We start from the raw sequence: 144,179 nt of genomic DNA on the forward strand, positions 1-144,179 counted from the left end.
GAGACGGGACAATAAAACGTGTGGTACTATTCGCCGGTCCACTATAGAACCGGGAGAGAGACCGGGAATTTACGATAGGAGTGATAAATAGATATATCTATAAATAGATTTTCGGAATATTTAGGTCATCATCAACTGATGCATTCTAGGATACATGTACAACAACAAAACATACCCTGATAACCCACTGTGTACTACAAAATGATAAATAAAAAACCGAAGAGCGCGATTTATTGACGAAAAGGTTATTTCATTTGGAATGTTGCATTGCAGAAATTCTCCATTCCGCTATTCATTGCAACATATCGCGACATTTAATTCTTAATTAATAATCAAGCACCCTCATACCGATCGGAATTATCGGCTTTTATTATGACCGACTAAAAGGCTCGAGAAGTTGCTGTCGCCCTTTCACAAAATCTGATTTCATTCCATAAGAGCGCCGCGCTTCGGCGCGGACGCCAATCAGCACTCTTGGACTTTTACACTACATTATAAAAGTAAACATGACTTTATGCCTAGTAAAATAAGACCTAATGGAACTTTTAGGCATATGCTGACACCCATGATCTTGGGTTTCCAGCAGGTTGCCACAGTAGAATGCTACATGATTTGGAAAAATATGGTGTAAGATTGATGGTTTAGCATAAAATACAATATAAACTAGAAATGTGTCATCATGCCACGGATCCCCCGCATGCAGCCAAAATTTCAAATGTTATAATATTTAGTTCCAAATTTGTTTGCACAAACTATTTTTTTATATTCTATGTTCAAAGCCCTTAAAACTTTTCAATGTTAACACACAATGTAAAGCACTGAAATTATTCAGTCTTAACCTTTTGAAAATAGCATATTGCATATTTGTAGCCAAAATAATGGCTTTATACATTTCCACAAAAGTATGAGTGCTGAAACTGAAAGTTCAAAATTTTTCCAACATTCAGGAAAGATAAGTTTATCCAAAATCATTGAACAACGACCAAATTCCAACTTAAACTGCTTATTCCTAAGATGTATCTATATTATTTTCAAAGTGAAAGGGACTTAACTCTGCCAAAAAATCATCGTACCATGACCAAATTCCAACTTGACCTGCACATTCCTTTGACATATCCATATGTCAATTTTGAGTTGAATATGTAACACTGTTGGTTTGATAATGAACAGAAAACTGTAAATTTCATATCATTTTTCAAAGTTGAAAGGGCATTACTCTGCCAAAAATCATTGAACCATGATCAAATTCGAACTTGGCCTGCGCATTTCCAAAAAATATATTCATATGTCAAATTTGAGTTGAATGTGTAATACTGTTGAGCAGATAATAAACGGAAACTGAAAATTTCATATTATTTTCAAAGTGAAAGGGGCATAACTCAGCCAAAAATCATCGAACCATGACCAAATTTGAACTTGACCTGTGTATTCCTTTGACATATCCATATGTCAAATTTGAGTTGAATGTGTAATACTGTTGGGGAGATAATAAACGGAAACTGAAAATTTCATATTATTTTCAAAGTAAAAGGGGCATAACTCTGCCAAAAATCATCGAACCATGACCAAATTTGAACTTGACCTGTATTTTCTCATGACATATCCATATGTCAAGTTTGAGTCGAATGTGTTGCACCATTGGGGAGATAATGAACGGAAACTGAAAATTTCATATTATTTTCAAAGTGAAAGGGGCATAACTCTGCCAAAAATCATCAAACCATGACCAAATTTGAACTTGACCTGCGCATTTCTTTGACGTATCCATATGTCAAGTTTGAGTTGAATGTGTTGAACCATTGGGGAGTAAATGAACGGAAACTGAAATTTTCATATATTTTTTTTAAAGTAAAAGGGGCATAACTCTGCCAAAAATCATCGAACCATGACCAAATTTGAACTTGACCTGTATTTTCTCATGACATATCCATATGTCAAGTTTGAGTTGAATGTGTTGTACCGTTGGGGAGATAATGAACGGAAACTGAAAATTTCATATTATTTTCAAAGTAAAAGGGGCATAACTCTGCCAAAAATCATCGAACCATGACCAATTTCGAACTTGACCTGTATTTTCTCATGACATATCTATATGTCAAATTTGAGTTCAATATGTGCAACGGTTATAAAGATAATGAACGGAAACTGATGATGACGGAAGGACGGAATGACAGAATGACGAAATGACGGAACAGGGTAACACTATATGCCCTTGCCATTATATGGCGGGGGCATAAAAATGCTGCTATATACACATTTTGCTGTTGGACCTTTTAAAACATATTTGCAAGTACTCATAAACAAAATGAGACTGGCTACATTATGAATATAATGTGTAAAAGAACATACGTCTTTAGTCATGCCTCATCCTTATTTTAAAAGCTTTTATTCATAAATTGATATTGTAGACTGTGTCCCAAAGACATGTCTAGGTTATTATATCATATGCAATGACATCTGCAAAGTTCCAGTCTGTCAGTTAATTCAATAACCAGTCTACAAAATGATTCTTACAAATTTTCCAATAGTGACCCAGTCTGATGATCTTTTGTATAAAGTGTGTGATTGACAGCTTCTCTTTGTTTCCATTCTTTACTTTTGTCTGTGTCTCCCAACCTAGAAATTTACTGGCCCTAGTCTTGCTGAATTTATGTAAATAAAGGTAGCTATTGTAAGTCCTAAGTTTCTAAGTGAAGGCCCTGAGAGTATACAATTATTTCATCAGGTTTTGCCAGTTCAAGTCATACCAATTGTCATCATGTAGGTTTATATACAGTTTAAAATGACTTTCGTTTAAGCAATTAACAGAGTAATTTAATCACAAGAACCTTTCCATGGTTTCAACTCTAATAAAGTATAGAGATGTTTCAGGTACTTGTACATCTAAAGGCATAGATCATCTCTATGCTGTAAAATATATGACATTAGAAACACATTATTACTTGTCTGATTGATATGTCACTGATGTTTGTTGTAACAGTAATTGCAGTAGAAATTTAATCAGACTTGTACACTTCTGATTCTGACAAAAATGAGAATCTGTAGTGCTTGCTTAATTAAGCAACAATGTTGATATTAGTTTTAATGTCTGATGAACACAAAATATTCAAGAGTAAAGTGGAAAATAATCACATATGTGATAATCTGTTCATGCAAAACTTGTTTAATACACAAACTCTGTTTAATTTATAAATTTGTTTTGTCCCCTGTAGACCTAAAATGATGATGATAGAGCAGTCTAGAGACAATCTATTGCTGAGAGATAAAGGTGCATCATTAAACAAGATAACAGATTATGTTTGATCTTTATACCCCTATATTTGTGAAATTGACTTGACAAACTTTAGATTTTAACAAGAGCCACATTTGACTATTTCTCATAACTGTCTTACTTGTCGGATACAAGCTTAAAGCTTATGTTTTGTACTGTTAACAACAACCAACTATAAATAAAGTTGGTCTTACTGTCTTTCTAAAGGCAAAAATAACAGAGAAAGAACATCCTAGTGAAAAACTTTGTTAGAAATATCTTTTTTTTGTACAGAATCAAAATCTGACACTGAGAGTCAAGAGACGTCATGTGCAGAGGTTTAACATTTCAGTGTTGTAATTTGTGTTGTTTGGTTAAAGTATGAATCATATCTGTAAATTAATAACAAAGTTATGTCAATCTAAGCAAAGTAAAACAAACATGACCATGATGGCAAAGGTAGTTTTTAGGTCAAGGTCAATTTTGAATAATTCAATGTTGGTTGTGTTGTAATAACTGTTGTTTTGTCTTGGTATGAATCTAATTTGTAAATGGATAACAAGTTATAACAATTTAAATAAAATTCAATAGCTTAATTATTTATATGTCAAGGTCATTTAGAGGGAAAGATTATTCAATGCATCGGATTTTGTCATAAGCGTTGCTTTGTAGGCTATAGCAAAAATCAAGCAAATGCTAATTTTTTGACCTTACAGATCCAGGTATTTTATAAGTAAATGTCAAGATCAATCTAGTCTACCTGAAGGTCTTGCCAAAGGGTTGTTGTAACCAAGTACAATCCATCTAGAAACATTAAATTATGATCAATGTTAAAGTCTTGGAATCTGGCAATGGCAACAACACCATTGTACTAGTATAAGCTCAACAAATTTTACTAAAGATAATCAGATAATAATATGTTTTACTAGCAGGAAATAAATACAACAAAAACATGCTATCTTTACTAGAACTTGATTTATTTATGTTCACATATATACAAGGATAATTAATTCAATAATCTATGTATACAGTCATGTAGTTTAGTTTTTTAGTCCCTTATTTTCAATGAGAAGGTGAGAGGAAATGGGTGAAGGGAAACAAATAATATTTAAAATAATTGAAATTCATTAAAAATTCAACATTAACAAAACAACTTGTGTCATTATAAACAGTATAACTATGATGTATTCCCTTGTGGAGATTATGATGATATATCTTTATTAGGATGAAATGTTTGATCACAATGCTGCAGGGATGTTATTTCACCAATCCCCTTGTTTAATAACCTATCCCCTTACATTATATCATTACATGCTAATCAATAAAACGTAAGATTAATTTCAATGATAACATTATTAATTAATTGTTACAGCTAAAATGACAAAGCTGTACTTGAAATGGTTATAATATTAAGCATATTATATAATATTTCTATACTGGTTTTTATAATATCAAAATTTCAGTATGTTAAGATAAAGGGCTTGTCTGCTGGTAGGTATTGTGTCAATTAAAGTAGCAAGGTAATAAGCAAATAGAATAAATGTGGTAAATTGGCCAGAAAAAAAAATTGCCCTGTACCATTCTACTGGTAACTGTCCAAGATAGGGGCATAAAAACGGAACACATTGAAAAGGCAACATTGAGAATTACCACTGTCCCATTACAACCCCTTCACTCTGCTATCATTATAGAAAACTGTGGATAAAAAAGTGAATGTTTCTTTGTTTGTTTCATTTTACGCCTTTTCCCAACAGTATTTAAGTCATTTAGGCAGGTTACGAGTTTCCTAACCATCGTTCCTGGAGAGTTACACCAGTACTAGACTACCTTCCTGCGTGCTAAACTACCAAAGCATCTCCCGGGGATCGAACCCACGCCAGAGAGGTAACTGGATTAGAAGTCATCGACGCTAACCCCTCGGTTAAAAAAGAAAGTGTATGTACAATATACAATGTACGAATATAAATAATCTATCTATCAGTTTCTGTTTCACATTATTTTTGATTAATTAAATGTCGCAGCCATCTTTGAGTCTGACACATGGGATTTAACACGTTTTCTGATTGGATGAGCGGATTCAATTTTTGGTGCCTGGCGTTTATCGTCCAATCTGATCACATGTTACAACGCATGTGTCACACTCCAAAATGGCTGCGACAAATCAAAAATACCGTGAAACAGAAACTAATCAATATATATTATTAATATTAGTTGGACTTGAATTCGATAACTGGGGAATACTTAAGTTCCTTTTTATTGATGCTAAGGAATGATGCAGCGATATGCCGCCTCAATGCGCCTAAGTCGCCAAAACGACGATATCCCCTGTTCCACAATAGAAAGTACACACCAAACATTTCATATAGCTAACATCTTACTAATCTTACAAATTTAACACACAAACCCTCAGAGAAAATATTTTTAAATTTGATTATAAAATAAGCTATAACAATAACCTGTCAGGAACCTTGATATGTCTTATATATGCTGTATAAAGCTTTGAAATTTTTAAACAGTATCAAATGTACTAAGGTTAACAAAAATTTTGTATAGGGCAAACAGTAGTGCATATATTGAGAGCATATCAACATCTAAAATAAATAATTGTACCGTCTTGTAGCAATGTACACACAATGTGTAAGATCTAATGCTGCTTTATTTAAATATGAAACATTTATAATAGACAGATTAAAATCATACCCTACCTACTCATATTATAATGACACTTATGAAAATGTGAGAAATCTACTTAAATAATCACGATTTTTATTATGACATTTGAGATATACCTGAGGACAATTACTTTAGATGTTTAAGAAAAAATATTTTCTGGATGATATTAAAAAACATGACAATATGACCTTGTGTGTAAAAACCTCACACTGTTATAATATAATGTTCATCACGTTCTCATAGATAAAATGATTTTAATATTTCTATAACAACTGTGACAAATTGTTGTGAGGCTTTTAGTTCTTACAGTCATCAATATAATTATAATGGTTTTAAAATCTAGAACTAATTGTAATGAAATTCAAGGTCAAGGTCAGTTAAAGGCTTTGAATGAAAGACCCCTGTACATTGAAATAGATGCAAAACAAACATATAACTTACACAAGCAACCATTTTTAGGTATATTGTAACTCTCTCATAATTGATAAAAATTCATGAAAAGGTTGTCTTATTGAATTTAACAAACTAATAAATCAAATCAATCTACCATTTCAATAATAAGTTGTGACTTTAAATCAAAGCAATACAGAATACAGATTCTTAAATCAGAAGAATAAATTATTGCCTTGTCTTGAACTTCAGGCAAATAAGAGTCAAAGATCTATTATTTTAGTCAATGTAAAGCTGCAACAGTACTGTAAATGTCTTCTTAAATACCATTACCATAACCATCCACCCGCATCAGTTCTTGCCAATCATATATTTGAATAAAACTAATTTAACTGACCAATCAGAACAATCAACATAGATTATTAAATATGGTAACTTCTCTTAAAGGTTTAAAATTACTTCGAACAATAAATTGTTCAATAAATTCTGGAGCAGTTAAGAGCAGGTAAAATTCACAAAAGGTCAAAAAGATTTAGGTTTAAAAAAGCAATAAAAAATCTATAAAAGGTCATCATAGTAGAAGACAGTGACATTTAGAAGAAGACAGTGACATTTTGTAAGAAATTCATCATTTCTATATTCCTGGCTATAAGGACAGAAATGAGGAGACATTATATATGACAATATATCTAGAGGGAGTTTATGCCCTTCTTGACAGCAAAATAATAGCAGTAACTTACATCCAAGAACTTCTAAATGAAAAAGACTTGCAGTAATAGATGCTAGACATGCTATTCACAGATTTTTTCTCTTGATTTATGGAAAGCTGTTGCATATTTTAAGACAAAATATCAGAATACGATCCTTCCTTCAATTTCAGAATGCCAATACAAATTTAAGGACATATTCAGATAGAAGTTCAAAAACACAATAAATTCTGATGCAACCTAAATGTATTATGAAAAAATATTCAAATACATGTAAACTGTATTTTGAGGCATCAAAATTCCCTAATTTATTCTCCCTACAGTAGACTACCATGTGTAGGATAAGGATTTATACAGACAAGTATTTCTTTTTTCTGCTTTTGGTGAGTTATTATATTTTACTAATTTATTATAGAAAACCACCCTAAATTAAAAGTACACCTTTAAATTTTCAAACATGACTGAGGTTGAACTATATAATATATTCCAAATAAAGAAAATATCATTACCTGCAAAACTTTAACAATCTTCTCAATACAATAATTGACAATTTGTTAGGAAAACATGATCTCTCTAACAGCATTTTATCTTTCATTACTAATCCAAATGATTTATGTAGAAGTAACTTAACGTGACATTATGCTCATATTTTTATAGTCAAGTTGAGCTGAACTGACTATTTCAAAATATTGACTGTTAGAATGGTTTTTGACCAACAGTTCGTATTGGAAAATCTTAAAGAAAAAATTAAAATCTGCCTAAAACATAAAAAGACTGCCCCACTCTTTTTAGGAACTGAATTCTAATGGATATTTTCAAAAAAATCATTTGGATCCATGCGTTTTTTATTGTTAATGTGAAATATTTTTTTATATTAAAAATGAAAACTTATTTTGACTTTCACTTGTTTACTCATTTATACCCTTGGATGGGCATAATGTCACTTTAACGGGAAAGGGCACCAGTGTTAGATAACTGTCTATATGTGATTTTCAGCACATATTGCTTTTTCTTTCATTCACAAACATGGTAATAAAGATCTCCTTTTACATTCTGGAACTTATTTCATTTCAAATTTGCACATATTATCTATAAAGCTATTAATATCTGACTTGCAGACAGACAAAAAAAGAGGAAAGAAGCCAAAATAGATGTAAGAACTAATGACTGAGATAACAAAGTGGTGAAAACACAGACGACTTTCTGATTGCAGACATAAACTTGCTTACACTGCAATTGCCATCTTAAATTGGTATAACACATCAAAGGTGTGTTTCTGATCAAACTGCTTACATTGCATTTGTCATACTAAATTGGTAAACCATCAAAGGTGTGTTTCTGATAAAACTGCTTACATTGCATTTGTCATGCTAAATTGGTAAACCATCAAAGGTGTGTTTCTTCATTGCATTAGTCATCCTAAATTGGTAAAAACATCAAAGCTGTGTCTCTCAAAACTTCTTACACTGTATTTGTCATATTAAATTGGTAAAGAAACCATCAAAAGTGTATTGCAGATATAAAATATGCATGCATACATTGCATTGGTCGTCCGTCTGGTCAAACATTATAGCAAGATGCATTGCTGACATTAAAATTTAATGTCACTTAAAAGAAATCCTGAAAACTATCCAGCTAAAAAGAAGAAGCTTAGTAACAAACTGACCCTGTGACCTAATTAGGGGACAGGTGACAGGGGCCCAATGGTAAAAGGATTTCAGGTGGATTTGAAGATGAAGATTTTTGTCTGCCAACAAAAATACTGACATAATTAAATGTTAAGTATCACATCTTTCATTGTATGAAAAAGCAAATTTTAATATTGTTAAAGGTCTCCTGTTACAGGCAAGTCTTTTTTTAGTGAAAAATTCATACTCATTGGGGAGGGGCTGAAAGTGCTGATCTTCTTCCATGAAGGCCATGCTGGCAGCTTATATAAACAAAGCATTTGTTATTACAAAGTCATGTATATCATCAATAACAAGCTTCTGTTATATAAGAATGTCTAATGAGAAATTAATAAGTTGGCAGAGAATCATTAAAATAACTATGAAACCAATGTCTACTACCTATAGTTATGTCTATTTATGTCTATTCCTCGTAACAATTTTAAAGTGATTAGTAATAAGAGCAGAAAACCTTTAAACAATAAAATATCAATGAAAATTTCAATTATTATGTTTGTTTCTCTGTGGTGTATTGTATTACAAATTGATCATAGCAATGATAGCATAGTTTGCTCACAGGAAAACTGCTGTTTGCTGGCTTTACATTAGATAATGGGTTTTATGCTTAAATAATGAGCTTTAGATAACAGTCAAATAAAATTGGTTCAGAAGACAATTAGACATAAATAAAACAAAGCCTCTATGGCAGTTATTGTTTAAATTACGTTTTTGTTGTTTTGTTTTTTCTTAAATACTTTCCAGAAGGAATATATATTCTGTAATATTGTTCTCATTCTATTATACTTTGTATTATGCAGTGGTCACAACCTAGATTCATCATATTGCATTAGCACTGGTTCAGTTCCAAGAAGCCAAATAAAGTAAAGTTAAACTGTCTTATTGACCGTACAGTCTGAGTAAGCCAAAGGCCAGCATAGCTGATGTGTAGAATCCAGGAACATGTGTTAGTTAATTTAAAACTAGTATAATGAACACTGTAAAATTGCCAAACTAGCAATAAAACTTGGCCAACTCTTTATAAAACTGTAATAAAACTTGTTTATAAGACTGTAAAAACCTAATACACATATTTAAAGTGTTGGCTGTAAAACTGGTGATAAAAACTGGCACACACATTAACAGTGTTGGCTGTAAAACTGGTGATAAAAAATGGCACACACATTAACAGTGTTGGCTGTAAAACTGGTGATAAAAACTGGCACACACATTAACAGTGTTGGCTGTAAAACTGGTGATAAAACCTGGCACACAAATTAACAGTGTTGGCTGTAAAACTGGTGATAAAAACTGGCACACAAATTAACAGTGTTGGCTGTAAAACTGGTGATAAAAACTGGCACACACATTAACAGTGTTGGCTGTAAAACTGGTGATAAAAACTGGCACACATATTAACAGTGTTGGCTGTAAAACTGGTGATGAAAAACTGGCACATGCATTAACAGTGTTGGCTGTAAAACTGGTGATAAAAACTGGCACATGCATTAACAGTGTTGGCTGTAAAACTGGTGATAAAAACTGGCACATGCATTAACAGTGTTGGCTGTAAAACTGGTGATAAACCTGGTACACACATAAACAGTGTTGGCTGTAAAACTGGTGATAAAACCTAATACACATATTAACAGTGTTGGCTGTAAAACTGGTGATAAACCTAACACACATATTTAAAGTGTTGGCTGTAAAACTGGTGATAAAACCTGGTACACACATTAACAGTGTTGGCTGTAAAACTGGTGATAAACCTAATACACACATTAACAGTGTTGGCTGTAAAACTGGTGATAAACCTGACAAATTGTGTTGCACTGATATCAAACTAAGGCTATCAAATCAAGACAGAATATTGCATGCAACAGCCAGAAGTTCAGAAATGTTAATTAGTTATTGCAAATGAAAGCAAAAATAATTCTGGTAACTTACTTTTGCTTTAACCTTTCCATTAAGCAGAAGTCTACAGTAAATGTCTCAGAAAACTTGAAAGTTATTTTCATAGAACTTCTCTCTAATATAGTCCAAAATAAATATTCAAACTAAGAAAATTTGAATATGATCAAAGAGTCGATAATGATGAATCACGATTTCATTTCCTTCGAGATTAATGGTTTTCTGATTATTTTAATTTAATGAGAAGGCTGTATGCTTGATGTTCACATACTGTAAACATTTTTTTTTCTGGTTTATAACTTTATTCTAATTTTTTAATTTGATCTTAAGATCCTAAACTTGGTATTATAAGTTGGGCTAAAAATGCATGAAGGAATGCCAGAAGTTCTAACCATGGTTTCAGAAGATGGTGTTATAGTGATAACGGCTAGAAGAGGACACTGAAGGCTGAGTGAAAAAAAAGTGAGTCAACATTTATCATGAACTTTATATCAAATTTGCAATGCTAATTAAAACTTAATTTGAAAGATCCAACAGAATTTGAGATTATATCAAATGATAATTCTAATTATATGAGAGATTATCAAAGAGTTCTTCTCCACATTGATGATAAGTCAAGTTTAAATGTGTATGAGCCTACCAGTGTGTGTGTGTGGGGGGGGGGGGGGGGGGGGAGTGCATTATTACTCCCAGGCATATTACAGTTGGCACCTTATGTAAATAAGGTTTAATAGCTGAACCATTATAAATGTTTACTTACATAATGCAGAAATTATGGAATAGAATAATGTAAGAATGGCAAGAACATGATATTCTGAATAATCCCTATATTGTGCTTTTATCTTAAGAGAAGATTATAATTAAGTAACTTCATGTATTTAATCTTCTTTCTTTCCTTTTTTCTTTCTTTTTTTCTTCTTTTGTTGTAATTGATGTGTGTTTTTAATCACACCAGGATTGTTATGTTAAGCCCCAATCACATTAGAGCTTACGACCAGTGAAGACCAGTTCATGATCACCAGTGACCTCTGGTCGCTGACAATCTTTAAAACGTCTTATGAACGGTCATCGGTGATCTTCACAGTCGAGGTTATCTATTTAGATCCCACGACATTTCAGTCGTAGAGAGGTTTTTGAGCTTGCACAACAAACCTCCTGCGATCAAACAGGTCGGCTAGAAGATCTTATAAGTCTTTGGCTGTCGCACGATTGTCGTTCGGAAGTGCGACAATTTGCAACAGTCTTTACAAATTGCCACTAGTCACTGATAATCTTGAGTTATCGTGCGATGGTCGTAGGACCAGTTGTAGGTGATCGCATGACAGGTCACGGGTAGTCGTAAGCAATCCACACACAATCTTGAGACATTGTATCGTTTGCTTATTGACCTGTCGTGCGATTGTCAATGATGACTGGTCTTACGATAAGTCGCAGAAGTAAATTTTATCTGTGCAAGAAAATGGGTTTTGGTGACACATCGCGTTGATTGACGTCAGTTTTAAAGTCGCACCGGTAGGTGTCGCAAGTATCGTAAGCTTAGTGTGACTGGGGTTTTAAGGTCATATAGTGACTTTCCATCTTCCTAAGTTAGAGAAGACCTCGGGTACCCACCTTGCATTATTTCAAGCATCTATGAGAACCAGTGAAGAGCCTACAACCTTCTGTACACTAGCTAAACAGCTTTCTCACATGAGAGTAATTTAATGTCTCTGTCCAAAGATTGGAATTTTAAATAAATATCAGAGACAAAATTAAATATAAAGCTCAAGAGACTACAAAATAGGCCTGAAGGCTGACAGTATCTGAACACAACATTCATAATGTAACATTGTCTGTGATACCAAAGTGTTAGAAAGAAAATTGGAAAAAAAAATATCTTATTTGAAAATTTCTTATACAACTTAACATTTTTATAGTTTGAAAGAAATCATAAACAAGAGGCCATGATGGCCCTGAGGTCGCTCACCTGTATATAGGCCCCCGGAGCGAGGCCAGTTTAAATCCAAGGGCTTTTATTTGAACATACTTGGAAGACACCCATTAGAAGATGTTTCATGATGTTAAGTTTTTACTATACATATATAATGAAAAGCAATGACCTCCCCCCCCCCCCACCTGGTAGGGCTAATTTTAACCCAAGGGCTTTTATTTGAACAAACTTGGTAGACACCTTATAAGAAGATGTTTCATGCTTAACATCTAAGCTCTAGCTCATTGGGTTTTTTTAAAAGAAGATTTTTTAAGTTTTTACTATACACATATAGTTAAAAACAATGACACAATGGCCAGTTTTGACCCCAGGGCTTTTATTTGAACAACCTTTGTAGACACTTAGTAGAAGATGTTTCATGCTTAATATCTCAACAGTAGCTATTTGGGTTTTTTCAAAGAAGTTTTTTAAGTTTTTGCTATACACATATAAGGAAAATCAATGACCCCCGGGGCGGGGCCAATTTTGACCCTAGGGCTTTTATTTGAACAAACTTTGTAGACACTCACTAGAAGATGTTTCATGCTTAATATCTAAACTCTAGCTATTTTGGTTTTTTCAAAGAAGATTTTTTAAAGTTTTAACTATATCATATAAGGAAAATCAATGACCCCCTGGGGCGGGGCCAATTTTGACCCCAGGGCTTTTATTTGAACAAAGTTGGTAGACACTCATGAGAAGATGTTTCATGCTAAATATCTTAGCTCTAGCTCTTTTGGTTCTTTAAAAGAAGATTTTTTAAGTTTTTACTATATGCATATAGGGAAAATCAATGACCCCTGGGGCGGGGCCAATTTTGACCCCAGGGCTTTTATTTGAACAAACTTGGTAGACACTCATGAGAAGATGTTTCATGCTAAATATCTTAGCTCTAGCTCTTTGGGTTCTTTAAAAGAAGATTTTTTAAGTTTTTACTATATGCATATAGGGAAAATCAATGACCCCCTGGGGCGGGGCCAATTTTGACCCCAGGGCATTTATTTGAACAAACTTGGTAGACACTCACTAGAAGATGTTTCATGCCAAATATCTAAGCTCTAGCTCTTTGGGTTTTTTAAAAGAAGATATTTAAAGTTTTTTCTTTCGGTTGCCATGGCAACCAGAGTTCTGCATGGAATTAAATTCTTTGAACAATTTTTAAAGGTGACCACCAAAGGAACATTCCTGTGAAGTTTGGATGAAATAAAAGTAAAGTAAAAGTTTACGGACGGACGGACGGACAACAGCCGGACGCCGGACGAAAAGCGATCACAAAAGCCCACCCTGTCCCCTGTCACTTTGTGACAGCTAGGTGAGCTAAAAATGTTCCAACATTCTTTACATAATTAAATCTAACCTTTCTTGCCTTGAATTTGAACTGTTCATTTTTATATTGAAATCAGGATTTCTATATGATAATCAAAATGCTAATGCAAGGTCAATGGTTCTTAGGTTCCTGTTATACCTAAAATAATGAACAGAAGGGCATTAAGTTCCTAATTTCTCCACCAATAAACCTGTTGAGATGCCACATGACCTTCAAAGTGTCATTGGGACTTAAAAACCGAGTAAAATAGAAGAAAATTTCACATCAGCAATAATTACAGACTTCACTTCTTCATTTTATCTTCATTTCTTAATTTGAAACTTTTTCATCATGCAAGTGCCATAATGAAAATCCTCTCGGCAGTATATTGTAAAACTTCATATATTTGTAGACATAATAAACCTTGATGAAGACAAGTTTCCCCCAGTCAAGCTGATATGACATTAAATCAGAACCAACCCTGTGGCACACATAAAAACTAACATCCAATCAGACAATCCCGTCAAATTGCTGCACTCAATTGTAACGCATTATAGCTCCATATGGAGAAATCATATAAAATTATTCTTGGTACTAAAATGGGAATAGAAAACAATAGGTTAAGATGAAAGTTCATCCATTGCTAGATAATATTCCTCATATTTACAATTATTATGGTAGACTTTCTTTTTTTATTTCCTGTAAATTTTACAAAATGTAGCTTAAGTCAGTTTCTTTTTTCATAATTTTTCCATACATTTTTTTTTACAATTTTCCATACCAAGTTTTTATAACTTAATGTTGCAAACTCAACAACATTCTGAAAACTCACTAGAATGCTTCTGGAATCTGGCAATTGCAGATTTTTTTTTTTTTTTTTTTAATTTTCACTTTAATATTTTTGTTTCTTAATAAAGTCACAGCATGCCAGCTTTTAAATGATTAAGAATTAAACAAATAAAAATCTCCCACTGGAATGCATTACAACTTTGATTATTTTGTTGTTGTCATTAAAATCTTTAAAAACAGACACAGTCTGCCTTGTGTTGACATACGTAAAGAATATTGTAAAAGCTCAAAGCAAGTAAAAAAAGAAATTTTATATTGAAAACAAAGAAATAAAAACATTTTAAAACGAAGACAATTATTTATAAATTAGAAACTCTGTGATTTATAAATATATCATGTAACTCACTGCCAACTATTCACATGGATGAATGTATCATACTAATTAAAGTCACCATGGAGATTATTCTGGATTACAAGGATATCCATGGAAACTCCACAAAGTCTAACATAGCTGGCAGATGATACTCCCTCATGTCCATTTAACAATGCTTAAAACATTTAAACATGGTCTTATTATGAGATCAAGCCATGTTGTTCTGACAGGACATAAGTTGTCCCCCACCCCGCCATACTTTAACCAACTGGCAATGCAGTATAGGTAGTGTGAAAGAAGAAATGTGGAAGAACAAAAAAGAAATATCAACAAACACATGTCAGTAGGTTGGTGAAATCATTACCAATTAAAGGAAATAATAAAAGCAGTGAAAATACAATATTTTCCCCTTCAAGGTCACGTCAACGTCAAATATTCAGTTTGGTCTTCTTGGGGATATTGTTCTTATGGTTGTTAGAGTCAAAGTATGAAGACCATCCATAGCATTTAATAGCAAAGATATAGCCAGTTACAGCAAAAATCAAGCGAAATTCAATAATTTGACCAAGGTCAAGTTCATTTATAAGTCAAGGTCAAGTTCAGTAAAATAATGTAGAAAACTCATTAATAAATAACAACGTGAAAGGGAGACACAGGCAAAATTTTCATTTCTTAGTTTTGAATTTTTCATTCATTATTCTGTAAATGTCCTCAAAATGAATACACTAAACAGTCAAAGGAACAAAACTTTTCTCCATATAAAGAATAAAATGGTGTTTTCCTAACTTGACCCGCGTGGGTCAGGTTAGAGCGCTAAGATTTCACAATAGTTGTCACTGTGTACTCTTGAAACGTTAAAGAACATGTCAAATCAGTTACTTAAACTTGTTTCAATCAAACAATATCCACAATACCTGTTATGGTAAGTTCCAGGGTTTGTTCAAATCACATGACTTGTTTTTAAACTATTTGGTGATTCTGTTGGTGTCTAAATTTCGTTCAACATATATAGATATATTTAAGCTTTAAACCCAAAATATATATAATTTACACAGAAATTCATGCTGGGACTTTAAGAAATGTCATTTTAGTGTGATTTCAGTGCACAAGATCATTTTTATATTTTTGTCATTATTTTGCCTGAGTATCCCTTTAAAGCTGTTGTAGCAAAAAATAAAGGCAAAGTGCAAAAATTTGCCTTCCAAGCTAAGGTCATTTATGAGTCAATGTCAAGGTCTACTTGAAGATCTTACTCATGCACTGTAATATCAATCCATTATGAATTCAAAATTACAACTAAAAAACAACAACATGTTTTCAGACTGCAAAGGCAACATCAAGGACACCATGACTGTAGCAATATGTGAAATTTTTTCCTCAAAAAATTCTAGAATATGACATAAAAACCATGGTCCAAATAATTAACCTTGGCATTACTGAGCAAATCTGGTGCTGAAACACATGATTTTATTATTGTAACATAAAATGACAAAGCAATAAACCAGCATGACTTTTATGAGTGGGCATAATGATAAATCTAATTATAGTCAATAACGAAATAAACATGGGTTAAAGTAGACAATATCCATTAACAAGTATATTCATTATTATCATGCAGTACTAATGATGTCAAACTTGATGGCAATTACTATAACTGAGTAGCAAATAATGAATTATGAACGATTATATGTAAATTAACAAAACATTAAATTTGTTGCCACTATAAACTATATAAGAACAAAGGAAACTTGCTATTTTTAAGGGTGGGAGAGTGTTTTGAGACTCGAAGGAATTTGGAATAAGCGCATAATGTAGAAAGTCACATAGAAACAAAGTAATTGTGCATAATTGGTTCTTTTGAGTGAAAAATGCTATTATCAGTGACATGTGGATTGATTCTCACTTTTACGATACATATTTAGCATTTTTAACCAAAAAACAAACAAAATTTATTTTCATTTTATGCCTTTTTTTCCCTTAGTAAAAATTCTATGATTTTCTTTGGCTGTTTTCATTGAAGAGCAACAGAAGCACAAGAATATGAAGTTAGGCCTTAAATAGTTACACAAACACTAAACAAACAAGTGTAATCCTTGTGTTTTAACTTTTAACTTTTTAAGGCTGTTATGATAATTATATGAATCAAGAAATATGCCATAATGAACAAAACTGAAGAATCAATTTATAGGAATCATACAAATTAGTAAGCACACCAACATAAAGTTCTGCAAAGCTGTATATTACTCATATTGTGAACAATATACTGTGATTGATCATGGATTTTATTTTACCTATAAAATTCATTGTATCACTATTTAGTATAAAATAGTATCCAATAAATTAATCATTAATAAAAACCCTTAATACACTAATACATTTCTTTTCTAACTAAATTTCAAATATTCCCATTGTTGCAACTTTGTGTCTCGATCAGTCATTATTTATGAAACCAGCTAAAAGGTTCTGAATCACATAAAAACGATACTATTGAAAATTGATGCATGAAAATATATCTTTTCTGTGTTAAATATTTAAATGCTAAATTATTCTACTTGTTATCTGTCAGACTGAACTCCCACTTTACAACATTTTGTGTATTTTAAGTTGATGTTAATCTTGTACCAGTAATGGTGAAATATTGTTTCACATAACGCCATCATTTGTTTTCATCTTGATTGATTATGCAAAAAAAATTGCAGATATTCTTTGTGCAGTACTTAAGTAAACATGAAGCAAACCTATCAGAGTTAAATAATGTTACATGTCAAAGAATTTTCTCCTTCAAGTGCTAACTGCACCTTAAAAGGACAAACAGCCACTTATAAGGACACTAGACAAAAGGCAATACAAGATTGTTGGTTACCAAATTTGGTGACATCATCTATCCATTTGTAAATGATAACAAATTAAGCAGATCAACAATTTTCTTTAAGACAAGTTTATTCAAGGATAATACAATATGGCAACAAGTATTTGTTCACAAGATGTTGAAATAGTTGTGACCAAAATTCATTTGAGCTTATTGACAATTCATTAAAAAGATTTACTTTCAATATGTCAGAAAACCTGATATCAATCAATCCAGTATTGATACCATTCAATCTGGTGCATTGTGGGAAGTGAAGCACTGTTGACAACACACATTGAAAGCTTGAGCCTTGCATCAATACAAAAATATCACACTAAATGCTCTGATCCAGTCAGCTGAAAATAAAAACTAGACTGTCATAGACTAGAGACTTACCTGAACAGAAGAAATCCTAGTGAGGTCACTGCTACTCTTCTTACATCATCATTGACATCACTAACCTGAAAATATAGGTCAAGGTCATTCATTATACACAAACAATAGGTAAAATGAAAATATAGGTCAAAGTCATTCAATATACACAAACAATAGGTAAAGTGAAAATATAGGCCAAGTTCATTCAATATACACAAACAATAGGTAAAGTGAAAATATAGGCCAAGTTCATTCAATATACACAAACAATAGGTAAAGTGAAAATATAGGTCAAGGTCATTCAATATACACAAACAATAGGTAAAGTGAAAATATAGGTCAAGGTCATTCAATATACACAAACAATAGGTAAAGTGAAAATATAGGTCAAGGTCATTCAATATACACAAACAATAGGTAAAGTGAAAATATAGGTCAAGGTCATTCAATATACACAAACAATAGGTAAAGTGAAAATATAGGTCAAGGTCATTCAATATACACAAACAATAGGTAAAGTGAAAATATAGGTCAAGGTCATTCATTATGCACAAACAATATATAAAGTGAAAATATAGGCCAAGGTCATTCAATATACACAAACAATAGGTAGACATGATTCCCAACAAAATATAGTTTAATAGGGTCATTGATCTGAAATAATGAGGGTCATTGATCTGAGACCATTTTAAACAAAGTAAAGGTCAAGGTAAATTGGCATTTTATAATGAGCCAAGTTTATTTCATACAAAATAAAGGTCACAGTCATTTATGATAAAATATACTTTATGGTTATTATACAGAAAATATAATTCAATGTCATTATAAACAAAATACAGGTCAAGGTCACTGACCAACAAATATAGTTTAGGATATTAAAAATAATTTGTAGATCAAGGGCCAATCAATAAAAATTTGATATCACAGCAGCTGGTTAATACACAAGTAACATTAGTTAGCATAAACCCCCAATGTTTACTTCTATCATTTAAAGTTTTCAAGACAATTTTATAACAGCAAATAAAGACAGAATTTAGAGCAATATGCTGGCAATATATAGATTTCTAGCCACAAACATGGTATTTACATATCAAACACTCCTATATCCATCTCATACATCAACAACTAAATTACAGTATTCATTGACAAGTCATGAAATGTAGGCAGAATAACAAATTTAGAATGGGACAATTTTGTAGGCAAAAAAAAATAATAGAAAACAAAACTGACAAAATTTTGACATCTATAGAAGTCTTACAATATAAAAGAGAAAATGGAAAACAAATAAACAAAGCAAAGACTAAGAAGAAATAGTGTAGGCAGGCAACAGATACATAATTTATCATATATGATACAAAGGGGTAACTGGTTAGAATCACAGACCTTTCAAGGAACAGCAGGGTAGCTTCTTTAAATCAAACATTAATGTAACATTTCAAGAGTGAAGGGCAAGTAAAAGATTAAGCTGTAAAAGTGCTGTATTTGAGGCAGTCATCATTATCCTAACATTACAGACTGGAATGAAATCAAGTAAAGTGAAGGAATTGTCTCATATTTCAGTGTTGGGGCGTATAATCCAATCTCTCAAATAATACACCGTCTACTGCTCTTTGTTTCTATCATTGTAAGTAATGTTTGTCATTTGTCATTGTCGGTGATGATGAGGAACTCTTTCCTTGTTTTTATTTATTTTCCATGTCAACTTGTGGAGCAAATTAAAATTAATGTGAAAGTTATGGAGCATACAGCCTCAGGTCAGACTGATGGAATCAATTGAAGAAGAAACTCATGATTCCACAAGTAATCAATCAAAACCTACAGCTTTATTCTCTCAATGGAAGCATTAAAAAAGTTTAACAGATTTCTCCTGAGATGTTTAGTGTTGTTTTACTAGATGGTAAACTAAAACAAGTGAAATGTTCAACAGTATAGATTATGTTACTATTTACACAAAATATTCCTTACTTTAAGCTGGTAGAAAATAACCTACTGTTTGATCCCATATTAAGAGGACCATAGACAAATTCTGGTGTTAAGTTTAAGATTTTTTTCTTTTTTACAAATATCTGAAAGAAAATATCTGTTATTTGATATCAGTGTTTATCTAATATTTTTAGATATTCACCTATACTAAAAGTATTTTAGTTGTACATTTTTGATGACACACCAACAATAAGAAAGTGGCATAGCTACTTAATGGTTTTACTGAAGTGCGAAGATGGCATGGCTGCTTAATGGTTTGACTGGTGGGTAAAGTTGGCATGGCTGTTTAATGGTTTTACCAGTGGAGGCTACTTAATGGTTTTACTGGTGGGTGAAGATGGCATGGCTGATGGCATGGCTGCTTAATGGCTTTATTGGTTAGGGAAGATGGCATGGCTATTTAATGGTTTAATTGGTGGTTGAAGATGGCATGGCTATTTAATGGTTTTAATAGTTGTTGAAGATGGCATGGCTATTTAATGGTTTAATTGGTGGTTGAAGATGGCATGGCTATTTAATGGTTTTAATGGTTGTTGAAGATGGCATGGCTATTTAATGGTTTTACCGGTGGATGAAAATGGTATGGCTATTTAATGGTTTTTGGTGGATGAAAATGGTATGGCTACTTACTAGTTATACTGGTGGGTGAAGATTGGCATGGCTGCTTAATGGTTTAACTGGTAGGTGAAGATGGCATCGCTACTTTGTGGTTTTACCGGCGGATGAAAATGGCATTGCTACATAATGGTTTTACTGGTGGGTGAAAATGGCATGGCTGCTAAATGGTTTTACTGGTGGGTGAAGACAACATGGCTTTATCAATGGTTTCATCGGTGGGTGAAAACAACATGGCTACTTAATGGTTTTACTGGTGGGAGAAGACAACATGGCTATTTAATGGTTTTACTGGTGGATGAAGACAAAGTGGCTATAAAATGGTTTTACTGGTGGGTGAAAACAAACATGGCTACTTAATGGTTTTACTGGTGGGTGAAGACAACATGGCTACTTAATGGTTTTACTGGTGGGTGAAGATGGCATGGCTACTTAATGGTTTTACTGGTGGGTGAAGATGGCATGGCTACTTAATGGTTTTACTGGTGGTTGAAGATGGCATGGCTACTTAATGGTTTTACTGGTGGGTGATAATGGCATCACTACTTAATGGCTTTACTGGTGATTGAAGATGGCATGGCTACTTAATGGTTTCACTGGTGGGTGAAGATGGCATGGCTATTTAATGGTTTTACTGGTGAGTGAAGAAAGCATGGCTACTTAATGGCTTTACTGGTGATTGAAGATGACATGGCTACTTAATGGTTTCACTGGTGGGTGAAGATGGCATGGCTACTTAATGGTTTTACTGGTGGGTGAAGATGGCATGGCTACTTAATGGTTTTACTGGTGGGTGAAGACAACATGGCTACTTAATGGTTTTTACTGGTGGGTGAAGGACAGCATGGCTACTTAATGGTTTTACAGGTGGGTGAAGACAAACATGGCTACTTAATGGTTTTACTGGTGGGTGAAGACAACATGGCTACTTAATGGTTTTACTGGTGGGTGAAAATGGCATGGCTACTTAATGGTTTTACTGGTGGGTGAAGATGGCATGGCTACTTAATGGTTTTACTGGTGGGTGAAGACAAACATGGCTACTTAATGGTTTTACTGGTGGGTGAAGACAACATGGCTATTTAATGGTTTAACTGGTGGGTGAAGATGGCATGGCTATTTAATGGTTTTACTGGTGGTGAAGACAACGTGGCTATTTAATGGTTTTACTGGTGGGTGAAGACAACATGGCTACTTAATGGTTTTACTGGTGGGAGAAGACAACATGGCTACTTAATGGTTTCACCGGTGGGTGAAGACAAACATGGCTACTAAATGGGTTTTTCTGGTGGGTGAAGAACAAACATGGCTATTTAATGGTTTTACTGGTGGGTGAAGACAACATGGCTACTTAATGGTTTTACTGGTGGGTGAAGATGGCATGGCTACTTAATGGTTTTACTGGTGGGTGAAGACAAACATGGCTATTTAATGGTTTTACTGGTGGGTGAAGACAAACATGGCTATTTAATGGTTTTACTGGTGGGTGAAGACAACATGGCTATTTAATGGTTTTACTGGTGGGCGAAGACAACATGGCTTACTTAATGGTTTTACTGGTGGGTGATGACAAACATGGCTATTTAATGGTTTTACTGGTGGGTGAAGACAACATGGCTTCTTAATGGTTTTACTGGCGGTGAAGACAACATGGCTATTTAATGGTTTTACTGGTGGGAGAAGACAACATGGCTATTTAATGGTTTTACTGGTGGGTGATGACAAACATGGCTATTTAATGGTTTTACTGGTGGGTGAAGATGGCATGGCTACTTAATGGTTTTACTGGTGGGTGAAGACAACATGGCTATTTAATGGTTTTACTGGTGGGTGAAGACAACATGGCTATTTAATGGTTTTACTGGTGGGTGAAAATGGCATGGCTACTTAATGGTTTTACTGGTGGGTGAAGATGGCATGGCTACTTAATGGTTTTACAGGTGGGTGAAGACAAACATGGCTATTTAATGGTTTTACTGGTGGGTGAAGACAACATGGCTATTTAATGGTTTTACTGGTGGGTGAAGATGGCATGGCTACTTAATGGTTTTACTGGTGGGAGAAGACAACATGGCTACTTAATGGTTTTACAGGTGGGTGAAGACAAACATGGCTACTTAATGGTTTTACCGGTGGGTGAAGACAAACATGGCTACTTAATGGTTTTACTGGTGGGTGAAGACAACATGGCTATTTAATGGTTTTACTGGTGGGTGAAGATGGCATGGCTACTTAATGGTTTTACTTGTGGGTGAAGATGGCATGGCTACTTAATGGTTTTACTGGTCGGTGAAGACAACATGGCTACCAAACAGTTTCACTGGTATGTGAAGATGGCATGGCTAGTTAGTGGGTGAAGATGGCATGGCTACTAAATTTGTGAATGAATAGACTGAGCTTTTTAGAAAAAGAGATATTGACACGATTTTGGAACAACAAAAAGTACAGATCAATTTATTTCATATTTGAATCAGCATGGCTAGTAATTTATCTGAATGAATTGTGATAAATATGAAAGCAATTCTTGATAAATGACTGGATATCTTTATTACCAGAAATGATGAAATTGTTCATCCATGGAGAAGATTCTTTGTTACAAGAGTTATGAACAAAACAATAACTTTAACACTCAATAAAACAAGACAGTAACTGTTGTTATCAACAGTATGTCTTAATGTTTAGTTGTGTAAGATATAACTGAAATTTTGTAATAAAATAAACAAAGCAATATGAGAGTTCTTTGCTTATTTCATGACATTTCTCCTGGTGTTAAGACTGTTCTGGGAATAATATTTCCCAGGCAAGAGATGTTTGAACTAAATTAAATTGCATATGTGTGACTAATATCTTTATTAAATCTTCTGTAAAGTTAAACTCTGGTTTGAGGGAGGTCACCAATCCATGAATAAAGACTGAATATGTGAATATTGAAATATTGAAATTAATATACAAGTAATATGGTAAAAACATACAAAGACAATCCTGCTTGTGTAAAGCTGCAAAATGTGACTCTCTCAAAATTTGATATTTCTTTGTGTATTTTTTTTTTTTTTTTGGGGGGGGGGGGGGAGGGGATAACGGATCTGTTAACAACACAACAACATTGTAGTGGTCAAATGAAGATTTTACAGAACCTTAAAATGATCAGGCATCCGAGAGGATCCAACACCCTTCTGCAGTATAACTAAGTAACTTTCCTATATGAAATTCTGCTTCCTATATGAAAGAACTGTCTTATATAAAAGAGTACAAAGTCCTGGGTAGGATTCAATGCCTTTTTGATCTTAATAAAATTTAGGTAAGTCATCAGATTTAGAGATTTTTTACATGCCTATAGTAGATGCATTATTACCTTGATACTACACCTTGTAAAATTTTTACTCAACTATAAGACGATCAGTTTGTAAGTCAGGGTCTCAGTTTTATATCAGTAACATGACAAATAGTTTGTTAGCTATTTAAGGATATAGGTTTTTTGAAAATGCAGATCTGCAATAAAGTGCACTATTGGTATATTAGGAAGTTTGTTTGTTTGTTTGTTTGTTTCATTTTACGCCTTTTTCCAACAGTATTTCAGTCATATAGGCGGGTAGTTTCCTAACCATCGTTCCTGGAGAGTTACACCAGTACTAAACAACCTTCCTCCGCGCTAAACTACCAAAGCATCTCCCGGGGATCGAACCCACGCCAGAGAGGTAACTGGATTAGAAGTCATCGACTCTAACCCCTCGACCACGGAGGCGGTATATTAGGAAGTGAGATGGTTATTAAAGTAAAACAGTAAAAGTAAAATCTGGGAAAATGGTAATTTACGAACTTGTGTTAGTAAAGCCATAATAAGGTGAATGTATGAAAAAGTACATATAAACTCATACAAATATTTCTTCATTTCACAATGAACAAGAAAAGAAATAAGCAGATAGAAATTGATTCTAATGTTGCATTATTCCATTTCCTGGTCACAATGATATTTTCTGAGATTTTTCTTATTATTAATTGCCAATTCATTTCCTGTCACAATCTATATGATCATATCTTATATCACCAAGAGGACATTAAACTGAGGTCATAAATCAAAGTGTGTTTATAACCAGGCATTTATTTTTTCACAATAAAACATTTTTCCTGATTTGTTTTTGCTTTAAAGACCACAGTGAGATGACAGGAAGAGATGTGTAAGATTTTCTTGAATTAAGTACCACTTAAAGCATCTTTTCACTTTTCTAAAGGTTAAATATGTTATTGTTAGATAAATCGTTTCATGTAATTGTCAAATCAAAAGTGTTAAGGTGAAAATGAAATATGCCAATGATGAAATACATAAACAATAAGTTTTGTTTGTTTGTTTCATTTTACGCCTTTTTCCAACAGTATTTCAGTCATATAGGCGGGTAGTTTCCCAACCATCGTTCCTGGAGAGTTACACCAGTACTAGACTACCTTCCTCCGCGCTAAACTACCAAAGCATCTCCCGGGGATCGAACCCACGCCAGAGAGGTAACTGGATTAGAAGTCATCGACTCTAACCCCTCGACCACGGAGGCGGCTTAAACAATAAGAAAACCCCTCAATACATCTAATCTACCAGTCTCCTCTCTCTATATTTAGATTAGTGAAGTGGATTATTCTTTCCCCAATCTTATATTTTTTAGAAACAAACATCACTAATCCATTAAAAACAGCTCTCAGGACACTGTTTTGTAGAAGGCTTAACAGTGTTATGATGCAGAGAAATGATGCACTTTTCCAAGATATAAAATTACTAAAATACTTAGTTTAAAACAACACAGAATTGCATTTAGAAGAAAATAAAAGCTTCAATTATACTTAAAACATTAAAACACACTTTGCTGTAATCAGTGTTTCTCAATGTTAGAAACTTGTTTCTCCACAAGTTACTACCAACTTCTTCACATTTATCATCAGAAACAGCACTGGAGAAATGCAATATTCAGACATTTAATGATTTTGCATTATCAACAGAACTGATCTGTCATGTAAACATGTCCTACCTCTACCATTTGTCCAGTAAAATTAATAATCTCCCCATCCTACTGGATAAACCAAATATGCTTGAAGTTATTTATAAGCTTCACTTAAAGTGACATTATGCTCATTCGAGGGTATACAGTGAGTGAACAGGTGAAAGTCAGAAAAAGTTTTTAGATAGCCATGATTCCTTTTAATTCAGTAATTTACTTCATATAAACAATGAATAAGCCCCGGATCGAAACGGAATTTCTATAATTATCAATTAGAACTTACCTGAAACGTTTAGTTTATAAAAAGAGTGGGGCAGTCTTTCCATATTTCAGGCAGATTTTAAATTTTATCCTAAACATTTTCCAAAATAAACTGTTGATCAAATACCATTTTAACAGTCAAGTTTTTGAAATAAAAAGTCAATTCAGCTCAACTTTACTATGAAAATATGAGCATAATGTCACTTTAACCATCATGGGGGACTTAAATTAGTAAACATTCATAGATTTCCATATTATTCCAGCTAATGAAAATTCAGAATACCAATAAAAATTAAACAAACTTACACTAGAAACATCATAAGGGAAGGCTTCTTTCTTTACTTAAACTTTGATATCTGTATTGAAATAGTTACAAATATCTGCCGACTAATCAACAAACATTTTAGACATCAGGGAAAGTACATGTAAGGTCAGGAGAAGCCAACACTTTTAATGAGACTTACAAGTCCTATCAGACAAATAGTTCCATTAAATTAATGTCTGGCGTTAATATTGAGACATCGAGTAAACTTACTGCAAGTATAAGCCAAACATTGGTTGCTTATATTCCTGACCTTGTTATAATATTAATGAAAGACAGATTATTAAAATAATTGGGTAAAATGTAATAAATAGAGGATATTCAAGTTTTTCCTATAAATACAGGATTTATTTTCATGAAGTGGTATGAAAATAAATATTTCATGGGTGGCGGTAGACATGAGTGAAATATGATAACTTTCATAGCACAAGATAACAAGATTGCATTTGAGAAAATGCTATGCCACCGCATTAATACAACACTAAATAGAAGTGTAGGAACAAATACTGTTGAAGAACGGGTCTTTTATTAACCTCGTATATTATTGTCTGGATGAGCCGGTACCAATGCAAAACCAACGTATTACTATAAACTGCTAGCATTCCCTTGCAGAAAGATAAGCAGACGACAGCCTAAATTTCATGACTACATCAAAGGACAACACAGTAAGACACTTTGTCAAAATCTAGGTCAGCTGATATCAAAGTTCACTTTACATCTTAATCTGTGCACATGGTTCAAATTTCATAGCTGTACATCAAAGGACAAGAAAGTAGGTCACATAATCAAAATCTAGGTCACTTGATATAAAAGTTCAATTTTACAACTAAAACTGTGCACATGGTCAAATTTCATTGCTGTACATCAAAGGACAAGAAAGTAGGTCACTGTTCCTGTGGGCAAGGCAAAAATTTTGACCCAAGGGTTTAATTCAAAACAATCTTGATACAGGTCCACTAAACAACATTTCAAGTCAAATATCTAAGCTGTAGCTTTCTCCCATTCAGAAAACATTTGTTTTTATTTCTGTTTTTATTATGTGTTCTTAATGAAAATCACTGCCCCCAGGCAGGGCCGATTTTGACACCAGGGGAAAAATTTGAACAACTTTGGTAGAGGACCTACAGATGATATTATATAGCAAACATCAAAGCTCTATGCCTTGTACCTTCAGACAAAAATAGCTTTTATTTTATTTTATTTTTACTATATGTACATTATGAAAATCAATGAACCCGGGGCGGACCCAATTTTGACCCCAGGGCTATAATTTGTACAATCTTAGTAGAGGTTCACTTCCCAAAGTCTCATGCCATAAATTTAACCTCTAGCCTTTGTCAATTCAGAGAAGAAGGTTTTTCAAGTTTTTACTTTATACATATAAGGAAAACTATCGCCTCTAGGGCAGGGCAATTTTTTCACTAGGGGAATAATTTAAACAACTTTGGTAAAGGACCCATAGATGATATTATATACCAAATATTACAGCTCTAAGCCTCGTACCTTCTGACAGGAAGAGTAAAAAAATACTATATGAACATAGTGAAAATCAATGACCCCAGGGGCGGGGCCAATTTTGACCCCAGGGCTATAATTTGAACAATCTTGCTAGAGGTTCACTACACAATGTTTCATGCAAAATATCTAACCTCTAGCATTGTCAATTGCTAGAAGAAATGTTTTTAAAGTTTTTACTATAAGTTTTTACAATATACATATAAAGAAAACCAATGACCCCAGGGGCGGGCCGATTTTGACCCCAAAGCTTTAATTTGAACAATCTTGCTAGAGGTTCACTACACAATGCCTTATGCAAAATATCTAAGCTCTGGGCCTTTTGGGTCTTTACAAGAAGGTATTTTAAGTTTTTACTATATGTACATATAGTGAAAATCAATGACCCCCAGGGTGGGGCCGATTTTGACCCAAGGGCTATAATTTGAACAATCTTGGTAGAGGTCTACCAGACAATGCCTTATGCAAAATATCTAAGCTCTAGGCCTTCTGGGTCTTTACAAGAAGATTTTTTAAATTTATTCTTATAATTCCTTTTGGTTGCCATGGCAACCAGATTTCTGCATGGATTGAAATTCTTTGAACAACTTTGGAAGCCCTTCACCCAAGGATCAATCATGCCAAGTTTGGTTAAAATTGGACAAGTGGTTTTTCACAAGAAGATTTTTTAAGTTCACTATATAATCTATATAACACACACACACACAAACAAACACACACACACACAGGTGAATCGCTATATGCCACCGCATCGCAGATGCTGCGGTGGCATAAAAATAAATCCTGTATTTATAGAAAAAACTTGAATTTTCTGTTTATTATATACATTTTTCTCTTTTTTGACATCAAAGTTTGAAAGACTTTCCCTTAAATTTTGTATATTGACTGAATTTTAGGAGAAAATAGTCTGGCAAGACACCAGTGAAAACACTGAAAATATGTTTCACTGCAGTGAAAATACATATTTTATTTCATCAATATTTCATTTATAAGTATATACTAATGAGATGTTGACACTCTCAAGTTCACATGTTCATCATGTTTTATTAACACGTCATATAAGTGACTTTAATCGGTATAAGGCCTAAATTGGTTTTAACAGTTAGATAACTAAATTGAATATGTACATGTACTTCCAGTTCACAATATTTGCTACTTCCGTTTTCCTCCGATAATTAATTCACATTCTCCAAGGTATTTGTCATGAGTGCTTATTGTAAACATGCGCTTAATATTATTAATGATGAAAACTGACCAACTTGATTTGCATGTATGCCGATGCTATGAATGTTTCTGTTCATGTTTCACTATTAACATACATGAATTAAATTTTAAATAATATGTTATGTATCATTAAATGTGTCACTATTTGTTATCTGATATAATTGAAAACATGCTAATTAATGGCCTTAATTCAGATTTCTAAATGATGTTAAAATATCACGTTTTACCAAATCAATGTTGAAGGGACATACTCCTAGATCTTGCTATAATATAACATGAAATAAAGAGATAAAATAGCCGAGTTTATGCTGGTACATTTAAGCTTGATCAAATTATATGGAAAATTGGACAGAAAAATGAATTAATTATTATCAATAATTCCCTCTTCCCTTATGAAATAATATCAAATTGATAAATATGTTTATCCTAGATAGCATACCAGCATTTCACACAGACAGTTGGTTTAGATATAGAATAAAATGACAAAAATGGAACTCCTAGAGATTGGCCAAAACAACAAAATTGAAAATGTTGCAGGCTCAGTTTGAGTGATACTGGAAAGTGCTAGTTAGCGCCCGTGCCCCCTAGCACCCACTTACGCACAATTCAACATTAAAACATGAAAATGGTGAAATGTTGAATTTAGAAACATCCGCAGATGTATTCATACATACAATGAAAGTTCTTGTTGTAGATGATTTTTCTTAGATTTAACATCCTCATAGGCTTAAGTTACACTAAATAATGTGATGCAAGCAAGACCCCAGATGCAAGCAACAGTAACATTTGTAAGTTAACCATACAAGCTTGTCACTCCACATATCAAGTTTAGCTGTTGTAAGCCATTTATATCTTTACCATGACAAGAATATAAAAGCAACATCATACATGGATGGGCCCCTGTTTTACTTTGAATAAGCTAACAACATGCTCTAACTATGAGAAAAAGAAAGATTATCTTGTAACCTTGACATAATAGGTTGGAAACCGTTACCAAGAAGAGGCTTATAGAAGGTACCAACCCAACAAAGGTATCAGTCACTTAAAGAAAACAACCCAACAAAAGGTTTCAGTCACTAAATGAAACAACCCAACAAAAGGTTTCAGTCACTTAATGAAACAACCCAACAAAGGTATCAGTCACTAAATGAAACAACCCAACAAAGGTATCAGTCACTAAATGAAACAACCCAACAAAGGTATCAGTCACTAAATGAAACAACCCAACAAAGGTATCAGTCACTAAATGAAACAACCCAACAAAGGTATCAGTCACTAAATGAAACAACCCAACAAAGGTATCAGTCACTAAATAAAACAACCCAACAAAGGTATCAGTCACTAAATGAAACATAAGTATGTGTCAATTACGGTCTGACAGGAACACAAACAAAGGAAATATCAGCAGCTAAATTCACCACTGAAAACCTTAGGGAGCATATAAACTGAATATATATATCATATAAAATACTCACTGCAACATGAAGAAGTTTTCTGATAGCCTGATTGTTTCCCGACCCACAGTATGCCATTCCAATGGTGTACATTCCAGACCAGCGTAATATTGGGTCTTTGTCTCGACATAAACTTTCAACAAGAGCATCAGCCTCCTCCATTCTTCCATACATAGTCAGAGATATACCTATAGCTAGACCTCGTAAAATCTTCTCATGCTGGGTCTCCTGGGCATACTGAAATTATAACATCACAATTTTATAAATATTTTACTAACCTAATTGCACTTATCATGTACAAAAAAACTGGCTCTAAAATTGATAAAGAACTAGAAATGGAAGTTGGATAAGTCAATACAAGAAATTCAGCAAACAAGCACTTAAATAAGTGTAGACATTAGAAGATTTCCATTGGCAAAAAGCTTTTCCTGTAATTATTTGGTTATCTAAAAGAAACCTCTCAGAGTAATACATATTTCAACTAATTTTTATATTTCATTCTTCTTAAAGAAATTTGAAATATGACTGACCTATAAATTTTTCATTTTTTTTTTTTATTTATCTAGTGAAAAAAAGTTCCAAATATTGTTAACCAACAGCAGTAAGTCAAAAATGCAACAAGTTAAAAGCAAACTAACCTTACTATTTTTAATTTAACATTGCTATACACTATTTGAAGCTCAAATTAAGATACATGTATTTAAACTACTATATAAGTGAATATTTAAAGGGAGACACAGGCAAAATTTTCATTTCTTAGTTTTGAATTTTTCATTCATTATTCTTTAAATGCTCTCAAAATGAATACAGTAACAAAACTTTTCTTCATATAAAAAATAAAATGGTTGTTTCCTAACTTGACCCGCGTGGGTCAGGTTAGAGCTCTAACATTTCACAATAGCTGTCAAAGTGAACTCTGGAAATGTTAAAGAACATGTCAAATAAATGACTTTGACTTCTTTCAATCATACAATATCCACAATATCTGTTATTGTAACTTCGAGGGTTTGCTCAAGTCACCTGACTTGTATTAAAACTATTTGGTGATTCTATTGGCGTCTAAATTTTGTTCAACATATATAGATATATTTACTCTTTAAACACAAAATATATAGAATTTAAACAGAAATTCATTCTGAAACTTTTAGAAATGTCATTTTAGCATGATATGAGTACATAAGATCATTTTAATACTTTTGTCATTATTTTGCCTGAATATCCCTATAACCTTTTCCCTTATATAAGCGTGTTTCGAAGGCTTTTTGCCCCCCCCCCTTTTTTTGAGGCCTTAAACAGTGAAAAAATGCCCTATTAAGGCCCCAAACACTGTTTTCTGTTTAAGTAATGTTGTTTAAAAAAAAAACCAATTTTTCGGCGCCGTCCTCCATCCAAATATATCATCATCGGTTGCCAGAAGGGGGATGTGCCCCCTTCTGTTTGGGTGGTTTGAAGGGGGGCGGAGTCCCCCTCATCGCCAAGAAAATTTTGGCATGTGACAGGCTAAAAATGGCCTCAGGTCGATCTTAGGGTAACTCGTAACCGACGCTGAAAAGCCTTTTACTCTATCTCAATTCATTAAGAAGTTGTCGCACTTTGAAATCAGTTTTGATGGAAAAAAACAATGAAAAATAGTGATTTTTGGCAATTTTGAGACATCCCCCCGTTGCCATGGTAACAGGAAATTTACCATTGAGCATGCTGTTACAGAGGCTATGGTGTAGTCAACATTTGTGCCAAGTTTCATTAGTATTGAAGCATTTTTCATAGTTTCATAGCAGTTTGAACTTGTTACAGGAGGCTTTTCAATGAAAACGGCCATTTTTCGCAATATGCTCATGGGGTAAAAGGTTAAATTATGAGTCACAAAGATTTTGTGAATGTCAAAAGGTGGACTTTTTGCATGTGGAAAAATTTGCGAAAATATGAATTCTTGAATTTAATACTGTTTTTGTGATATCATTAATTAACCCTTTCCCCCATGAGCATATTGTGAAAAATGGCCATTTTCACTGAAAAGCCTCCTCTAACAAGTTCAAACTGCTATGAAACTATGAAAAATACTTCAATACTAATCAAACTTGGCACAAATGTTGACTGGACCATTGCCTTTGTAACGACATGCTCAGTCTGAAATTTCCTGTTACCATGGCAACGAGGGGACATCTCAAAATTGCCAAAAATCACTTTTTTGCCTCGATTTTTTCCATCAAAATTTACTTCAAAGTGCTGCAACTTCTCAAGGGATTGAGATAGAGTCAAAGGCTTTTCAGCGTTGGTTACACGTTACCTTATGATCAACCTGGGGTCATTTTAAGCCTCTCACAAGTCCAAAATTTTTTCTTGGCGATGAGGGGGACTCCGCCCCCCTTCAAACCCCCCAAACAGAAGGGGGCACATCCCCCTTCTGGCAACCCCCTGATGTATTATTTGGATAGGGGACGGCGCCGAAAAAAATGGTCACTTTTTTTTACAACATTTCTCAAACGAAAATCAGTGTTTGGGGTCTAACTAGGACATTTTTTCACTGTTTGAGGCCTCAAAAAGGGGGGGGGGGGGGTCAAAAAGCCGTCGAAACACGCTTATATAAGGGAAAAGGTTAAGCAGGTACATATTAAGAATATGCCGTTACTGTAATCGTCCTATTCAGTTGTTTAGTACCTTTATTATTTATATATAGTTTTTTGAAATATACAATGTTAGTTTGATAAAGGACCTAATCACACATTTCTTTGTCATATTTTAAAACATTACTTTGTTATATGAATAACCTATTGTGTTATTAACATATATATTGTTTCATTAAAACATTTGTGATTTGTTAAGACCAAACTTAAACAAACAAGCAACAAGAAAAAATTAATCTCACTACCTAAACAGTCAAACTTATTCATGTAAGATGCTATATGAAAACGTGTTTTCAAATAATAGAAGTAAGTTTGCCTTAAAAGAAATAATTTTTTGAGCGATTCAATAACTGCGAATAATTTCAATTCGCAAAAATCACAAATATTTCCACATCTCAAAATTAACCACTTATACAGTAATGTTAATTTGTTGATTGTTATTTAAAACATTTTAATCTAGCAGTTAAGTTAAAACTTATTCATTTTAGCTTAGCTATGAAAGCTCACAATAATTTTTCACCTTATATAACAGAGGCCTCTTTCTAGTCAAAATTTTCCCAAAACTTATACCAGCTTTTTTTTTTTTCATCCAAAGTTAGCAATTTCAGAGATAGTTTTCCCAATATCAAGAGGCTAAGGTCTCTTTTAAGTGAGAAAAATAACACTGGTTCATTTTATCAAACTCTAAGTCTGCCCCCTGGACTTTAAGAACTGGTATGATATAAAAGAATCATTGTCATGACCCTAGCAGCTCACCACTTTCCTTTAAAGAATGATTTTCACAGCAACTCAAACACTCAAAGTGATCCCTTACAATATTTGAAATACAGCAAAAAAAAAAATGGCCACAAAAATTATAATGGCCACAAAAATTATCACAAATAGCAGAGATAATTTTCAGCTTGACAACATCAGATTTGAGTCTCCCTGAATAACATGTGACACTTTAAAATTATAGGAAAAAGAAAATAATTTCTGTTCTTCATTGTCTGTGTAGGGAAATTGTCTGTCATATTTTGAAATTAATGATTGTTTTGACATTTCAAGAAAATACCGAAATCTACTCAGAGACAGGCATGTCATACATTATACAGAGACCTTTGATGAAATCTGACGTACATCTATATATCAAACCACGTCAAAGATAATATTTCATTTCATCAAGATTATTATTTAGACAAAATTTAGACTTCTAGGCATAAGATAATTAAATTCTGACGTTGTAGAAGTGTATTAAAACACGATTCTCTGACTAGTTTATGAAAACAAAATGGTTTTATTTTTGAAAGTGCTCATTTTCCTGGCATGATGGAAAATATGGGTGTTTAGAATAAAGTCGGGCTTTTAAACTACAAATTTCTTCTTGTTCTTTCAGTCTGCGACCTGCTGATTTTCATGAACGAAAAAAAATGCATTTTGAAATAACTTTCAATTTTAGGTACATTGTTATGACATTTTGGAAGTTTCTCATCTGTTCAACTAATGGTCTAGAGTTTGGTAAGTCCACAGAGATGTTTAGGCTGACTTGGGTCTATAGTCTATACTGAAGACTAAATCTTAAGTTAGAGAACATTCACATTATGATAAAAACATTTTACAATGATAAATACTTGCACTTGTTTCTACTGGCAGGAAATTTAGACTTCTCCACCAGTAGTTATGTCAGCATCCGTATTAATTAATATTTAAAGACAGAAGTTTAAAGTTCTGCACTAAAGCGTTTAATAGTCTGCTCTCCCGGTATAACATATTAAGGTAGTACACCCCTTATGCACTGTCTCCACTTTGAAGAGTATTCAAATAGACTAAAATCACTGTAAAGTGTATTGAAACTGAGGGGGCGTGGGTTCAAACCCCAGAAGGGGCAATTTTTTTTTCTTTCTTTTTTTTCTTTTTAACATTTTTTATTAATCTCTCAGACCCCCCATGGAAGAAAAAAGTGTTTTATTTTAATTATATAATTATTGTAGGTATTTATTTACTAAATAATGCCAAATTTAATAGCAAATATGATACCAGATATTTTCAAAGTTTAATAAAATAAAAACTAAACGGTAAAAGTATTTTATATTTTGCAAGACCAACCAATATACATTAAAGAAAATTTAGGCAAACTTTGAAAATAGCCCCTCATTTTGGAAAATTTTAGGGATATTTTAAATAAGGCTTTTTACATAGGGAAATGGTCAAATTAGTGTTAAAAGTGGGTGGGGTAGGGTTACATTTTTATACATATTAAAAACATTTTGTTTAAAAACAATCATTTTGCTTGTTTAATTTGTTACCTAAATGTCATTATTTATTTCTTAACAATGAGCAAAAGGAAAACATTTTTCATAATGATGATATTATAGATTATTTAGAGTTTCCTCATTTCTGAAAAAATCTCTTCTAATGGCAAAGTTTTAGTTCATAAAATGTCCATAACTCATAAACCACACGGTAAATTTTGTTTAAATTTTGCATACAGGTGACATTTAAGGCATATTACTGTCCTATGTTGTCAAATTTACAATTCCTTATAGTGCCCATTAGGGGTGTACTACCTTAACAGATTATACAAAAAACTGTGTTTATTATGCAGCTACCAGCATGTCAACAAAATTTCAATTAATCAGAAAAGTCTAAATTTTAAACAGAAAATGCTGATAAATATGGGCTTTATCTGTACATCTATGCAGTCAAACAACTTAATACAATCATGTATACTTCAGTACTTTGATATCAAACTCGAGTAAAACCAACACATTCAAAGCAGGATAAATATATGACATAAAATCAGCAAAGGAAAACAGTGTAACTATCATACAATGATCAATCTAAAGTCTCATTTTTGTATTCAATCATCTAGAATTGTGTCTGAACTTTTAGAAGATCATTTGCTCCCAGAGAAACCTATGAATATTTTGACACAAAATGAAATTAAGCTATTCTACTTCCATAGCAATGAAAAATAAATCAATCCAAAACGTGTCCGTATTTGCAAAAGTACAAAACAAACTTTTTTGAATTTTGAGGAAGTTGTTTTTCTTTTTTCTCCACTTCCAGATAAAATTACTTGCACACAGATGTATAGTAGATGTCTAAAACGTTTTTACTTAATCAGTGGGTTGCATCACAAATTAAATGTAAATATGGTAGACTATTGTGTTTGTTGTATTATTACAATGGATACAAATAACAATGACAGGTATAGTTCCATACTGGTACAAGCAGGAACCAAAAAATGTGGATATGAATCACAAATCATTCTTTAATCCTACACAGTAAAACTGCTTCTATAGTTTTTTCATATCAATTACAGACCAACAAACAAAATTTAATCATGTTTATGATAACCATTATGAAGATGTTACTATCTAATGTTGGTATTTTATATGTGTATTATGCCATTTCATAACAGTCTGACCAAAACAGAAGTGGACAAGTTATTAACATTATAACAACATGTCAAACTTTTATTTGTATCACCAACCACCTAGTATTTGTGTAAAAGACTAATGATCCTGAATTTACTCAATGTTAGTATAGAGCCTAGTAAATCAGATTGGAAATGGACACGCAGGTTGGCCTAGTCCTATACTGATTATTATTTCATCAGTGTCACATGAAGTAAGATAATGATACTTACAGCAACCATGTCTTCAATGGCTTGTGCAGATTTTGTACCAACCATCACTAAACCCATAGCAAGACCAGCTGCTTCTCCTGTAACATAACAATCATTGTTAGCTAAGTTTTGTATAATCTTAATATTATATATGTTTTCATACACATTGAATGTTTTCTTTTTAAAACATAATCATAATAGTAAAATGTATTATTTTATCATACACATTTTAGGTTTTCTTTTGAAAAAAAATAATAAAGATATACAGTGTGGAGGAATCAGTTTACTGTTTTAAATTTATTTAAACTGACTTCATTTGATGCCAATTCAAAAAAAAAAGTTACATCTGTGATTCTAATTTATTTAATAGTTTTATAAAAATCAACAAACATCTGTGATTCTAATTTATTTAATATTTTTATAAAAATCAACAAACAGAGAGTGGAGGTGCATAAAAAAAGTAATGAGGGAAGATACAGTGTAGAGGGTATGTGTAATGAGGAAGAGGTAAATTTAAAAGGTAACTTGGAAAGGGCTAATAAGAATATATGAAATGGATGTGGGGCACATCAGCAGTTTGATGGAGGAAGGGTTTAATAATTACCTGTCACAGCATCATCTTGATATAGGTTAAACTTCAGTTGTTCATAAATATCTACAAAAAGAAATTCAAATACAAAGATCAATATTTCCAAACAAACCATCAGAAAACATGATAATCCCAAGAATCATATTCCCTTGGGTAGAATTTGATAAGTATAGTTAAACAAACAATTCCACTGCTTGGAAGAATTAAATTACAGAATCTATATATGGGTTCTAAATTAAATTTAGTTTGACACCAAAATAATGGAACATAATTATCTTTATTTTGAATTAAACAAAATTGAATATCTGCTACATAAAGAGATGTAAATTAGACTGTGGTAAAACTTGTTTGAATATCAACAGAATTTAAAGCTAAATTTGTAACTTACAGATAGTTTTAGCTTAGTTTTTCAATCATACACCTATGGAAATTGATCTTGACTAAAGTATGACTTAAACTACAACCTATGATCACTGTTACAGAACCACACTGTATGACTTTTAAATCATTATATTCTGGTTGGGTCTTTAAGTAAAACCTACACATGGTGAAGAAACATTCAAGGTTTCTTGTAGGATGATACTAGTAACCTTTGATATTTGAGGTATCCCTATGTGATTATTTCATGCACAGTCATACAGACATATTATAAGAAACTCCAAAAGAAAAGATTCTAGCAATATTCAAACCTACAGCAGTAAAGAATGAGTAAATTAGCCAGCCACCTAAATTAGGGAGACTCCCTCTGTGGGGGCCAGCAACAATGACTGTGACCGGCCATGACAATGACCCCATGTTTTTGGTAAAATCAATTCAAATATCATTCATAACCTTCAGCTCTGATACAATCTTGACATTTAACTACAGTTAACACTTATCATCCATCAAAATAAGTCACAAGATATCACTGCCTCTTTCTTATATCATGATCTCAAGAAATGTATGAAGCAATTAATACTTGCCTACAACACAAGCTTAGAGCAACAGCATGTACATTAGAGCTTACTTTTATATACATTTAGCTGCTGAATTCTACAACTTTAATACTGAAATCCATTCTTTAATGAGAACAGTTTCAATGTCATAACATGGAACCTTCCATTATACAAATATAACATAGTATAGGTAACATTTTGGTATACCTTGTCTGGCTGTACCCATGGCCGCAAGACCGAGACCTAAGCATCCTCCATGACGCACCATCTGAAATATACATGAAACAAAAAAATTAGTTTTCACTGTTTGGTTATATACAATTAATTTATACCATAGGCATATAACATGTTTCTGAATTCTTCACAAAATATCAACATGTTTATATAACATTCCTGACCTGTCAGTTACATAACTATATAATATTTATTTCATACCCTTACATAAATTTATTTATGTTATTATTACAGTTATATATTTCAGCAATAATTTGAAAGATATAGAGGTCTACAACTAATTTCTAAAACAAGAATAGTGCGATCAAAGAATTAAAAACTTGTGTTAATTTCTACTCTTTCCATATTTTAAAGTTTTATAGAAATCATTTCATAATCTAGAAATCTTCATCAAGATATTTTATAAGAAATGGTTTCTGTTTGAGTGTTCATGACGATAGATCAGTACCGCAAGTAAACATCAAGGTCAGACAATGTAGTATCAGTGCAGTCTTGCCTGACTTTTACTGTTCCTTTATACAAAATATATTGATTACATTTTGTAGGAGGCTATAAACTCCTTGAAACTTGTCAATACGAGGCAATGAGTCAAGCTCCTTGCTCAGGGACACAATTGCTTTCCTTTGACAGGGTTTGAACCCATGTGCTTAGAAATCTTTAGACTCCTAGTCTGAAATGTTCACTTGACCACATCTTCCCTACTAATAGGGATATTGAACTCTTTTCAAAATTGCAAATTATATTTAAAGTTAATTATATAAAATTCAGCTTTACAAAGTTAACTACTCACATCAGATGTGGCTTCTTTGACTTGGTTTAGAAGATAATCTGTAATGTTACCACCATGATTGGCATGAATCAAACCTGAAATAACATATTAGTTTATACAAATTTATTTTAGTTTGATTGTGTTGACAGCTACAAGCTTATTGAAACACTTTCGAATCCTTTCCTGGAACCAACCTGTACTAAGCAATGAATGTAAAGATTCTTGCTCAAGGAAACAACGGCATGCCCATGTCAGGACATGAACCTATATGGTAAGCAATCCTTAGATTACTAGTCTGACACATTAACCACTAGGCCATGCCAACATATTCAGTCAATTTACAAACTCAAATATTTAACAAGAGGGCCATGATGGCCCTGAGGTCGCTCACCTGTATATAGCCCCCCCCCCCCCCCCGGGGCCAATTTTTACCCAAGGGCTTTTATTTGAACAGACTTGGTAGACACCCATAAGAAGATGTTTCATGCTAAACATCTATGTTCTAGCTCATTGGGTTTTTTAAAAGAAGATTTTTTAAGTTTTTACTATACACATATAGTTAAAAACAATGACACCCCTGGGGCAGGGCCAGTTTTGACCCCCAGCTTTTATTTGAACAAACTTTGTAGATATTTACTTAAAGATGTTTCATGTATAATATCTAAACTCAAGCTATTTGAGTTTTTTCAAAGAAGATTTTTAAGTTTTTGCTATACACATATAAGGAAAATCAATGACCCCCGGGGCGGGGCCAGTTTTGACCCCAGGGCTTTTATTTGAACATACTTGGTAGACACCCATTAGAACATGTTTCATGCTAAATATCTTAGCTCTAGCTCTTTGAGTTCTTTAAAAGAAGATTTTTCAAGTTTTTACTATATGCATATAGGGAAAATCTATGACCCCCTGGGACGGGGCCAATTTTGACCCCAGGGCTTTTATTTGAACAAACTTGGTAGACATTCACTAGAAGATGTTTCATGCCAAATATCTAAGCTCTAGCTCTTACGGTTCTTTAAAAGAAGATTTTTTAAGTTTTTACTTTATGCATATAGGGAAAATCAATGACCCCCCGGGGCGGGGCCAATTTTGACCCCAGGGCTTTTATTTGAACAAACTTGGTAGACACTCACTAGAAGATATTTCATGTCAAATATCTTAGCTCTAGCTCTTTGGGTTCTTTAAAAGAAGATTTTTTAAGTTTTTACTATATGCATATAGGGAAAATCTATGACCCCCTGGGGCAGGGCCAATTTTGACCTCAGGGCTTTTATTTGAACAAACTTGGTAGACACTCATTAGAAGATGTTTCATGCTAAATATCATAGCTCTAGCTCTTTGGGTTCTTTAAAAGAAGATTTTTTAAGTTTTTACTATATGCATATAGGGAAAATCAATGACCCCCTGGGGCGGGGCCAATTTTGACTCAAGGGCTTTTATTTGAACAAACTTGGTAGACATTCACTAGAAGATGTTTCATGCCAAATATCTAAGCTCTAGCTTTTACAGTTCTTTAAAAGAAGATTTTTTAAGTTTTTACTATATGCATATAGGGAAAATCAATGACCCCCCGGGCCGGGGCCAATTTTGACCCCAGGGCTTTTATTTGAACAAACTTGGTAGACACTCACTAGAAGATGTTTCATGTCAAATATCTTAGCTCTAGCTCTTTGGGTTCTTTAAAAGAAGATTTTTTAAGTTTTTACTATATGCATATAGGGAAAATCAATGACCCCCTGGGGCCGGGCCAATTTTGACCTCAGGGCTTTTATTTGAACAAACTTGGTAGACACTCATTAGAAGATGTTTCATGCCAAATATCTAAGCTCTAGCTCTTACGGTTCTTTAAAAGAAGATATTTAAAGATTTTTCTTTCGGTTGCCATGGCAACCAGAGTTCTGCATGAAATGGAATTCTTTGAACAATCTTGATAGAGCTTCATACAAAGAGTATTCCTGCCAAGTTTCATTAACATTGGCCTTGCGGTATCATAGAAGATGTCCTAAGAATATTTAAAATGTGGACGGACGACAGACGACGGACGCCATTTGGTTGGCCATCCTAAAAGCTCACCTGCACTTTGTGCAAGGTGAGCTAAAAATCATAAACTACTATACAAGAGAAATATATCTAAACAAAATAATGTTAGGTATGTAAAGGTAATATAGAAAAGGGGGAGACACCCTCAGATGCAATGACAACAATAGGCATAAAATTACATTTGATACATACACACAGTAACACTCAAAAGTGAACGACTTCTCAGTCTTATTAGTCCTATTCTTTTTATAATACCTGCTTTCTAAAATCATACCTAGATTGTTATTTCCAATGACCTTTATATATTTGTGATCTTACCTAAAGCATAGAGTCCACCACCCTCGGAGTAAGCTGATCCTGGGCTGCTGTCTTTTGGTAAATATGTTGACATGAGATTCAATGCCTCCTTTTCATGTCCCTGAATATAATACAGTACATAAGTTTAATACATGTTATAAATAACTCTTGACCTACACATGTATATTATCTAGATATAACAAATACAAATTTCATGAATAAATATTAAATCAAATTTTACATAAATTTTAACTCAATGTACATATTATTGAAAATGATATTTCAAATCCAACCATTTCTAAGGAGTATTATTCAGCACGCAAATGTAAGTAGGGGATATAAAATCTATAATCATGCTTCTACTCTTAAAAGATAGTTAAAATTCAAGTCACTCCGGTGCTTTTAAGGTAAGATGTAAAACTTTTGAGACATCTATAATGGAAGAATATCTCCAGATATCAAGAGGGAACATAAGTTGAACATAAGAGACACTGATCTTTTATCAACAAGCTAAATAGCTTTCACCATGAAGGAATTCAAAGTCTATGCTAGATATGTCTTTACATTTTGTTTCAAGATTCAAGAAGTTAATTGTTTTCTTTCTTTTCTTACATAGTTACTACAGGTAATTGGCGTCATTCCCAGTGTCATAATATATCGGTTTTTTTGTCAACTGAGCAGCAAACAAATTCCAATATCCAGTCTGCCTGTGGCCAGTTGTTTCTAAAATACCCAAATTAATTTTTTTTATTAAGCTTTTCCCAAATTTAAACTGTGTTGGTGGCATTACAAAACTGTTGGAATAAAAGGCCTGATTTTTTTTCATCTTGTCTGACAAACTGACGTTGATATTGACTTACCTTGTGTATAACACCAAGACTTGCTGTGGCCGTGAATTTAGCCCAGTTTGTTGCTCTAGCTAGCCAATCAAGATTATCCCTAAAATATAATTAACATTGCTTACTAATTAACAGCATAAAATATTATATAAACACAAATCATTTGAAGTAGTGCAAGATCAGCCTAAACCTAGGTTATCATATATTTCACAGTATCAATAGGGGTTTTGAATCAAGCTTATTAGTGTCTTCACAAATTTTCTAATATGAGTAAGCTTAAATTTAATTTTAAACCTTATATATATACATGTTGTTGTTTCAAACTTAAATGTTATAACAAAGTATATACTGCAACATTTAGGTATTGCAGGCTGTCAACCAGGTCTTATCCAAAATAAAGGAGGAATATAGGAATATTTTAGCAGGAAATATAGGAGTTTTTGGACCATTTTGAGGCAAAAAAATAGGAGTTTTCAACTCAAATTGTTTAACTTACCAATGCTTATATAAATGTAAATTATTCTTACTTTTACATATGCTGTTTCTACAATAAAATGTCTACCGTATAAATGAAGGAAACCATTAGCAGGCTGTCCAGCACCTTCCGACATAAAATTAGGGCGAATTTTAGGGTAATATTTCAGAAATTTTAAGGCTAAAATTTGCAATTTTATGACTAAATAAACTAAGGTCCCAAAAGACCATGATGTGGGCTAACCTTTGCATATTTGACACATAAGTAACTCACAAATAATGCTCTAGTTTAGTTTGAGCAAAGGTGCTACCAGTGTGGACTCACTGGTCAACTCCCTCCCCTGCGGAAATGGTCATAGTCAAATCATGTTCAAACCATATTTTTTAAAATGGCTGAACATGTCAAAAAGAACATGTTCTACCTATGTTTTGGGAATGTTAATTTTTTTATAACCACAAGTGTCTAAAAGGAATTCTTATACAGTGAAATTCTTGCACAATGTAGCTTTTGAATATGGACAAATGAAATTTTTTGTAAAAGTAGGTAAAAAGTAAAAAGGCATTAGCCTTGTACAGTCATTTGAATAAATGGGAAGCATCTATAACCAACACAAAGAATTGCACATCAAAAAAGTTCATCACACAGACCATTCAATTGCAGTTTATCTAGATCACATAATTGCAAAATGTGTGTACATTGTAATTGGAAATGAGCTTTATATTACTGAACTGCCAAATTATTTTGAGTGTGATTAATTATATGAGTCTGCCTTTTCCTAAATGGGACCATATGAATGAAAGAACAAGAACTGAATGAAATTGATAACTTTGTGGCAAAATAAGCAATTTCTCCTACAAAGATACGAAAAGGATAAATAAATATGAGGGAAAGAATTAATTTTTCAAAGTTTATGTTAACCCATTCAGTACTTTACAATGTTGGTTTGATATTATGCAGATTTAAATAAAATAGTTGTAAGTAAACAAATTGTACATTAATTTTTGACAACTATTTATACATGTTTTTAATTAAGATTGTGTTACAACAGCTTCATAATGATCATTTTCAAATATGATATGATATAAATGGACCACTTCAGAAATTTGGATAAAATGAACAAACATAAAATTCAAGATATCTTGAGTTGGCAAAACAGTGTCAAAATATTCCAGAATAAGTGGACTCTTATGGTTATGATTTGAGTTTCAGGACCATGATATGGTAGTGTTTTTGCTGTTAACTGTCCACATGATTATCAACAACTGCTTTGATTATGAAATAGCAATGTTACTGACATAGTCAAAGTAACTTTTAGTTGAAATGAAACCATTTCAATGTCATCAATTTAGAGTTGGCAAATCATGGCCAAATCATTTTTGACCATGTTCAAAACATGGTCGACTTAGTTATGTCAGTGATTATTTTGACAGGGTTACAAGTTATAAGTATGTTTATAACAAAAGATAAAAATAATTAGGAATTTCAGTGAAAAAAATAGGGCATTTTTAGGAATTCCCTTCGAATTTTTCACTTTTTTAGGAATTTTAGGGATGCCCAGGACAGCCTGCATTAGCTTTGAACCACAGCATCAGCAGAAAGTTACAGCAATGCATGACCATCATCTGAATGGTCACCTGAAATAAAGTTGACATACTGATGCACTGCTTTTTATGGTGACCATGCAGATGGCTATGTGGAGCACAGCAGCCTTGAGCATAGTAATGTGATGCTGATACAGGCATACACATTCCCTTACCTGTAAAATACAATAGGCCAGAAGCAGTACCAAAATTTAAATCTCTTTGAATTCCTCGGCAATATATTTTAAAAAAAAATATAGGAAAAATATTCAAAATATAGGAGAATATAGGAAAAATAGGAGGTTTTTTAAAATATAGGATTCCAACCCAAAATATAGGAGTTTTATAGGAATATAGGAATTGGTTGACAGCCTGGTATTGTAAGTGTAGTTTACCTTAAGAACTGGTCACTGGTTGTGCCACAATGCATGAAAGCATTGGCTACCACAGTAGAGGAATGGCATACTGAATTACGAACTGCTTCCTGTAAAAAAAATATAGCAACCTTACATTTATACTCTTTTAATACCTTTTTTACCGAAAAAAAAATTTGCACAATTTCTAGATTGCTACTTTTCCAACAATAAGTGTCATTACATTAGTATGTATTGTATTGATGATTCCAGATTTTCCAGAAACAAAATGAAATATTGGGTCATTTCTTTTGAATTCCAGAAACAAAATGAAATATTGGGTCATTTCTTTTGAATTCCAGAAACAAAATGAAATATTGGGTCATTTCTTTTGATTTCCAGAAACCATTCTGCCATGACCATTGGGTCATTTTTTTCTATATTTTCTTTTGTTGTAATAGTTGGCCATGGCCCCTTATTCATCAAAACAAGAGTTGTCTGAGAAGCAGTGCACTAAGTGTTGGACAGTAAACTGGTAATAGAGCAATTAATATTAAAGTGAATGACTGTTAATGAAAACTAAACAATCTGATGCTTTCTCTTTGGAAAGTATGATTAAAATTGAAGTCTAAGGCTTTTTTTTGTTTTATTCTACTTAATAAAGGCAATCATCCTGAAATTTAAAGGTTGGAAACAAATGGTGCTCAAACGATGTGTGACAGTAAAACAACAGGGCAAATACAATAAGTCTCACAAAATAACAATTTCAAAATAAATTCACAGAAATAACCATTTAGATGGCTTATAAGAAACAATAACTTACTTTTGTGGTTTTGAGTACAAGTAGATCAGTTTTATTGTTTCTAATTAAGAACTGTAGATGTAGATCAATGGTTGTGTCTCCACCGAGGATGATCATTAGTTTAGTTAACCGGTCTTGTAGTTGTTTCTCCGATTCAGTCTAAATATATACAATAATACAAATGACTAGTGAACAAAATGTTGAAATTAATGTTAAGCTTATGTTTAAGAAGTCTACAATAGGTTGCATGAATATAGATGATAAGTACAGGTACATTTAAAGGTACATCCTACAGGATTGAATGAGGATTATCTTCCTTTCTTTTTATATTGAAACTCTCTATCATTTTTCAATTTTTTCAATTGATATAGCAACCTATTTTTGTATGGCCAAGAAAAATCAATCTCTCCTTGTCTATCCATGATCATCATTAAATTTAACCATATAACTGTATGTGATAAGTTTTTGCCACCAGAATATAGCCAGACCAGACTGCAAATTCATGCAGCTTGACTATGCTGTTAGCCGACTAATTTTTCATCTTAATATCCCCAATTGGTAATAGACATTTCCATAAATGGAAGCTGGACAAATCCATTTAAGAAATTCAGCAGGTTAATGGGACTCCACTGAGCACTGACATTGTTTAACCTGACATTTTTCGAGATTCATGTTTCATTTGATGAAAATCTAGACAAATAACTTGCATGCAGAATTTCAGATCATTTGATTGATCCGTTATTCCAGAATAATTATTCTATTTGTGAAAAATGACCCTTATAGCACAAAATAAGATTTTAAATATATTTCTGATTATATTTTTTAATTATCATTTGCATATCTTTTTGTTTTAAGTGCCCCATCTGACCTAAGTAAGAAAATCAAATTTTTTGGACCTCAGTGGAGTTTCTTTAAGGGTTAAGAATTTCTAATACATGGCAAAATTATTTCAAATCAATGAACCTGAGTATATATCAGTAGAGGTCCCCATTGATGTTTTCTCAACTCAAAATGCCATATTATTTTATAATAAACACAGAAACAATGCAAGAATTCTTTAACAACCAGGGAATACATAGCAAAGCATATGAAACTATATTTTTTCATAGTTATTTGCAGAACAAAAACACCACCTAATAATTAGGTAGAGAAGACCACGCCTTTAAGGTGAATAACCAGCTTCTCTTTCTCTTCCTTCACAAGTATAATATAATTACTGGTCTCACTTGGATACAACGAACAAGATGGTGTGCAAAAAAGGTTATCAATCCCAGTTAATTATACCTCCATACCCATTAAGAGCATCAATTATATGTAACTGTCTCCCTTGTCTCATTAGTCACAGGAAAAGTTAAAACCAACATCACCTAACAAAAGCTACTGCAGTTTTATATCATATTGATATATATTATGGTCAAACACTAACCAGGCTTCACAAAAAGAAGTTCTATTCTGTAGCTAAATATTCTCCATGTTTTTGTTATGAAGCTTTTTTTCACACAAGGCTGAAGGCAGTAAAATAACGCTTCATTGTGTTTTATATTACCTTTAAAGCAGCATGCCTCAACATTCATGCTAATTTTCATGAAAATTTTAAAAATATATTTAAAAGTAAAATATTGTGAAGTGATCAAGGAAAATAATTCGCATTTTGCAAACAGCTTTGGCAATCCACATAATTTCATAAAAAGGGTAAAAATGATCAAAATTAGCCCTTATCGCGTTAGCAACGCAGTAGAAATATGGTGATAAATACCGCAAAATCAGCCCTTAATAGCATATTACATGTAAATCATTACTTGAATCTTGAAACGTTTTACTTTTCTTAAAATTTTAGCACATTTTTCTCAAATTTAATTTTCTTGAAATATTTTGGCTTATCTGGAGGCATGCAGCTTTAAATACTGCAGTTTTATATCATACTGACAATGATATGGTCATACAGTCATAGGGCCACTTCTTAAGTTTTCAATAGTGGTTAGAAACACTACAAAGTACATATCTACTCCAATGATTTATTTCAGATTTGATCAGACAATTGGTCAAATTTAAAGAATATAATTTTTCATAAATTATTTGAGTGTTCATATATGCCATCACTAACAAGATGTGAAAAAATATGGTTAGGAGGATGGGGGCCATTTGGGATTAGCTAATGGATCACCTACATGTGCAACATTGTAAAAATGAAATTCCAATGTGTAAAAATTTTTTAAAAAAAACCAGTTGTGATCATGATAAATTCCTACTGGTAGCAGATAATTCTGTGTGAAATGATTCATCAATTATATTTTAGTCAGCTCGTTTTGCTGACAAGACAGCAAAAATATATAACATTAGATGGAGAAGAAGTAAAGCTGCCTAAGGGATAACCAAGGTAATGGTATCTAATGAATCATTCTCACTTACTTTATACCATCCATTTTAACCTTAAATCGGTGTGTTGTTCTCTGTATTCAGAAAGAAATTCAGTTTTATCTTACTAAAAATCTTATCTTGTGTTGTTTTAATGAACAAAGTTTCTTGACAAGGAAAAATTAAAATTTCATGTCCAGCTTAAGTACAACCACTTTAATTTGAATGATCATTTAACCTGTGTTAGGTTTTAACATTGCCAGACTAATGTCCAACCTCACCATATGGTCATTGTAATAGAAACTGAACATTGTAATACACTCTACAGGGGCCCTTTCTTTTTTATGATAATAAGTTAACAACTTACAAGTGTTTTTTCTTTGGTATCTTTCACAGGTGCTGGGGCTGGTGTGCTACCTTCATCTGTTTCCATCGAGGTCCTAAAATATTTCAACATTTAAAATATCTGACCTATCAATATATATATTTACTATCTTCATTAGGAAAAAGAGCCTGACAAAAGTCCTCTTAATTTCTTTAAGGGGATATGAATAAATCAGTCCCCTCTTACATTAGAAGTTTTTTTTATTACTTGACTTGAAGAAAAAGAGAACTTAAGAATCTTTAATCTAAACAATTATGTCATATGGAGCTATAGATCAGATTCGTCTCACAAGGACATGTAACAAATTAGCATCAAAATCAATGAGTCAAAGTGGCTACATTTTCAATGTTTCATCAATAAAGTTCAGTTTCCTTATGCTGATATAAAGGGAGATTAACCTGTATTTTTAACTTTTATGATATTCACATTTATGTCCCTTTACATAAAGCAAAAACAACAAAGGTTTCAGAGCATTAGTTCATCCCACTTGAATTAGAGAAATGGTGATATCACAAAGTAAAATATAGGTAATTTGATTTAAGATATAATACTACATGGAAAAGTATTTTCAGTCGTAAAAATAAGATAATTCAATAACAAATAATATTGGTAATCCTATTTCAAGATAATGCTTTAAAGGACATAATTGGCTTTTTGTATTAGATAAATATATAAAATCTAAAAGTTTTTTTGTTTTGTTTTTTTTTATTTTAAGAAAATGCCACAGAGAGATCGAAATGAAAATAATTTTATATGTACAAGTTGAAATGATAATCATATACACAATATACAACTAAAATAATTAGATAGGATGACTTAATTATATTAAACGATAATGGTGACAAGACTATAGTTTTACCCTTCAGCAGTGTCTGTATCTTTATCTTTATCATCAGAGCTGGCCTGTACAGGGGTAGTCTCCTGTACTGGGGTTTTCTCAATGGTGATAGGTACAGGGGCGGTGGCACGCAGGGTGGTCTGTACTCTAGTCAAGAACTGTTGAGTGGCACTGTCATACATGTCAAACGCAATCTGATATGCCATAAGTACTGATGTCTGTAATATAACATCAAACATATGTTTATATTTTAAAATGTTTATATATATTTTCTACATAATCTGTATACATTGGTAAACTAGCAAAAAATACTTCATTGACATACTATCATTTCAATTTTCTGTAAAGTACAGCATTATAAAAGTGATTATTTTATTTCATTTTCAATAATGTAAAGAATCAATTTTATTGGTTTATTTAATAGAGGATATTGAATGAGTGTAAGTTCAATACTGAATTTATTGCACAAGTTGAATGAAATTATATTATGCGAGCCTCAGTGGTGGCGAGCAGTATGTTATTTGATTGAACGAGTTCAATAAATTCAGTAAAGAAATTACACAAATTAAATATTCTATTTATCACACACTCAAATTAAAGACCTTTAAAGTAACAAAGTGTCATTTTTCATTGATGCGCCTAACATTTAGCGTGTTTTTACAACACAAATGACGTCACGTCAAAATATATGCACGGCCATGCAATACCATTTTTACGGAGTCGCAAAATAGGCACGGGTATGTGATAAAATCATATAAGTAATAACTGAAATAAGTGACTTAATCATTTACATCATTTACCTGTATATTTGTATCATTGTTTTTATTATTCAAGTAACTGACCAAATTGTTTCACTCACTAGCCTTATTACTAAATTATATATACATGATCAGTTTAATTATTTAAATCATTAAAAGGTATTTATCATATCTTAACACCTACTTCATCTCCTTTCACAAGTTTTTCCAACACTTCTGCTACTGACTGTGCATCATCCAAAAATATGTAGCACTGTCAAAAAGAAATAATGTATATCTAGTAATTTTATTCCAAGGTGAATGATATATGAATATTACTACAAACTAAACAGGTGCAAGTGGCATGATGCTACCTGATTACTGTAACTGGTATTATTAATGATTTAAGTGTTTGTAGCATGTTGATATTTGAACGGTCAAATTTCAAACAAAGCAAGTCAATAAATCAGTAAACATTAACTGTTTTAATTCCAAAATCATGTCTAACATTTGAAGGATATGCAAGCAAAACTTATTATGATAAAGTAATATAGATTTAATATGTTCACTTATGACCAGTATAAAACACAAACATCAAATACAGTAAAAACAATACTCAACAGCCAAATTTGTATGATCACATAAATACTTTAACCCCTACATCTCTTCAAAATCAACAAGTTAGAAACACAAAAACCATTTATATATAAAGTATAAGCACATATACATACCTGACAGACACTGATAAAGTCTGGTGTAGTAAGACCCATATAGAGTTTAGTTAGTACACTGAGTACTGTATTTCTGAACTGTCTATTCTGTATAAGGGACATGGTCACTTTCAAACTGTATGACAACATATAGTTAACATCATCCTGTCAAATACAAACATATATTATACATATATATCTCATATATATCTCATATCTATAAACTGAGTATAAAGACACCAAAATGCCCTTCTATTCATCAAGCACTGACAGTCATCTATAGGTAGAACAAACTTCTCTAGAACTTCTGTACAACTTTGTTAATAGTCATACACTATATCCCAATTTTTTTTATTTATTTTTTTTTAGCGGGGGGGGGGGGGGGGGATATGGGGTTTACTTTGCACAGTATAGGTCATATGGCTACTTTCCAGTCTTACTGGTGGAAGAAAACCTCAGTTGCCCCTCTGTACTTTATTTCAGGCAACAGGTACCTGAGTAGAACCACCAACATTCCATAAGCCAGCTTGATAGCTCAACCGACAAAAACCTTTGTGGATCAAATTTACAGGGTTAAGAGGCAAGATGTTTATAGTCAACAACCTTAACCTGCCGGCCAAGAAAGTTCCTTTTTTATCCCAATACTTATTATAATGTGTACAATAATTTTTCAAACTAATATGCTACTCTACTGAATAACAGGTAATTTATCTTACTGATAACACTTACACTATCTAGAATGGCTTTTTCAAAGATATCTATTCTTCTGGTCTCTAGAGCAATGCCTACAGCCTGAAAAAATAGACAAAAATGTAAGAATATATATAATTGCTGCTAATATTGTTGCTGAGAGATGACATAGATGATGTTATAATACTGCATGATTGTAACATTGGCTTTTATTTGACAATCTTGACATTGATATTTCCTACATGTATATACATACCTGTTTTCATCTAAACTAATTTAAAAATACAATTATGCAGTATATAAATACATCTGACATGTAACATGGCTTTTTATAATAATGCAAATAAATTTCTTGAGTTTCAATTGCCTAAAACATTTTGTAAAACTAGTTTCATCATTAAAAGATCTGACATATATTGACCGTCTTAAAAAGCTTAAACTGCCAAGTCTAATACATCGCAGATTAAGAGGGGACATGATTCAGACGTTCAAAATAGTAAAAGGCTTAGATGACTGTGTGTTTGAAAATTTTTTTAGTTATTCGGCATCAACAAGGGGACATAATTTAAAACTAGAAATGCCTCGAAGTAGAACAACTCATTGCCTACATCAGTTTTCAAGACGTGTAATTAAAACATGGAATAATTTGCCAAAAAATGTAGTAGACTCAAAAAGTGTTCATGAATTTAAAATAAAACTAGACAAACACTGGACCGGAGACACTCCATATAAAGTTTAAAATGTTATTATTGAAAAATTATGCTGTTAAAATTATACAGCAGAGTGAACAGAAATAGATATAAGTATATATAATTAAACATAGAAGTGGTGAGAGCAATAAGAAGAAGTAGTGAAAGATTGTCAAAAGAAGAGGGGCTAAAAAGGGCTTGGTCCTTCCATCAGAGCCCAGAATCATCCTACAGGTATCATCCTACAGGTATAACATATCAGATATACCTTGAAGAACTGAAGCACGCTAAAATAACAATGTTTTCTACCTTGTACATGGCTAACTTCATGTGTGCATAAAAAATCTTTCCATGGCATATTTCTTGATTCAAATATCAGTACTTCAAAGAAATAGTTACACACACAATAATTACGACTTTAAACTCAAAATTTCTCAGAACTGCGCAGTGTATGTGTATCTGCAGAATTTCTGACCTCATTTCACCATGTGCGTTTTTTCCCGCATTTCAAAGAAAAAAGTCTAAGTTGCTGGGGTTTTTTTTATTAACTTGTCTTAAGATAACAACAGCATTATTTATTATTTATACAAGTTGTTGACTGGATATATGATAATATATAGCCTTGCAAGCGCCTTGGGTCATATTTATCTCAGACTATAATTATTTTCCTGTATTTGTCAGCAACTGGTCTAACTAATTTTATAATACTAAATGTTTGTATAAAATCACTTTTCATAGGATAATCATGATGCTTACATAACCTATATAAATGGTTGTTGACAATTTATGAATTTTTTTTTAGTTTTTTTTTTTCAAATACAAAAAGTTTTTTTTTGTACAACATCACACGAGGGGTTTGGTTTATACATGTATTTGTTTCCAACAGCTTTTACTGGGCTATTTAACTTGTTAATATTCTAAATTAAAAGATTTAGAGGGGGGAACAACACATCAAAACACCAGGTCAGTTTATATATCTATTATAACTACTGGTTTTGAGTAAGATATACCCTTCATCAGGTTATGATTTTGACTATAAAAATGTTAAAATTCTTTCTAAAAAAACAAGAAGAAATTTAAAAAAAAAAAAACTTTCTAAACACAGAAAATGAAAAAAACAAACACATTTACATTAGATATGCTGATAATACATTACATAGTGACTAACAAAGATTTTTCCTACCTGTTTGAATTGTTTGTCATCAAAACATCTTTGGAACATTCTGTTGACAATGACTTCAAGTCGACTGTCAATATTTTTTTGTTCTGCTTCAGCATTTTCAGCATTGGCTACCCTTAATCTCGTATAATGGTCTATACATTTGGCTGGATAGATAAAATAGAAACCATATATGGGTATGTTACATAAAACACATCATTACTACACTACTAAAATGACAGTCAAAAAATATTACAGTTTTGTTGAAATAATCATGGGGAGAATCCCAAAAGGGTCAAAAGAAAAGAAAAAAAGTTCCATTTAAATCACTAAGCACAATTTTTTTTCAATTATCAGTGGTAGAATTAAACAAATTAAAGTAAATCCAAACTATCAATTTACGTCAAATCAGTCAAATTTTCCCTAAGCTGTGTGGAGCTGTGGCACAGTGGTTAAGGAGACTGCTTCTCAAACCAAGGATTGTGAGTTCAAGCTAATTGGGGTCATGACAATGTCTCTCTTTGTCATCAGTATTTGTAAGTTCCAGGAAAAGACAAGAGAAGGGTGCAAAATAGCTATAAGCTACTTTTATTTTCAAGCTTAAATATTAATAATGTTTAAACTAGCTGTCCCCTGTTTTAACACCAATCTTTAGTTAACAACATTTGGAGTTCATTAATTTCAAGTGGCTCTATTTGTATGTTTATCTTTAAGTAAAATTTCTTAAATTTCAAAATATATGCAGAAGCAAACTTTTAGCTAGAATAGAAGAAAAACCTTTTTTTAAATAGGAATAAGGCACTTTTGAAAGATAAGGAAAACATTGCTTACCTATAGTGGTCTCAACATACTCTGATGTGTCATTTACATTAAACAGGTTGCCGGCACCAAGGGCATATGTTAATGATTCTTCAAATGCTCCAAGATGATAATATACCTATTAAAGAAGAGCACATAATAAGGTCAAACTAGCTGAAAGATTGTCAATTTTTTGTGTATAAAATAACATGGTATCAAGTTAATCAAGATATATAGCTTGATAACCTCCTACAAGCTGGAGTGAGTCCTAAAATGAAAGGCATCAAATTCTTTTTTTCTTTTTTTTTTGAACCCACATAGAACAAGAACACGGTTTGAGGTCAGTTATCTCAACAACAGATGGTCCATGTATATTTTACACAGCATCAGTGTTATACAGTGGTCTTCTAGGTATCACAGTAAAGGAAGCTAATTACATCAGGCACCACAAGAATAATAACAAAACATTTCAAGCACTAATGACAATAATTAATTATTTCATTATGGAGTCAGGCCAGCCTTTCTATATCTGTGTATGACTAAATACTGGTAGAAATGGTGAACAAGCCAATGAAGAATATTGCATAACTTACTTTTGAAGCCACAAGGGCTGCCAGATCTCTTTGCTTGAACCCGGATTCTTCATAAAGAACCTCTCTGCAAATATCAACAAGAATAATTATTAAATTACAGTAAAAGAACATGTAGAGACTGTGACCATATTGTTATTTTTGGATAAAATAGCAATGTTTAGCAACCAGAAATATTTCCTTTACAAATGTATTTCAACTGTACGGAAAACCCTATTTTTTAATGTATACAACATTATACATGAGTTGAAATCACTCTGGCATTTGTTACAGACACATCCACCTATTAAGATTTTTACCGTAGTCAGATATATATTAATATATAAATATGTAATATCAGAGTGCCATGACCATGTTGTCTGTTACGACACCAGTACTGGTAAGTTCCATGAAACAAACTAGAAAAACACCGATATCAGTTGCATGAACTTACAGGCCCCTTAAAATGCTATATTTTTCATCCCTCAAAAACTTTTTATTTTTAGGTTTCCTATCTTAAATACTCATTGACTGTACAGCTGAACCATTTTTGCCTCTTTTGCATTTTGAAACTTAGTCAAGTTATAGTGATATATAGTGTATGGAAGTCAAAATACCACTTTAGCTTTTGCTATTTGTATGTAAAATTAGTTCACAGTCAGCATTACTTGCTTCCAGTGATATGCATCAAATTCTTGAAATCCATTATGAAATATCATTAAAACACTATTTTTTCCATTTTGAAGAACAACAAAATGTATTTATTTTAAAGGTATAATGTGCCATTAATCAAGTCTAAATATAATCATGATGATTGTTCAAACTATTACTTAGATTATAAAATTTACACTTACATCTTGTCAATGGATTCTGAGATTTCTGCCCAGAACTGGTCTACAATCTTGTTCAGCTTCTCTAAAGCAAAAACCTGAAAACAAATTATACATTCCCCATAAGTATAAACAAAACAATGCTTATTGTAACAGTTAAAAACACATCAAATAACATATTATTTTTCTCTTTTTGGTTTCTGGTCAGAGAAAATAATGAGGTTCCTAGACCTGTTTGAAATTTGCTAGACAAGACAAACAGGCAACACACTGTCTCACAAAGATTCCATGTATGTTAATACTATTTCAGACATGATTTCAGGACAACCAAATCAGCTTGCTAAAATAAGAACTTAACATGAAATACATCACTGTCCTCTAGGACAGAACAATGTAGTAAGAGTAAGTTATTTCAAGTGACCTACATGTATACTATAGTTGTTTGTTTGATTGGTTTTTATGTCAATTTTAACATACTTCAGGTGATATCTTCGCGGTCTGTCCACCTAACTTGCTTTCCAGGATAACTAACCAGTACGATAATTACCAATTTCACCACAAGTGACCAACTACTAATTGCACATGATTTATGAATCAGCAGTGAGAGACAATGTCCATTAGACTTTTAATGTCAGAGATTGTCACAGAGAAAGTAATGTGTTATTAAAGAACTATTACTAAATGAACACTGAAAATACTGCCCTATGTACTACAAATATAAGTTGTTACTCACCTTAAGCTGGGGTTCTGGTTCATCTAGCATAGACAGCACACCAGCTATAAATGTAAACAATATATATAAACAGATAGTTTACCTCATTTTGCGCACTTGAAGCTGGCAATTTATCAAATGACTTACTGGAGGGCTAGGCCTAAAAGTTGGTGGATGAAAGCAGGTTATGTGTGTGTTTGGGTTTGTTTACCCTCGCCACCATAAAGAGACCACATGGGCGAGCAGAAAGCAGGTTAGGATTTGTATAATGGAGAAATATAATAGTAAGTAACATTTAGCTTCTACAAATGGCTATCAGTTTTAATCAATATCATCAGAGAAATCGAACGTAACCACTGAGTCTTAAAGCTACTATCCAACACATTGTAGTTTGAGTGTTTTTTAAATAAAATGTCATAAAAAGATAGAATTTCACCTCAGGCTAGTTGATATGTTAAGACACAGACACTTGGGGTTTGGAGCTCAAAACGCCTTTAAAATCCAAATAAAATGCATATTTGTCAATCCCAGCACATGTACTGATCATATATATCAAAAAAACTTAATATAAGCCGTTTTGAAAAAAAATCATATTTCAACATCTATAATAATACACAAGATAAAAATGTTCGCCGGAAAAAATCCGCACCCCTACCGTCATAATCACCATGTATTTTATTTCATTTCCAATATTTTCACATAATCCTTTGGTCCATCGACACAGAAGATATAATTCTTCACGATGATGGTCAATTTTAAACTTCAACGGTAATATAAACAACGCAACAGCCGAAATAAACATCAATATTATCGCCGTTTTTTTTTCAACGACAAAATCTTTCGATAAATTCAATGGACCAGACGGCTATGAACGAAGCTTTCCGATTATGTGGCCCCAGCTTTGCCGTGTGCAAAATGCGCAGCGCTTTTAAGTTTGGGAACCACATAATCGGATAGCTTCGTTCATATGTATGCAATTATAAAGCAGTGGTATCTGTGTTTGAAATCAAAGTAAACCAAACATTATGGATAACTTCACACAAAAGTCACCTGTTTATCTACACAGGAAAACAACTTCTGATTTTCTCACATGGCTCTATGTATGTATACACACATTTATTTATTTAATGTTTTTCTAATACAATGTATATATTTCCTGTATGCTATTTTACAGTTTTGAATTAATTTGCTGGCAATTTTACTTTGCAACAAAAACTTAATTTAAAGCTACTTTGATTGACTTAAAAATGATGCAAGACATCACTTTTAGTCTAGCTTTGCCACAAATTAATTTTTGGTTTAAATAATAGGGCAATAACCACTACAGTATAAAATAAGAATGTTAACTGTTCATATGGCGACTTTCCAACTTAACTGGTGAAGGAAGACTTTGAGTGCCCCTTCATGCATTATTTCTGGCACAAACAGGCACTAGAGTAAAACCAGTAAGCTAGCTGTATAGCTTTCACAAATTTAAGAATCTAATGTCCCTGGTAAGATTTGAATTATATGCGGTGAAATAAAATACAAAACTTGACCTGTTTGCAGACAGCATGCTCCAGGTTTCTGCTGCAAAAGTTCTTAGCAAACTCTGAGTTCAAAAGGGAAATAATTAAGAAAAAAAACATTTGTACTCCAGAAGCATGACTTATATGGACCCAGGGATTTACCAAACCTTTTTATATAAGGGGTCCCTTGGACAGAGGTTATCATTAAAAACGGGGGTCCATCACAAAATTTTGGGGGTCCACTGACTTTGCTCATAGAAGAAGTATAGTAAGATTGCAATATAAATGACTGTATAAGTGTATTGATTTAGATTAATTTCTCAAACAAAAACAAAAAGCAACTTTTTAGTATTTTGACTAGAAATATTCGTTCGTCCCATAGCTCTTACCATTTGTATCTATCTTACATGATAGACGGGACTATTCTGTCACGTTTCGGTTTTGTGGACTGCTAGGATGATGTACTTGTTTCAGTTACAGTTGACCAGTTGACCAGACAGGCTCATGGGTGTCTCCTTTTTAGTTTTGAACCACCCCCACCCCAAAAACTTCTTAAGCCATTGTTTAAACCGAAAATACTTTCATAGATAACGGTAACAACTGAGCACTCCAAATAAAGCATTCCTGACAATAATATCTGGTGTCGTGGTTTGAATGATAGCATAAAGAGGCGTGATGTTTTCAATTTATTCAATACAAAAAAAGCTGATATACTTTGTCTACAAGAAACGCATTTTGTAAAAGATATTGAAAAAAAAGTCTACTCTGAATGGAATGGTTTATGTTTTTTTAGCCATGGAAAATCTAATGCTTAAGGGTGTGCAGTTTTATTCAGAAAAAAAATTTAAATATCAAAATCAAGTCAATTAACACTGACAATTTTGGATGTTTCATTATTTTACAGGAAAATGCTTTTTTGAAACTAGATACTTAACGTTAGTTAATATATATGCTCCAAATACAGATAGTCCAAGCTTTTTTTTAAAAGTATTTTTGATACTGTAGACTCACTTGATGACAATAATTCCCTTATAATTTGTGGAGATTATAACCTGGTTCAAGACCCAGATCTAGATTATCATAATTATAAAATCCAAAAAACTAATAATATAAAAGCCAGAAATTTTTTTATTGGATATTATTAAAGATAAAGATCTTATTGACCCTTTTAGAGAATTACATGGCGAAATTAAAAAATTTACATGGAGGCGTACAAATCCTATACAACAGGGGAGATTAGATTTTTTTTCTTTTATCAAATGATTTGTATCAGTATGTAAAAATGTGATATTGATGTGAGTTATAAAATCAGATCATTCAATAATATTTTTTAGATATTTGTTTTTCTCATATTTGTCATGGTAAAGGTTTGTGGAAATTAACAATGCTTTATTACATGATATTGAATATTTTTAAAAATTATAAATGAAAAATTGATGAAATAAACTTCATATTGTATACCAGTTTATAATATAGACTATATAATAGATACAAAAAATAAAGACATTAACTTTTACAATCAATTGATGAACTATTTTTAGAAACACTTTTTGATGGAAATAAGAGGTAAAAAATATTTCATATAGCTCCTATAAGGTTTAAGAGAAAAATAATTATGAAAAACAAATAATGGAGGAAATATCACTCATAGAACAAAATTTGACAATTTGATAATAAGACAGACTCTTACATTTACAAAATGAATTAAATCAGATAAGACATAATAAATAAAAGGTTCTATGATTAGGTCAAGGTCACAATGGATTGAATCTGGGGAAAAACCTTTCTTTTTTTTTTGAATTTAGAAAAAAATACTGTGCTGAAAAAAATATTCCTTTTTTAGAAATGGATAACGGAACATTTATTTATGATCAAAAAGATTATACTCACACTACTTGTTGTTTATAATAAAATCTATATAAAAAAGTGAACTTGACTGATGAATCTGTTATTGATAGAGAAATTAGGAAATTGTGATATACTTACTCTGACTCATGATGAAATGTTAAAAACTAGAAGGTGTTCTTACATATGATGAAGTTTTCTTTTACATTGAAAAATATGAAGAATGATAAAAGCCCAGGTTGCGATGGATTTACGGCTAACTTCTTTAAAACCTTTTGGAATAGAATTGATCATTTTGATGTTATAGCTATAAATTTTGCTTACAGAAATAATACTTTTGGTAGAAATCAAAAAACTTGGTATAATAACATGTATTCCAAAGAAAACAACAAGAAACATTTTTTGAAAAATTGGAGACCAATAACTTTATTAAATGTAGTCTACCAAATTAAGCATCAGGTAGTATAGCAAATAGATTAAAAGGTGTTCAGATATTTTAGTTTTCAAAGGATCAGACAGATTTATAAAGAATAGATATATAGGAGAAAATACCTAGATTTTATATGACATAATGAAATTTACAGAAGATAATAATATACCAGGGTTTAGCAATGATGATAGATTTGGAAAAAAGCATTTGATACTTTTTCTTTTACATTATTGAGAAATGTCTTTCATCTTTTCATTTTGGGGCTATGCTTAAAAATGGATATCTTTGTTTCTATATAATACTGAAACTTGTGTTTATTTTTAAATGGGTTTTTATCTAATTTTTTTTAAAGTGAACGAGGCTGTAGAACAGGCGACCAATTTTCCCCATATATCTTCATTTTATGTGCAAGAAATTTCAGCTATAAAAATTAGGCAAAGTAAAGATATTAAAGGTATTACAATAAGACGGTGGAGGAATATAAAAATTTCACAATTTGCAGATGATACAATCACTTTTATTAGATGGTTCAGAAAAATCCCAAATGCTTCTTTAAACTTGTTAAATACATTTTCAAGATTTCCGGATTTAAAATAAATTTTGACAAAACCAAAGTTATCTGGATGCTCTTTAAAATATAGTACTAGATCAATTAAGCACAAGATTGGAAAACTGTACATGGAGGTGATACACAGTTTAATTGTTAGGGTTTACGTATTCGATGTTGATTAGAAAAAATGATTAACTTTTAAACTTTAATCGAAAAACTACAGAAAGTAAAAAATATGTATTAGCCACTGGAAAAGAGAATGTTAATCCAATTGAGAAAATTTACTGTTGTTAAATCAATATTGCTTCCATTATTTACCATTGTTTTACAAGTTTACCAAACACCTAGTACTGTTTATTTGAAGAATTGAATGACTTATTTTATGATTTATATGGGAGGGGCTAAGGCAAAATAAACAATCAGTAATTACTAAAACACTACAAGAAGGTGGTTTAAATATGACTGCCATTAAAGTTATGTTCATAGTTTAAAGTAAAAAAATGTTTAGAAGGTGTGTTAGTAATAGCAGCAGTAAATTTATAAAGCTAGTGAATACATTGTTTGATTATTGGTAAAGTTGTTTAACACAGGTAAAAAATGTTTTGTAAAGTAATTATCAGTAAGTTAAAAAGCTTTCTGGATTGATGTTTTAAAGGCTTATATGATGTTTATTAAAAATCTTCTATAGATAATATTAGAGCAAAAGTTTAATATGCCACTTTTTTACAATCATAATTTTTTATCTGGAACAGATATATTTTCGATTCAGATATTGTATGATAAAGGCATCAGATTTGTGAAAGATATTATTAATGAACAGGGTAATTTTGTAGATTTGAATTATTTAGAACAGGTAACAGTAAACAAGTGAATTTTTTTACAATATCAAGTTTTAAAAACAGGCAATTAAATTTTATATAAACGGCTAAATATGATGATTTGTAATAACTTGTTTAATGTTCATACCCATTATAAGTTGTTATATAAAACCTTATTTTGTTCATGAAATAGTAATAAACAAATTGTATATTGAAACTTTTAGTTAAGATTCAGATTTCACCGAAAAGTCAAGAAAGTGAACACATGCTTTATAGGGATCACATTAACTGGCATTTAATTTATAGTTATGTTTTCCAATTGCGTACAAAAGATTCATACATTCATGGTTCCAAACAAGAATTATTCATAGAATTATTGCTAAAAATTCACTTCTGTTTAAAATGAAAAATTGAACAATAACAATGTGTACTTTTTTGTAATTGTTATGAAGAAACACTTTTGCATTTGTTTTGGGGAATGTCACAAGCTCCTCAAGGCCTTTTCAATATCTGAAAGATTAACTTAAATAATTTTGAAGAATTTTCAACTGTAAATAGTTATTTTAGGTTCAGATCTAAAGATTTTAAAATATGACATTTTGTTTTTTTAACTAAAAAGATATATTATTTGTCAAAGAGAAAAAGGTCGCACCCACAGTATTGGTTTTAAAAATAGCTCTTAAATTAGCAGGAATATTTATAAGATACAAACTTGACAGAAGATGAAAATAATAGATGGGCAATTGTAAGATCTTTAAATTGAAATAAACTACACTGACATACTGAATTAGATAAATAAATTTAACCTGATAATACCATTTCTTAATTAATGTTCTTACATTGTACATATGGTTTTTTATTATAATCTGTACTTACTCGAAGGGTATAAGCTATGTGTGTTGAAATATCTTTATTAAAATGTATAAAAATTATACCCGATTTCCTCCCATCTACATACACATCTGTATGGTATATTGACAAAAATTCATGGTAACTTATACCTCTTCATATATATATACATATTATATATATATATTTTTTTTTTTTTCAATAACAGGCAGCAAAAATATAGCTTTATACTCAAAATTTAGTAATTATTTTAATATTCTGATGTATGAGGTACTATTATATCTATAAATATGTACTATTATATGTATAAATGTTAAAAGGAATTTGAAATAAATGGGGTTACCCAGTTGGGGCCTGAAAAAAAAAAAAAAAAAAAAAAAAAAAAAAATTACTTTCATAGATAACGGTAACAACTGAGCACTCCAAATAAAGCATTCCTGACAATAATATCTGGGATACATGAGTGCTCACTAATGATTGGTTGGTATTTTAAATGCGGACAGTAACTAGCCAATAAACTGACAAGTTACTATAAATACCCATTGGTGATTCCCAGGACCTTCACCGGTGACGAAAACATTTTAGATATCTAAACATATGGAAACCAGAGTTACTCTAAACAATTTCTCTAAGAATTTATCTTAAAATATGGAAATGACAGTTACGTTAGACAATTTTTCTGCATCCATGTGTAAGCTGAATTTATTTTTTGTGAAGGATGGCATTAAAGCCATTTCATGGGTATATGACACAGGATCCTGCGTGTGGTAAATCCCTGGGACCAAAAGGTGATGCTACATGCCAAATATCTATGCTCTGAGCAGTTTATTGTTGAAGAAGTATTGAAAGGTTATGGTCTGAATTAACAAATTTTATGTCATGCAACAATCCATTTCATTCAATGGAACTCCTGACTTTTAAGTTAAGCAATCCCTTGCCAGTTTTTGCTGTATGCTTTATTTACCAAGAGTCGTGGGCATTTCTAAAAATAGACCAGTGATGTATGATGATGTCACAGGAACAAGCAGGGAAATTACCCGAAAATGATTTAACTATTACAATATTTACAACTTTTTAACATCAAATTATAAGAAATATTACCTTCCAAAATACATTTTCAACCATACAAAAAGTCATTTACGATTTTAACCCACCCACGACTCAAGGAAAACCACGACTTAAGGAAAAGCAGCCATATACACTGTGTAAGTGTCGAACACCGATTGTCTAGACATTAAAAAAAAAATCCGCTAAATTTTACTGTTTTTTTAAATTCAGACTTCCAGAAATACCTCTGTCCGACGGACAAGTCCGATAAATTTTGATTAGGTCCGACGATTTCTTATTCCGGATCGGTCTGACTGTCAAGCTTTTATCCAAGTCGCATGTATACAAAATGGCGCCGCTAAAGTTGCCAAATGGGGAAAAAACAAAAATCTATGTCAGAGAAACGCGGAGAACAGCAGTAAAGGGATGCAGTGTTTTTTTTCTTTATATAACTACTACCCTAAAACGGTAATGTTCCCAATAGAAAATAGACATTAAAATTTCCTATGTTTAAATTCCCAAAATGGCTTTTAAAAATAACCACAAGGCCAAGTGATTTCTCTGAAATTATTTAAATCCAACATATTCATATAAATCACCACTCAATAGTTCACCCTGGACAGTGGAAGCTGTTAGCTATCTATATTCATGATGACTAATCTTATTTATAGCTGAAAAAAATGCTTAAAAAATTCCCAATTTAAGTCAAAATAACGCATTTTTCCCAATCAGTTTGGTACCGGCACCATTCCCAAAGTAGAGAAAAACCACTGGGATGAAAAGAATAGATCTGAGACAATATTTAATGAAAATGGAAGCAGGTCCGTGAATCGTTGGTGTATGACAGGAAGGAGATGAAAATGAGCTGTACGGACTGTGCCGATTTTTACAGCGAAAAAATTAAAACCGAAAAGTGTCTTAGAAATACAAACACAAGTTTTCATGATTTTGATTAATTTTATTCGGTCTGACAGATTTCATTTCGGTCCGACAGATTTTCATGGCTTGTCAGACCGAATGTCTGACACTTTTTTTCAACTTTCGGGAAGTCTGTTAATTTAATGAGAAAATTTGGCATTCTTAGTTTAATACTATAATCTGCAGCTCCAGTTATTTTATTGATTGTTTCAATAAACAAAGCTATGAGAATAGAATAGAAAACATAAATTAATTTAACTTGGTATATATATATATATATTTTTTTTTTTTGAGAGAGACATGTGTGTTGTACAGTTTTGTTACAAAACAGGTATACGCTATCTGTTTGTGTAAATTAAATGTTATTCGAAGAATAAAAACATAATGTAATTTTCAATTCATATATATAGATCTATATGTAGTTATGATGTTTAATTATAGTTCGCGAAACCCTGTCATTTGCTGTGTAAGTTTGTTTTGTTTTTTTCTTTAAGTTTATTGTTGTTACTATAATACAAATCAAGTTTTAGTTTCTTTAACGTCTTTATTTGATCTTTGATCTCATTATTATTATTGTGATTCACATGTCATTTAACATTACCCTTGATTGGAAATAAAAGTTATTCTATTGTATTCTATCATCAGAAACCTTATTCATTTTATGACCAGTTTCAAAAGGACCCTAACTTCTTTGTTTTAAGATTTACAAATCAAAAATCAAGTTTTCTTTTTTACGGGTGGAGTGATTATAAAATGTAAATTTTCTAAAATAACAAACGTAATCTTTCATTTTGAAGAATACATAATAAATTCAAATGTTTATTACTCTAAACCTTACCCGCAGATGTTATATTCATCCTCATCTCTTACTTTAAATCACGATTTTTCCAGAAAAGTTTTATAAATTTCTTGCTGAGTAACGCATTCGCCGGTAGATTTGACTAGCTTGATTAGCTGTTTTGAGAATGAGTTCAAAATTGTGCTTCAATGATTATTCATATCCTTTAAAATCAATTCTGGTTTACGTAATCCAAAAATGTATTATTTTTTGAGTTTTTCATTATATGAATGTATTTTCATATTTATTTAAGAATAAATATATATATATTAAAAAATGGAATAAGAGCTTTGAGAAAACATGTATTTGAATAATCAACGATACACATATATGTATAATCAAACGCAGATAAATTGTGTGCGTAAGAACTTAAATTTATGAGAAATGATAAAGTTAGGCTGTAGACCACTGGTAGAAGCTTGCTATCGACCTCCTCACATTGATTTGATTGGCTACGCATAAGCGAAGAGGATCGGGGGTGTGGGGGCGGAGGTCACTGCGTCGGAGTTCTATAATAGTGTAAAGTTTGATCATTCCAGAGAAAAATTTATATACAATGAATCCGGCGAGACGGAATTAGCCTTATTTAAATTAATATGATACATTGAAAGTGTTTTCATATATTGAAAACAGAAAATAATGTCAGCTACTGACACGCAAATTACTTTAAATGCCTTTAAAACCTTAATGTTGTAACAACTCCCTGCTATCTCCGCCACTTCAAAGGGCTGCCTGATAACTTAATATAGTGCATAGAACTTAATTCAAGCCATCTGTAATTCAAAAACAATTAATGTAAAAAAAATAATGTTAGCACTCATATGTACAAGACACCAACAAGATGTCTTTATCTCCATACAAAGTTAAAATGAAATAAATAATTTAACGAGTTCAGATGAAGGTCCTTCTCATACCAGAGAATCTATATGATTAGGATATATGTATACATTAAGTAAGGTTATTCAAAGATAACATATAATTCATATATACAGCCACCACTAGAAGATTAAGTGCCAGACATCATCCCCAAACATGCATCCGACTAGTTTAACTTAACAAATATTGTTATCTTTGCGTTATGGAATATTAAATCAAAGTAGCACTTTCTTAATTCCAAAGTGACTTATAAATGCATCCAACATTACTGCTACTAGAATATTATATATTTCTAAACTGTATGATTATTAGAAGAAATTATCGTTTTTCAAGCATATTAGTCTTGTTTCTTCAAAATTTACTGGAAGACAATTAGAAATGGAAAAAATTAATTGGTGAAATTTGTTAAGAAACTTTTTGAGGACATTGCAGCTGTTGATCAATATGTTTAAGAAAGGAATTAATTTTAGAGTTTGTTTAGCTGTTTTCGGGGGATTTTTGGTTCATTTGGCTCTCGGATCATTCTTTACGTTCGGTAAGTGTTTATTTATACTTATAGTTCAGCTTGATTATGAAACAAGTTTTTATCAGCTTATATTAATAATTTTCCGGTCCGCTTCCTGGACCTAACCGATATTGGTGTCTAATGAGGAAACATGGTCGCGCCCCCAAGTAGGACTCGAATACACGATCCCTGGGTTGAGAGTGAGACACCTATCTATCTATATTCTAGAGTAAATTGCTTCATAATAGGAGGCCTGTTATACCATGATGATATCTAGTATCAAACGTGAAACAAATCACGAAAGAATTATATATTTGTGTTGTTGGTAAGTGTGAGCTACATAATCCGATATTACATATGTATATACATGTATAGCTAAGAACAATTTGTTATATAATTAAATACTTTTTTATTCATCTCAGTTTTGAATGCGTTGTGTAGATAATGCACGGTTCGAGTTCAAATGCGCAGTATGGTTATCCCTCACACACACAGTTAAGTGATTAATTACATTTGAACGATAAACCGTGCATTACTGTACCCAGGTTTGGTAATCCTCTGGCATTTGTTAACGGTAACATTAGGTATTTTTGTTGGAATAAGAAACAAAACCCATGTTCCAGGCAATTATTTTCCGATTCCAGTGGTACATATTCTTCCATGATAGCTCTTGTACCTTTCCCGCTATGCTTGCGGAAATTTTGTGCCACCAAAATATTGCCGCATAGAAACATTTCTAATTTTATAAGTGATTAAGTATTCCATAATAAAACCATTCTGTTTACTCTACAGTAACGTATCAAAAATTAATATCTATTTCAATAAGAAATGGAATTGATAAAGATATGTTGAACTACACTTGAGCGTACACGTCATTTGGTTTATTGATGGGTATTAAAGAATATAGAATGATTGTAGGTCAAATACTGAATTTATTAAACGAGTTGAATAAAATCATATTATGCGATGGTGTATGTGATATTCTATTTATCTCAAAATGAAGACTGTTTGAAGTGCAAAAGACTCAGTTTTCACTAACGTGAAATGTCCTATTGTTGTTGTTGTTGTTATCTATTTCAGAAGGCCACATTGGAAATAAGATATATATGATTGCTTTTGTATGTTCTTAATGTGTAACCTTCTTTAAATAAAGATATTATTATTATTATTATTATAATTATTATTATTATTATTATTTTAACGTGCCTATTGTATAACGCTAACATTTAGCGCGTCTTTACACTATGTTTGCATAACGCCAATGTAGTCACGTCAAAATATATGCACAGCCTTGAAAAAACTAAGCGAAACGCCTACTAAGTAAGTAAGTAAGTAAGTAAGTAAATTTTATTATAGTGACATTGTGTTATGTACAATATAATAAACATACATATAACAAATTACAACACCCGGCCACGTTGGGCCTATAAGTCACTTTAAACTATATACAATTCATATAAATGATTTACAATAAAATATGTAAAGCATAGAAAAAATAATCGGAAATACAGTGGTCAATCATCAAAATTCCATATAGACAAGCAAAGCATATCAAAATTTCAAAAGCTATAAATTCTAAACAATGTTAAGATGTTATTATATTTCTTGTTATTTTCAAATATGTCTGGTGATATTTTAACATGATTCAATACACTCAAGTAAATTTTTATTATGTAAAACATCAGGTCATTTATAAAGATATAACCTTCTTCTTTTCATACTTTCTACAATAAACTTTGCAGCGTTAACATATTGATTTTGTATCACATAACTTAGTTTTTGAATATCAGACATATTGTCAAAGTCACTGTTACTCTCTTTACATTTAGAAATCAAATTAGCACGTAAATCGTTGTATCTAGAGCATTTCAATATAAAGTGAGTTTCATCCTCAACAACATTGTCAGTACAAAGAGTGCATATTCTTTCATCAACACGTAATCCCACGTATCCCTGTTTCTAGTTTGAGCGGAAGAATACCGCATCTTAATTGAGCTAAATGGGATCTTTCTGCTTTAGTTAAGGAAGACATGAGATATTTTTCTGTTTCATAATCTTGTTTTAATGTAACATATGTTCTCAGCTTTGCCACATTTGTAACATTGTCAGACCAATTTGATTTGTATAGTAAAAGTAGAGAGTCTTCAATATTCTTTAAATCAACTGGAAGTTTGTTGTCATACAAATATGACATATTTACTTGTTGCAGAATATGCTTAACATCTGAACACCATGTATTTCCAACAGTAGTATAATCATACAAAAACACTTTCTTTGTGAGTCTATCATCATCCATATGTACAAGTCTATTCCATAGTCTCAGTATATTAACCCAACGTCTATGCTGAGCACAAATCCACCCCATATCACCAGTAATTGCTAGTATCGGAGCAAATCTATGTACACCCATAAAATATCTAATTGCTCTACTAATGGTACACGTTTGTTATTTCTCTGCCTATTCTCTGATACTATATTTGCAACATAAACAAACCCTCCTCAAAACGATGACTTTAGAAAAATGCATTTATAAGGCTATGCACGTTTTTAGCGTCAATTTTCATTGGATAATCGTGACGTTTATATAGTTCTTTATAACATAAAAAAAAAACAATATAAAAAAATTTTGGCAGATTCCACGCCATTTTTTGCATTTATCAACATACGTTTAATGTTTAAAAATATTTTTCTCCGTTATTAACGACTGAGGGACTATCTCTTCATTTTTTATGTATAATGTATCTGGATAGTTAGCAATTATAATCACTTTATTTGTTTACATGACAAGGATATTGACACATTGAAACAATTTTTAAACTTGAATATTTAAAGAAGCTCCAGTGAGATCCAAAACCCTAAAAACATATTATTTGAAAATATTAAATAGATCAACTTGGGCATAATATGCAAAAGATAATAAAGAAATACAATGTTTACTCAACCAATTAATTGAAAATCCATATTGAATGCGATTCTTAACAACTAATTTATGTTAAGAGCGTTTAAACGCTTTACATTTCTAGGTTATTTCGCATAATAAAAATGATAATTCTGGGGAAAAAACGGAGTGAGCGAATAATTTGAAATTTGCACAGAATTCATAATGTTGAATACATGTTTCCAATCCGCTCATGTAACTCAGAGAAAGTCCCTTGTACGGTTGCACAGAGGTGGCATGTGTGTGTTTTTATTTATCTCGAGCGCACGAGATAGTATGTTGTGAAAGATGTCATTTGATCAGAAATGAAAATATTTTAAAACTTTTCAGGTAATTTTGCACCCTATTTTATATCCTATATACGTAACCGGACTGAAGATACAACTATCAGAAATATTGACGGGCTTTGGATGACTTCCGTTGGTTCACTAGGGAACTGTATCGGGTTTCCGATTGGTGGTCTGCTAACCAATAGACTCGGTCCTCGTTTCGCAACATCACTAGGTGGATTTATTTTCAGGTATATTTTATTCCACTTGGCTGTCAATTCCTCTTTACAGTATAGCCGACTCGTAGTTAATTAAGTCACATTTAAAAGCAGTAGTTGTTACCTGACATAAATAAAGTTAAAATCTATTTTTGCAATTTAAGTAAAAAAAATGTATTTTTAATGTAATGGAATTACATTGTATTTATTTTCTTTATCAATGCATATACTATTTTGATATAAAGACACTGTATCTGAATAGGTAGGCAACTTCTTCAAAATATGACTGTTACAGTCATGTCATTCCATAAGGGTTAATTACTATATTTATAATTCATTCTAAAAGAAAGAGTATGTGAATGGATTAACCTTGATACTTTATAAATTAAGTAACCGGCCATTAAAGTAAGTAATTACAGGGGTTAAAGGAGATTTGAAGGAATGGACGATTCAAATCGCTCAGCTAGGCGTTTTTTTATATCTGGTGATGCTCGGCTCGTGTGCATGTTGTGGTGCGGGGTTTAAAGGTGGTACCGGGGAAGATGATGTACTCATGTGTTAATTCCAGGGTCGGCAGGTCAAAAGTTCTCCTTGTTTCGGTCCTCAAAAAGAGGTTTCGGTTCCTGTTGTAAAAATAATTGCATATTGATTTGGAATAACCCAAATTAAACGTAACATTGCTTTAAACGTGCTCCACTAAGTTCCAAAAGCCTAAAACTAAAATACATGTATGCAATTTGAAATTTTAACATATAGATAAACTTAAGGACTTAAAACGGAAAAAGTGCACAAAATATGATAAAGAACGAAATGCTCTCGTGATTGAATAAAAATAAGATATGTTGTGCGATTCCATGTCTGATTTGAGTGAAAAGCGATAATTTTTCATTTTTGATTTATTTTACGCAGTTAGGGTGATTATTCTGAAACCGCCACCCCCACCCTCCTCACAAAAAAGCGAACTTTTGCACACAATTCATTCATCGAGACCTTCGTCAAATGGAACACAAAAACACATTACCAGACCAGTCATGTTAAAAACCTTCAGTTGGGTCCATTTAACATAGCAAATTATGTGTCTAAATATCAACAGGACGCATTCTTATGGTCCTAATTTTTGTAATACTTCAGACATTAAAGAATTTTGTTTCCTTACGAAACAATTGTAATATGAATGTACATCTCGATAACTATAATGTCTGTCAACTGTGTCATGAAACTTATACTCTGGTTAAAACTTCTAGACCATTGGCGTTGTTTGAACATTGAAGTGCATTAATTTGAATCAACAATCATGGGAAATTGTTTAGAATTTCAATAATTACTTTGACACATTTAGGTTATCAGCCCCATGATAACAGCAACACGTGTTTCTCCAAATCACAATATATCTTAACGACATAGCTGTAATTAACCTTACCTTACCTAACGCGAATGCCTTAGTTTCTTGTTGATTATTACATGATGTGTTAGGTACACACAAAAGTATAAATATCCTGAATATTATGTAATTGCCTTATATTGAATGTAACATCGTTATTTAATGTACATGCTAATATTCCACATTTTTCTTTGCAGTGCGTCAATGATGGCCTGTTATTTTTGTGTACAGCAATCATTTGTTGCCATGGTTTTAGTGTTTGGTGTCACGAGCAACATAGGAAATTTTATGGCGTATGGACCACCTATACAAAACGCCATCAGGGTATTGTTCTGGTGTTTTTTTAAATCTCGTCATGGTGGTCCATTTACCTTAAAATGTCTTTCATTGTCGCTCGAAATCAGTGTGTAGGCCCCTGCGATGTAAGCAATATTCGGAATATTTTTCTTTAAAGAAGAAACATTAGCTCTATTGTTCAGGGAGGCGTCTATTCCAAGAAAACATATTTTTCGAATACCCAGCTGAACGTCGATTCCTAGCATTATTTTAAAATGCTAATATTTATATATTTCATGACATTTGTTGTTGCTGTTGTATTCTTCCCTCTTTCCCCTGACAGGGCAAAAAAGGACACATGTGTTGCGCAATGGCTTTATTTACAAAATACCTAGATTTGACAAATGTTACGTCAGTGATTTATTTCATCTAGTGATTTCTACATAAATATACTCTATGCTAGAGAAAATGCAATTTCAACTGAGCCAAAATGTTTTAAATAAATACATGTAGTTGGCAATTGGCATTCTTTTTACTAATAATGACATTTTTAAAGCCCAAGTCCAAATTTGTTGAGCAAGCGATAAAAGCTATGTTTGCAGTTATTCTAATTTCTGTCTATTTATTTCCAACTGTATTTGTTATATTTAAAACGTGCTCCTATCTTAATGTATACTTGTGAAGTATGGGGCTTCGAAAACGTTGATATAAGTATTATAATAAACATAATACTTAGGTAATATGATAATACATTAAGGTATAAAATAATTAACACATAACTGTACGATTTATGGTGAATGAGGTGTTAACCCTATCTCTATTCAAATTATTCAAGATTACTTTGCTTTTGGTCGGAACTTTTGTCTTTAAAAGATAAATGACAATTTATGTGAAATAGTGTACAACACTACTTTTGCACTACAAACTAACAACAAATGTAAAATTCCTTGGATATACTTTGTCAAGAATATTGTGAATGAAATAGGACTTTCTGTATATATAGTGCAATGAGATGTACCACATTAAATTCATTTTAACGTCACAAGTTAAACGTGGCAAAATATTTTGAATAAATAATAGAAAAGGCCAATATGTGTACTGACGTACCATATCATGTAATCTTATATTACATTACATAACTTTTGGGCGTCTGTGGCCGAGAGGTTAAAGTAGTTTACTTCAAACCACTTGCCCCTCACGGCTGTGGGTTCAAATCCCGACCAGGACTTTAGGTTCTTTCATGTAAGGAAGCTACCAGATAACTTACGGAACGTCGATTGTTCTACTCAGGTTCCCGTTCTTACCTTTTTTTAATGCACGGAAAATTTACCTTTTTGGAATTTACGAGTATAAAACTAAATAACTAATCGTAAAACTCTTCACCTCCAAATTCTACGCAGTGAAAAACCGCCTGAACGCACGTAACATTCAACGATTTATTTCTTTTCTCTGCAGTGGCTACCACGTAATCCCGCACTGTCTGCAGGTCTGATAGTAGCAGGTTTTGGAGGAGGAGCTATAATATTTAACCAAGTTATCACCGCCTACATCAATCCGGACAATCTTTCCCCGGATCTCATAACCGATGAGGGAGAAAGGTGATATATGATATGTTATATATTCGTAATTGATCTAGACTAGGACAATACAAATTACAAGCAATTGGCGTGTGTGTATAAGGGACAAGTTTAAAATTATATTGTGATGCTCAGTAGTCAGTACTTCAAGACTAAATATTACATGTACGAGTACTTCAATGTAGTAGACATGAGGTTTTAGGCTGAAATTTCTAAGCATAAACCCTTCGTTCATTTCATTAGTATATCCAATGTTTGTGTTTCGTTTACAGTGTATGAAACAACACTTCGGAGGGCTGTTTTAGCTGCAAAAATATAAAGAAAGAAGAATATATTTTGTCTATGTTTACTTTGAATACATTTGTTACATGTACCCAGAACAAGTAAAAACTGATATGAAAGAAATTAATCAAAGTACTATGGATATAGGTATAATATCTTGGCCTAGTTATTATGTTTGGTATAAATATATTTATACTTTCTTCATTTTTTTTCAGATATTTTACTGATGCAGAATTACTTGACAGAGTACCGACTATGTTTCTCATTCTAGGCGGGTCTTATCTCGCAATGATTATTCTGGGCGTGGCTTGTTTAGTACAACCTCCAGTCAAAACCAACGAGGTAAAATTGTAATAGGTACCATAGAGCTTAATTAGTAATGGTATAAAGTTAAAAAAATATCCTTACTCGTTTTATTTTAGTAATTGTCAAATTATGTTAAAAGCAATGAAAAACAATAAAGACGTAGCTTTAAAAGATTTTGTAATACAATTGAAACAAATCAGATAAATGTCTCTGTTTGCAAAACTGAAAGTGGTAAGTTTTTACAAACCCTAGATCACGACACCAACAATTAATATCAAGTACCGTATTGTTATGTATCAAGAGTGGCGGCTTATTGCTAGGAGACATATCAAGCGTCGTGTGAAAAGTCGCCTCGTACATTCGATCATAGATGTTATATTTCTGATCCTTGAAGATCGTTCAGCACGACATTATTGTTGTGTTTGTAGTATTTTTGTTTCTTCTATTTGGGTTTTCTTTTAGTTGGATGATTTATACAATATTCCTTCTTGAGTACTGTAAAATCAATTTAGGACAAGTTGCCTGCTATTTGACAGCTTGTCTGTGATATACAGACTACATCAGGTCTGATGCATATTCGAACTTTCATTCTATTTAGTTTCGCCCATTAATTTGGGGATCCGAATCCGCTTTTTTCACGGAATGCCAATAACAAGTCACATTAAAGGTTCCACGATAACTGCCGTATGAACACATCTAGGATGTTTTCAAGTTCAAAATTCACCATTTCATCTAAAACATTAAATTCTGCGTTTACAAGCTAGTGTTAAGAGGCACTTGATGTTAGATTGCACTTTCCAGTACCGTCTATGAGACGGCTCAGTCAAACTAAGCCTGCAACAGTTTCGATTTTGACGTTCTTGGCGTTCTTTATTTGTCTATGTTAAGTGCCAGTGTCGACACCCAAACGCGACAGGTTGAACTTAAAAATGGCTCTAACTGCATTCCGTAGGCATCACGAATAATGAAATTGATTGATAACATATAATTTGACAGGTGAACATTCTACAAGATGAAGATTTGCAGACAACAAAAAACAATGGAAGTATAAGCAGTAACAATGGAAACATTCTAACCGTCAGTGAAAAAGTTTTCAATGGAACTACTCAACATGTCAGTGAAAAGCCGGGGAAACCGGAATCATCACAGTAAGTAAGCCTTTTAAAATGCAGTCTATTGAACTAAAGAATTAAGAAGAAGAAAAACGCTAACTACTTGGGAAAGAGCTGAATTCAATCCTTTCGGGGATTTTTGTTTGCTTTTTATTATATATTTACAAATGAAATATTGAGAAATATTGATGAAATAAACTACGTATTATCAGTTTATGTATTTTCACTGTAAAAATTTATTTTTCACCGCAGTGAAATATTTTCTGTATTTTCACTGGTGTCTTGCCGGGCGACATTCTTCCAGGGTCTTTCAAATTGAAAGACCCTGATTCTTCTAAAGTCAGCCAATACTCACAAATTAAGTGGAAGTCTTTCAAATTGCAATGTCTAAAAAGAGTTAAATATATAATAAACAGAAAATTCCAAGTATTTTGTATTTATAAATACATGTACATGATTTATTTTCATCTTGTAATATGAAAATTATCATATTTTCATACCACTCGATAAAATTAAATCATGTATTTATTTATAGAAAAAAACTTCAATAGCCTCTATTTCTTCCAAAAAATTTATAACTCGACTTATACAAAGTATATGGAGAGATGAATTACTTATCTCGGCGTCGGAGTTCGTATCCTTGTACAGATTGCATTTAGTAAACTATTTATTTTTTACTATTGGGATTTGCTTCAAACTTCAAATAGCTATTCTTTATCATCAGCCGATTCATATATGACAAGGTTCCATATTTTCAACATTTTCTCCCTTTTTAACATCCTTTAAATACGTGATCCTTAACACCTGATGAGGTTCTTAAATCTAGCAACCATTAATTCACTACACTCTGATTTGAAAATTTCGGTAGTCTATTTCTATTTATTTTCCTTTGACTTATTTATTTCTTAAGGGATTTCCATCAAACTTCATATTCATGTTCAGTATCATTGCTGAGACGGTAAATAACTCAAGATTTTTTTCTAAGAGTTATCTCAATTTTTAAATAAGAACTTGCTGAAAAATATTATTTTTACTTTTATCTCTCTAAGGAATTATTTTAGACTACATGTTAATGTTGTTTTCACTACAACATAGAAATCTTTGTTGGTATTTTATGATTCCCGTGTATGCTATTTGGTTTGAAAATCTTTGGTATTTGAGTTTTATCGTTGTATTGATCATGAAATATTTTCTGACGAAGATTTCAGGTGGAGCTGAACATGAAAGAGGCAATAAAACTAGCATTTAAGACGAGGAGTTTTTACTTAGTTTGGCTTATTGTTCTTACAGTGTGTTGTGGGATGCAATTTGTATTCACCTTGTATAAGGTATGGTTCCACATTGTATATAAATTATTTCTTATAATTAATGACGGGATAACTCCGAATATAACCTATACATGCAAGAGAGCTGTTTCCTGTTATCATTAAATATTTTATTTTTCATCACTAAATCAATGTACAGTGTATTCGAACAAAGTCTATTGGCATATTCTTAAGAACCGGAGTGATGGAATAATTTGAATATTTGCACACAAGATATTAATCTAGAGCTACAATGGTACCTAAATCAGTCTCGGAAAAATATTTCAAGTCCCATCATGTCAATTAAAACATCCCCGCTGATTCCCTTTAAATCATATATTTTTTTGAAGAGTAGCCGAAGACAAAAATTGAATTGTAATATTTGCAGGCATATGGCCAAACATTTATTGAAAATGACCACTTTCTGTCAATGGTGGGATCGGTGTCTTCGATTTTCAACTGTTTAGGACGCCCATTCTGGGGTGCGTTCATGGACAAATTTGGATATAAGGTAAACTTATTTTCATAACTTGATCAGGAAATCTTGGAACGAGTCTATCTTATACACCTGTACATCTTATACTGGATCATAATTTCGTGTGTTTGGCATTTTGAAAATAAAACTCGTTGAAAAAATGAATATGAAAATTCAGAAAAAAAACCAATTGTACCTTATTTAGGAAGCACGCATGCGCAATTAGCATTTCAGTAAATACCACATTATTTTTGCAGGCAACAATCCGATGTTTATCAGTAGGTCTTGCGGTGTTCGCTGGAACACTTCAGCTGACCGAGCTCGTTCCGAAGGAACTATTCGCCGTGTGGATCTGTGCCTTATTTTTCTTTTTCTGCGGGATGTGGGCCGTTACACCTTCGGTTCTAGCTAAATTATATGGACCGAAAAACATGGCTCTAAATTATGGTTTCATAGTGTCAGCAGCGGTTAGTCTTCATTCATTTTATCGCAAGTATGAAATAACATTTACTGCTAATTCATAAAGAATACTAAAAGTTAATTCTGTATAACACACCTAGTTTAGGACACATACTCTTAAAGACCAATCGTCACAAAGTTAAAAAAAAACAACTTTTTTCAGGGTGTTGGCAATTTAACAGCAGGAATTACGGGCATGGCTTTGAAATCCCGAATAGGTTGGCATGGTCTACAATTTATATCGTCTGGTTTATCAGTTATACGTAAGTTATTTAGCTAACCTCAGTTAATCTTCGTTCTCATTTTGAGCAGACGGTCAAAAGTTCAATTAACGTCTACCGTAGACGCTTTTGGTGATTTTATAGAGACAATGCCTTTGAAATATAAACTGTCTTGCAAAGTGTTTATTAAATTATTTAAATGTCACGTTTAACAGATTAATACTACGCGCGTCTAAAGGCTAAGTTAATACGTCACGTTAATAAGAAAAAATAAACATTTTAAGCAGTTGCAGTCGGTCTTACGACCCATAAATCGTTTATTTCATTTTTGTCTAATTATTATGCGTCTAATAATTACATAATTACCTTTAGGGGTTATGATTAGACATAAACTGTTTTTAATTTCTTTCAAACGGGTCTGTATTGTAAGATAATGTTATGTATTTTGTATATTTTATAATATAATTATATCAATAGTAATGTAAAAAAATCAAGACAACACATCGGCTTTAATATGTCTTGATCAATAATAAAATTAATAAACGAATTAGTAAAATCGTTCCAAATTGTACTTCAATAATCTTCTTCACTCGATTCATTTGTCAGTTATAAATATCTTTATTTTTCAGCATTCTTCATCTCCTTTCTTTTCAATGGACGAGACAGACAAGGAAAGAAGATTTAATGTTGGTGTGTGTTTTTCCCCATAGTATAACAGTAAACGGAACACAAATTGAACTGTGAAACATAACAGACGTGTTCAAATATGTGAAACATATCAGAATTAGTTCAACGTAAAGCTAGGTATAAATATGTTGTTAAGAAAAAACGTCGTTCTTTTAAATGGCAACAAACTAAAAATTTTGAAAATTTAAAAAAGAGTAAACCACGTGATTTTTGGCGCTATTTTAAAAAGAAACAGGGACGTAATAATTGTGAAATACCTTTGCACGATTTTAAAACATATTTTGAAACTATGTTCTCTGAAGTAAATTTTTCCTTGAATGAAAGAGCTGAAGATTTTAACAATGTCCATGATTTTCATGATTTTAACCCTGTTTTTTTCTATATTAGATGAAAATATTACTTTACAGGAAGTACTTAAGCTTAAAAGAAATAAAGCGGCAGGGATAGATAATCTTTTAAACGAATATTTTAAAGAAGCAAGCGATATTTTGCCTGGACATTTAAAAGAGCTATTTAACAATATTTTAGAATATGGCATTTTTCCCGGAATCTGGGCAAGATGTTGTATAATACAATTACATAAAAAAGGAAATAAAGAAAAGTACAAAATTACAGAGGAATAACTTTATTAAGTCATCTTGGTAAATTGTTTACTAGTATTTTAAATCAAAGAATAACTAAATGGTGTGATGAAAATAATATTATCTCTGATGCGCAGTTTGGTTTTAGAAAAGGTAGTTTGACTACAGAAGCTGTTTTTATATTGCATTCTATAATTGAAAAATATTTGAACCAAAATAAAAGATTGTATTGTGCTTTTATTGATTTAAAACGCTGTTTTGATTCTATATACAGGAATGCACTTTGGTTTAAGATGTATTATGCTGGTTTGAATGGTAAATTATTAAGAATAATAAGAAGTATGTATAGCTCTGTTAAATCTTGTGTTAAGTCCTGTGGTAACTATTCTGATTTTTTTGATATTTCGATTGGATTACGGCAAGGGGAGATAATTTCGCCAGTTATGTTTTCCTTGTTTATTGAAGATCTAGAACTTTATTTGCAAAATAACTTAAATACTGGTATAGATCTTCAAGACATTTGCCTAATTTTACTTCTGTTTGCTGATGATATGGTATTAATTGATGAAAATCCTCTAGATCTTCAAAATTCATTAAATAAGCTTCATGAATACTGCAATAAATGGGGATTAGAAGTTAATGTAAACAAAACCAAAATCGTAGTTTTTCGTAAGAGAGGTGGTTTAAGAGCAGGAGAAAAATGGTTTTATGGTCAAGATAATATAGAAATTGTAAATGATTTTAATTATCTAGGTGTTACATTGAATTATACAGGAAATTTTAACTTAAATACTCAAACTTTACATGGTAAAAGTTTAAAAGCCCTAAATAATTTAGTGGCAAATTTGAAAAAATATGAAACAAAACCAAAAATAGCCCTACAGTTGTTCGACTCTTTTATGGGTTCTATTTTAATGTATGCAAGTGAAGTATGGGGTTTTCACAAATCAAAAAAGTTAGAAAATATTCATTTCAAATTTTGTAAAACTATTCTTGGTGTTAGAAAATCTACTAGTAACGTAGCTGTGTATGGTGAACTTGGAAGATATCCGTTGTATATAAACAGATATGTTCGAATTGTAAAATTTTGGTTTAAGATAATAAGTTCAAGTAATATTATTATAACTACAATTGTTAATTCGTGTATGTCTGATATAAATATAGGGTATACAAATTGGTTTGCAAATGTACGAAGTCTTTTAGAAAAATACGGTTTTTTGATGTATGGTTAAACCCTTTAAGCGTTAATCAAAATTGTTTTATTGTCGTTTTTAAACAGAGATTAATAGATATATATTTACAAGAATGGAGAGCTAGTATTAATTGTAATGATGTATTATTTTTATATAAATCAGTAAAGGACAGTTTTGAAATGTCACCTTTTTAGAAAATATTGTATCAAGAAAACTAAGAATAGCTTTGACAAAACTGCGTATTTCAGCTCATAATCTTAGAATACAGACAGGTAAAGATATTCACGTGAAAGAGTAGAGCGAAATTTAAGATATTGTTTAATTTGCAATACAAATGAAATTGAGGACGAGTTCCATTTTGTGTTTAAGTGTCCTGCATATGAAAATTTAAGAAAAATATATATTAAGAATTATTATAGAAATAGACCAAGTATGTTTAAATTTACTCAATTATTAAAAAGTGATAAAAATAAAGAAACAATTATGCTCTGTCAATATATTAATGAAGCTTTCAAATTACGATATCAGATTATTAATGCTTAGATATGTATTTGTTTTCCCTTTTTAAAATCTGAATTGAGGGGTCTTGACATCCACTTAGCAGACGTGCGAGATTACAACGAAATTAGGCAGCATTCGTTAGAGACACTGGGAGGTAACTTTGGCATTGATTTCCGTTTTCATTTTAGAAAAAAAAAATGTTTCTGGCTTCCATAACTTTATATGTCGCTTTTATTTTGACGTTTTGCGACAGTAAACAGGTCTATCAGTTCTATAAAACCTGTTCGCTGAAGTCTCTTTAGCTAGAAATATATGTGCATTCGATATCCGATATTTAAAAAAATGGAATCGATATCGAATCGGATAACAAAGATCGTTGATACACCGATATCGATTGAATCGATGACACCCCTAGTTTACTTTCATGTCATTGTATTTTTCATGTCATTATATATGTATGCTTGTATATATGTTAATCACGAGAAACTTGTAGTTTAAGTGAAATAAACGTTCTTCTTCATATCAGTAATAAAAGCAGATAGTTTTCACAATGCATTTGTAAATTTTGAACGAAGGAGTATGTCCATATAAAATAAGTGACGTAGATACAGGGAGTTATTTCCCTTTTTTTTGAAAATCCCATGGATCATTATTTAAAGCCATTTAAAGGTCATTATAAAATTTCAATACGTTAATACAGATGTATGTTTGTATTAAAGTATGAAGGCTGTGACTTACACACACATAGACCGATTGAGCTATACTAGCCAAGGTTAATTAATGTTGTACCCAGAACAAAAATATCTCAGAATTTAACTTTGGCATATACATACATTACACATGCCTGACTATGGAATTAAATAGACTGTAACCAATACACGAAGGATGGATGGCATAGAAATATTCGCGCTAAACAAAAATTCTTAGAGGAAACCGCGACTATTCTAGGCCAGTAATTACACAGTATAATAATAATATAATGATTTGATGAATGATAAAACAGTTAGCCGCAGTAACTACACACATTCTGAAACCAGAGATGATTTTGAGCGAGCAAGTCTCAAATCTGATTTATTGTTGGACAGTAAAAATAGTTCCGAAAGATGACTACCCCCCCCCCCCCCACCCCTCCGCTCAAAACAAAAGGAAAAAAGCAACAACTTTTGTATGGAAGCGTATATCGTACACCCTGTTGGCGCGTTCATGTAGGGGGATACTAGTTATGGTATGTCGACATACTTCATCCGTGTTCAATAGATAGAGGATATTGAATGAGTGTAAGTTCAATACTGAATTTATTGCACGAGTTGAATAAAATTATGCGAGCCTCTGGCGAGCATAATATTATTTTATTCAACGAGTGCAATAAATTCAGTAATGAACTTACACGAATTTAATATTCTATTTATCACATACCAAAATTAAACACCGTTTAAATAGAGAATAATAGGTTGGTGCCGTGGATGGAGAAAGTTTATCTGGCGAGGCGGAGGAATTTATTGGGTGAGCCGAAGGCGAACCCAATAAATTCCGGAGCAGAGCCAGATAAACTTTCTCCATCCACGGCACCAATCTATTATTCTATTTATCCTGTCACCGTTTTTTTAGGCAAACTACCTTTAATCACAAGTTATCGGAAATGTTTCTATATAAACAAAGAAGGCCCGAAGCGTGCATTATTCTACAACAATGCACTCGCCGTTCTTATTAGAGTTTAGAGTTTAGAGTTTATTTCATTTATTCCATAAGGCTATTCGCCCATGATGGCAATACAAGCATACATATATACATGTACAATACAAAGTAAGCATGATTTATGTGCATAATACAGCGAACAAAATTAATATTAGATTTACATAGACTTTTCATTGGAGAAGGTCAAGCATGACATAAGAAAGCTTAATATTCTTAATAATTTCATTTCATATCATTTAAAGTATGACTTTAGTATAAATTTGTTAAGACTAGTAATCTGAAAAACATTATTTTCTCCTTAAATTACAATCAGAATTTGTATATATATATACATTGAGATACATGTAGTAATATGTTATCTTTCTCGTAAAAAGAAAGATAACCCTTGCATGAATTTAGTACAAAAATAACAATATTTATATATATAGTATAACAAGAACATACAAATTACATCCATTTTAACTACCAGCCTTACCGAAACAAAATGCAAGACGGGAAACATGGATTAAATTTAAGCATGTAACATGAAAATTGCATTAAATATCAAATTTCTACATGTCTTTTTTTTTTTATCTAGAACGATGTTTTAAATTCACATTTTACAACTATGCATATAAGTAGCTTTACAACAAAAATAAGTCATTACTCAACTGAACCGTATAGCATTTCATTTCTCTTTTCAAAAGATTTATATACAAAAATTCCTAGTTTCTTTCTATTTGTATCATTTTCATTGTTTAACAATTCAATAAATTTTACCATATTTGGATGTTTCCAGTATTTCTTATGAATAAATTGTTTCCTTAATTCAGTATACATTGAACATTCTAATATAAAATGATATTCATCCTCTAAAACATTACAAATTAAACATTTTCGTTCATTAACTGGAGTTCTTGTAGGTCTGGACCAACGTCCAGCCTCTATTTGTAGCCTATGAGAGGAAACTCGTAATCTTACCATAGCCTGGCACAATTTGTTTGCATTAAAAATATCTAGATATGATTGAAACTCAAAATTTGCTATTGTCCTATAAAATAAAGCTCTACTAGAGTTATGTAATCTTTCATGCCAGTTTTGAACAAAATTGTCCTTTAAACGTTGTTTTAAAATTGCTAGAAACATATCAATATCTCCTACACTCTGCTGTAACCAGACATCATAAAATCCTAAAGAACATAAAAGTTGTTTTAATTTCGAACACCAGTTTACTATATTTGGGTTATTTTCAAAATCACTTTTCAACAATTTATAAACTCTACTAACATATTTGTTTTCATTACTACACAATATTTTCATCCAAAATTTTACAATATTGAAAAGATGTCTACAATGAAATGATATTCTACCAAGTTCTCCATAAATAAAATCATTTTGTGTAGTTTTTTTAACTCCCAAAATCTTTTTACAAAATTGTAAGTGTACCCGTTCCATTGTTTGGCTAACCGTAAAACCCATTATCTCACTACCGTAGTTTAATATAGGTGTAATTAATGTATCAAAAAGATTTAGCTTATGCCTTGGTTTAATATACGTAAATTTATATAAATATTTATTTAGTTTAAAAATAGCTTTTTGTGCTTGTCCAGCTAACATTGTTTGTGCTTTTGTAACTGATCCACCACAAGTAAATACAATACCAAGATATGTAAATGTATTAACAATTTCAATCAAATTACCATCATAATAAAACTGAAGATCACTTGGAAGTCTACCACCTCTTTTAAAAATCATAACTTTCGTTTTAGATACATTGACTTTTAACTTCCATGTATTGCAATAATCATACAAGAGACATATATTGTGTTGAAGTTCTTCTGCTGAGTTTGCAAAAATTACGATATCGTCCGCATATAATAACAGGAAAACTTTAAACATATTTACATCTATTCCTTCAACACCACTTTTTAAAAATGTATCTTCTAAGTCGTTTAAGAACATAGAAAAAAGAAATGGTGACAAACATTCACCTTGTCTTACCCCTAGTGTACATGTAAATTCATTACTTAAATTATTCAAATACTTTACTTTTGATTTTACACATTTGTACATAGATTGAATGACATCTAAAATGTTACCTCTTAACCCTAACTGAGTAAGAAGCTTGTACCAAAGATTTTCCCTCACAACGTAATCAAATGCTTTACTGTAGTCAACAAATAGACAAAAAAGTTGTTTTCCTTGATTTATAAAATGCGATATTAAACCATTTAAAACAAAAACATCATCTATAGTACTCATATTTGATCTAAAACCCGCCTGAGCTTCAATGTAGACATTATATTTTTCAGCCCAATTTTTTAACCTTGCATTAATTACACTTGAAATAATTTACCTAGACTACTTAACAATGTGATACCTCTATAATTTTCTACTTCATTAACACTACCTTTCTTATGTAACGGAATGACATATCCTTCTGACCATCTATCAGGAAAATATCCAGTTTCAAAAAGAATTATTAAATAAAACACATAATAAAGGAATAAAAACATCTTTTCCTGATATAAAAAATCATTAAGTAGCAAATCTGGGCCTGCAGATCGATTACGTTTTTAATTGATTAATTGCTTGTTTTATCTCATATTCTGTAATTATTACATTTAACTCTTGAAACATGACTTTAAATTCTTCATCTCTATTATCTACTATTAAACTCTAATATATCATCATCATCAAGAACAAAAAATATATCAGCTGGGTTATTTACAGCTCTAAAATAATGTTCAAAATTCATTCGATAATGGAATTTCTGCCGGTTTAAGCCCTGCAGACTCTTTTAACATATTCCAGTATAAACGAGCATTCTTCAGTTTATTGTTTTCAAAATTTGACGTTTTCTGCTTATCATATTCAAATCTACATGTACGTAATAATTTTCGTCACAAGGGTTATTACGATAACAATTTAAAAGTCGTAGAAATGCATATCTTTTTTCGGCACATTCATTATTATACCAAGGGCAATCAATTTTAACGCTATGCTCGCTATTTAAATTATTAATAACTTTTATATTTTTCTTAAATAGAGGTGATGCAACATCATCTATAATATTTTCAAAATTATTCAGACAATGATTTATAGTATTGCCTTCTTACATAATAAAATATCATCTTTCAACCCATTTATCTTTTCTTTTATACCAGTACAATTCAAACGATGAACAAACTCTGAACATAAATCGTTGTTCCACGCATATTTCATTTTAACGGTATCTGATATATTTTCATCAATACACAAAGGAACATTTACATTTTTATCAAACACAATATCAAACTCAATTAAACAGTGATCAGATAAAATATTTGGTTCATGTACATGAAATTTTTTAACATGTTTAAAAGAATTTTGTTTACATAATACATAATCAATAACACTAGCACCACGGTTATTTACAAAAGTATAATTACCAATATTCAAATCGTTTCCTGATCTACCATTTAGTATTCGTAACCCTGTTTGTTTACAAAAATCAATTAAAGCTAATCCATTATTATTAACATGACCGTAATCTTTTGATATCCTGGGTGACTCATTATCAATAATATAATCATCAGGTAAAATATCTATATGTGTCATATTATCAAATGCAACAAAATCTGGTAAATTTGAGGTACGTGCGTTATAATCGCCACAAAGGAAATAATGTGAATGCGTGGAAGAATCATTTTCTATAAAAATACATGAATCAATCAAACGATCGAAAATATTGTCATTCACTAGTGATTGTCTACTACTGTCATCTGGTATGACATAACATAAACCAATGTAGAGATCTTCAATGGTATTCAACGTACATGACTTTATCTTGATCCATAAGATGTCATCTTTACTTTGATACACAAGCATATCTGGAGAGAACAGTTTATTTCTAATGTACAAAATTATACCTCCAGAATTACGCTTACACGATTTTTTAATCATAGTTCTGTTCAATACAAAATATTCAAAACCTTTCACGTTTAATTCCGAAAACTCATTTGTCCATGATTCAGTTAATAAAATTATGTCATTATTATCAAAAATTGATTTTAACTCTTCAGATTCCAGTTTATTAGTTCTTTTTGTTACCAAACCATTTATATTCAATAATGCAATACGAATTTGTACCTTCCCCGACATATCCTAGTTATTGCCTTGATGCGCTTTCGGTGTAAGTGGGTCAGCGATGGATTTACCTGTTGATCTATTTTTAGACGCAGGTGAAAACCCGTTTCTATTTCTAGACATACTTCGATTATACGGGTTTGATGACTGTGACCGTTTTTCACTGCGACCTTGTGTCCGGGAAACATGTGACACACCTTTTCGTACTGTGTTTTCATTTTGTGTTGAGTGTGTTGTTGACCTGTCATATTCTAAGGTATTTGATGGATTTAAGATTTTGGGACTACTGTTATCATTAAGCAAGGTAGGTGTACTACTATCATCTGTCTGTGAGTTCAATAATTCTGTGCTTAAATTAATTGTTTGTTTACTGCAACTTTGTAATGACACAGTTTTTTCTGTCTCATGTGTTTTACTGCGGATGTGTTTGACATTGTTTCAATATTTCTTTCTGGAAAATTAATTGTCATTATTGCTTCTGTAATCGGGTATCCGCCACTCTCGCAATTTTGCACTATATTACTTTCACGTAAATGATCTGTTGTAGAGTGCGTGTTTTGACTCTGGGGAACATGTTGATCAGTTGTGTCAGGAGTGTTGTACCTCAATATGTCTTGTTGGTGGTTATTTTGTGCTGTTGTGTTAGCACCATAAATAAACTGGTTATTGTCTGGTATTATTGTCCTTATTGAAGGGTTAGAATCACGTGATACTGTATCCATATGAGTATTTTCAGTATTTACGGAAACTAAGGGGGGCCATTCAACATTATCATCCTGGTGTAAAAATGTTTGAGTTCGTTTCTGTTGACATGTATCAGGCACATTCTGATTCCGTGTGTATTTTCACATCGAGGGCGCCATTTTGTTTGAAAAATGTGATAAATAAAAACAATTTTTTGTCGAATTTTGTTGTGAAAATTATCTAGAATGAAAGAAAATAGTCTAACTAAGAAAATGAATTCGAACACCAATATCTTTTATTCAGTCGTTAACGCTGTACAAACGTTTAAAGTATTGTTTACGTGACGTCACAATGTAGCGCCAAACAGCACGTGCAAAACAATCAAATCAAGTACGCTATTTTAATGTCGCAAACGAGTTAAGTTTTACATTTATTATATACTTATAAATGAAATATTGAGAAATATTGATGAAATAAAATGCGTATTTTCATTTTCCGTATTTTCACTGTAAAAATTTATTTTTCACTGCAGTGAAACATATTTTCCGTATTTTCACTGGTGTCTTGCCAGACTACTTTCTTTTAAATTCTGCCAGTACACAAAATTAAAGGGAAAGTCATTCAAATTTTATCGCTAAAAAGAGAAAATGTGTATAATAAACAGAAAATTCAAGTCTTTTCTATAAATACATTATTTATTTTCATCTTGTGGCATGAAAATTACCACATTTCACTCGTGGCTACCGCCACTCATGAAATATTTATTTTCATACCACTCGATGAAAATAAATCATGTATTTATAGAAAAAACTTGAATATCCTCTATTTATTTCACTTTTAATAATTTTTATTTCGCTTGAAAAATTATAGAGTGAAATAAAATAAACAAACAAAGTTTTATCAACGTTTCCAAAATTCGTTATTCTACACACAGAAGATTTAACGACAGTTTTTATATTTTTTCTTGAAAAGTAGTCCGTCAAACATGCATACCACGTGATCAAGTGCCGTAGATCAGTAAAATTATACGGCACCTTGTTATCGGGTCGAAATTGATACAAGTGACAGGATAAGGTGAAATAAGAGTCATCATTCATTGACGCGCCTAAAGTTTAACGCTAACATTTAGCGCGTCTTTACATTATGCTTGTATAATGCTAATGACGTCACGTCAAAATATATGCACGGCCGTGCAATACCATATTTACGGAGTCGTAAAATCGGCACGGGTGTGTGATAAAACACATTATGTCGACTTAAATAAAATGACTTGTCTACATAATATTCCAGTATCGCTACTTAAAGTTTTGCAGCATACTAATATATTCACATTTTTACGGAAACGTATATCGGCCTCGTCATGTTGTCTTGAATCCTGTTCAATTCGTCAAAATAACGGCAATTGTTATTTACTAAAGTACGGAAGCTTGTATGTACCCCCGCTATGAAGACATGAAGACTATGAAGACATGAAGTCGTCTCCCTCGACTAATAGAACACAACAAGTCGTCAAAATTACGACGACAAGTTTATATATACCATGTCATTTTGACAAAACATATGTCATCATGTCGCGATACGGTATCCCGACTTTCATACGTTAATATATTTGTCGACTAGAAGTAACATGGATGTCGACATACATGTTACTTCAAGTTGTTCCAGCATTACTGGTGGAAGAAGACCTCAGGTGCCCTTCCATGCATCATTTCAGGCACGAACGGGCGCCTGGGTAGAACCACCAACGTTCTGTAAGCTAGCTGGATAGCTTCCTCAAATGAAAGAATCCAAAGACCCTGTCGGGATTCGAACCCACAGCGGTGAGGGGCAACTGGTTCGAAGTCAACGACCTCAACAACTCGGCCACGGACGCCCCAAAATTGGGGTTTAGAACATGAAGATACGAATAATATGACGAATGAAGCTATAAACGTGGATTTATTCATATTAAAAGCGGCAAAATGTTTGGCAATATCGACCGGAGATATTTGAATATTCAATGACATTTTGTGGGCAATTGTCGGAATCAGAAGTACCAGTAAATCATTCGGATTTTTAAAGCATGGCATAACGGCATGCATCGCTTATGTTTAACTTAAGTTACCAATACAAAACTTGCCTATATAGCTAACCTCAGTGGTAAGGAGTTAAGACTTCTAGCTTTAAAAAATTAAAGGTTGTAGGTACGAATCAATAACCCATTGTACAACTTATGAAAATTTACAAATACATGTAACTGAACATTCAATAGTGTTGTAAAAAGAGTAAAATGTAAACAAACGTATTTTGACTTCCATACACAATTACTATAATTATACCAACTGTCAAAGTACAAAAGAAGCAAATCGTAGTTCATCTTTGGCAAATAATTAAACTTTAAAAAATGTTTAATGTTTTTAATATTGAAAAATAGTAAAAAAAAGTTTGTTTTTTCTTTTTTGTTATTCATGGTCAGCTTAGAAATGGTGAATTACATGGAGATATACAATGTACTATTATGTTAACATTGGAACTTTACTGATAAAAATTGTAACTTTCTTGAGTAAATATTGGAAAAATGAAACACAAACAATAAATATTTTAATTCAACAATTTTATTTTAACTTATGAAAAATAAGTGAAAATATAATTACAAAAATATGTAAATATAGAAAAATGAAACACAAACAATGAAATTTTAATTCAACATTTTTATTTAAATATATGAAAAATAAGTGTAAAAATAATTACAAAAATATGAATATATAGAAAAATGAAACACAATGAAATTTTTAATTCAACACTTTTATTTTAACTTATGAAAAATATGTAAAAAAAATAATTACAAAAAATTACAATAAAAATGAAAAATATATTAAACACAATAATAAAAAATAAAACTAGAAATATATCTATAGGACACTGATACCCCCACTTCATTTGAATTCCACTGTGACATATTAGTCACTGTGAACTTGACCTTCGAATCAATATGGCTCGTCTACTGACCATTGGTAATGTAACATAAATCACGGCTTTTTCCATCGGACAAGGAGTATAGAATGTAGGTACGTACAGACAGACAGACAGACTAACCTTATCACAGTACGCTCTCACTTTTTAAATGAGGGCACAACAAACAATGAACTTTTTAAATCACCATTTTATGTAAGCATGGTATACAAAAATCAACAACAACAAAAAAATAGAACTGCCACTGTCATGGCGTGAATACCCCCGCATACCACTTTGTCAGAATCAACAGTAGTCATTTAAAGCTAAAGGACAACCTCCCAGCCAAATCTGAGGGAAGTAAGCCAGTGCATTGCTAAGTCATGTATTCTACATGTTTTTAGTGGCAAAGATCAAAGTGACCTTTACCTTTGACCTACTGACCTCAAAATTGAAACTGCCACTGAATGACTTCAATAACCCCCCCCCCCCCCAGTCATGCAGTTTGCCTGGAGGTGTTTTATGATGAATATATGAGAACATAGTTATATGCTTCAAATGTGAAAATGTAAAACTCAATACACTGTGGACAGGCATTCTCAAGCATATGAGCAGACAAGCTTGATGAGCGGACCTCAAATGCCTGCATGCCAAATATGAAGACTGTTGGTCAAAGGGTTCTAAAGTTATTGGGCAGACAATATTTTTTCAGTCAAGGCACCTGTGACCTTGACCTTTGACCTCAAAATCAATAGAGGTCATCTACTAATCATGACTAACCTGCATGCCAAATATGAAGACTGTGGGACCGTGGGTCAAAGGAATCTTAAGTTATTGGGCGGACAAGCTTTTTGAAGTCAAGGACCCTGTGACCTTGACATTTGACCTGGTGACCTCAAAATCAATAGGGGTCATCTACTTATCATGACTAACCTCCATGCCAAAGATGAAGACTGTGGGTCAAAGGAATCTTAAGTTATTGGGCGGACAAGAAAAGACGGACGGACGCCTGACTGCCGGAGAGCCAGACAAGCTGATTCCTTCCCCCCTTACAACTTTGTTGTGCGGGGGTATAAATATAAGTAAATTACAAGAAATAAACACACTTATATCTGTAAGACCTACAACAATGTGTTTGACTATAAAATAAAGATTGTCTGAACCTTAACAGGGCATAAAAAGCTCGATCACAAAGGCTAAAATCCTGCTCAAGTTATGTGTCATGGACAGAGACCAAAAATTTAATATAGAATAATCCAAAAATCATGTGAAGAATATACCTAGTTGTTGTGAAAAATAATTTAACAAGTATGTATTCTGTAAATACTCAAAGGGACATAATTAAGCAACAAATCATGGTTCTTGATCAGTGAGCTTTTTTATGGTCATTAAGACAGAATGATATTACAACTGACCTGAAGGCTGATAAGGGTAGCCTAGCTTATAATTTTTGAAATAGTCAAGGTAAGCAATAACTATGAAAATATACAAATGAATAGCTAAATCAGTAGAAGACAAGCTATCAATACAAGATAAGTTTTCAAAAATCTACAAATAATTTTTCAAAAAAAAAAGTAATGATAAACATCATAAATCAATCTGAAATAAATAAAATATATTCTATTCACATATTTCATAATTATACAATAACAATTCATCTGTTGAATATTGATATTCCTGAAAACAAGAGGGCCATGAATGCACTATACAGCTCACCTGAGTATGATAATTGCTTTTAATAAAGTTTTTCTAGATTATCAAAATTAGAACTACTAATGACCAAGCTAGAAATTACTAAAACAATCTTTCAGCTAATTTTCCAGGATATTTGGACTGAAAATATTACCTCGAGTGTTAACACGGTTTTTCAAAGTTTGGGCTCTGTGACCTAGTTTTTCACCCAATATGGCACATGTTGTTAGTTGAGCTAGAAATAAAAAAAACAATCTCTGACATATTTCAAGGATATTTTGGCTTGCAAAGAGTCCTGTTTTGTTAACCAGATTTTCTGTATCTGGGTTCTGTGTGCTATCAACTGTTAACAAGGAATTTGCATGTTTGGGCTGTGTGACCTCGTTGTTTTCTGTGTGACCTAGTTTTTCACCTCATCTCAGACGACCCATGTTCTTGGTTGAGCTAGAAATCACCAAAACAATTTTTCTGACAAATTCGGGATATTTGGACTGAAAATGTTGTTAACAAGGTTTTCCATATTTTTGGTTTTGTGTCTTAGTGTTTCACCCCGAAACTTACAAAGTATCTGTCTGGACACATGACACTGTAGAATGGACAATTTAGGTAATTTTGATACCCTCCTTGACGGGTCTCAGATTTAAGTGTCAACATAATGAGAACTAAACAAACTAGTTTTTTAGTTATGATAATCATAGCTGTACTTTGTCAAACTTTCAGATATCTAGCTTTAAAATTATGAAATCAATATGGAAATATGTTCAAAAAGTGTCCGGTTGACAGTCTCCAAACAGCAGTGAAAGCATTTTGTCATTCAAAAGTCAACTTGACCAGAAAGAGAAGGTTTGACATAATTGGCATTTACTAAGTGTATTATCAATTAGTTTCAGATCACTCAAGAAGGTGCCTATAAGGGATGTTAAGCCCTTAAAAACAAGAAGGTGAAAAGGGTAAAACAGATAAAAGATGCTGTGTGTTGCTAAGTAGCATACATGTACAGTAGTAGTGAAATACATCTAAAATTAATTTTATCTATACGACAAACATAACAAACATGCAGCAAAAAACTCATATGGTTAAAAAAATCCGATAAAATAAAAATGTCTACAAAAGGTAAACTACTGCAGGGTTTCCGACCTGACCCTGCTTAGCATATATAAATATGCGCACACAGGGTATTTCAAATAGAAGCCCCTGATATATAAACGTTTGTTATGGTTAACATCTATAGTACAATTTTCGTCAAAATATTACAAAAAGAATTTATAAAGAGGGATTGTTATTTCACTCCAGCTAAATGTATCTCGAAAATGTCCAAACCACATAAATGGGAATTAAACTTCAATAAGCATTAGGTTACTTCCTGTCTGTGTATTGATTGTAAATGTAAAATTTGTTCTTGAATATGACGAATAAATATATTTTAATCAATAAGATGATAAGATACCTATAAAAATATATTTTCAGGTTATTAATTGAAAACATTTGAACGGTTTTATTGTTTAACATAAACATGATAAGTTGCATTAATTTAAACAACAATTTGCAGCAATTTTGAAGTATTATGTCCGAGAAAGGTACTGTATAGTGTATATATTGTTAATAAAATTAATATTTTCTTTCTAGTAGATTATGAAATAGATATATATTTCGAACGTTAACAAAAGATAGATGGAGGCAAGCAGAATCACTAGATTAAAAAAACGAAATAAACTTTATTGTCTGTGATTACCAAGCGATTTAATCTTTTAATTTGCAAATAAAGCATCTTTTATTTTTAAGATTTTTATATTTTTGTCTTTCAATCTCTAAATTACGTTTTTCCGTTTTTAATTGCGTTTCTACTAGTTGCAATTTAGCTGTTAACCCGCGTACTTTCAGGTCCTCGCGCCGTGCCATGGAGGCTTCGAATTTTTTGGCATCAACATTCATATGCAGATTAGCGAATTCATTTTGCTGAATCTCTAAAAGATCACACAAGGTTGTTCCTAACCAATCACAATTTGACCTCAATGTATTCAGATCTTCTTTTATATCGTTCAGCAACGTACATGTATTGGAGACATTTTTCACGCGGGCTTCTATATTTTGCTGTATTGTCAATGAATCATCATGTATTATCCCAGTGTCTGACATATTATTTTCGTCATCGTCTATCTTAAGTTCTTCCTCGTAGCATTTTTTTCTTTCTTCATTCTGTAAATTAAATCATGGTTGTAATTACTTTATCATTCACGTTTGATTATTTGATCAAATATAATGGAAATGGTGAAGAAGTTCAAAGTAAAAATGTTATTGTGATAAAACGTCTAGAAAATTGAATAGGAAAATGACTAAGAAGGTCATGGAATCACTATGGTTGTCAAATCCAAAACTCTGCAACAATAAATGTGTAGTAGAAATAAATGATATTAGGAAAGGAGGTAACTTGCGCATGAAAGAGTGATCCTTCGGAAGCATTTTTGAAAACAAAATTACATGAAAATTGCAGACTCAGTTTGATTAGGTCTGTCCATCAGCGATAATGGAAAAGTGCAACTTCCCTCACACCTCCTCCCTTTAGCACGGGCTTGACCGGTTCACAATTTATAAGACATAAGAGTGCTTAAATCAATGTGAGACGATGGTTCTTTATTATTTATTGCCGAAGTAAGCAGAAGTAATTGATTTAATACTAATCGCTGACAACCGGGAGGAAAAGTTCACAGTATGTACTAGCTTACATGTACTTCTTTTCAACAATCAACAATTTTACAATGTGGTTAAACTTTTTGCGAAAATCTCTCTTTAAAGGTAGTGAAACCAAAGCAGACGATTATTTCATGATGACGTATTGCTTTGCACTTTATTGTAGTTCAGTTTGATATTTGTAGAAAAAACAACCTATTCAAGCGCTCTTAAAGGAAATGGTCGCGAGTAGAGATCGAACCTCCATAATCATTAGCCAAAGCTCCATCTAATTTCAGTGTAAATTACCCATAAAAAACTACCGAGAACAAATAAAGAGAATCTATTATCTACGGTAGAGCTACCTCTTTCGAAGGTATACGGTAAATCGCTCAATCGCTACTTAATTCTGAGCTAGTGCATGTCGCCAAAATTAGGTGTCAAAAAGGTAAAGGGTTGTCATTTTTTGTATATTTTGAAAACTCTAAATATCGAAATTTAAGGAATGCTATACCATATAGATTTGATTTGAATTTCCAAGAATCGTGAAGTTGATGATTTTTTGCTGAAAGTATCGCTTATTTGTGAAATTATGTGCCCGAAACGAGCACCACGGAAAGGAAATGAAGCAATACCTTTATTGTACATCAAATTGAAAGAAGTGTATAAGCGCATACGGTATACATCATCAAAATATTTCCATTTCAAGATCGTATGTGAAAATTTCGATTTAAGAAATTTCGTCATATCTTAAAATACAATATCGTATATATTACATTATGAATTTTGATAATCGGTGTTCCCGACAGAATAGCAAAACTGTTTGTGTTTTGATATCCACGATGTAAATACAATCGTCTGAAACCGACTATTCAATTATTATTATATTTGACTATTTACTATGTTTATGTCTTTTATGTTCTGTACAAAAAGTTAAAACCTTTGAGGTCTTAATGTAACGTGGCAAAACTTATTATATATATAATCTCAAATGATATTGAATAATCGCAAGTTCAATACTTCATTTATCACGAATATAGATTGTACAGTATGCGATTTATCACATATACAAAGTAAAAGTTGTTTACAGTGAAAGCAATATAAGGACGATAACAATTTGAAAGCTGTACATATTAATGTTTTTCATGCAAATTACGTCATGATATACATGAATATTAAATATATTAGTATAATATTATTTCTATTAAATTTTTGTGCCGTGATAAGTGTAATGAATAAATTATACACAAACAATCAGATATTTTGTACGTAACCATAGTGGTATCTCTCTTGGCGACATGATTACCTCCTTCACGACAGACCTGCCTCGCGGAACAAATATTTTATATCTTCTTTAATAACTAACACCTGATCGATATTTAATTTAATTTAATTTCTAGACTTTATGTCTACTTTAAAATAATTTATGTTTTCATTTGAATCGCTGTTTAAATGAAAATTGGTGGAAAAATACAAAGTGATCTGTTTCAAGATGAAACGGTCCATTGCAACGCTAAAATCGCCAACTGGGAAAAGGCTCTACAACTACATTTCAAACATAATGATAACAACTTGACATTTTCTGGAAATTTAAATCAAATCTTAATGACATAGCATTCTCCGAATTTCGGTATGTGGTGTAAAGTTTACAAAATATATAAAAAATGACAAAACTTGACATCTTTTTTAGCGACATGCACTAGCTAGAGTGATATTCCGAATACCTCCGAACGAGGTAGCTTTATCATTTACCAGGCGTTTTTATGCCTGATTATGTTAAAATACTATAACATCAAATTACTTACTTTATTCAACACGTTAAAGTGACATGGCATGTGTTCTCTTTCAAGACGTGCTACTATCTTTGCCCGTCTGACAAGGAAACCTTTCAATGAAGAGCTCTCGATATCCTGGTATGTGTTGATCAGCTGCGCTATCAGCATGTTTAACAGTACAACAATAATAAAGAACATAAATATCATCATGACCATCGCGCCAGCAATCCTGAAATGTTAATAGATAACAGGGTAAGTGATGATTAAACTGTTAACCTTTCATTTTAAAACAAAAACATATACTAGCAGAGAATGAAATGATCACAAATAAATGCTTTCCATAACAATGAATGTCTTTTCGTCAGATCTTAATATTTCTCGTTTTATAAGAATATCAAAAATTTTCATTCATAATGCAGCATGTTGAAATGTAATTGAAACATTCCGAAACATATGGTCATATATTAAGCCAGTCTAAACAAGAAATGTCTCCGTTATCCAATACCCACATTTAAAAGGTTTCATGATTATTTCGCGCATGCGCCACAAAGTTGGAATATACCAACATATTTGTTTCAGTTAAGTACTTTTGTTCGATAATAATTACTACCATACAACTTATTTTTTTACAGACATTTCTTTATAAGTTTGATACAAATACTCATCATAAATAATACAAACGGCTTGTGATAATGCTAACACGTTCGACTGTTTTTATAGATGTTACTTACTTATAACCTTCGTCTCCAGTGTATTCAACAATACTGTCAGATTCAATCAAGATCCTTATACCAACAATCCCTATCTTCCAAAACGACCTGTAAGGAATGAAATTATATCACTTAATTAAAGTATGAAAACGGTTAAGATTAATTCCAATATTCTATTACTAATTAATATACAGAATCTCAATTTCACCTTTAAAGCTAGTTTCTTCTTTACCTTTTGTTCAATTGCCTTTACTTTAGATGGGTTTTGTAGTTTGATTTTTTGAAACATTTTCTGGGCAATGCAAGTATTGATGTTGTTATTAGTGTTTTTTTTTATGTCAAACTGATACTATTATGGTCATATGCCGACTTTTCAGCTTTACTAGTGGAAGTAGACTTCAGGTACCCCTCCGTAAATTACTTCAGGCACCAGCAGGCACCAGTACGCTACATTGTATATGCGGCAGTATGCTCTATACGGCAGTATGCTATATGCGGCAGTATGCTATATGCGGTAGTGTGCTATATTTTTTCAGTATATGACTTAGTGCTGATAGATGTATGCCGCAATATGCCATATATTTTTTCGCATAGCATACTCGACACGTATCGACGGAATGCGGCAGTTTGCAAAAACCTCTTATTTGACTTTATTTGTCTGTTATTTGAAATCAACCAATTAAATGTTGTATTATAAAAATCTGATCATTGTCTGTTATTCTTTTTAATCTTGTTGTTCTGTTATGGCCCCTGAATACTTAGCCTTGTGAGTGCAGTTGCTGTTGTGAGAAATGACCAGATATATATGCACGTATGTATATGTTTACAAAACACTTGGTAATGCAATTCAATGAATAAGTTTCCTAATAATCTTTACTTACTTAGTAACTCGAAATATCGACTTAGTAACTCGAAATTTCGACTTAGTAACTCGAAATTTCAACTTTCATTGCACGACTTTCATTGGTTGCCGGTGAAAGCAAGGATTGAATTCAAGATACTTTCTTTCGTGTGTAGCTGTTGCACATTGACAGAGCACCTTTAACATTTATTTAACAGAATAATTTAATAGGGTCAAATAGTCCACACAAACTGAACATATCCTTCGCTTTTTTGTGGAGGGGGGGTTGTAAAATCACACTTTCCACATTTCCGTGTTAAACGGATGTTTCTTTTTCTTAAGCACACATACAACCATCATGTGAAGAAACAACAAGTCCAAAACCCACCCTATTGTAAACTGTGCAATATCATGTGTTAAATAAGTTTTAAATGGCGTGTATACGCCAGTTAGTCTGTCACGTTTCTTTATACTAATAATGTTTTGTAGCATTATTCATTATTTACTAATACTTTGATTCATATTGTGTTGATAAAAGTCGATAAAAGTGGAACTTGTTGTTATATATATGTTGGGAATAATATAAAAGCATTCGATTTTACAAGAAATATAGTCAGTCCAACAATTTTGACAAAGGCCTCAGCACGCCCTATTTTGGCCACGCCGCGATACTTTCCTCAGATGTCCCACACGTGAAGTATAGGATCGTTTTATTCACAGGGATGAGAAGAATATGATTAGTGAAAAGATATGTTCGAACAGATGGGATACATTACAACGTCTGAAGAACGCCTGAACGTACAAATTAAAGGAAGCCTTATGTTTTTAGGTCGGGTGTGTACATGCCATTACTAAGTTTAAGTTAAATTTCAATAGTTTGTCCAGGCACCCGTTTCTCCATCTCCATCGTTCAACGGAACTCCCTACTATATCTTATATCATCTAACTAAAAACTTTGGCCATTCTTGTAATGTTAATAAGTCGAAATTTCCAGTTACTAAGTCGAAATTTCGAGTTACTAAGTCGAAATTTCGGGGTAGTAAGTCGAAATTTCGAGTTAGTAACTCGAAATTTCGAGATAAGTAACTCGAAATTTTGAGTTAGTAAGTCGAAACTCCGAGTTAGTAACTCGAAATTTCGAGTTAATAAAAAACATACACCTGGCACTAATGCTCTTCCGTAAAAATCTGACCTTGCTTTTAGACAATAATTCACATTAGCTAGACTTTGCCGGGATGCCTTGTATAAAATGAAATTCCGTTGGAAATATACCATGCAAATTAGATGCAATACATGAAAGTTCAACGGACAAGTTCAACCTTTTTATTTTTTATACTTTTTATTATTCTTTTAGTTATATTACAAGATACTTGCATAGTTTCTTCGTGTAACTGTAGAGTATTTTCTGCCTTCAATACCAAAAGAAATGTTCCTGAAAATACCACGATCGTCATGAAAAGGAAAATCGCAAACCTCAAGATATCTTTTACAAACATTTTCTGTAGCGAATCGACGTACACTCCAGTAAACCTACAAGTAAGACGCAAATATGATTTAAAGGTGTACTAGACGTCAAAGACTAATTGGAAATGCGACTTTTTGTGATTCCTAACGAAACAAGTAACGTAGGGTCATTTATAAGAATGGAGGATTAGATATTTCAACTACATGAATAGCTATTCAAATATGTTTATAACTAAACGGACGATTAATTAATAATAAAAACTATATTGGATGTTGCCACATTCTGTTGAATCGTTTACATTATTACTTACATGAGGGGATTTCGTTTTATTTCTTTTCCTTTTAAAAATGTTTTAGTTAGGTTATGTGATTTAGTTGATTTCGAACGGCCGAACAGTTGAAATTAAAGAAAATGAAATATAAAGTTGCTACTTACTGGAAGACTGGGGCATACTTGACTGTTTGTAGAAGCCAAACCAAATACGCAACAGCATATATATACCAGTGAGTTTGTTCATGTATATAACGTATAGGCAGCAACAGTAACAACATAACTGGTGATGTAATCTCAACAATATTCATTTTATCCACAAGATACTCCTTCTTGAACCTGAATACAACTACTTATATCACAAATTTGTTACTATGATACAATAATCTTGATTATTGTCTTATAAAAACATATGAATACAAATATAAAAAACATCTTTGACCAGGTTGAGGAATTATTCTTACAGCGGTAAGTGATAGTCGTGAAAATTAATGTTTATCATTTTGACACCTATGTTAATAGATATGTTAGTATGTGCACTTCTTTAATTTTATAACACTTTAAAAAGTTAGAGTTTGAGGAGACTGTTTATCTTTAGAGTCTTTGAATAACATAAATACGTTAATGTCCTGGAAAATGAATGACACTCATTTCAAATATTTAAAGTAGAAATCCAATATTTGATACTCGATGTTCAATGTATAAAAAATAAGCATACTTAAACGCTTGATAAATCTCAATTACAAGCATGCGAGCAGCATTTAGAAGCAGAACTGCCTCACAGATTGCCCGTAGATAGTCAATTGGCGATTGGTAAATAAGAACGTTTGGAGCATTGACACCTGTAACAGCAGCAATAGTCAGCAGCACGATGCTGAATAGGTAAACAACAGCGTCTATACTGAAAAGAAAATAAATATACCGTTCTCGTGCAGGTTTTTTTTAAACATTTTAACCTATTTCAAACTAGGATATTAAAGTTAGCAGATGGATAGCCTAATAACCATATATATATGAGGTTCCACTAGGAATAGAGATACAACATATCTTATTATTTGCAGAAGTCCTACAATTTATATGCATTATCCATGTAGAATTTTCTTATAGTGGACTAATGTGTATTGTTTTTAAAAGGTTGTTTGGCAGGTTAAAGGACTTTGTAGAAATTACATCTTTTTTTTCATAACAATTGCGTAACAGGTAGCGCTCGGAAACACGATTTTACAGCTGTTTATACTGTACAAATGAATCATACTAATACACACATAACTCTTTTCATATTTCTGCGTAAATAACAATACATATTTAATTCTTTACTTAGGATACATACGCAAAAGCACGTTTGCACCAGTTTTCCCATTTCTTATTTGTCAAAATCTGATAAGCTGTGTTGCATACGGCGTCCTTTGAAAAAAAAAAGACAAAAGCATGTGAAAAGTAACAGTGCTATATCTGAAATATAGATTTTGTATTTACGTTCCATAGACAGATACGTATAGTCTATTTTCCAACCTTGTGTTATTTTTTTATGTCAATAACAACGGTATAACACATTAAATTAATAAACATAAAATTATATCAACTAAAATTACTAAATTTACTACAACCCACGTATAATAAACAATATTCAAACTCATAAACATAATGATTTCTTGAAGAATTAAGTATCTTTGTTAAATATCATAATCAAACACTTTGAAAATGCTTATCATTTTAGTGTATAAAATCAAATGCTATCGATGCCCTTATTGAAAATGTTCATTTTAACAAAATTGGTAAGCGTAAGATAAATATTAAGACAAAATAGTTACAGCTTAATGTGAACACAAAAAGCCTGAGGATAACTGTTACTATTGAGCAATTATAAATCAATAGTAATGCTAGTCTTTTTTTCATGAAATAGGGTTGAGTTAACAAATTTAAGATACTGATACTGACTTATTGTACTGTCAACTACCTGACGTAACTTGATCATTTATATTTGCACAAGAATTTCACATTAAGAAAAGTGTATTTATTATCTCATATGTCAATTTCTTTTTATATGTATTTAAGCTGAATAAGTCTAATCAAACAATTCATTTGATTGGAATATTCAAGAGAAAAAAACACTTATTCTGTCTGAAAAAATGTAGAACAAGTCAGAACAGTAAGTGCTTATCAAACGATTGTGTATGAAAACATTTTGAGAATGTATATACGAGTATATTTCACTCAAACTCATGTTTTTGTGATAAAACACTGTATATGTCATTTGGCGACTTTACCAGTTTTACAAATGGAGGGAGACGTAGCCCTCCGTGCGGGAACTCAGACACGACCGGGTAACTTAGTAGAACCATCGGCGTTCCGTTAGCTTACTGGATATCTTCATTACATGAGAGAATCCATTGCGGTCCCCGACGGGATACGAACAACAATACAACCGTCGACGACAAATTGTTCGAAGTCAACGACCTTAACCACTTGAACACGGACGTCCCTACGTTCATTTATTGCACACCGTGTAAGAATATTTGTATAAATACAATGTATTACATAAAAGACTGATTTGTAAAAAGATCGTACCGACATTTAAATCAAAAGACAAGTGAAACCGGTGGACGCATTTTAAATTCATTCATTCACGATTTCAACTTCACTCATTCTTTGATTAGCGTGGAATTGCAATTGTGAATGCATGCTGTTAATTATGTTACCATAAAGTCGTGAAGAAATCAGAAATTCTTGATGTTGAAATCAGGAGTTCGTGTATCTTAAATAGATACTTCGTATTTCAGTCTGCATTATTCAGATTTATCTTCTACATCTTGATGATATTTCATGTGTCAGTCAGAGTATATGTGGTTCCTCACTCAAAAAGGTTTCTGATATCTGATACGTATTTCTTACTTTGTTGCTTTACGATATATTTCTTGTTAAATCTTTTTCATGTTCAGATTGTAATTAAAACGATTTTGAACAGAATTAATTTTGTTTGAACGTTCTTCTCATGTACGGGAGGGAAAACCTCAGAATAAATAAAGATTATATCAGAGAGAAATGAGAAAAAAAATCAACAAGATAAAGCCACAGAACACAGCATGCGACACAATCCAGCCACACCAGCAGAGCATTCAGACGGAACCAAACCAAAAACTTGGGAGAATACGGTGAAAGGAGGGGAGGGGCATATAATAAGTACAAGACATGCTCACGGGCAGAATGTCGATCCCGCTTGTCTTAATTCAAACCTGAACAAATAAACTTCAGATCAAGTTGAAAGATGTATACATAGATGAGAAGTGCGCAACTCACCCTTTTTATAACCAAGTCATCATTTTAGGTGGCCTTCACATCAGACCCGGTGACCTGGTTCATATACATGATACAAAGTCTCATGATGCGTGATGAACATTTATGCCTAAATAACTCAATTCATGCAATTTAAAAATTTTCCCATGTACGAAGAACTTAAGCCATGGACAAGTTTGGACACACGCACGCACACACAGACACTGAATAGCAATTTTGACAACTATGACGAGCTCAGCGGAAGCGGATTCGACAAAAATCCTCTGACCACTAAGCATAATACTTCAAAGCATAAACAAGATACAGTGCCGACATACTTTTGATATTTTTATCTGACATTTGACCTCTTGTGACATTGACCTTCATTTCGCACAATTCAACTCACCATGGAAAACATTTGTTCTAAGTTATATTAAAATCCATCCGTTTATATAGAAGTTTTACTAACAAATAAATGTTTAAATTTATTTGACCTTTGGCCCTGAAGTAAGACCTTGATTTTTGCCACAGACACCAACGATTTTTCAAAGAAAAGCAAAAGCAAGATACAGCCCCAACAAACAAATTTTAATACACTGTACTTTTATTTTGACCTCTCAACTTAACATTGAGAACATTTTTGCTAAGTTGTATTAAATTCCATCCATGAATATAGATGTTATACTCGCAAATGAATGTTTAATTTTGTTATTTGACCTTTAACCCCTAAGTGTGACCTTGACCTTTGCCACAGACGCGGTATTCCGCTTCATTACAGAGAATATTTGTCTCGAGTTATTTTAAAATTCCCTCCATGCATGTAAAAGTAGCGCTCCGGACACGGGTTTTGCGCTGACCCGTAAGTGTGACATTGATTTTTGAGCGACCGACCTTGGTTCTGCGTGCGACACACCGCTCTATCACGGTGAACATTTGTACCAAATTATTATTGAATCCGGACGGACGCACGAACACACATACACCGAACTATACGCCAAAAGTCACGACTAAGTTGAGCTCACCACAAGCGGGCTCTACAAAAATGATCAGGATTAAAAGAGGCCGATATGGGAATTAAAGGGACAAGGACTGTAAGGTTGGTTATGTGCTGACAAAAATGCTGATAGAAGAAGTGTAGCAGTTCTGCTGATGATTTGAAAATGTTCATTGAAATACTTATGCATGTATTTAGCTACGAAAATTGACTAGATAAAACTTGTCGCGTTAAAACTTAGTGTCATGTCAAATTAATGTTTACTCACGATTATTTCACTGCAAAGGTTTCCTTAATTGCGGTAATTACGTATATATGCCAAAATATAAACAACTCACATTCATAACTCTATCCATTTTAACAAAACAAAAGTGTGTTATACCTCTATACCTCTGTAAGCGATTTGCTGGAAAGCAGTGAAGTTACAGAAATCGTAGTCAGGGTCATTTGGCGTCCAACATTTATCGTCCATTTCAAGAATTTTGCACAGAATGTAATCCGCCTGATCTGTGTGTTTTACCAACTTCTCTAAAAGTTTTGTTATGGATTCCTGGAATAGTATGTAAATAATTATTTCATTAACTGTTTCACAATATCAAAACACTTTTACTGTTTAATATAAATCTTTAAATTTTTGCGTATTCTGCGAGACATGTTTGTACCATAAAAATTATAGACTCTACATTCACTTAACTAAAACATGGCTGTCAAATATTCATAAATAAAAATTACAAAAATAAAACGCCATGTTAAATGAAATCCTGCACTAAAATGACATACGTGTATTATATCTCTTGATATGGAGAGAAAATTTTCAATGTTTAAATTTAAATGGTAATATATTTGGCTTGTAGACAATGCCCTATATACATTTATAATTAACAAGTCAAGCTGTAAGAACAAAAGCAGATATTACACTTCGTTCCATCATGATAATCTTTAGTTTCTCGTGAGATCCGCTCTCAGAAAAGATCGATCGAACACTGAAATTGAGAAAATCATTTTATACAAAGTACAAATTCAGTTCTATGTTTATTTTAGTATACATTTTTTCTCTCCAAAAGTTACTTATATTACATCTGAATATGAATATGAACAATTCAAGATAGGAATTCATTGGATATGCCTGTATAATGCGTTTCCAACTCAGAATATATTAAAATGATGCTTTGTAATTGTTATCATTCACCAACAAAAACCTACAAACCTTAATGCAATGATGTTTTTTGTAAGATGCCCAAATAAGGCTTTTATGTAAAACATATAAGCTAGAACAATGTGAGACACTGAATTAATTTATAGCTCGCTCAAAAAGATTAAGTAGACGGAGTTTATACTCAACATACAATATCTTATTATTAGTGATACATTTTGTCAAGTTATTTTAAATTATGTTTTTTTCTTAAAAAGCGAAAGTGGAAGGATCGCACCAATGTTCACGACAGTAAAATCCTTTAGAACCCGCAAAATGTTAGAATGTCCTATTTTGACCGGTACAGTGCAATGAAAGACAACATATTAAGATGTTTCGCTTAAAAAGAGTGGTTCTGTGGCTTCAAGTTTTCGCGATTAGAACAGGAGGCAGTATGTAATGACACGCACAAAAGAAAATGTAACTCTGAGGCTGAACGAGATGTTTTACCAAGAAGCTGAAAATAGGCCGACAGCAAAATATACGAGACGGTTATTTAGATGATAAGAAAGTATTCGGATCATGTCAATATCTCAATGAAGTATATTTGTTGCCATTGCTCTTAAAGGCTTAATTTCTATCAAGAATTTTATGGATAAGGGAAAATAAATAGGATACGACATGATAAATCTGTAATAATCAGTTCCTGTATTTTTCAACAATTTAAAGAGAATGGCAAGTAGATATGAAAACAGGTTATATTTGAAATTCAGAAATGTAGTAACTTTAGTCGCACATATAGCGGTGACAAGAAAGAAACTGAAACTGAAAGATCAAATACTATAGAAAGATATGTGTCATGATATGAATAGAAATAAAAACATACATTTGTTTGTAAAACGTACATTTATAATCGAGATAATTGCAGTCCGCTAAAACCATGGACCTTATAGAAATCAAAGGGCTGCAACCTTTGTGGTATTTTCTGATCTTTGCAATCTAAATCATACTGACTATCTGTATGTATTTTCCTGTACAAGTTTATTTTTATATACTATAATTAATCTTACGCAGCGACTGCGTCTATAACAGTTTGAGATTGATACATATGGAATTTTGCATGACTAGAGTTGCATCAAAAATCATTTTTTATGACAGCCACACTTTATCCTTGCATATCGTGGCTACTTCCTTAAAAAAGACACTTAAAAAAAAAAGTTGCCTCGACTAGGATTTGAACCTTAGGCCTCTCACACCCTAAACGAGCGCGCTACCTCTGCACCACGATGAAGTAATACATATGTAGTTTGAATAAAAACAAATACATTGTAATTCTAATTTGAGAATTTCCATTTCGTGTTTGTAATCCTTAATAATTTCGAGGTATTTTGTTCACGATAAACCTGTTGTTTAACACTGATGAAAATAATTTAGCGAAAATCTTCTCGACAAAACAGTACGACATGTATATATTCCACTACTCGACAGTCAGATTTATTTGTGAACTACGCTCTGGAGTATTCGACATAGCTAAAATAGCATTTGCATTGATTAAGCTTTACGGAAATAGCCGAACATTTTTCATTGGGTAAAAAAGATAATTATCCGCGAAATTTGTGATTGTAACCTCATATTTCTATTGACTACTGTAAACTTTTAATGCACTGTAATTCGTTAAATGCCTACATTAAAAAATTATTCTTTCTTTTAAATTGCTGGTTTTTAAGCAGTTCTGAGTGAGAACTACTTTGCGTTGTTAGGTCTGTTAGGAAATTTTGTGTTAGACCGTGGATGTTAGCTTTGTATTTACTGATCTTGCGATCAGAAAATACAAAAAGTTGATAAACCTACCTTTCACTATCCATCTCCGAGATAATAACAGCTGTAATTTTGTCTGATAAAACATCAAACCTCTCTGTCAAAAACATCTTTAGTCTCATAGGCGTCATATTTATTTGAAAACAATACCTTGCTAAGTCTGAAAATCTTTTTGTAATACAAATATCTTGGAGATGTGACACCAACCGACATGTGATATCATTTTCATTGTTATGTGTGTGCCGAACATGCCCTTGCAGGTAAACTTTAAAGATATGAACAAGCTGAAAAAAATATGAAGGATTACTTGAAAATTGTAAAATTAATGGTCTTTACTCGTGAATAGAGACGGAACGATGTTTAAGATAACGGAGAGAAAAAATTAGTCACTAATGCAAACGCGCTCTACTGTTCTCTAACCATGATAACACAATGAGACGCATGTTATAAACAGGTAAAGAACAACTACATTGATAATTACCAGTGTGACCCGTGACTTGGAAATGCCGTTGTCGGACCCGATGGGAAATCCGTTCAACAAATTTTTTTCTGGGGTTATTTCGTACACAAAAGAAAACAAACACTTAAGATAGTTGAATCAACCAAAAGAGAAATTCAGGTTTTGCATTCATAGTGCTAATACATTAATGATGTCACGACATAAACAATTACCTGCACTTGTTAAGACTTTGGCGACCATTTTCTCTCTTGTATATAAAATATCAAAGAATTGCTATGTTATATAATATTATGATATTTTGTAATAATGTTATAGAGCTACTCATATTCATGTTCACGTTATTTACTATCTATACGAGTATAACAGTGAGAGTGAAATTCTACGTTAGTTTCGAGCATTTGGTATTTTGAAATTGATCTTCAAGAGCAAGAGTGATAGAAGAACAAATGAACACATGCCTGGATATAATTTCTAAATAAGGGGTCATTAATCTGATCATGCATTAGTCACCTGTGCATATTCAAGGTAATTTAAAGTAAACAACAAAATATACTAAGCACTACACTGAAAGTTAGATCGAATTTTACACACAAGCGCACACGCGCACGCACGCACACACTCACCCTTAATTTATTCAACAATAGATAGGTAAAATCATACCTTTGATTCTGGAACGTCGTTCAAAGTACAAATCACTTTTTCTAAGAAGTTCTCACAACACGAGCAATTACCCTGAAACAGATTTCTTCCAATGAAAGCATTTGAGCCCCGTCACGACAAAACCAACACACTGGGTTTTCGACCAGCATGGATCCAGACTAGCCTGCGCATCCGCGCAGTCTGATCAGGATCCATGCTGTTCGCTATCAGTTTCTCTACTTGATATAGGGTTTGTAAGCGAACTGCAAGGATCCTGATCAGACTGCGCGGATGCGCAGGCTGGTCTGGATCTATGCTGGTCGCAAACCCATTATGTTGGTTTTGTCGTGACACGGCTCATTTATGTTAAGATTAACAAAATAAAGGGGCATATGAATAACTTTAATATAAAATTTAAAATGAAATACAAATTCCTTAAGTCAAATGTTATAGATCAAGGTACAAAACCTTGGAGAGTTAACATGGGAACTGTCTTGAATACAAAAAGAACTTTTCAAATGTATATTGCTATATATCAGTTTACAGAAGTTTTCTTTGATTTTTTAAATAAAGAACAGCATTATAATTACCTAATGAAATACATATGTTGGTTAATTCCCTTTTGTGAATCATGCTGAACAGTTAAAAACCCTTTATAAAGTAGAAGCATAATATTTTGTTCGGAACATTTATTCTGTTAACATCCATTTTTCATGTATATATTACAACTAATCTGAGAATTTTCCACAAGGATATGGACACAACATAATTTTACCATTTATGAATTTAACAAATTACGTTGAACAAATCAACATCGCAATTATTTAGGCAATTGTGTTTACTTTGAAGCTAACTTTTTATATTGTTACACAAATAATACAATTTTAATGACATACCGTTTTGTCTTTGAACTCCAGATATAATTTTGGCACTTGATCCTTTAACAAACAAAAAAATTAAAAGTTTTAATTTTAAACTTTTATAGTATGTGAAGTGCAATATATTCTGAAACATCGAAATATAGTAAAAATGCAAATACATACTTATAGTAGCAGAGCTCGAAAAAGATTAAATCATATTAAAAATCAGTATAAGACTGTTAAAGACTTATTTATAGTTATCAGTTCTTGAAATTACCTAAAAATTGTATCTTTACCAAAATTTATTTATATATCCTATACAAATTTCGTAAATATTTATACATGTAATTTGATTTGTTTCAAGAATTATCAAGTGTATCGTATTGACAATGTCTACAAATTGGAACAGTATCCATTATGTGTACCAGTCAAAAAAGACGCAAAACAATATATCAACGTTGCAATCTATTCTACTGTAACAAGCTTTTATTTTCAGGAAAAAAGAAGCGAAGAAAAATACATTATCATGTCATGTGACGTAACAGAGATAACGCAATGTTACGCCATTTTATTAACAAAGGGATTTGTAAATAAATTCACCAAACGATAATAATAATTATGTCTCATATTGATATGCAGAACTTACCTCACCTCCATTTAAAGGTAAAAAATTGATGCAATTCGTTTTGTGTAGTTTATTTTCAAAGTCAACCTGAAATATTAAAAGTAAGTTTAGTTAAATTGAAGGATATTTAAAAACAACAACAACAATAAAAAAAACAATATTTCTAATATACGTAAAAGACTACTATTGAAGAAAACATGTACATATGAGTTTATCCATGGTAGGGAACAAAAACTGGTTCTTTATAGACCCACCTACAAGTTTCTTATAATCAAGAAACCACATTTGAACATGTTGCTGAGAGGGTGGCATTGGAAATTCTATATCAACTTGGATCAAAATATCAGTGCCTCAGCATTTGACGTTCCGGGCTTTTATTCTATGTAATTTCATTTATATATATCGTCAAGAGAATGAGTTTTTAAACTAAGGTCACATATAAGATCATATGGAAAATAATATTTACATTCCTTAGGCCAATATCAGTATTTTAATTAGAAGAGGGAAAAACTAAAAGTATAGGATTTTGCAAGGCTGCGTTTAATAACAATTGTCACTAAGAAATCCCTGAACAGCGACCCTTGTAGTACAAATACGGCGGATGTCTTATTGAACAAACAATCAATATAAATATATGTATGGTAAAATGATAAGATATAACTACATTGTATCATCATCATTTATTATCATTATTGTTGTTAAAGGAGCAGATTCAAAGAGAGAACTTACAAAGCAATTGAAGATAGTTTTAAACCCATGACACTCGAGGGGTTCTTTCCCATTTCTGAAAAAAAGGCAAAATGTTGTCGATGTAATGATTAACATTTTTAAATTTAAATAAACAAAACTCATTAATAGCTGTCTGGTATTGAAATACATTACGTGGAAAATATCACTTTTTGAAAATGTAAATGTGTCAGACAAAAATGCACTGTGTACAAAGTAACTTTTAAAAGGCAAATCACTTATGGTATTTTTAACAGCGAAACTGAGATTCAAATTATTGTATGTTTCACAATATATAGAGGATATTGCCAACAATGAAATATTTTCACTTCACTGGATAAAAATGAATCCAGTGTTTATATAAAACAAGCAAATTTGTTGAATTTATATCCCCCGACGACGACGTGTTATTACTAACACAGCAACTGGAGACATAAGCCTTTCTTTAAGTATTTATCATGGCATGCAAGTTTCCTTTTCGTAATGATGGTTTACTTAAAGTATTGTTGAAATCAACCCAGCAGTTAAAAGAAAGAGCAATATTGCTCTATATGCATACTGCACAACTAATCAATGGCATAATTCTGTCTTATAGGGTCTGACCGGAACAAGGCAATGATATACTCATCTTCCCTTTAAATTGATTGTGCCAATAAAGTTTCATTGAATTCCAGCCAGTACTTGCAGATAAACATCGTGGAAACAATTATTCTCCTTGGGTAGTATCTTTAAAATTTTGCAAAGAATTGAACTCCAAACAGAACTCTTGCAACGGAAAGGAAAATCTTAGAAAAAAAACCAAAAAAAAACAACATTTCTTCCAAAACCAAGAGGCCTAGAGCCCTTGCATTTAGTTTATACCATCATCTAGTGTTCCTCTACCAAGATTGTTAAAAACTGGCCCCGCCCCAAGGGTCACTTTGAATTACAAAGACTTATAGAGGAAACACTTAAAAATAAATCTTCTTCTCCCACACCAGAAGGTCTAAAACCTTTATATATTTATATAGCATCATCTAGTGGTCCTCTACCAAAAGTGTTTACAGCATCCATTTGGGTCGAAAATGTCCGAGCCCCAGGGGTCGCTTATTTTATATAGACTTATATAGGGAAAACCTTATAAAATCTTCTCTAAAACTATTAGGCCTTAAACCTTGGTATTTGGTTTGTTTCATCATGTGGTGATCCTCTACAAAAGGTGTTCAAATTATTCTTTTGAGGTCAAAAATGTTCCCGCCCAGGGGTCACTAGTTTCACAAGCAAGTGTTATATAGTTATGATTTGATTATGATTTGTTTTTTAAAACTATTTGGCATTTTATAGTTGGGTGGTTTCAATATTCCTACTTGAATAACGTTGAATCACCCTTAGGATATGTTTCCTGTTTTTAACTTAGTCTTTTGACGTCTTATCTATGATTTGCAGGCTTCATAACCTCTGACCCCCTTTCAAAATTCTATTTTGTTTAGTTCCGCCCATTGTTTTCTTGTTTAGCGCACACGCCTTTTATAACTTGGGGACCATACGCCGCAGTTTATGTAATTGCACGGAAGTGTCACATTAAAAGTTGCAGGACTGATATTTTCAATTAAGATAATTCTTACTTTGATCAAATGGTGACTTATATCTATCCCAATAAACTTCAACTGAATAAAACGAATTCTTGAAATTTTAAAACATAACTTATCAAGGGCCGTAACCCTAACTAGAAGGGTCTGACCAAAACAAGGCGACGATATGCACATCTCCTCTTAGTATTGATGGTTCCAAAAAAGTTTCGTTTAATGCCAGCCAGAAGTTGCAGAGAAATAGCACGGTAACGCTTATTGCTCTATATTCATACTGCATAACTAATCAAGGGCCATAACTCTGAGTTAAAGGGTCTAGCCGAAACAAGGCGACGAAAAGCGAATCTCCTCTTGATAAATTTTCGTTGAATTCCTCCAAATAGTTGTAGAGAACTAGTGCGGAAACGAAATCTGGTCGGACGGACGGACGGAAGACGGAAAACGCTAAAACAATATCCCCCTCGGGGATTAAAAAAAATGAATCTTCTGTTTATCTTATGTTTTTTGACCTGACGATTCGAGAGACGTCCCTTTTATTTTTGTGTATACGTATTGGCTGAATTTAGAAAGTAGGGTGCAAGACACCAGTGAAAATATCAAATTTATTTAACTTATGCGTCAAGATGGCCGTTTATTTCTGCCCGTCGTGAAAAATATTGATAAAAACTGGATATTTTATAACTTAAAAACAATTTTGGTGTAGAAATGACCTAGTAAATTACTATATATAAACCAGTTCTTTCAGTAACAGTGAATTGGCGCTTACCCATACACAGAAAAACGGATTAAATCTCTATGGAGGATAGTCGTTGCCAAAAATCCAGCCTTCGAAACTTGACAATGCATACTTCGGTTCTGCTTAACAGATTAGTAAAAATCTAATTGTCGATCCGAGTGTTACAATACAATACAAATCACTTTATTTTCAATTGTCACAGATTACATAACACACATTTAACATGTATCAAGCAATAACATGTGTACGAAGAGTAGCATAAATAATTAGTATGGGTAACAACATGGTCAAAAATATTCTAATTAATTATGTTTTGGGTTTAAGTGTTTCTGTATTTGATGGGGAAAGCGGACAATATTTGAAGTATTTATTTGAAAGCGGTGAAAAAAACAAAGTTTTGAGTTCTTAATATGCTAAAAAACAATAAAAAAAGGAAAAAGTCAGTGAACATACAGTAGTCAAAAATTTATGAATGAAGTAACCAATAATTTTAATTTTGGCCTAGGTACAACCGGGCTGACCTGGAAAAAACCCGTTTACTTCCAAGGCAGCAGGATACTTAAGCTTGACATTTCGGGGGCCATATTTTGATCTCGCATCCTTGTAATCGTGCCATAATTCTTGACGTGCTTCACGAATTTCTTTCGGGTAATCCCGGGATAGACCAAATTTATATAATGCACTGGTATCATGCATTTTGATTATCTCGATTTGATAAAATGGAAGCTGTTTACATGCAACTTAGATAAATTGAAAACTGTATTTATAAATGTATAACTTCAAATTTGCGACATGTAGAAATGTAAACGATAGAACGTACACAATACGTTTAATGCTGTGCATCGTGATGTTGAGAATGTAACTGCATCAACTTGACACACTCAGGTTGACAACACCACACTTTCCTTTTACATTCTAATGCAATTAACATTTGTAAACGATTTTGCAACTTCTATATATGGAATTATCACGGAAATAGACGAAAATTAATAGGCGGAGCCAATTTTCACGGCGGTAACTCTTGCTGGTACAAAAATATTTCAAATTATATAGAAACTGTAATAAATTGCCTTACAGTTGACTTTGAACATCCTCTGATTTTGTTAAAACGTATTCTAGTACAGTATTTTCAAGTAATGCAAAATTGGTTAAAATATAATGTAACAATGTAACAACGTTTATACTGATAATGAGCAAAATAATATGCAAAAACTAAAGTTGGTGAATTAACATTAGGGACTGTTTTCATATAAAATGACACACACCACTATTTGTATGGTGTGTGTGTCTGGTAGAACTCGTACGCATGTCTTTTACATTCAGCAAATAGTACTAGAATGCGATACATGGAAGTCGCTTTTGGCAACACGAATAAAGAAAACTGAACAGTAAGCCTGTGCCTTCTCTCAAAAACCCATATTTTTGACCAAGTGTATATCCACGGAACAATTCAAAGTTTACTATCGATAATTCCGTTGTATAACCAAAACGTTGTGAATTTGTCCCATTTTAAATTCAGTGTATCCTTGCATCTCTGTTTACCTCCATTGGGAGGTATTTTGAGTCATAGGATGTGATTTAGCCTTTTATTATTAAATATATAAGCTGACGTAGGTTAAGGTTTTTTATGCATTGTACTGAATCAATTACAGCTCTAAAATCTGAGTATACATGCTGTCAATAGCTGTTACCTAGACTTACTGTCTATCTGATCAAAAGCAGAGAACTATTTTTATGTACATGAAATATTATACAGAATATTTATTAAATTTTTTAAGTGATGGCTTTTTAAGAGATAAATTAACAAGGTATACATAAACAGATAATCAACATACATACCTTTGAACTCATTTAAATATAATTATTGAAAAACAAAATGGTAAAAATGGGAAAATATATCTATAGACCTTTTTACGACGCGGTCCGTTGCTATGAAAAATCGACCGGAATTAGAATTTTCTCGCGCAATCTGCGTAGGGCAAGAAATCCTTCGCCCTTCATAGAAATATAGTAAAAGTTCATAGACAATTCCGAGTTAGTTCAAGGTAAACGGTAGAAAATTATATTAAATAGCTTTCAAAAATATAGAAATGATGACTTTCTAACTTTGTGGCGAAGAATGCCATAAAATGGCATGAAAAAGATACTTGTTTAAGAATTTACGATCACGGATCAGTTTTTTAAAGAAGATGTGGAAATATATCTTTTAGCAAATGAAACGTCAACTTATTTGCTGTTGAAATAGTTCATTTAAAAACAAAAGAAATTATATAACATGAAATGGAGATTAATTATCATTCAGAAAAATATCAGAACAGGTGATAATGCATTTTTAGTGTTCAATATACCTGATTTTATCCTTTATCCGATTTGCCTGTGATGCAAACAGAAAAATTTAAGTCACATAAATAGTTTTTAAATAATTGATTATTTTTTTTCAAAATCTTGAGATGTTAAGATGGGTTGTTTGGAAAAGATATCACAGACATTTTATCCGCTTCTTCGTAATACATGTTATTTTTAATAATGCACGTGACACAATTTTTCTCTTCTCAAAATCCATAAACATTGATCGGTTTATTAAACAAGAACTGTCGGAGGACAGTAACGCTCGACTATTCGAAAATTTGTCACAAGGGTGTTTCATTGAGTATAATAATGCTTACCTATATGAATACATAAAATTGTCCGAAAAGGTACAAACTCTTCAAGTTTCAATACATTCCCTTCAGTAGTTATGGAGAGACAAGCTTACATGCAAAAACTTTACCAAGAATTTCTAAGTCGAAAAAGGGGCATAATTATGCAAAAAAAGCAAATCAGAGTTATGGGACTTGTACCAATCATCTTAGATAATCACAGAGACCAAGTGTGTGAAGTTTCAATCCATTCCCTTCAGTAGTTATGGAGATACCAGCTTACATACAAAAACTTAACCAAGAATTTCTAAGTCGAAAAAGGGGCATAATTATGTTAAAAAGCAAGTCAGAGTTATGGAACTTGTGCCAATCATCTTAGATAATCACAGAGAACAAGTGTGTGAAGTTTCAATCCATTCCCTTCAGTAGTTATGGAGATACCAGCTTACATGCAAAAACTTAACCAAGAATTTCTAAGTCGAAAAAGGGGCATAATTATGTAAAAAAGCAAGTCAGAGTTATGGGACTTGTGGCAATTATCTTAGATAATCACAGAGAACAAGTGTGTGAAGTTTCAATCCATTCCCTTCAGTAGTTATGGAGATACCAGCTTACACGCAAAAACTTAACCAAGAATTTCTAAGTCGAAAAAGGGGCATAATTATGTAAAAAAGCAAATCAGAGTTATGGGACTTGTGCCAATCATCTTAGATAATCACAGAGAACAAGTGTGTGAAGTTTCAATCAATTCCCTTCAGTAGTTATGGAGATAACAGCTTACATACAAAAAACTTTACCAAGAATTTCTAAGTCGAAAAAGGGGCATAATTATGAAAAAAAGCAAAGCAGAGTTATGGGACTTGTGGCAATCATCTTAGATAATCACAGAGAACAAGTGTGTGAAGTTTCAATCAATTCCCTTCAGTAGTTATGGAGATAACAGCTTACATACAAAAACTTAACCAAGAATTTCTAAGTCGAAAAAGGGGCATAATTATAAAAAAAAAGCAAATCAGAGTTATGGGACTTGTGCCAATCATCTTAGATAATCACAGAGAACAAGTGTGTGAAGTTTCAATCCATTCCCTTCAGTAGTTATGGAGATACCAGCTTACATACAAAAACTTAACCAAGAATTTCTAAGTCGAAAAAGGGGCATAATTATAAAAAAAGCAAATCAGAGTTATGGGACTTGTGCCAATCATCTTAGATAATCACAGAGAACAAGTGTGTGAAGTTTCAATCCATTCCCTTCAGTAGTTATGGAGATACCAGCTTACATACAAAAACTTAACCAAGAATTTCTAAGTCGAAAAAGGGGCATAATTATGAAAAAAAGCAAATCAGAGTTATGGGACTTGTGCCAATCATCTTAGATAATCACAGAGAACAAGTGTGTGAAGTTTCAATCCATTCCCTTCAGTAGTTATGGAGATACCAGCTTACATACAAAAACTTAACCACAGGGACGCCGACGCCGACGCCGACAAATGGGTGACTGCATTAGCTCGATTATTCTGCGAATAGTCGAGCTAAAAATACATAAATTAACATTTTAATAAATAGAGGATATTTGTTTGTTTTGCATGTAAGATTGAAATATAATTTCACTGAGTGAACACCAGATGTAATATTTTCACGAGTGGCGTAGCCACGAGTGAAAATATGATAGCTGGTGTTCACGAATGAAATATATTTCAATCTTATATGTAAAACAAATAAATTTTCTTTTTATTTCATGCTTTTTAAGTCATTTTAAGTATTTTGTTACTGATTTTGCCGCGTAACGTCACGCATTCGCCTTTGTGACGTCATCATATCATGACGTCACATCATCAATTTTGAAATATAGTTCTGTTAAATTTCTCTAATTTTGTTACATTTTTTACATGATGTATGATGACATCGACTTTCTTTTCCTAGAGAAGCAAAATTTACGCATGACAGCATTTATTTCTGCCTGTTATTCCATTTAGTTATGATTTTCTTTTCATCCGCAGTCAGATATAGTCCGGCTACAGTGAAAATTATATTTTATAAATTTCACTAGTGGTTTATCAGAATATAATCATCTGATATATTACAATAAAACACTGGAAAGCATGAAATAAGCGTAACTGATTAACTATATCATGATATTTAAACGTCCCGGTTCAATGAACAAACGTTCGGGTGCCAATCTGTTTGAAACTTGCCGCCTTACCAATCCAGTTATTTAAAGGAAGTGTACAATACAAATTGTGTAATATTATGTAATACAGGGGTAATAAAATTTTATCTTTAACAATTTAAATAACTGATGGAAAAGTCGTCTAATGATACCTTGAACAAAGATATGTGTGTGTCCGTTTTGATAATTGAATTATTACTCCCGCACATTTTCGTAGATTTCTTAAAAAATAAATTCACGTTTCCTGTACTTACCGCCTTAATTCATCCCAAATTAATATTTTTTGGGTGACATAACATGAAACAGCATCTATTGAAGCCTTAAAGTATGATAAACTGTAGACATCGTTATTGCTTTCTGCCCTACGCAGAATGCGCATGCGCGAAATGCAACATTCGTTGCTATGGAAAATCGTATTGTAAAAAGGTATATACAGTATGGTTAAAATAAAAAGTAATGTACGAACGGGTACATACAACTTTGGTTTAATTTTACTATTATTGTTAAAAGTTTTTTTCTCGTTAATTTAAGGTTACTAGTGTAATAGTAAATGCTATTTCTAGGAAAGACAACAGCCAGAATTTGGTCTGTATTAGTATTTAGTCGTATCAAAATCTGTATCAGATGTTGGCTTTAAAATTTGAAAGTGGTAAGGAAGCAGCTTAACTGTTTTGTTACTCATTTCTATGCAAATAGGAATCCCCTCAGTAAAATTTATTTGTCGTTGATATAGTCTTATCAATAGTTTTTACTTCCTTGAAAAATATTTAACCTCAGGCAGTAAGTAACCTGATTTTTTTATCATTTTTTTTCAGTTTCCTTTTCTAGGAAATGTGGTATCAACAACGTTTTAAATTTTATATGCCTATAATCCTTTAAAGTTCGCTGATGGTGATTGTATAAAGGCATAGAATGGCAATTAGGCAATTGAATTATGTTTGGTAAATAACTAAACACCTAAAAGTTGTGGTAAACGGTGCGTGTTCTTGTTTCCTTCTTGTCGCCGGCGGTAAATACCGAAAATGTGCGGATAAATACGTTTATTTACGATGATGAAGTGGGCGGGAAAATAAACGGAGCATATTTTATCTCCCATGTGTAAAGCATGGATTATGCTGATCCTATAATGATGGTTCGACAATGTAAAACCAAAAAAGTAACTTCTGTTTTGTCGGCGTATACACGAACAATGAGTATTACGCGTGTTAAGATGAACACTTGGTATTGCTACTAATATCAGCAAAACAGTTAATGTTTTGTCGTTTAACAAAATGTATTTTGTTGAAATGCATGTTGACAATGTTAAATCGGGAATCTCAATCCAAGAATGCAATATTGGAGTTTACATACAAAGAAACACAATTGTATTTTGTCCGTAAACAAAATGTTCAACTCAGAACAACAAGGCTTGATTTTTTTTTGGCAACAAATAGCCTCCATATATCTCAGGTATCGCATGACGCGGGAAACCCTTTACCTGAACAAAAAAAACCGCTATGAATCAGTGACCGTCAATTCTGTTTAGTATTACAACAGCCATTCATCCCTTATATGATGGGATCCTATATAATCCAGTTTCAATGATTACCGACAATACGGTAATTATTGAATGAATAATAGAATCTCTGCACTGATATCCAAATAAAACAATACTGGATAGGCATACGATTCACAGGTATGTGAGATCAATTCTGAACAGAGAAATATTGATGAAAAAAAGATGTACGAGGTGACGAAGGGCAATATTTCGGGCTAGCTTACTGAAAATAGGGAGAGAGGAAGAAGTGAAAATAGGGACAACAAATGTTTTCTGTTCTTTTACAGAATCATTTACAAGAAAAGCATTGATGCAAAGCATCAAAGGGCGTCCAAACAGCAGGTGCAGATGAACCAGTAGATATATGATGACAAGATATTCTTATAAACTTTTCAATGGTTCATTGGGTTTTACCAGAATTGTATATCACTTTTGAATGAACGGACGAAAGACATTGTTCATTATTTATAACTTTGATCGGCATGCTAGAAATTAGAATATTACTTGTTATTTCTTTATGATCGTGGTTATTAATAGCAACGGATATACATGTATACAATCATTTATAATCCATATGTGTAACGCATGATCAACACCATACTTGTGTAATTGTCCCTTATTATGTTATTGCTATTAACGAGGACCCCCTCTTACGGTATCTGTTCACACTAAGTAACAATATGACACTTGTTATATTACCATGTTGATCATGTTGAGCATAATTGTTTATTATACAATAAATGTAATTTCTATTTTAATAACAAAAATACAGATTTTATGAATATTGTTTTCTTTTCTTTTTTTTGTGTGTGTTTTATCCGCTATTTTAATACTGAGTTTTTACGTTTACTACTATTTTAAGAATTCAATTGTCATAATGATCGACGATTATAAGTCAAAACTTAACTGGAAAAAGTCAGTAAATCATGGTTAATCTTTCAATTTATAATATTGTTTATTCTTAAACCATATACATGTACATTTGTATTTTTCTTCATCATTTTTTAAATTATCAATCAATTGAATAATTCATAAAATCTGATTTGTAACTTTGAATAATTCCTCGGAATCTTTACTAAACACGAATAACAAATTATATAAAATGTTTTAAAGTTGATAGTGTCATATTAATGCCATAAAAATGTACATTTTTTCTCAATTATTGTTTTTTTTCCGAATTGTATGTTTATGTATAATAATAATCAATCAATTCGAGCGTTGATCTGTGTTTATTAATTATTGTAACCAAACTAAGTGACAAACATTCATTTTGAAAAAAAGCTTATTTATCTGTAAAATATTTGTTCTATTCTGTAACGATATATACTCCAAAACCGGGAGAGACCGGACAATAAACGTGTGGTACTATTCGCCGGTCATTGGTAAATCCCGGGAGAGACCGGGAATTACCTAGGAGTACATCCCTCTATAAATAGATTTTCGGAATATTAAGGTCATCAACTCATCATTCTATTAACAGCTTTCGGAATAACATACCATAATAACCCACTGTGTACTACAAAATGATAAGCAAAAATACCCCGAAGAGCGCGATTTATTGACGGAAAAGGTTATTTCATTTGAAAATGTTTGCATTGCGAAATTCTCCAGTTCGCCATTCATTGTACATATCGCGACTAATTAACAATCAAGCACCCTCATACCGATCGGAATGATCGGCTTTTATTATTGGCAACTATAGAAGGCTCGAGAAGTTGCTGTCGCCCTTTCACAAAATCTCATTTCATTCCAATAGGCGCCGCGCTTCGGCGCGGACGCCAATTAGAGGATTCTAATTAGAGGATTCTAATTATTATGATCACGGTGAGACAGTGTATCGTGCGCAAGACAGAGTCCAAAAATGTTTTGATATGAACATATTGAAATGGAAGGATTTAATAACTTAAGTGAAATGAAGCACAAGTATGTTCTATTGCATTTTTGTGAAACATTTTTATGAAAACAAGAAATGAACAGTACTACTGAAGAAAGCATATCGGTCCCGTTTTCCGTATTCTCAGTTAAAGAGTTTATAACAGCAATGAGCGCTATATTGGTTTGTAAAAGTAGTAATATCATGTTTGATTCTTTTGTTGGCTCAATTTTGAAATATTCTTCAGAAATATTGAGCTTTACAAAATCAGAACAAATTGAAAGGATACATTTAAATTTTTGTAAAAACATATTGTCAGTAAGAAAAACTACCTGTACTGTTAGTGTATATGGAGAGTTTGGAAGATATCGTTTGTTCATATCCCGTTTTCTACGCATTTTAAGGTGTTACACACAGAAAATATTATTTTACGCTCAGTTTACAAGCTATCATTAAATGGTTGTAATAAAGAATTAGGTTTCTAGGTAGCCTATGTTCAAAAGCTTTTGTGTGACTTTGGTTTTACAGATGTTTGGAATAACCCATAAATCAGAAATAAAAGTTCTGTTCTGTTCTGTTGTAGATTATCTCATTGTAAATGTTTATACTGTAAATAAAAATATAATTAATGTGTTATATTTATACGAATTTTCAGATCATTGTGCGCTAACTTGGTGGCGATCATGTTTATTTGTCATAATATGTCAATATTCATAATGACTCCATGATAAAATCACAAGTGAAACAATTCATTCAATTTGCTGAGTTTGTTACAATGTAAGAATGATAGAGTGATAATTATTCACATAGCAAGAAAACATATACCAATTGACCCTACCAATGTCATGTCCGTTTGTACATACCTTAGTTCCTTTTGGTCAAACACATCTAATCAAAGGTTAAACAAACCTGGTATCAGAATCGTTCTGAAAAAAGAAAATATTTGCTAAGAATCTACACAACGTTTAATGACTTCTTGCGCAAATAGCTTAAGGTGACATTATACTCAAATTGTCGTTTTCAAGTAAAGCTTAATTAATGTTATAATTCGAAATACTTTTATGATAGTCACGAACTAATTATAAAAATAATAAAGATTAAACATAAAAATTCCCTAAAATATCAATTTAGAATAAGACTGTCCCGTCCCATCCTAGTAATCTCTTGAACGTGTCTGGTACAGATGGAATTTTCCATTTGTCACATGGGATATTAATGAATGAGGATAACCTACGAAAGTACAAGCACTTATTCCAAGCTAGAGACAGCTTTGAGATACAATTAAAGGCCTCCGGGAACCAGTCCCTAGCCCTTATTGAATAGACCCCTTGGTTCTTTTACATGCCCAGTGTATATCACTGATACATGCGAGGATTACCTGGATTCCTTAACAATATATAATGGGTAGGTGGGAAACATTGAAAGTGTCTCTGAAAAATCCCATGGATGTTACCCCGGATCGAACTCGGAGTCTCAGGACTGACAGTCAGTGGTCTAACCAATTGAGCTATCGCGCCACCTCATGCGTCGTAGAATGCAAAATTTAAAACAGTTATGGCAAACTGTATTTCACTTTTACCCTGCACGCTTACCATTTATACTTTGATGGCCATATTGTCACTAGAATTGAAACAATTACCCGGTACCATATTTTTTACACTAAAATGGAAATATGTCGGCTTTTATTGTATAATAATGCAAAACCCTGTCTGTCAATAAGCTACATATTATATCATTTTTTACAAACAATGACACATGAGGTGACGAATTTACTAAGCGTGACTTTAAAACTAAACATATGGGGCAATATGTCTCTACCATATCTTTTTAAACATTTCAAAGTGTTGCTTTTTCTTCTTTTTTTTCAAGTCTGGAATTAAAATGTATCTCAATTACCGGTAAATACTCATACAAAACACCTAAATAAGTGCCATTAAAAATAGGTATATAACTAATTGTTTGTTATACATACCTCCATCCTGAAATTTATGTGGTCAATGTCTGTCATTGTGGTTACTATCCTCTCCTCTGATAGTGGCCTAATTGTTTCTGAAATACTAAGACAATATTAAATTCTTAAACCATTCCAGATTTCCGGAGAAACTTAAATAATTAACGAGCAGTAATAAAACATTTTTACCACGAGATAAATTTTGATGGTTGAATTTATCAGCGATAAATGTAATATTTTTATGAGATATGATGGATGATATTGCTCTCCAGGAAATCATTTTATGCATTTCATATCAACACCAGATCAATGTTATCTATTGTATTGTGAGGATGAATTGTCACATGCAAATTCAAACGTCTATATACAGCATCTTTTAAACCATTGTTAAGCTTTTCTTTAGAAAAATAAATTGTAAAACAGTAAATCAAATTGAGCTCTTTTTATGGTTTTACGGCGCATTAACACAGTTTAGGTCATATGACTCCAACAGAGGAAAGACGATTTCCCGAGTGGTACAAACTTAAAGCAACATCAAGGGTGAAAACCACATCACCTGCTGTAGCTAAGAGATGCATAGACTCCAGTATTTCGAACCCATTTAGTCACCTCTTATGATCACGCAGGGTTAAACTGTGGCTGCATTTCTGATGACTCTACCCGTAAAGGCAACACCTCAGCAAATTGAGCTACCTATTGCATATGTTATGCAACATTAAGTTAGAAGGCACATTTAAGATGGCTTAAGAATTATCTAACAAAAATCATATTTAAGTTTAAGATAAAGATAAGACGTTCCAAACATAAACAAAAAGGTTGGTATTATTTTCTCACTAATATGGGAGAAAGAATACAGATGGTTAATAAATAATCCAATTATTTATCATATTGGCATTGCCTGGAGTAATGATTGGACATTACATTTTCATAGGAGAATCTCAATGCCATGAACATACACATCATCATTAATCTTGAGGACATTGCAAAACATTTAACCATGATAAAGAAATTACTTTCCCGAGACGTTTTAAATGCATCACTTTAGACATCACCAAAAGTATTGCGTCTATAGTAATATATATCTAAACCAGGAATATCGATTCAAACGCAAAATAAATCTTGCTATTAGTTTTGACATTATGATTGAAATGTATTTTGTAGTTTAACTATAAACCACTAGAAACCTTTTAGTTGAGTAGATGTTTAGGTGATAAATTATATTATTATTTTCACTTATTGACATTGTCGTGTAATTGGAAGGTCTTATGTGCTATTTTATCCTGTTACGACCTTTTTTATGAGAAATAAACAGGTTGAGGATTATAATTACAAATAGTTGGTTGTTTGATAAGGGAAAGTCGGCATTACCTGTTATAAAGTTCAGTACTCAACTACCTTCATTATTATAAGCAGAACCTCTGACAATTTTGTCAAGGAATCGATTGTTTGACTCAGTGATCCTTGTTTTGTAAGCAGGAAATCGCTATTTCGAATCAACGCCAAAGCGGGATTTTCTGCTGAATTTGCATCTTTCTTTCATAAACTAAACTAAAATTGATTGTTAAAGTGAAATTAAGCTCATTTATGTCATTTTCAAGTTGAGCTGAATTGACTATATATATTATAAAGCTTGACTGTTAAAATGGTGATTGGCTAACAGTTGAATTAGAAAATGTTTAGAATGAAATATAAATCTGCCTATAATATAAGAATACTGTCCCACTCTTATATTAATTTAATGTTATAGGAAACTTTTTAATGGATTTTTACAGAAACTTCCGTTGACTATGTGATTAATTTATTGTTCATGCGCAATAGATTACAAAATGGAAAGGAATTATGGCAAAATTTATACATTTCTGACTTTCATCTGTCCACTTTATATATACCCTTGGATGGGCATAATGTCACTTTATTTGTTTGCTTGTCCGAGAGCTTGTCTCGCGGAGTTTGCTGTAAAAGCATAATAGTTTCTGATTTATTACCGCCAAATATTGTTCTATTTACAAATTCAACAACCTACTTGTATTATCAATTATTTGTGAGATAGATAGTTATTTGGGGCGTCCGTGGCCGAGTGGTTAAGGTCGTTGACTTCAAACCACTTGCCCCTCACCGCTGTGGGTTCGAATCCCGACAGGGACTTTGGATTCTTTCATGTGAGGAAGCTATCCAGCTAGCTTACGGAACGTCGGTGGTTCTACTCAGGTGCCCGTTCGTGCCTGAAATAATGCACGGAAGGGCACCTGAGGTCTTCCTCCACCAGTAAAGCTGGAACGTCGCGATATGACCTATACTGTGTCGATGTGACGTAAAACCCAAAAACAAACAAAAACAGATAGTTATTTATTAGTTGTTTCCAGAGTAATAACCGCAATTGTTTCTTTCTTGAAAATAAGGGCATCCGACACCATAAACAATGACTTTTCGGTTCATTCAGCTATAAGTACTCCCAATGATTCGGTTGTTTAATTTCGAAAATATTTCAAGTAATTTGTAAGTAAATACTGGAGAGTAGCTGAAAGTTTATTAATTGTGAAATGACTTTTTATTTTTGTTATTTTGAACCATTTTGGGGTCTAGTAGATTATTGGTCGTGTAATGCCTCAATTATGTGAAGTTTAACGTTTAATATAAAAAATTTATTGCTAATTCCATCCATAAAATCTCTTACCATTTTATCATTGTTATTTCTTTAATTATTTATATAATAAACGGAAATCTTAAAGAAATAGAAAGATATATCTTGTGAAATATTTCTACAAAATTTATAAAAGTTTCCATAATCTTACCGTCGGTTTTTGGAGAATTTGTAAAAAAGAATGTTTTTATTAATTTACACATAAATACTGTACACAAACCGGAATGAAAAGTTCCGGAACAGAATATGCTGCTATTTAAAATATGGATTTAACCGTTAAGCAATTCATTCGAATATGCGCTATAAAAAAGGACAGTAAAATGTTTAATATATTCATAAATATCTATGATATTGTGATAACTAATACTGTTGAGGTACAAAATGAAAAAAAAAATCATTAAATTAACCAAAGTTCAATTAAACAAAATTCATTATAGTTACCTTTGATAATTGTTTGTTAAGCCGCATTTTTGTTTTGTAATTGATTAACACACCAATAACAAAAGCAATTCATAAACTCTATGAATGCAATGTGCATAAAATCTTTGAGCGTTAAGCGATTGTTTTAATAAATTGAATAGATTGTTTTAATAAATTGTATAGATTGTCTTTATTATATTATATGATACTTCAATGGATGATTGCATGATCGTAGATAAAGCAGTTTGAATGAAAAATCTATTGTTTAAATAGGAATATATTGAAAGCGTTTGTGTAGCTGTTGAATTGGTATAAACTGACACCATGACCTCGTCTCCTACTGTGGAAACATTATATGGGGCATCGAAACCACAGGGACTCGGCACAGTGCTGGGATAGTGTAAAAAAGTAATTCTAGATAAAGTTTCCTTTTAAAAGGAAAGGCTTGCACAGTTGTGCCTTCATCCCAACATATCTATTTGTTTTTATTTTTGTAAAAACGAATATTTTTGTCAAAACGATTTGAAATCTATTCTCTATTGTATAAAACTAATAAAGAAAATAATCAATCGTAAAAATACTAACGTGAAGATCTATCATACTGAAAGGAAACAAGTGTGCACATTTCATTTAATTAATAAGCATGTTCCCAGATACGATGCGCTATCTATAAATCATCACGTGGTTAATGATATGCATGGGCTATTTTAGATTACCTCACAAAGTTCAGTAGATCTAAATATAACTCGATCATGCACTGTGTGATTTGGACCACCCTTTGAAGACGGAATACTACTACAGTCAACATCCTCTATTGTGTAAAACTAATACAGACAAAAAACAATTATAAAAGAAACTAACTTTTGCGTCTTGAAAAAGAATTGGAACGGAACAATTTCGTTTATAATTTATTACGGTTTAAATCAATAAATCAAGTAAAAATAGGAATCCTATTTATATAAACAAACTGGGATTACCGAAGTAACTAAAATAGCTTAGATTTCCGTAATATTACTTCGTCTGATTCCGCAGTATGACGGAATCGCCCGAATTGTCACGATTGCAATCGGAAGTACATCGGCTATTATCATTAATCCGAAGAGTGACGGAAAAGGCCGAAAAGTTGCGATTGGCACGATTTCAGCTGGTTTCCCGTTCAATCATGCACTTATAAATGTAAGCAGAAAACCACCTAACCGGAACAGGTTTTCCAAATGAAATGGCTTGCAGCCGTGGCTGCAAACCAAAAATATATATATTCTGCATAAAATAATATATAGACAAGGGGTTGAACTCGCCAAATATAAAGCTATATATCAAATTGCAGCTAAATGGATCAACTAGACGTTGACAATAACATAATTGTCCCAACTTAAAAATCGTTTTTAAAAAAACAAAATAGAGTAAACAGAATCCCTTAAGAAATTCCAATACAACAAAATTGAAAATGTTGCAGGCTCTGTTTGATTGAGCCTGTTCATACCGATATTTCGGATGGAATATAGTATTTTTGCTAGGTCGGACACAGCCATGTCATTATACCAACCCGCAATAAATCGACAAAGTTTAAGTAAAACAATTTTTATTTATATCTTAGTGCAAGTATGGCAAAATTCTCATGACACATTTAGAATTGAAATTGTGTTCATTCCCCAAAATAGATACAAGGATGTCACGATTATATCCTTACATGATTGGCATGACATCTAAATGTTTGCCCTTCTGATAATGATTTTGCAAAATGTGGGTTATCATACGTTACATATTTTAAAGTATGTCTGTTACAAACATTTCAAAATGACTGTTTCAAATACAAATTTGTAAAGAAAAAGACTCAATTTTCAATTTCAATTTTCAATTTTTTCAATTTTATTTACAATAACACTCAGTTTGTATAATGTACAAAAACATGAGCAAATCAAATATGTAAACATATAAAAGAAATAGGTCACTATGAAAAATAGGTATATAACATAGAGGACAACAATATAGATTTATGTTTGTAAGCTGATATATCCTATTTAAAAAATATAGTTTTTTAGTTTGCGTTTATTTAACAAAATAATAATAAATAAGTAATAAATAGATGTTTAGTACCGTTCGATCGAAAAGAAAAAAAAAGTAGTCTAATTGCATAAACCGTGGGAAATGCACTCAATAACTTTTCAAAGGGGCATTTGATTGACAGATGGCATATCCTAAAAATAGATCACGTGGTTAGGGGAATTTCGTTTCGGTATTCTCTCTGATTGGTTTATTTTTATCACCGCCCCAAGTACATGAGTTTTCGTACTGATTGACACATCGTGTTTATTTCAGGTGTGAATAAATAAGAAATTTTGAGAACAAAAGAATAAATAAAAGATACGTGACGTTTAAGTGACATTAATTTTGAATGGAATATTCAATTTAATGTTGTAATTTCAAGAAGATATTCAAACTTGTTTATTTGTAATGTATTTTGTGCGTTGTTTTTCATTCGAATAAAAGTGGATTATCGTAATTGGAGAGGGATGTCTAGGCTGACCTTACTTTGTGAGTAGATCTTTGTTTTCATATTTCCCTGCGTCATTTTAGGTTAGCCAAAGTTCTTGAGAATATAACATATGCATGTATTTTTAAACGAAGAAGTTAAGTTATTACATGAGATACCGACTCATTTCATCGATCAATTATTCAATGTTATTGACAGTGTTTTAGTTATAGAATAGTATATATTGCTTACAAACATAAATAATCATACAAATATAACAAATAGTGAACTATGAAGTTGTTTTATTCGTGCATATTACTGACATAGCAATTGTTTGTTTGACAGTACTCTTAAAGAGAGTAAAAAGCGAAAGCCTTTAAGAGTGCTTACTTATATAATTTTTGTAAGGTATTAACATACAGTATATAATATCTTAAAAACGTGTCCTACGTAGCTCTGTTTGCGAAACGAAAAAAAAAATAAGAGCTACATGGAAGACTTTTAATATATTATGCATGATTGATTTTTAATACATGTATAGACATATGGTCAAATCTCGATTTTATGATATTTTGTTTTCTTTTTATTTCATTTCTTAAGCTGATGTTATAATATACATGTATTTATTTCGTCATCATCACTAGGGGAAACAACTTCAGGGTTTTTTTGAAAATTATCATATGAATATGCACAGTTATCTTTAGCAATGACTAGGTATTATATATACTCTCAGTATCATGATTGGGATAAACATGGGGTCTTAAAGAGTCAAAGAAAAAATACTACAAAGAAAATAATATACAGACAGACGTTGTAACAGACAACCCTATGTACATACAAACAAATTTGCCATGATTTATTACACAAAGTATTATAAGACTAATGCCTGCATATTTGAGCACCTACTATACAAATCTATTCAAAACCTTTATAAAGAAACAAGTAAATAAACAAATCATCAATATACAAATAAACACATATAATAAACAAATTAACAATCAATACAAACAAATATAGTCAAATGGGCTCACATACACAAACACACCCACACACTCACACTAACACATGCAAAGTCAGAGTGAGGTATTACACAACATTACTTAAGTATTCAATAAGTAAACATGGCATATGACCTTTTGGTTTGTTGACAGTTACTAGAATAACTATGATGCTATTGGGGAATTTGAACAGACTATTATTATAAAGCAAGTAGATAATATATATTTTCAAAATAATGAGATTAATCCAAAATTTATATGAATAAATAATATCAGACATAACAAATCTTTTGTAAATATTTTCAATATCAATGCATGTAACAATTGGAATACAATGCAGATATGTTTTTCTCCCTTTTCCTATTCAGTTGAACAATAAATTCCAAAAAGTTTTCAACAATAACAATGAAACATACATGTACATAGAACAACAGAGCATATAACAATAGTATTCTCCTTGCAAATAAACTACAATATTCATTATAGAGAATTTAGATTTTTTAAATAACAAAATTCGGAATTGATATTTGTTTTAACATTAAAAGATTTTGAAAATTGAAATTAAGTCTTGAAATTGTCTGTTGTAATATATTTGATAAAGATAACCAACTATTTTCTATCCTAAATTGAGTTATTCTTAATAGCATTGTTAACTTTTTCAATAAACTTACAAAGTTTGATAAGTTCATTTTTATTTTCACTATTAAAAAGCTCATAAAATTTTACTGTGTTTGGATTTTTATAAAAATATGACTTGATGAATTGTTTTCTTTGTTCAGAAAGGGCCTTACATTTAAGAACATAGTGGTATTCGTCACCAATATCATTGTCATTGCACAAAATACATTTCCTGTCATTTAAAGGAACACCACTCCACCTTCCTGTTTCAATAGGTAGTCTATGATTCCTTGTTCTAAAAGATGTTAATATTTTACAAAAATAATTTGGTATAAGTTGAAAATATTTATTAATTTCGAAATTTCTTTTCATAAGTTTATAATTGATACTGCCTGTAGACCTTGACACATTATCATTCCATGTTTGTATGTACTGGTCATGTATTCTTTGTTTAAATGCTAATGGAAACCATTTTCTATTTATGTCAGATTGATTTTCCCAAATATTCCCAAATCCATGTTTAAAAATAAGACTTTTTGTATGATCAAGCCATTTTGAATTTAAAGTCCCTTGATTCTGCATACCATTGATTATGAGATATAAATTATTTGACAATTTATTGCTAGTTGGGTCAGTAACTTTACTCCAGAAAGAGATAATTCTTGTATCAATATCTGTTTGTATCGGTTTAATTCCTAATTCGCCATAAATCATATGAGATGGGGTAGATTTTTTAAGATTGAGAATAAGTTTCATAAATTTAAGTTGTGTTCTTTCAATTATTTCATTGTTTCCAAAACCCCAAACCTCACAGCCATAAAGTAGTATTGGTTTAATAGTTTTATTAAATATATCTATCTGTAAATCAAATGACAAGTTTAGAGCTCTTATTTTTCTTAAGAGAGAAAACATTGCTTTATTAGCTTGTTCTACTACATGCTTTTTGGCTTTAATGTAACTTTTTGTTCTTGATAGATAGACACCTAAATATTTATATTGATCAGTGGTTTCAAGATTTGCTTCTTTGAATTTAAACTTGTTTTGATAAATGTTACTCCTTGATCCAAATACAACTACCTTTGTTTTACTGGTGTTTACTGTTAATTTCCATTTATCACAATATTGTTCAAAAAGGTTTAGTGAGTTTTGTAGGTCATCACTACTTTCACTTAGCAAGAAAACATATACCAATTGACCCTACCAATGTCATGTCCGTTTGTACATACCTTAGTTCCTTTTGGTCAAACACATCTAATCAAAGGTTAAACAAACCTGGTATCAGAATCGTTCTGAAAAAAGAAAATATTTGCTAAGAATCTACACAACGTTTAATGACTTCTTGCGCAAATAGCTTAAGGTGACATTATACTCAAATTGTCGTTTTCAAGTAAAGCTTAATTAATGTTATAATTCGAAATACTTTTATGATAGTCACGAACTAATTATAAAAATAATAAAGATTAAACATAAAAATTCCCTAAAATATCAATTTAGAATAAGACTGTCCCGTCCCATCCTAGTAATCTCTTGAACGTGTCTGGTACAGATGGAATTTTCCATTTGTCACATGGGATATTAATGAATGAGGATTACCTACGAAAGTACAAGCACTTATTCCAAGCTAGAGACAGCTTTGAGATACAATTAAAGGCCTCCGGGAACCAGTCCCTAGCCCTTATTGAATAGACCCCTTGGTTCTTTTACATGCCCAGTGTATATCACTGATACATGCGAGGATTACCTGGATTCCTTAACAATATATAATGGGTAGGTGGGAAACATTGAAAGTGTCTCTGAAAAATCCCATGGATGTTACCCCGGATCGAACTCGGAGTCTCAGGACTGACAGTCAGTGGTCTAACCAATTGAGCTATCGCGCCACCTCATGCGTCGTAGAATGCAAAATTTAAAACAGTTATGGCAAACTGTATTTCACTTTTACCCTGCACGCTTACCATTTATACTTTGATGGACATAATGTCACTAGAATTGAAACAATTACCCGGTACCATATTTTTTACACTAAAATGGAAATATGTCGGCTTTTATTGTATAATAATGCAAAACCCTGTCTGTCAATAAGCTACATATTATATCATTTTTTACAAACAATGACACATGAGGTGACGAATTTACTAAGCGTGACTTTAAAACTAAACACATGGGGCAATATGTCTCTACCATATCTTTTTTAACATTTCAAAGTGTTGCTTTTTCTTCTTTTTTCAAGTCTGGAATTAAAATGTATCTCAATTACCGGTAAATACTCATACAAAACACCTAACTAAGTGCCAATAAAAATAGGTATATCACTAATTGTTTGTTATACATACCTCCATCCTGAAATTTATGTGGTCAATGTCTGTCATTGTGGTTACTATCCTCTCCTCTGATAGTGGCCTAATTGTTTCTGAAATACTAAGACAATATTAAATTCTTAAACCATTCCAGATTTCCGGAGAAACTTAAATAATTTACGAGCAGTAATAAAACATTTTTACCACGAGATAAATTTTGATGGTTGAATTTATCAGCGATAAATGTAATATTTTTATGAGATATGATGGATGATATTGCTCTCCAGGAAATCATTTTATGCATTTCATATCAACACCAGATCAATGTTATCTATTGTATTGTGAGGATGAATTGTCACATGCAAATTCAAACGTTTATATACAGCATCTTTTAAACCATTGTTAAGCTTTTCTTTAGAAAAAAAAGTAAAACAGTAAAGCAAATTGAGCTCTTTTTATGGTTTTACGGCGCACTAACATAGTTTAGGTCATTGACGCCAAAAGAGGAAAGACGATTTCCCGAGTGGTACAAACTTAAAGCAACAGCAGGGGTGAAACCACATCACCTGCTGTAGCTAAGAGATGCACAGACTCCTCCAATATTTCGAACCCATTTAGCCGCCTCTTGTGATCACGCAGGGTTAAACGGTGGCCGCAATTCTGATGTCTCAACCCTTAAAGGCAACCCCTCAGCAAATTGAGCTACCTTTTGCATAGGTTATGCAACTATAAGTTATAAGGCACATTTAAGGTGAAAAGAATTATTTAACAAAAATCATATTTAAGAACAAAAGAAACAACTTAAGATAAAGATAAGACGTTCCAAACATAAACAAAAAGGTTGGTATTATTTTCTTACTAATATGGGAGAAAGAATACAGAGGGTTGATAAATAATCAAATTATTGGTCATATAGGAATTGCCTGAAGTAATGATTGGACATAACATTTTGCATAGGAGAACTTCAATGCCATGAATATACATGACATCATCAATCTTGAGGACAATGCAAAACATTTAACCATCTTTCGTTTAGTGGTCAGTAAAATAAATTATTGATGCCAATTATTTTATGTATTTTAAGAGATATTTTTAAATATTGAAACATTTTTTCAGATTTTCTGTTCTTGTCCGATGTTATTTTATGTTAACGTTTGTTAAAGAAATTACAATCCCGAGACGTTTTAAATGCATCACTTTAGACATCACAAAAAGTATTGCGTCTATAGTAATATATATCTAAACCAGGGCTGCGTTTCATGGGGAGTCCTAAGTTAATCCTAAATCCTAGGACTTACTACCAACTTTAGGAGAAAAAAGTTTTGCACTTAAGACCGTTTCAAGTAACTGTCCTATCTTTTGTCTTAAACTTAAGACTTATGACCAATTCGCTCTCCTGAAATAAGTTACAAAATACAATGGCATGCGCATAATCCCGGATTGGGTTTACTATGTAATTGATTACAGCAAGTATAAAAAGTAATGTATTGCCGTCTTATCATGTTGAGTGACAATATATACCATATTTCAAGAAAAATGATAAAATAACCGTTTTATTTAATTTCATAGTAAAAAATGGTTACGAACCCCCTTGCTTGCTACGCAACTGCAATTGTACAGCGCGCAGTAATATTATGATTTATAGATGCGTCTTGTTTTGCACGCGATATTTGGCACTACATTGTGACGTCATGTAAACAATTCTTTAAAAGTCTGTACAGTGTTAATGACTAAATTAAAGATATTGGTGTTCGGATTTATTTTCTTAGTTAGACCATTATCTATCATTCTAGATAGTTTTCAAAACAAAATTCAACAAAAAGTTGTTTGATTTTGGAGTGGTTTTGACTTAGGACAATCTTAAGATACCTTTAAAACACTCCTAGACTTAGGACTGTTTTTGGTCATAAGTTTAGGAGTCATAAGTTAGGACCTTTTTTAAGACTTTCTTTGAAACGCAAAATTGTCACAATTTTTATCTTAAGACAAACTTAAGACTTAGGACTGTCCATGAAACGCAGCCCTGGGCTGCGTTTCATGGGGAGTCCTAAGTTAATCCTAAATACTAGGACTTACTACCAACTTTAGGAGAAAAAAGTTTTGCACTTAAGACCGTTTCAAGTAACTGTCCTATCTTTTGTCTTAAACTTAAGACTAATGACCAATTCGCTCTCCTAAAATAAGTTACAAAATACAAAGGCATGCGCATAATCCCGGATTGGGTTTACTATGTAATTGATTACAGCAAGTATAAAAAGTAATGTATTGCCGTCTTATCATGTTGAGTGACAATATATACCATATTTCAAGAAAAATGATAAAATAACCGTTTTATTTAATTTCATAGTAAAAAATGGTTACGAACCCCCTTGCTTGCTACGCAACTGCAATTGTACAGCGCGCAGTAATATTATTATTTATAGATGCGTCTTGTTTTGCACGCGATATTTGGCGCTACATTGTGACGTCATGTAAACAACTCTTTAAACGTCTGTACAGCGTTAATGACTGAATTAAAGATATTGGTGTTCGGATTTATTTTCTTAGTTAGACCATTATCTATCATTCTAGATAGTTTTCAAAACAAAATTCAACAAAAAAGTTGTTTGATTTTGGAGTGGTTTTGACTTAGGACAATCTTAAGATACCTTTAAAACACTCCTAGACTTAGGACTGTTTTTGGTCATAAGTTTAGGAGTCATAAGTTAGGACCTTTTTTAAGACTTTCTTTGAAACGCAAAATTGACACAATTTTTATCTTAAGACAAACTTAAGACTTAGGACTGTCCATGAAACGCAGCCCTGGAATATCGATTCAAATGCAAATAATATTGATATTATTTGTAACATTATGATTGAAAAGTATTTTGTAGTTTAACTATAAACCACTAGAAACCTTTAAGTTGGGTAGAGGCTTATGTGATAAATAATATTATTATTTTCACTTATTTGAGACATTTTCGTGTAATTGGAAGGTCTTATGTGCATTACTAGTATTTTATCCTTTTACGACCTTTTTATGAGAAATAAACCGGTTAAGGATTATAATTACAAATAGTTGGTTGTTTGATAAGGGAGGGTCGGCATTACCTGTTATAAAGTTCAGTACTCAACTACCTTCATTATTATAAGCAGAACCTCTGACAACTTTGTCAAGGAATCGATTGTTTGACTCAGTGATCCTTGTTTTGTAAGCAGGAAATCGCTATTTCGAATCAACGCCAAAAAGGGATTTTCTACTGAATTTGCATCTTTCTTTCATAAACTAAACTAAAATTGATTGTTAAAGTGACATTATGCTCATTTATGTCATTTTCAAGTTGAGCTGAATTGACTATATATATTATAAAGCTTGACTGTTAAAATGGTGATTGGCTAACAGTTGAATTAGAAAATGTTTAGGATGAAAAACAAATCTGCCTAAAATATAAGAATACTGTCCCACTCTTATATTAATTTAATGTTATAGGTAAATTTCAATGGATTTTTACAGAAACTTCCGTGGACTATGTGATTAATTTATTGTTCATGCGCAATAGATTACAAAATGGAAAGGAATTATGGCAAAATTTATACATTTCCGACTTTCATCTGTCCACTTTATATATACCCTTGGATGGGCATAACGTCACTTTATTTGTTTGCTTGTCCGAGAGCTAGTTTCTGATTTATTACCGCCAAATATTGTTCTATTTACAAATTCAACAACCTACTTGTATTATCAATTATTTGTGAGATAGATAGTTATTTATTAGTTGTTTCCTGAGTTATAACCGCAATTGTTTCTTTCTTGAAAATAAGGGCATCCGACACCATAAACAATGACTTTTCGAAGAGAAAATGTGTTACGGTACATTCAGCTATAAGTACTCCCAATGATTCGGTTGTTTAATTTCGAAAATATTTCAAGTAATTTGTAAGTAAATACTGGAGAGTAGCTGAAAGTTTATCAATTGTGAAATGACTTTTTATTTTTGTTATTTTGAACCATTTTGGGGTCTAGCTGATTATTGGTCGTGTAATGTCTCAATTATGGGAAGTTTAACGTTTATTATAAAACATTTATTGCTAATTCCATCCATGAAATCTCTTACCATTTTATAATTGTTATTTCTGTAATTATTTATCTAATAAACGGAAATCTTAAAGAAATAGAAAGATATATCTAGTGAAATATTTCTACAAAATTTATAAAAGTTTCCATAATCTTACTGTCGGTTCTTGAAGAATTTGTAAAAAAAGAATATTTTTATTAATTTACACATGAATACTGTACACAAACCGGAATGAAAAGTTCCGGAACAGAATATTATGCTGCTATTTAAAATATGGATTTAACCGTTAAGCAATTCATTAGAATATGCGCTATGAAAAAAAGGACAGTAACATGTTAAATATATTCATAAATATATATGATATTGTGATAACTAATACTGTTGAGGTACAAAATGAACGAAAAATCATTAAATTAACCAAAGTTCAATTAAACAAAATTCATTATAGTTACCTTTGATAATTGTTTGTTAAGCCGCATTTTTGTTTTGTAATTGATTAACACACCAATAACAAAAGCAATTCATAAACTCTATGAATGCAATGTGCATAAAATCTTTGAGCGTTAAGCGATTGTTTTAATAAATTGAATAGATTGTTTTAATGAATTGAATAGATTGTCTTTATTATATTATATGATACTTCAATAGATGATTGCATGATCGTAGATAACGCAGTTTGAATGAAAAAAATCTATTGTTTAAATAGGAATATATATAAAGCGTTTGTGCAGCTGTTGAATTGGTATAAACTGACACCATGACCTCGTCCCCTACTGGGGAAACATAATATGGGATATCGAAACCACAGGGACTCGGCACAGTCTTGAGATAGTGTAACAAGTAATTCTAGAATATATATATATATATACTACATAATGTCCGTGAAGTACGCGGGCTAACGGGCTAGCAGTCTAGCGGGCTAACAGTGTGAACTGGGCGGGCTAGCAGTCTAGCGGGATAACAGTGTGAACTGGGCGGGCTAGCAGTATAGCGGGCTAACAGTGTGAGCTGGGCGGGCTGGCGGGCCAGCGGGCTAAAATCTAAAACTTTATTTATTGAACATAAAAATGTTATGATACAATACCTGGCAGTGTGAAGTGGGCGGGCTAACAGTGTAGCGGGTTAGCAGTGTGAACTGGGCGGGCTGGCGGGCCAGCGGGATAAAATCTAAAACTTTATTGATTCAACATGAAAACCTCATGATACATTACCTGGCAGTGTGAAGTGGGCGGGCTAGCAGTGTAGTGGGCTAGCAGTGTGAACTTGGCGGGCTGGCGGGCCAGCGGGCTAAAATCTAAAACTTTATTGATTGAACATTAAAACCTCATGATACATTTCCTAGCAGTGTGAATTGGACGGGCTGACAGTGAAGCGGGCTAGCAGTATGAACTGGGCGGGCTGGCGGGCCAACGGGCTAAAATCTAAAACTTTATTGATTGATCATAAAAACGTTATGATACATTACCTGGCAGTGTGAAGTGAGCGGGCTAACAGTGTAGCGGGCTAGCAGTGTGAACTGGGCGGGCTGGCGGGCCAGCGGGCTAAAATCTAAAACTTTATTGATTGAACATTAAAACCTCATGATACATTTCCTAGCAGTGTGAATTGGACGGGCTGACAGTGTAGCGGGCTAGCAGTGTGAACTGGGCTGGCTGGCGGGCCAACGGGCTAAAATCTAAAACTTTATTGATTGATCATAAAAACGTTATGATACATTACCTGGCAGTGTGAAGTGAGCGGGCTAACAGTGTAGCGGGCTAGCAGTGTGAACTGGGCGGGCTGGCGGCCAGCGGGCTAAAATCTAAAACTTTATTGATTGAACATTAAAACCTCATGATACATTTCCTAGCAGTGTGAATTGGACGGGCTGACAGTGTAGCGGGCTAGCAGTGTGAACTGGGCGGGCTGGCGGGCCAGCGGGATAAAATCTAAACTTTATTGATTGAACATAAAAACGTTATGATACATTACCTGGCAGTGTAAAGTGGGCGGGCTAACAGTGCAGCGGGCTAGCAGTGTGAACTGGGCGGGCTGGCGGGCCAGCGGGCTAAAATCTAAAACTTTATTGATTGAACATTAAAACCTCATGATACATTTCCTAGCAGTGTGAATTGGACGGGCTGACAGTGTAGCGGGCTAGCAGTGTGAACTTGACGGGCTAACAGTGAAGCGGGCTAGCAGTGTGAACTGCGCGGGCTGGCGGGCCAGCGGGCTAAAATCTAAAACTTTATTGATTCAACATTAAAACCACATGATACATTTCCTAGCAGTGTGAATTGGACGGGCTGACAGTGTAGCGGGCTAACAGTGTGAACTGGGCGGGCTGGCGGGCAAGCGGGCTAAAATCTAAAACTTTATTGATTCAACATTAAAACCTCATGATACCTTACCTGGCAGTGTGAAGTGGCGGGCTAATAGTGTAAAGGGCTAGCAGTGTGAACTGGGCGGACTTGCGCGGCCAACGGGCTAAAATCTAAAACTTTATTGATTGAACATACAAACGTTATGATACATTACCTGCAGTTTGAAGTGGGCGGGCTAACAGTGTAGCGGACTAGCAGTGTGAACTGGGCGGGCTGGCGGGCCAGCGGGCTAAACTTTAATACTTAATTGTATCAACATGAAAACCTCATGATATATATTTCTTAGAAGTGTGACAATATGAAAACCTCATGATACATTTCTAAGAAGTGTGAAGTGGGAGGGCTGGCGTGTTCATGATTCATTAACTGAAGTTTGCGTTTTTTCATCATGGCAAAGAAACAGGCACAGTTATGGACTTACAAAAGGATTAAAACAAAAACCTTTGTACTCGAGCAAACTTGTGGCGAACTGGTTAATATACTGGACTCTCAGTGCAGGGGCAGAGATTGTTCTGGGGTCACTCCTGTCAAATATTCCGTATTAAATTTAAACCATGGTCATAACCAACCAGGGATGGTTATGGAACTGGCATCTTTTGTTTTAATAGCAAAATCTAGACATTTTTAAAACTCCTAATCCCGGCAGGCTGAAACAAACTACAGACATTAACACTTAATTTAAGTGCTTTGACCGAGTATACTCAGCCTTTGCGAACATCGTAGATCCACATCAGTCGGTGCGCATTCGCGCCGCCTGCCAAGAATCTACACTGTTTACTGCCCAACCACTGAGTATGATTCTAGTGTCCAAGCACCGAACATTGTGGAACCTGATCAACCGGCTCTTGTTGGCGCCTATTGATATAACTCAAAAACGAGAACGGTGACCCCAAATTCTTATTTGCTTAAAATGTTTCTGTTATCATATTTTAACAACATGCCAAGTTTAAAGAAATTCTATTGAACAGTTTTAATTATGCCTATATGAAAACTCCCGAAAACGTCATTAAGGGTTAAAAATAAAATATCAACCATAAGAGTTTTTGTCGTCTTCTTTATTGATAAAAAGTTTCTGCGCCGATGGCAACAGTTGCTTCTCTGCGATCAAAATTCTGATTTTCATTTTTTCAATACGGGCGTTGACAAGAAAATACAAGAAAATGCGAGTTTGTTATCGTATTATATTTTCAATTTGATAGAACTAATGCTGCGCTTCGCGTGGATTGCAATAAGTGCCATAAAATTAAAAAAATAAACAATAACCTATACTTATAACAATCTCAAATATTATGCAAAAGTTATTTTTCAAAAATATTAAGAAATGTCAAGGAACAGTATATATATATATATATATATAAAGGTAAATAAACCTTTCGAAAATTTCGAAATTTTTCACGAGCTTATGCATTCTTACTGACAACGTGCAACATAAAAATATTTCTGAATACAAACACAAGCCAACAAAGTTTATGTATAATACATTAGTTCAAACGAATGAACAAACATGAAAATCAATACATGATAAAACGTTAGATAATTTTCAAAAATATAAAAATGAATTATCAGTTTAATGAACATCTGTAGAAACATTGTGTTTATAATGTAATAAAAGCTAATTAACTATAACAATTAGGTCATTATTAATTTTTGTTCAATATTACTTATACAATTATACGAACAACAAATAAGACAGACAGAAATCACTTTATTTCATATTTGTACTAAATACGACCACGGATTTATATATATATATATATAAATCCGTGATACGACATAATAATTATATGTTGTTAAAATGTACATTACATATATGTACATGTATATATTTTAACCTATGATGCATAGCTTTATACATACTTGAAAAAAAATATGATTTATCATACATCATATTTTGACTACATTTTTAAAATTTTAACCAATATATAACACATAGAAGAAAATTCATTAAGGTACTAAAATAAAATATTATATCAACAGAAATTGAGAAATATATCAATTGAAATTTTTATAATAAATATTTATCATTTGTAATATTGTCATCTTGAAAAACATCTTATCAAGTATTTCTCGACCTCGCCTATAATATCACCAACGTCAATTTGACACCTTCATTGATTTCCCTTCTTTATCTAACTGGTCAGCAGTTTTCGATAATCCTTGTCAGCAGTTTCCTATACATTCTATATCGTCAGCTAATTCGTCAGCAGTTTAGTATCGCCCACGGTCTCCGGTGCCTAACGGTCACTGGCAAAACACGTCGAGTGTGGATACACCCTTTGGTTTCCCTACCCACCACAGCTCACCTCCTGATATTGTAAAATAACAAATGTACTATATAAACCGAATAGTCATAGACTGGTGATATATATTCAATCTGTTTAAAAGTAATAACATAATCCAATTTTCTGCTTTCAAAAAAAAAAGAGAACTCTAGATAACTTCTCGTTGTCATGGCAACACCACATATCAAAATTTTGTTTTAGTTTTGTTCATGGACAGTAGTGAAATGATAGTTGTTGGTTTATCCGAACATAATTTGAAATAAAAATGTGACAAAATATACCGACAATGAAATATCTCAATCAACATACTGCTGTCATTGATTCCCAGTTTTGCGGCATTTTCCGCAATTTCTGAATCTATATCACTAGGATATAATCTGCCGTAAATCAGTAGGCCTAATGGTTGAGGATAAGATCCTAAAATTGTGGGATTTTTTTTTACGAAATGCAACTCATTCCAACATCATTTTTGATCATCTGGACGGATTGTTAACCTCTCCTCCATTTTGTACGATTCAGACCCCAGGTGCCATTTCGACAACTTTCAGGCTCAGGCGGACACCAGTTCTAGGTATAACCACCCACATTCCGCAAGCTAGTTGGTTAACGTCCTTACATGAAAATACATGTAATCACTATGGTAGCCTCGAACTCAGAGCTGCAATAAGACATAGTGAGGAAACTCTGATGGTACATCTGTCGGTATAAGTATGCCGTCGCTTTGTGGTTTTTCACAATTTGACATTCGTAATATAGTGCAGGAAGTACAGAAGATGGCCCATTTCAGAAGCATACCTGGATCTTTTATGTGTCAGGTGTAATGCACCGATACACGGGACCTCGCTTTAAAGTCCCATCCGAAAGACTGTTGGTAATGTTAGGGAGGAGCGGGGGTCGAACTCAAACCCCTTGATTATATATACAAATGTATGTATTTAACCACCAGACCACAGATCCGCTCCTAAATAAATCGCCAGATTCCTAGATGTCCTTATGTTTATGGACAAGCTTCTGTCATTGCACGAAGTATACACCTATGTATGTACCTCTGGTGCATCTTCTGCTTCACTACATGAGGTTCTACATTTGACTGCCCTACTACTAAAATCTTATATTGCAGTGTTTTTTTTTCTGTTTCAGTTAGGATCGTTTTTTCAGTATACAATGCATCACTTAAATATCAATACGGATTTAAAACCATTTAGTGTACTCTCAAGGATCGTGTATACTATATGAAACAATCATTGTTAGCCCGCCGAGTTCACACTGCTAACAAATGCATCATAACGCTTTAGTGTTAAAATAATTAAGTATGGAACTTAGACCACTAGACTGCTAGCACATTACACTGTTAGCTCACCGAGCTTATACAGCTAGGAAATGTATAGTAAGGTTTTTATATTGATTCAATTAAGTTTTAAAGTTTAGCCCGCAGGCCCGCTAGCCAGCCCAGTTCACACTGCCTGGTAATGTATCATGAGGTTTTAATGTTGAATCAATAAAGTTTTAGATTTTAGCCCGTTGGCCCGCAAGCCCGCCCAGTTCACACTGCTAGCCCGCTACACTGTCAGCCCGTCCAATTCACACTGCAGGGAAATGTATCATGAGGTTTTAATGTTCAATCAATAAAGTTTTAGATTTTAGCCCGCTGGCCCGCCAGCCCGCCCAGTTCACACTGCTAGCCCGCTACACTGTCAGCCCGTCCAATTCACACTGCTAGGAAATGTAACATGAGGTTTTAATGTTCAATCAATAAAGTTTTAGATTTTAGCCCGCTGGCCCGCCAGCCCGCCCACTTCACACTGCTAGTCCGCTACACTGTTAGCACGCCCAGTTCACACTGCCAGCCTGTCAGGTAATGTATCATAACGTTTTCATGTTCAATCAGTTAAGTTTTAGACCATAGCCCGCTGGCCCGCCAACCCGCCCAGTTCACACTGCTGGACCGGCTACACTGTTTTCCCGCCCACTTCACACTGCCAGGTAATGTATCATAACGTTTTCATGTTCAATAAATAAAGTTTTAGATTTTAGCCCGCTGGCCCGCCAGTCCGCCCAGTTCACACTGTTAGCCCGCTATAGTGCTAGCCCGCCCAGTTCACACTGTTAGCCCGATAGACTGCTTGCCCGCTCAGTTCATACTGTTAGCCCGCTAGACTGCTAGCCCGTTAGCCCGCGTACTTCACGGACATAAAGCAATGCAGCTATATCTACCAGAAAACAAGTGTGATATACCTTCATTTCCTACCACATGTGAGTTCAAGGAGATATGGTGTTGTTGTAAAATCTATATTCAAATTTAAATATTTCTGTTTTTGTGATTCTACTCTATATAAGTAAGAAGTCTCTGCTAGATTCTACTAGATACACTTTGATGGCAGCATAAAAAAAGGGTTTTTGTTTAAATGTAGTCATAAATCATGTTTTAAATATATTCTTAAAACTGTCACGAAACGATCAATCACCTCGATTTCTTCTAGAAACATGCAATTATTTCACTGTCACAGAACAAAGTTATCTGATCTTTCTTGACGCTTGGTAAAATTGTTTCCAACGTAAAGACTTCTAAAAGGTCACATGTATTTAACCCTTTCCCCCATGAGCATATTGTGAAAAATGGCTGTTTTCACTGAAAAGCCTCCTGTTACAAGTTCAAACTGCTATGAAACTATGGAAAATGCTTCAATACTAATCAAACTTGGCACAAATGTTGACTGGACCATTGCCTTTGTAACGACATGCTCAGTCTTAAATTTCCTGTTACCATGGCAACGAGGGGACATCTCAAAATTGCCAAAAATCTTTATTTTGCCTCGATTTTTTCCATCAAAATTTATTTCAAAGTGCTGCAACTTCTCAAGGGATTGAGATAGAGTCAAAGGCTTTTCAGCGTTGGTTACACGTTACATTATGATCGACCTGGGGTCATTTTTAGCCTCTCACAAGTCCAAAATTTTCTTGGCGATGAGGGGGGCGGAACATTTCTCAAACGCAAACATGTGTTTGGGGCCCAAATAGGACATTTTTTCACTATTTGAGGCCTAAAAAGGGGGGGTCAAAAGTGCGTTGTTTCGCGTATATATGAGGTAAAGGGTTAAATTAAGGTCAAAAGAAGGCTAAACACGCTCAATAAAAATACATTACTTTTGTTTCTTCCAGTTGGAAAAGAAATTATTGTAAGTTTTTATTAATTCAATATTATCAGGGATATCTTATTTAAATTTTATATAACTACACAATACCATTTGTGACACTTTAAAAGTATACATTTGACACATGCCGGAAGAAAACGTAAAAAATAGTTTTCCTGTGTAACTTTAAAATTGCATTAAGATAATTATGTTTTAACATGATATATAAACAAATACTATTTGATATTTCAATATATCATTAATATGTTATAAGTAAATATATTGATGCTTTATATAAGCACGGGTGTATCAGTCGGTTGTGTCCTTTGTCTTAATTTAACCGACTGCAATTTATGTGTAAGTACTGCTAAAGGCTGAGTACCGTGAACTCGTCATTGTTGATTTTCAATTGTACGACTGTCGTCTTGTTTAATGACATACCCTTCAATCAAATATAATTGATCATTTTCCTGAAACAATATTAAAGTGACAGTAATTATCAAATTGGTAAAGATAAACTCTCTACGAGAGTACATATGTATAAACAACTTACATCAATTTTATTAATAATTAATAAATATTGATTGTATTATTTTTATTGCTAAAACGCTTTTCATATTTTTATAGCTTTATTAATAAAATGTCAACATTATACTTTGTTATTATTATTTTCAATAGTAATTTCTACTCACAATTTCGAACGATTTATAATAACAACGAGATGTAGCCTAAAATAGAATGTTGTTGTTTTTTGACAAGGATGAAGACAATCTTGCCATGAAAAAGGTCATCTACGAATCAGAAGCATGTCTGGAGCTATCATTTATATTTAGACGGATATGAAAGCCACATTTAATATTTATACGACC

At 32.4% G+C, this 144,179-nt stretch overlaps 3 protein-coding genes across 4 annotated transcripts; 1 reads left to right on the forward strand and 2 right to left on the reverse strand.

Annotated features, from left to right (window-relative positions):
• Positions 1-18,210: 18,210 nt before the first annotated feature.
• On the reverse strand, positions 18,211-65,193 carry LOC132728867 (26S proteasome non-ATPase regulatory subunit 1-like). The gene is made up of 21 exons (XM_060714555.1): positions 65,034-65,193; positions 56,252-56,295; positions 55,543-55,616; positions 54,713-54,776; positions 54,153-54,258; positions 53,346-53,488; positions 51,513-51,575; positions 50,805-50,948; positions 50,279-50,347; positions 49,358-49,554; positions 48,481-48,553; positions 45,780-45,917; positions 44,999-45,087; positions 42,570-42,648; positions 41,731-41,830; positions 39,394-39,467; positions 38,577-38,637; positions 37,450-37,500; positions 36,867-36,943; positions 30,633-30,848; positions 18,211-18,341 (listed from the first exon to the last, which is right to left on the reverse strand). Exons 1-21 carry the CDS (start codon positions 65,056-65,058, stop codon positions 18,273-18,275), a joined length of 1,956 nt encoding a protein of 651 aa, XP_060570538.1. The 5' UTR covers positions 65,059-65,193; the 3' UTR covers positions 18,211-18,272.
• Positions 65,194-66,037: 844 nt separating this feature from the next.
• On the forward strand, positions 66,038-78,359 carry LOC132728868 (uncharacterized). Of its 2 annotated transcripts, XM_060714556.1 has the most exons (11): positions 66,038-66,444; positions 69,683-69,872; positions 71,418-71,544; positions 72,952-73,094; positions 73,571-73,697; positions 74,658-74,809; positions 75,975-76,101; positions 76,466-76,588; positions 76,810-77,019; positions 77,175-77,274; positions 77,862-78,351. In XM_060714556.1, the coding sequence occupies exons 1-11, from the start codon at positions 66,354-66,356 to the stop codon at positions 77,915-77,917; spliced, it is 1,446 nt and encodes a 481-aa protein (XP_060570539.1). In that variant the 5' UTR covers positions 66,038-66,353; the 3' UTR covers positions 77,918-78,351. The 2 variants fall into 2 exon arrangements, with proteins under 2 accessions (XP_060570539.1, XP_060570540.1); XM_060714557.1 differs by lacking the exon at positions 76,810-77,019 and having other exon boundaries at positions 77,862-78,359.
• An 11,320-nt stretch (positions 78,360-89,679) lies between these two features.
• Positions 89,680-125,142, reverse strand: LOC132728865 (uncharacterized). Its single transcript, XM_060714552.1, has 17 exons — positions 125,115-125,142; positions 122,054-122,138; positions 120,991-121,007; positions 109,562-109,616; positions 108,854-108,919; positions 108,244-108,285; positions 107,369-107,440; positions 106,282-106,532; positions 104,215-104,281; positions 103,681-103,848; positions 100,362-100,435; positions 99,750-99,932; positions 99,197-99,370; positions 98,671-98,826; positions 96,477-96,563; positions 95,776-95,974; positions 89,680-93,499 (listed from the first exon to the last, which is right to left on the reverse strand). Exons 2-17 carry the CDS (start codon positions 122,087-122,089, stop codon positions 93,044-93,046), a joined length of 2,103 nt encoding a protein of 700 aa, XP_060570535.1. The 5' UTR covers positions 122,090-122,138; positions 125,115-125,142; the 3' UTR covers positions 89,680-93,043.
• Positions 125,143-144,179: the final 19,037 nt, after the last annotated feature.

Source organism: Ruditapes philippinarum, unplaced genomic scaffold, assembly GCF_026571515.1.
Source record: "Ruditapes philippinarum isolate M1 unplaced genomic scaffold, ASM2657151v2 ctg1317_1_1_1_1, whole genome shotgun sequence".
Classification (NCBI taxonomy): Eukaryota; Metazoa; Mollusca; class Bivalvia; order Venerida; family Veneridae; genus Ruditapes; species Ruditapes philippinarum.

Coding starts and splice junctions, on each gene's coding strand:
- LOC132728867 (XM_060714555.1), bottom strand. CDS start 65,058: ATGAGGATGAATATAACATCTGCGG. Junction 50,348..50,804: donor ACTTTATCAGTGTCTGTCAG/GTATGTATATGT, acceptor TCTTTTTGACAG/TGCTACATATTTTTGGATGA. Junction 45,088..45,779: donor TTGTACTCAAAACCACAAAA/GTAAGTTATTGT, acceptor TTTTTTTTACAG/GAAGCAGTTCGTAATTCAGT.
- LOC132728868 (XM_060714556.1), top strand. CDS start 66,354: ATGTTTAAGAAAGGAATTAATTTTAGAGTTTGTTTAGCTGTTTTCGGG. Junction 66,445..69,682: donor CGGATCATTCTTTACGTTCG/GTAAGTGTTTAT, acceptor AAAACTTTTCAG/GTAATTTTGCACCCTATTTT. Junction 73,095..73,570: donor ATAACCGATGAGGGAGAAAG/GTGATATATGAT, acceptor ATTTTTTTTCAG/ATATTTTACTGATGCAGAAT.
- LOC132728865 (XM_060714552.1), bottom strand. CDS start 122,089: ATGACAGACATTGACCACATAAATTTCAGGATGGAG. Junction 108,920..109,561: donor AAACTATCTTCAATTGCTTT/GTAAGTTCTCTC, acceptor TTAATATTTCAG/GTTGACTTTGAAAATAAACT. Junction 100,436..103,680: donor TCGCTTACAGAGGTATAGAG/GTATAACACACT, acceptor TTTTTTTCAAAG/GACGCCGTATGCAACACAGC.